The sequence below is a fragment of the Bos taurus genome, chromosome 3 (genome assembly GCF_002263795.3).
Source record: "Bos taurus isolate L1 Dominette 01449 registration number 42190680 breed Hereford chromosome 3, ARS-UCD2.0, whole genome shotgun sequence".
Lineage (NCBI taxonomy): Eukaryota > Metazoa > Chordata > Mammalia > Artiodactyla > Bovidae > Bos > Bos taurus.
This window is the reverse complement of record NC_037330.1, coordinates 6,125,421-6,269,599: the sequence shown is the minus strand read 5'-3', so window position 1 is coordinate 6,269,599 and position 144,179 is coordinate 6,125,421. Positions and strand designations below refer to the sequence as shown.

At 39.1% G+C, this 144,179-nt stretch overlaps 1 protein-coding gene and 1 non-coding gene across 2 annotated transcripts; both read right to left on the bottom strand.

Moving 5' to 3' along the window:
• Window positions 1–57,470: 57,470 nt before the first annotated feature.
• On the bottom strand, window positions 57,471–110,521 carry RGS5 (regulator of G protein signaling 5). The gene is given in 5 exon segments (NM_001034707.2): window positions 57,471–59,128; window positions 62,792–62,958; window positions 74,046–74,107; window positions 81,395–81,505; window positions 110,397–110,521. Coding segments are annotated over 5 exon segments (546 nt in total). The 5' UTR covers window positions 110,441–110,521; the 3' UTR covers window positions 57,471–58,966.
• On the bottom strand, window positions 66,166–66,238 carry TRNAY-AUA (transfer RNA tyrosine (anticodon AUA)). Its single transcript has one exon. It is a non-coding gene; the product is annotated as a tRNA-Tyr (tRNA).
• Window positions 110,522–144,179: the final 33,658 nt, after the last annotated feature.

The window sequence follows — 144,179 nt, the reverse complement described above, 5'->3', positions numbered from 1 at the left end:
TGATCTTTGATATTACTACTACAGCTTTCTAAAGGTTCAGATGATGGTTAACATTTTTAGTAATAAAATATTTTAGGCATACACATTTTTAGACATAAGCTATTGCCTACTCAGTAGACTACAGAGTAGTGTAAACATAACTTTTATATGCACTTAAGGTGAAGCAGATCTTAAGGTGAAAGTGAAAGTTGCTCACTCGTGTCTGACTCTTTGTGACCCTATGGCCTATACAGTCTGTGTAATTCTCTAGGCCAGAATACTAGAGTGGGTAGCCCTTCCCTTCTCCAGGAGATCTTCCTATCCCAGGAATTGAACCCAGGTCTCCTGCCTTGCAGGTGGATTCTTTACCAGTTGAGCCACAAGTGAAGCCCAATAATACTGGAGTGGGTAGCCTATCCCTTCTCCAGCGCTGGGAAACCAAAAAACCGTGTGACTCCCTTTGTCAAATATTTTCCTTATTGCAGTAGTCTGGACCCAAATCTGCACTGTCTCTGTGGCCGGCCTGTATTTTTTCTCACCTGATGCTGGTGGAATTGCTGGGGGTCCTCTGGTCTAAACCAGGCAGTTTTACTTGTCCTCAGGTTGCATATTATGTCTAGGTCTTCTCTGCATACCTTCCTCCTTCTTGAGAAGTAGGCACTCCACCTGATGGTCTTCTCATGGAGATGGCAGAAGTGTAAAGTGACAAGATCCACTTTACAAATACATTTCAAGCCTTTTCCAACATCTTATACACTAACATCACATTGGTCAAAAAGTCACATGACCAAAGCCATGTCAGGAAGCCAGGCAGGGAAGTATACTTTGCCTGTAGTGGAAGGAAGAAGGGAACAAATATTTGCTGTAGAGCAATCCAAATCATCACATTATACCTTTCGCTCATATTTATCTTCCACACATAAAATATGCTCACTCCATCCTAAAATCTGAAAAGTCTTGTGTAATTCTAGCCCCAAGCTTGAAGGTCAGAATCTCTTGATCTACTTCATGTTAAGATAAGGTTCATCTGATTCCATAGGTCTATAAATTCCTGGACAACCTGCTCTCCACACATATCAGTATACAATGAGATATGGATATAATAACTGTAATAAATACTCCGATTTGGAAAGAGAGAGAATAAAAGGTCTACAGTAGTGGCTGGCCAGGAGAAATTCTGAGATTGTACTAAGCAAACAGCCCATGTCCCTCTCCACTGAGGGTAGGCAAGTTCCTTTATTAGATACTAGGTCACTGTTTTCCACAGCTCTTGGGTCCAGCCTCTGAGGCTTTTTTTTTTTTTCTTTTCCAACAGCTCTTTGGTTATTTCTAAAAGAAGGTATAAGTTAATCTGCCCTGTCACTGAGTAACTTTCTCTGCCTGTTTTCCATCTATAGAAAATTCGGAACATGGAGATCTGTTTACTTATTAAACAGCATCAACCTGTTTTCATTCTAGGTCAGCAGCACTTTTAGCAATACAACTGTATTAAAATTATATGGGTTTTCTAAGTTGATTCCCAACAACTCCATGATGCCCAAAGCACACCTACAGCTACTTTTAGATATGGCCCATTACTAGGCAGAATTACTGCCACTTCAGGTGCGTTAAACTGGTGTGGCATCATGTCATTAAGCCTTGTATCACCTACTTGTTTCAATGATGGAAACCTAATTTCCAGAGTTTTAGGGGGAATAATAAAAACCCACAAGTAAATACCTTCTACAGTGCCTGCCACACAGTAAATGTTCTGTAAATGTTACTTAGCAGTCCATTCTTATTTAATTTGATTTTTAAGTCCATCTCTTATGAATTTGGTATAATATTAGTAGACATGCCCTTAGTAAAATATTGCCTATTAGTCTATCATCCAAAAAGAATTGATAAAAATGAAAAATTTGTATCTGCAGAACTGAGAACTAGACCACTATTATGGAAGTACACCAAGATGCCACCTTTACAGGAGGAAAGTCCCAAACTACCTCACTCATACTTTGCAACACTGCTGAAAGTCAGCAAGACACTTCTGAAGGAAGTTCATAAATTTGCATTTTTGTACCCTCTTGGGCTTTACATTTTTAAAACAGTGTCATAGTCTGATTTTTAACTCTAAAGGATTAAATCATAAACAAAACAAAAATTGCCAATTTGTGCAACTGAAAAGAGGTGCTGATAAACTCCAGAAGGAAGACACAAGAGTCTCTCATCAGATGACTTCATTAATGTGGGCATAAATGTTGGTCACTTTCAGTGTGCATGATGGTACTTGCCTTACAGTGTTTTTGCAGAGATTGAATAAGTTATAAACTAACACGTGCCTAACATAGGACACCTGGGAACACCTTACAACTTACCTTCTAGTCATGATACCTTGAAAAGTGAAAGAACTAACTATGTTTCTCAGTTCCCTTTGCAGTAAGTCTAAATGTGATTTGAGCTCCACCAGTGAGATGTATTTGTAAAGTCTTTGATACAGAACGGAGTTACAAAGAGAAAAAGGATACAGGGCAGTCATGTTGCTGGCAAGGATCATGGTAACGGTGGTATAATTATGCATCTAGGACCGCTGGTGTGACTTTCCTGATTCGGCAGTTTTCTGTTCATGGCAGAGATAGGCCGTGAATCTAGAGGCCATGTCAACCAATGTCATGCTTCTCTAATTCCCTAAAAGTGGGAGACGTAGCAACTGTTCCTTGGCAGGCCAGTTCTCTGGTGTGGGATTCATAGCTGTTTTTGGAAGCTCAGCTCGAGTTTGTGTCTTCAGCTCTGCCAATGTTCCTGTGAAATATTTGTGACCATTTGCAAGTCCAGTTTTGCTTAAACCAGTCATCAGTTCAGTTCAGTTTAGTCGCTCAGATGTATCCGACTCTTTGTAACCCCATGGACTGCAGCACGCCAGGCCTCCATGTCCATCACCAATTCCTGGAGTTTACCCAAACTAATGTCCATTGAGTCAGTGATGCCATCCAACCATCTCATCCTCTGTCATCCTCTTCTCCTCCTGCCCTCAATCTTTCCCAGCATCAGGGTCTTTTCCAATGAATCAGCTCTTCACATCAAGTGGCCAAAGTACTGGAGTTTCAGCTTCAGCATCAGTCCTTCCAATGAACACCCAGGACTGATCTCCTTTAGGATGGATCGGTTTGATCTCCTTGCAGTCCAAGGGACTCTCAAGAGTCTTCTCCAACAGCACAGTTCAAAAGCAGCAATTCTTTGGCACTCATCATTCTTTATAATCCAACTCTCACATCCATACATGACTACTGGAAAAACCATAGCTTTGACTAGATGGACCTTTGCTGGCAAAGTAATGTCTCTACTTTTGAATATGCTGTCTAGGCTGGTCATAACTTTCCTTCCAAGGAGCAAGCATCTTTTAATTTCATGGCTGCAGTCACCATCTGCAATGATCTTGGAGCCCCCCAAAATAAAGTCTGTCACTGTTTCCACTGTTTCCCCATCTATTTGCCATGAAGTGATGGGACCGGATGCCATGATCTTAGTTTTCTGAATGTTGAGTTTGAAGCCAACTTTTTCACTCTCCTGTTTTACTTTCTTCAAGAGGCTCTTTAGTTCCTGTTTGATTTCTGCCATAAAGGTGGTGTCATCTGCATATCTGCAGTTATTGACATTTCTCCCAGCAATCCTGATTCCAGCTTGTGCTTCATCCAGCCCAGTGTTTCTCTTGATGTACTCTGCATATAAGTTAAATAAGCAGGGTAACAATAAACAGCCTTGACATGCTCCTTTTCCTATTTGGAACCAGTCTGTGGTCCCATGTCCAGTTCTAACTGTTGCTTCTTGACCTGTATACAGATTTCTCAAGAGGCAGGTCAGGTGGTCTGGTACTCCCATCTCTTTCATAATTTTCCACAGTTTATTGTGATCCACACAGTCAAAGGCTTTGGCATAGTCAATAAAGCAGAAATAGATGTTTTTTTCTGGAACTTTCATGCTTTTGTGATGATCCAGTGGATGTTGGCAATTTGATCTCTGGTTTCTCTGCCTTTTCTAAATCCAGCTTAAACATCTGTAAGTTCATTGTTCATGTATTGCTGAAGCCTGGCTTGGAGAATTTTGAGCATTACTTTGTTAGCGTGTGAGATGAGTGAAGAAGAACTAAAGAGACTTTTGATGAAAGTGAAAGAGGAGAGTGAAAAAATTGGCTTAAAGCTCAACATTCAGAAAACTAAGATCATGGCATCTGGTCTCATCACGTCATGGCAAATAGATGGGGAAACAGTGGAAAAAGTGGCTGACTTTATTTTTCTGGGCTCCAAGATCACTGCAGATGATGATTGCAGCCATGTAACTAAAAGATGCTTACTCCTTGGAGGGAAAGTTATGACCAATCTAGACAGCATATTAAAAAACAGAGACATTACTTTGCCAACAAAGGTCCATCTAGTCAAGGCTATGGTTTTTCCAGTAGTCATGTATGGATGTGAGAGTTGGACTATAAAGAAAGCTGAGCACAGAAGAATTATGCTTTTGAACTGTGGTGTTGGAGAAGGCTCTTGAGAGTCCCTTGAACTGCAAGGAGATCCAACCAGTCTATCCTAAAGGAGATCAGTCCTGGGTGTTCATTGGAAGGACTGATGTTGAAGCTGAAACTCCAATACTTTGTCCACCTGAAGAGCTGATTCATTGGAAAAGACCCTTATGCTGGGAAAGATTGAAGGCAGGAGGAGAAGGGGATGACAGAGGATGAGATTGGATGGCATCACCGACTCAGTGGACATGGGTTTGGGTGTACTCTGGGAGTTGGTGGTGGACAGGGAGGCCTGGCGTGCTGCGGTTCGTGGGGTCGCAAAGAGTTGGACACAACTGAGCGACTGAATTGAACAGAACTGAACTGACTGAGATGAGTGCAACTGTGTGGTAGTATGAGCATTCTTTGCCATTGCCTTTCTTTTTTTTCTTTTAACCATTTATCATTTATTTATTATTATGTTTTACTTTACAATATTGTATTGGTTTTGTCATTGCCTTTCTTTGTGATTGGAATGAAAACTGACCTTTTCCAGCCCTGTGGCCACTGCTGAGTTTTCCAAATTTGCTGGCATATTGAGTGCAGCACTATCACAGCATTATATCTTAGGATTTAGTGGCTTTGAAAACCCTGATAAATATACTGCACATTATAATGCTAGTTATATCTGAAGATATGTTTCTTGGAAAGCATCTTTTTAGGGAAAAAAAAATCCATGATTTTCCATTATACCAAACACCTCAAATCATGAGATATTGAATACTCAAATCCAGATGACCTATAAATCATGGAATATCTGACAAATGATTTCATTTTTCTGAAATTTAAGCTATTTATCTATGGAATGTTGCTAATAATGTCAATATAAAGTATTTTCCATTATTCAAAGTCTATAATTAACTATTTACTAACTGTCAAGTGTTTTAGACACTTCATTTGAACAAGATAGGCCAATACCTTTTCTTATAGTTGCTTAAGCTCTAATGTTAAAAAAGGATACAGTTAAAAAAATAGCAATTAAAATGAAAATAAGTGTTTAGAGAATAAAAATAAGTCAGAGAAGTAGTTACTGTATGACAGGGAAGGGGCATGTGGATCTTGTTTTATAGACTGTGATCAAGGAAGGCTTCTTTGAGCTAAGACCTGAAGGATGCGAGGAAGGAAGAATGAAGCTTTCTGAGAGTGCTTTGGCAGAAAGAAAGCAAGCTTTGCCCATTTAAGGATCAGCTAGAGGGCCAGTCTGACAGGAATATGATGAGTGATGGGAAGAATGATTAGCAATGAGACTAGATTGATTGGTAACTCTAGGCCAGATCACAGTTCCCAGGCCATTGAAAGGTTTAAATTTTACTGGGATGGAAAATCAGATATAATATGTACATCCCCTTGCCTGGCACATTGGAATTCCTTGTTTGTTTTCCCTCCACAAAATATCTTAGTTAAATCTCTATGGTGTAAGGATACATCAGGTCTTCCAGGTTTGAAGACAGGACTTTTTGTCTTTCTTTGTATTCTTCTCCTTGCTCTCAGAAACTATAAAAAAGTTGCTCATTTTCATTGACTACCAAATCTTTTTTCTTAAAATAGACCATTCTTTAATAACTGAATGAATATGAGAAAGAAAAGCAGATGAAATCAACTTACATGAAATTAAAAGAAGTTGATGTCATGCTCTAGGCTTGCAATAAGCGACACTTCACAAAAGAACAACCTTGATAAATGTTTGTAGCATGAGAGAAAAGTGATTTATCAGCCTTCTGGTTAAGTAAACAGACTTCTGGAACTGCATCTCGGACACAGAGCAGACCCAGCTGTCTCCTTGCCTACCCTCCCTCATGGACCTCTCCATGAAACCCTTCTTTACCTCTCGCTGCTCCTTCTTTCTGGATTGAATGTCCCCCGTTTTATCTGGCAAAGCCTTTACATTTTGTTTTTTAAATAATTATGATCTACCTTCAGTGCCTCCTTCTCTGTGAAGCCTCTTCTGATTCCCAGGGAAGAGTTCATTAGTCCCTCTATCTGTTCTCATAACATTTCCTACATATCTTTCTTTAAACACTTAATTGTCTTTCCTGTCTCTCATGAGCCTATGTGCTCCTCATGACAAATTTATGTCTCATTCTTATGTATTTTCCAATCATTAGTCCAGTGTTTGACAAATATATGTGGAAGGAAGGAAAGAAGGACAGAAAGTTATATTTTTGTTGCATGATTTTCCAATGTTTTTGAAAGAGTTACAATATATAAAACTTTTAATAAAAGATAAAATGTAAAGAAAGCCATAAACATAAGTGGATATTTTGATGATAATGAAATATTGGAGATAGAACATTCTTAGTAAGAATCACATTTTTATAAGAAGTAATATTTATTTTAGAAGATCTTATTCTTAGCTCACTCTGCTTAACCTTATGCTAAATTCCCTAAGATGGAAGTGAATAGCATATCTGCATGTTTTTCTTAATAATAAACAGGAATATTTTACTTATCTTTATTCAAATAAAACATTGATTTGAAGAATCTGATTTGCCTATTGAGAAACTGAGTCCTGGTTATCTAATCAACTGATATACTGGCAAAGGTAATAGAAACAATATCCACTGAAGTACAGCTTTCTTTTCTCAAGTTGTTTTGTCTGTTCTGAGCTTTATCTCAACTAAACAAAACCAAAGATCTGAAGAGAGCCAGAACAGTGCTAATAATAGCGCAAGTCACATTTATATTGACTTCTTTCTGGAATATTAGTAGATCAGATATACTAACCTAACATTTTTTGAAAAGAGGAAGCAGATTCATAAAGATTACTGTGTCTAAATTATATAGAATAATTCTGTTCTAGAATAGTACAGATAGGCATTTGTAGAGCATTACTATGCGCCTAAATTTTTCATTAACTTTTCATTGTTAGTTTTATAGTAAATACATTCCTCATTTTAAACATACTGCTTTTAGCAACACATTTTCTCCATTTCTAGCTATTAGGCAGGGTTTAAATTGGCTCTGGTGATAGTCTTAAAGAAAAAAGACTGCATAAGATTGAAAGAAAAAGTAGGTGTGGTAAGATAAATGGAAATGACTCAAAAAAGATGGGAAGTTCTAAAAATGAGTACTAATAACGTGGTCATTTAGTAATATCAGACACATGGCAGAGTTTTCTGGGAAAGAATGACTAAATCCTAAGAAGTTTCATACAACTAAATTTCAAAAGGTTCCTTATAGTGGCATTTGTCATGGCAAATTCAACATAATTTAAGTAAGTTAAATCCTGTGTAATATCTAGAAATCAGTAAGGTGTCATTACCAAGCTGATAGTTCTATTTTATCCAGCCCCTTCTGGCTTGCTGACACACATAGCCGAGTGTGAATGTCGGTCAACCGTTTTCTACAGCCTCATCCTTTACAAACTGTAAAATGGAAGAATACAATTTTTCCCTTCTGGATACTTATGATTCCTACTTACTGTAATTAATGGGCTATGAGAATTTTGTAAAGAACTAACTTGTTATTTGAACCAGGAATCATAAAAGTAGAAATTGGCAGAGAGTTGTCATTCAGTGAGCAGCAGGGAGTGTAATGTCTCATTTTGGCTTGGTAGCAATCCCACTGCAGAGAAAAATGTTATCCTGAAGCTAAGAAAGAGCTCACTGATGATAAATCCTTAAGTGGTAAAATGAGCTGGAATGACTAAGCAGTTCCCATGTAATTACAAAAGTACTAAGCACTTTGGCAAGTATGATATTTCATGATTCCTGTGTTAATGAGGTTAATATTATTTTCTCCAAATTATAGAAATTCAAACTGAGGTTCAGAAAGACTATAACTTGATGGAGGTCACAGGCAAGAGGGCAACCCTGGGTATAGTCAGATGTATGGTATACACTTGAGGAGAGATGATTTTATATGCACCAAAGGAAAAGTTGGTATGGTCTGACAATCCAAAATTTTTCCATGAAAAATGACTCGGGAGAGAGAGGAAGCAAATGAAAGGTAGCAGTGTAGAAGTTTATATAAGGCATATGAGAGGGTTCTCTGGAGAAGCTGCTAAGTCACTTCAGTCGTGTCCGACTCTGTATCACCCCATAGACAGCAGCCCATCAGGTTCCCCCATCCCTGGAATTCTCCAGGCAAGAACACTGGAGTGTGTTGCCATTTCCTTCTCCAATGCATGAAAGTCAAAAAATAAAGTGAAGTCACTCAGTTGTGTCCGACTCCTAGCGACCCCATGGACTGCAGCCTACCAGGCTTCTCCATCCATGGGATTTTCCAGGCAAGAGTACTGGAGTGGGGTGCCATCGTCTTCTCCGTCTCTGGAGAAGAATGACTGAAAACTATGAAGTTCCATGGTGAACTCAACATGATTCTGGAGATGAACCTTAGTTATATAGATTCTGAATAGACTGGTCAATGACCTGAGTGAGTTCAAGTCAAAAAAGGGCTAACTTGCATTAACAGAATTAACATAAGACCTGGAGAATTCCATTGACTGCATAGTCCATGGGATGCAAAGAATGAGACATGACTGAGCGACTTTCACTTATCCTTACTTATCCTTATCGCTTATGTTTATAAATCGAATGCCTACCAACTTATTGCAAGGTTTATTAGAATAAGGCTTTCATTCTTGCCTGATTGAAACATTTCCTCTCAAAGACAAGGAAAAATAAAAATGCCAGAAAACTCAAAGAGCAGCTAAAATTTTCTGTTGCTCTCACCTCCACTTTTCTGTATGTTCTATTAGGCTTACATTTTATAGTCAGTTTTGTCTCACAGTTTATTCTTTCAACAGTTAATTACATAAAATATTATTAACACTATTGTTGTATTCTCCTGTACACGCCAGCCAGAAGGGAACACAATCACTTGTTATTGAATTCTACAAAATCAAAGTGAAACAAAAAGATAAACAAGCCTAAAGGACAAAAATGTGTATTTGAGAACTTACTGAAGGAAAAAGCAGAGACATTACCTTGCCAACAAAAGTCCGTTTAGTGAAAGCTATGGTTTTTCCAGTAGTCACGTATGGATGTGAGAGTTGGACTATAAAGAACACTGAGCACTGAAGAATTGATACTATCGAGCTGTGATGTTGGAGAAGACTCTTGAAAGTCCCTTGGACTACAAGGAGATAAAACCAGTCAATCTTAAAGGAAATCAGTCCTGAATATTCATCAGAAGGATTGATGCTGAAGCTGAAACTCCAATACTTTGGCCAATTGATGTGAAGAACTGACTCATTGGAAAAGACCCTGATGCTGGGAAAGATTGAAAGCAGGAGAAAGGGATGACAGAGGATGAGATGGCTAGATGGCATCACTGACTCGATGGACATGAGTTTGAGCACGCTCTGGGAGTTGGTGATGGACAGGGAATCCTGGCCTGCTGCAGTCTGTGGGGTCACAAAGAGTTGGGCATGACTGAGTGACTGAACTGAAATGAGGAGGCAGATGGGGTTTTCAATTCAAGATTATATAAAATTGAAAGTCTATATATCACTATACTTAAAGCACTTTGGCCACTCCACTAAACATCCCAATAATCTCCTTTCTTCTCTACTCTCCTTTCTTCTGATTACCCTAGTAATCAAACTTTGTTCTTTGTCTTTGTTGATGTTAATTTTTATTAATTTTTAAAAATTACACAGATGGTATATTCATATAGCCATCCCTAAAAACCACAACACAGAATATTAGCATAAAAATATCCACACCCCAAGTCACTGTTTCTTTTTTTAAAATTTGTATGCGTTTTTCATCTTTGCCAGTGACTTACGATTTCATATACCTTCATATTACTAATTAATATTATGTCATTTCAGTTTCAAGAACTCCCTTTTGACTTTAACTTTTAACTTCCCTTTAACTTTTCTTGTAGGGCTAGACTAGTGGTGATGAAGACAAAAGTCTTCAGCTTTTATTTGTCTGAAGAACTCTTTATTTCTTCAATTCTAAAGTATAACTTTGCCAGGATGAGCATTCTTGGTTGGCTTTTGTTTTCTTTCTTTCAATACTTTGAATATATCTTCCCACACTCTTCTTGCTTACAAGGTTTCTGCTTTAAAAGTCTGCCAGTTTCCTTATGGCAGGGGGAGTGGGTCCCTTGTAAGTAACAAGTTGCTTTTTTCTCAATGCTTTTAAGATTCTTCCTTTGTCTTTAAATTTTGACAGTTTAATTATAATATGTCTCTGTGTGGGTCTCTCTAAATTCATCTCACTTGGTACTTTTTGGATTCTTGGATCTGCATGTTTTTTCTTTCCCCAGGTTAGGGAAGTTTTCAGCCGTTACTTCTCTGAATAAGCTTTCTGGCCCTTTATCTCTCTTCTCTCCTTCTGATATCTCTATAAAGTACACATTGATCCATTTGATGGTGTCCCATAATTTCTTGAAGGTATATTCATTCTTTTTTTATTCCCTCTTCTGTTTGCTTCTCTGACTTGATGAATCCCCTAGCCCTGTTGTGGAATTCAGTGATCCAGTCTTCTAATTTTTCTAATCTGCTGAATTTTTCAGTTCAGTTATTGTACTCTTCAGCTCTGTGACTTCTGTTTGGTACTTTTTAAATAGTCTTTATTTCTTTGTTTATGCATTATTCTCCTGATCTCAGTGAGCAACTTTATGTCTATTATTTCAAACTCTGCATTAGGTAAATCACTGATCTCTGTGTTATTAACATCAGTTTCTGGAGATTTATCTTGCTCTTTTGTTTGGAACACATCCCTCTGTTCTTCATTTTCCTTGACTCTCTGTGTTGGTTTCTGAGCATTAGGTAAAAAGCCGCCTCTCCCAGATTTGATAGACTGGTCTCATCTAGAAGATGATCCTTGTTAATCAGACTGGCTCAAGCTCTGCTGCCTCTCAGAACTTAGAGATTGTCCAGGCCATCCATTGTCTTTCTTCTTAGTTGGCCCCCAGCGGTTGAAGGTATGTCAGGATGTGTCAATATCACAAGAGAAGGATCATAGCCATGGCCTAGATGTAGGTCAATTAGAAGCCAGATCTTCGGACAGCATCTGGGAAAATATGCAGTTAAGACCCTTCTGTGGGAAAATTAGGAAATGAATGTTTCTGACTTCTTCTTCTGGTGAGATCAGGAATATAGCCACAGAGATGGCTCTTGCAGAGAAAAACGGAGTTAAAAGATGAGTCTAAGGTTTTGGTGTAAGTAAAAGGGTAAGTAGTAATATCACTCATTAAAATGGGAACACTTAAGGAGGGGTACATTTGAGAAAAAAATGTCTGACATATGATTTTGGCTTTATTAATTTTTAGACATCAGTTTTTATATGTAAAAGCAGCATCTTCTATCAGTTGAAGAAAGTTGATGGTTGAATAATTAGGGGGACAACCAAGCCACATGGCAAAAGACAAAGTCTATATTGTACCTTATACCTGGATAAAATCCAAATGAATCAGAGTTTAATAGAAAAAAAGTGAAATCATAAAAACATGAGAAGAAATGATTGGATAATTAGATCATATTTTAAGTTAGAGAAAGTCTTTCTAAATGTGACAGATTTTATCTTTAAATTTCCAACACTGTCAACATTTCTGCTTTAGCAGATGCATTCAGCTTGGCTTCTAAACCTCCATTCCATACTTGACTTGTGCAGCTTAGGGATCCTTCACTGATTTGGGAAAAATTGAATTCAAAATTTTAGGCTCATTTGGCTGAAGTCCATGGCATCATAAAGAGTTGAGCATGACTGAGTGACTGAACTGACTGAAGCTTAGAACATTAAAGCCTAAAATTAGAGAGTACGTATTCTTTTCAAGCATCTTGGAAAATTGCAAAAATGTACTATATGTTAGGATATAAAATGAATACTAATACATTTCATTGAATTATTTTTATGAACACTGCCACTGTGGAGTATAACATCTGTTCCCACGTGACCCAGGAGCCCAAACTGTGACCCCAGACAGCCTGGGAGTTCAGGTTATGGCATTTCTGATACATGTAACTTTGTTTACAGCCCCGTTCAGCAGCTGGATAGTCACAAGCCAAAAAATAAACCTGGACATCTTACACCACAAACAAAAAGTTGACTCTGAGTGGATTAAAAACTTAAATGTAAGACTTAATAAAACTCCTAGAAGAAGACAGAGGAAAGGCACCTTGGCAATGGTCTTGACAATGATTTTTTGGATATGACACCAAATGCACAAGTAACAAAAGCAAGGATAAAGAAATTGTACTACATCAAACTAAAAAGTTTCTGCACAGTAAACAGTCAGCAAAAGAAAAATGCAACTTTTTCCCCTAATAAAACATTAATATACATTTTAAAAGATGCTCAAACTCAATAACACTTAAGGAAATAGAAATTAAAACCACAAATAGCAATTCCTACCCTAAAGATAGGAGGAGGGAATGGCAAACCACCCCAGTATACTTGCTGTGAGAATCTCATGAACTGTATAAAAAGACAAAAGGATATGACACTGAAAGATGAGTCCCCTAGGTCAGAATCTGTCCAGTTTGCTACTGGGGAAGAGTGGAGGACAACCACCAATAGCAGCAGAAAGAATGAAGCTTCTGGGCCAAAGCAGAAAACGATGTTCAGTTGTGGATGTGGCTGGTGATAAAAGTAAAATCCGATGCTGTAAAGAACAGTATTGCATAGGAACTTGGAATGTAGGTCCCTGAATCAAGGTAAACTGCACATGGACAAGCAGGAGATGGTAAGAATAAACATCAACATCTTAGAAATCAGTGAACTAAAATGGATAGGAATAGGCGAATTTAATTGAGATGATCATTATATCTACTACTTTGGGCAAAAATCCCTTAGAAGAAATGGGAAAGAAAGAAAGAAATAGAAAGAAAGAAATAGGAGAAAGCCCTCACAATCAACAAAAGAGTCTGAAATGCAATACTTGGGTGCAACCTCAAAAATGACAGAATGATCTCAATTCATTTCCAAGGCAAGCCATTCAACATCACAGTAATTCAAGTCTATGCCTCTACCACTGATGCTGGAGAAGCTGATCAGTTCTATGAAGACCTGGAAGACCTCCTAGAACTAACACAAAACAGGATGTTCTACTCATCACTGGGGACTGCAATGCAAAAGTAGGAAGTCAAGAGATACCCGGAGTAACAGACAAGTTTTACCTTGGAGAACAAAATGAAGCAGGGGAAAGGCTGACTGAATTGTGATGAGAGAATGCACTGGTCATAGTAAACACCCTTTTTCAACAACACAAGAGACAACTTTACACATGGACATCACCAACTGGTCAATATGAAAATCAAGTTGATTACATTGTAGATGAAGCTGGAGAAGCAGTATATACAGTCACCAAAAACAACACCTGGAGCTGACTGTGACACAGATCATCAGCTCCTCACAGCAAAATTCGGTCTTAAATTAAAGAGACAGGGGAAAACCACTAGGCCAGCCACTGTTTGACTTAAATCAAATCCCCTATGAATATTCAGTGGAAGTGATGAATAGATTCAAGGCATTAGATCTAAAAAACAGTGTGCCTGAAGAACTATGGATAGAGGTCTGTAATATTGTACAGGAAGCCGCATACAAAACCATCCCAAAGAAAAAGAAAAGCAAGAAGGCAAAGTTGTTATCTGAGGAGGCTTTACAAATAGCTGAAGAGAGAAGAGAAGTGAAAAGCAAGGAAGGAAAAGGTACATCCAACTAAATGCAGAATTCCAAAAAATATCAAGGAGAGACAAGGGCTTCTTCAATGAACAGTGCATAAAAATAGAGGAAAACAAAAGAAGGGGAAAGACTAGAAATCTCTTCATGAAATTTGAAAATATCAAGGGAACATCTTTTCCAAAGAGGACAACAATAAAGGACAGAAATGGTAGAGATCTAGTAGATGCTGAGGAAATGAAGAAGAGATGGAAGGAATACACAGAAGAACTGTACAAAAAAGATCTTAGTGAACTGGATAACTATGATGGTGTGGTCCGTCACCCGGAGCCAGACATTCAGGAGTGTGAAGTCAAGTGGATCTTAGGAAACACTGCTGTTAGTAAAGCTAGTGGTTGCAATGGAATTCCAGCAGAGCTATTCAAAACACTAAAGGATGATGCTATCAAAATATTCCATTCAATACATCAGCAAATCTGGAAGACCACTGGACTGGAAAAGGTCAATCCTCATCTCAATTCCCAAGAAGGGTAGTACTAAAGAATGTGCTAACCATCAGACAATTGCATTCATCTCCCATGCTAGTAAGGTCATGATTCAAATCTTGCATTCTAAATGTCAGCATTATGTGAACCAAGAACTTCCAGACATCCAATTTGGGTTTAGAAAAGGCAGACACACCAGAGATCAAGTTGCTAACATTTGCTGGATCATAGAGAAAGCAAGGGAAACTCAGAAGAACATCTACCTCTGTTTCACCGACTATACTAAAGCTTTTGAGAGTGTTCAGTTCAGTTGGTTAGTCATGTCTGACTCTTTGGGACCCAAGGACTGCAGCAGGCCAGGATTCCCTGTCCATCACCAACTCCCATAACTTCCTCAAACTCATGTCCATTGATGACAACTAATCATCTCATCCTGTGTTGACCCCTTCTTTTCCTGCTTTCAATCTTTCGCAGTCTCAGGGTCTTTTCCAATGAGTCAGTTCTTCATATCAAGTGGTCAAAGTTTTGGAGTTTCAGCTTCAGCATCAGTCCTTCCAAAGGATATCCAAGATTGATTTCCTTTAGGATTGACTTGTTTGATCTCCTTTCAGTGCAAAAGACTCTCAAGAGTCTTCTCCAACACCACAGTTCAAAAGCATCAATTCTCTGGTGCTTAGGTTTCTATATAGTCCAACTCTCACATCTATATATGACTAATGGAAAAACAAGTTAAATAAGCAGGGTGACAATATACAGCCTTGATATGATCCTTGCCCAATTTGGAACCAGTCTGTTGTTCCATGTCCGGTTCTAACTGTTACTTCTTGACCTGCATATAGATTTCTCAGGAGGCATGTCAGGTGGTCTGGTATTCCCATCTCTTTAAGAATTTTCCACAGTTTGTTGTGATTAACACAGTCAAAAGCTTTGGCATAGTCAATAAAGCAGAAGTAGATGTTTCTCTGCAACTCTCTTGCTTTTTTGATTATCCAATGGATGTTGGCAATTTGATCTCTGGTTCCTCTGCCTTTTCTAAACCCAGCTTGAACATCTGGAAATTCACAGTTCATGTACTGTTGAAGCTTGACTTGGAGAATTTTGTGCGTTATTTTGCTAGCATGTGAGATAAGTGCAATTGTGTGGTAGTCTGAACATTCTTTGGCATTGCCTTTCTTTGGGATTGGAATGAAAACTGACTTTTTCCAGTCCTGTGGCCATTGCTGAGTTTTACATATGTGCTGCCATATTGAGTGCAGCACTTTTGCAGCATCTTCTTTTAGGATTTGAAATAGCTCAACTGGAATTCCATCACCTCCACTAGCTTTATTCATAGTGATGCTTCCTAAGCCAACTTAACTTTACATTCCAGAATGTCTGGCTCTAGGTGAGTGATCACACCACCATAATTATCTGGGTTATGAAGATCTTTTTTGTATAGTTCTTCTGTGTATTCTTGCGATCTCTTCTTAATATCTTCTGCTTCTCTTAGGTCCATACCATTTCTGTCCTTTATTGTGCCCATCTTTGCATGAAATGTTCCCTTGGTATCTCTAATTTTCTTGAAGAGATCTCTAGTATTTCCCGTTCTTTTGCTTTCCTCTATTTTTTTGTGTTGATCACTTAGGAAGGCTTTCATATTGCTCCTTGTTATTCTTTGGAACTCTGCATTCAGATAGCTATATCTTTCTTTTTCTCCTTTGCCTTTCACTTCTATTCTTTTCTCAACTATTTGTAAGGTCTCCTCAGACAACCATTTTGCTTTTTTGCATTTCTTTTCTTGGGGTTGGTCTTGATCACTGCCTCCTGTACAATGGTTCTTTAGGCACTCTATCAGATCTTATCCCTTGAATCTGTTTGTCATTTGCACTGTACAATCATAAGGGACTTAATTTAAGTCATACCTGAATGGTCTAATCGTTTTCCATATTTTCTTCAATTTAAGTCTGAATTTTGCAATAAGGAGTTCATAAACTGAGCCACAGTTATTTCTTGGTCATGTTTTGCTGACTTTATACAGCTTCTCCATTTTTTGACTGAAAAGAATATAATCAATCTGATTTCTTTTTTTTTTTCCTTCACAATACCTTTCTTTTTTAAAAAAAAATTTATTTATTTATTTTAATTGGAGGCTAACTACTTTACAATATTGTGATGGTTTTTGCCATATATTGACATGAATCAGCCATGGGTGCACATGTGTTCCTTATCCTGAACCCATCTCCCTCCCCATCCCATCCCTCAGGGTCATCCCAGTGCTCCGGCCCTGAGCACCCTGTCTCATGCATTGAACCTGGACTGGCAATCTATTTCACATATGATAATATACATCTTTCAATGCTATTCTCTCAAATCATCCCACCCTCGACTTCTTTCACAGAGTCCAAAAGTCTGTTCCTTACACCTGTGTCTCTTTTGCTGTCTTCAATATAGGGTCATTGTTACCATCTTTCTAAATTTCGTATTTATGCATAATATACTGTATTGGTGTTTTTCTTTTTGACTTACTTTGCTCCATATAATAGGCTCCAGTTTCATCCACCTCATTAGAACAGATTAGAATGCATTATTTTTACCTGCTGAGTAACATTCCATTGTGAATATGTTCTATGGCTCTCTTATCTGTTCATTTGCTGATGGACATCTAGGTTGCTTCCATGTCCTGGCTATTGTAAACAGTGCTGTGATGAACATAGGGGTACATGTGTCTCTTTCAATTCTGGTTTCCTGGGTCAGTATGCCCAGCAGTGGGATTTCTGGTCATATGGCAGTTCTATTTCCAGTTTTTTTAAGGAATCTCCACACTGTTCTCCATAGTGGCTATTCTAGTTTGCATTCCCACCAACAGTGTAAGAGGGTTCCCTTTTCTCTGCACCCTCTCCAGTATTTATTGTTTGTAGATTTTTGGATAGCAGCCATTCTGACCAGCGTGAGATGGTACCTCATTGTGGTTTTGATTTGCATTTCTCTGATAATAAGTGATGTTGAGCATCTTTTCATGTGTTTCTTGGCCATCTGTATGTCTTCTTTGGAGAAATGTCTGTTTAGTTCTTTGGCCCAGTTTTTGATCGGGTTGCTTATTTCTCTGGAATTGAGCTGCATGAGATGCTTTTATATTTTTGAGATAAATTCTTTCTCAGTTGCTTCATTTGCTATTATTTTCTCTCATTCTGAAGGCTGTCTTTTCACCTTGCTTAGTTTCCTTCATTGTGCAAAAGCTTTCAAGTTTAATTAGGTCCCATTTGTTTACTTTTGCTTTTATTTCCATTACTCTGGGAGGTGGGTCATAGAGGATCCTGCTGTGATTTATGTCAGAGAATGTTTTGCCTATGTTTTCCTCTAGGAGTTTTATAGTTTCTGATCTTACATTTAGATCTTTAATCCATTTGAGTTTATTTTTGTGTATGGTGTTAGAATGTGTTTGAGTTTCATTCTTTTCCAAGTGGTTGACCAGTTTTCCCAGCACCACTTGTTAAAGAGATTGTCTTTTCTCCATTGTATATTCTTGTTTCCGTTGTCAAAGATAAGGTGCCTGTAGATGCATGGATTTATCTCTGGGCTTTCTATTTTGTTCCATTGATCCATATTTCTGTCTTTGTGTCAGTACCATACTTTCTTGATGACTGTAGCTTTGTAGTATAGTCTGACATCAGGCAGGTTGATTCCTCCAGTTCCATTCTTCTTTCTCAAGAGTGCTTTGGCTATTCGAGTTTTTTTGTATTTCCATACGAACTATGAAATTATTTGTTCTAGTTCTCTGAAAAATACCATTGGTAGCTTAATAGGGATTGCATTGAATCTATAGATTGCTTTGGATAGTATACTCATTTTCACTATATTGATTCTTCCGACCCACAAACATGGTATATTTCTCCAACTATTAGTGTCCTCTTTGATTTCTTTCACCAGTGTTTTATAGTTTTCTATATATAGGTCTTTTGTTTCTTTAGGAAGATTTATTCCTAAGTATTTTCTTCTTTTCATTGCAATGGTGAGTGGAATTGTTTCCTTAATTTTTCTATTTTCTCATTGTTACTATATAGGAATGCAAGGGATTTTTGTGTGTTAATTTTATATCCTGTAACTTTACTCTATTCATTGATTAGCTCTAGTAATTTTCTGGTGGAGTCTTTAGGGTTTCCTATGTAGAGGATCATGTCATCTGCAAACAGTGAGAATTTTACTTCTTCTTTTCCAATCTGGATTCCTTTTATTTCTTTTTATTCTCTTATTGCTGTGGCTAAAACTCCCAAAACTATGTTGAATAGTAGTGGTGAGAGTGGGCACCCTTGTCTTGTTCCTGACTTTAGGGAAAATGCTCTCATTTTTTTTCACCATTGAGGATAATGTTTGTTGTGGGTTTATCATATGTGGCTTTTATTATGTTGAGGTATGTTCCTTCTATTCCTGCTTTCTGGAGGGTTTTTATCATAAATCGATGTTGAATTTTGTCAAAGGCTTTCTCTACATCTGTTGAGATAATCATATGGATTATATCTTTCAATTTGTTAATGTGGTGTATTGCACTGATTGATTTATAAATATTGAAGAATCCTTGCATCCTTGGGATAAAACCTGCTTGGCCATGATGTATGGTCTTTCTTATATGTTTTTGGATTCTGTTTGCTAGAATTTTGTTAAGGATTTTTGCATCTATGTTCATCAGTGATATTGGCCTGTAGTTTCCTTTTTTTGTGGCATCATTGTCTGGTTTTGGTATTAGGGTGATTGTGGCCTCATAGAATGAGTTTGGAAGCTTACCTTCCTCTGCAATTTTCTGGAAGAGTTTGAGTAGGATACGTGTTAGCTCTTCTCTAAATTCTTCACGGGTAGATTTCACCTGTGAAGCCATCTGGTCCTGGGCTTTTGTTTATTGGAAGATTTCTGATTACAGTTTCACTTTCCATGCTTGTGATGGGTCTGTTAAAATTTTCTATTTCTTCCTGGTTCAGTTTTGGAAAGTTGCACTTTTCTAAGAATTTGTCCATTTCTTCCACGTTGTCCATTTTATTGGCATATAATTGCTGATAGTAGTCTCTTATGATCCTTTGTGTTTCTGTGTTGTCAGTTGTGATCTCTCCATTTTCATTTCTAATTTTATTGATTTGATTTTTCTTCCTTTGTTTCTTGATGAATCTGACTAATGGTTTGTCAATTTTATTTATCCTCTCAAAGAATCAGCTTTTGGCTTTGTTGATTTTTACTATGGTCTCTTTTGTTTCTTTTGCATTTATTTCTGCCCTAATTTTTAAGATTTCTTTCCTTCTACTAAGCCTGGGGTTCTTCATTTCTTTCTTTTCTAGTTGCTTTAGGTGTAGAGTTAAGTTATTTATTTGACTTTTTTCTTGTTTCTTGAGATATGCCTGTATTGCTATGAACTTTTCCCTTAGCACTGTTTTTACAGTGTCCCACAGGTTTTGGGTTGTTGTGTTTTCATTTTCTTTCATTTCTATGCATATTTTGATTTCTTTTTTGATTTCTTCTGTGATTTGTTGATTATTCAGAAGTGTGTTGTTCAGCATCCATATGTTTGTATTTTTCATAGTTTTTTTTTTTTTCCTATAGTAGACATCCTATCTTACCACATTGTGATCAAAAAAGGTACTTGAGATGATTTCAATTTTTTTGAATTTACCAAGAGAAGATTTATGGCCCAGGATGTGATCTATCCTGGAGAAAGTTCCGTGTGCACTTGAGAAAAAAGGTGAAATTCATTGTTTGGGGGTAAAATGTCCTATAGATATCAATTAGATCTAACTGGTCCATTGTATCATTTAAAGGTTCTGTTTCCTTGCTAATTTTCTGTTTAGTTGATCTATCCATAGGTGTGAGTGGGGTATTAAAGCCTCCCATTATTATTGTGTTACTGTTAATTTACCTTTTCATACTTGTTAGCATTTGCCTTACAAATTGCAGTGCTCCTATGTTGGGTGCATATAGATTTATAATTGTTATATCTTTTTCTTGCATTGATCCTTTGATCATTATGTACTGTCCTTCTTTGTCTCTTTTCACAGCCTTTGTTTCAAAATCTATTTTATCTGATATGAATATTGCTACTCCTGCTTTCTTTTGGTCTCTATTTGCATGGAATATCTTTTTCCAGCCCTTCACTTTCCATCTGTATGTGTCCCTTGTTTTGAGGTGGGTCTCTTGTAGACAGCGTATATAGGGGTCTTGTTTTTGTATCCATTCAGCCCATCTTTGTCTTTTGGTTGGGGCATTCAACCCATTTACATTTAAGGTAATTATTGATAAGTATGATCCTGTTGCCATCTACTTCATTTGTTTGGTTTTGAGTCTAAAGAAGATCCTTTAGCATTTGTTGAAGAGCTGATTTATTGGTGCTGAATTCTCTCAGCTTTTGCTTATCTGTAAAGCTTTTGATTTCTCCTTCATATATGAATGAGATCCTTGCTGGGTACAGTAATCTGGGTTATAGATTTTTCTCTTTTATCACTTTAAGTATGCCCTGTCATTCCCTTCTGGCTTGAAGAGTTTTTATTGAAAGATCAGCTGTTATCCTTAAGGGAATCTCCTTGTGCGTTATTTGTTGCTTTCCCCTTGCTGCTTTTAATATTTGTTCTTTGTGTTTGATCTTCATTAATTTGATTAATATGTGTCTTGGGGTGTTTCGTCTTGGGTTTATCCTTTTTGGGACTCTCTGGGTTTCTTGGACTTGGGTGGCTATTTCCTTCTGTATTTTAGGGAAGTTTTAATCTATTATCTCCTCAAGTATTTTCTCATGGCCTTTCTTTTTGTCTTCTTCTTCTGAACTCCTATGATTCAAATGTTGGGGCGTTTGACATTGTCCCAGAGGTCTCTGAGGTTGTCCTCATTTATTTTAATTCATTTTTCTTTTTTCCTCTCTGCTTCATTTATTTCCACCATTTTATCTTCCACCTCACTTATCCCATATTCTGCCTCAGTTATTCTACTGTTGGTTCCCTCCAGAGTGCTTTTGATCTCAGCATAATTATTGCATTATTCATTATTGATTGACTCTTTTTAAATTTCTTCTAGGTCGTTGTTAAACTTTTCTTGCATCTTCTCAATCCTTGTCTCCAGACTATTTATCTGTAACTCCATTTTGTTTTCAAGATTTTGGATCATTTTTACTATCATTATTCTCAGTTCTTTTTCAGGTAGACTCCCTATCTCCTCCTCTTTTGTTTGATTTGGTGGGCTTTTGTCATGTTCCTTTACCTGCTGAGTATTTCTCTGCCTTTTCATCTTGTTGAGATTGATGTGTTTGGGGTGGCCTTTCTGTATGCTGTAAGTTTGTGGTTCCTCTTTATTGTGGAGGTTCCTCCCTGTGGGTGGGGTTGAACAAGTGGCTTGTCAAGGTTTCCTGCTTAGGGAAGCTTGCCTCTGTGTTCTGTGGGTGGAGCTGGATCTCTTCTCTCTGGAGTGCAATGAAGTGTCCAGTAGTGAGTTTTGAGGTGTCTGTGGGTTTGGTGTGACTTTTGGCCGCCTGTATTTTAATGCTCAGGGTTATGTTCCTACGTTTTTGGAGAATTAGCTTGCTATGTCTTGCTCTGAAACTTGTTGGCTCTTGGGTGGAGCTTGGTTTCAGTGAGGTATGGTGGTTTTTGGATGAGCTCTTGTCGATTAATTTTCCCTGGAGTCAGGAGTTTTCTGGTGTTCTCAAGTTTTGGATTTAAGCCTCCTGCCTCTGGCTTTCAGTGTTATTTTACAGTAGCCTCAAGACTCCTCAATCCGTAAAATACTGATGATAAAACATCTAGGTTAATAGTGTAAAGATTCTCCACAGTGAGGGACACCCAGAGAGGTTCTCAGAATTACATGGAGAAGAGAAGAGGGAGCAGGGAGATATAGGTGACTAGGAGGAGAAAGGGGGAATCAAAAGAGGAGAGAGCAATCTAGCCAGTAATCAATTTCCTATTTGCTCTCTATACTCTGAGCACTCAGAGAGGTTCACAGAATTACACAGAGAAGAGAAGAGGGAGAAAGAAGATAGAGGTGACCAGGAGGAGAGGAAGGGTAGTCAAAAAGAGAGAGACAGATCTAGCCAGTAATCAGTTCCCTAAGTGTTCTCTACAGCCTGGAACACCCAAAGAGATTCACAGAGTTGAGTAGAGAAGAGAAGGGGGAGGGAGGAGATAGAGGTGACATGGCGGAGAAAAAGGAGAGTAAAAGGTGAGAGAGCAATCAAGCCAATAATCACACTGCTAAGTAAAAATAGGTACTGAAGGTTGGATTCTTAAAGGTACAAAATTGATAACAAATACCAAACAGCAAAGATTAAAAATCTTAAGTAGAGGTTAGACTCTCAAAAAGACAATATTCAAAAAAAAATTGCAAAAATTATTTTAAAAATATATGAAATTTGCTTTAAAAATAGGGTCTTTTTTTTGCAAGGTGATAGTAGATTTTAAAAATGAAAATTAAAGGAGTAAAAAAGAACTTAAAAATTAAAAAAAATTAAAACTAAAACAATGATAATAGTAAAATATATCTAGGAATTTCTCTGTAGCTGTTGAGGGCAGTATGGGGTCAGTTCAGTTTCAGACATTTCTTTATTCCAGCTTATACTTCTTCTCCAGGTCTATAGCCCCTTCCAATGTAGTCAATACTAACTACAGGGTTTTAATCTGTTGCACCTGTCACTTCCAAGGCGGTTCCCTCTTCTTTGTTTATTTTGGCTTCCTCTATTTGCAAGTCTCTTCAGTGTCTAATTTCTGCCCTGACACAAGGAGGTGAAGGTGGTCATTTATTTAGGCTTGCTTGTTCAATTGTACTGTGGGGAGAGACGGACACTGCAAACAAATATCACTGGCGTGTGTCAGGTGTGCTCACAGTGTCTGGGCCACACTGGGCTTGCCCCCACTCATGGTGTGTGTGCTTTCCTGGTCTACACTGCTCAGGCTCAAGGTTGCTCTGCTGGGAACTGTCTAAAGCCGGCCCTGGTCTAAGCCACTCAGGTTCAGGTTCTTGGGTATTCCACAAAGGCACAGATTTGGTTGGGCCTGCGTTTTATGCCCTTCCCAGGTCCAAGCAGCTCAGGCAACCAGGTGCTTGGTGAGCGCACACTCCCCAGGTATGTGGTGCATCTTATCACCTCCCCCACCCCAGCTGCTAGGTTTCCTGGGTGCGCAGTGGGAGTGCCGTCTCAGGTCTGCTGTGTGTCTCCTCTGGGGTACTGATCTCTAGCTGCAGCCTGCCTGGTGGATGTCAACCGTCCAGGATCCCAGGAAGACTTGGTTAGCAACTGGGAGCCTGCTTGCAGTTTGGTGGAGGATGCCATCTCTGGGGCAGAGTTTGCCCCTTGACTTCCAGCTCTGGCTGTTGCCCACCTGCCTCCCTGCCTCCAGCGGCAGATGGGCTGGTCCACAGCTGGCTAGCTCTCCTCTGGTATTCACTCAGTCCATTGTTTTATGAGAGGGCCAGCAGTGCCTTAAGTTAGAGCTTTTTGTGGGAAAGTTCTCTCTCTCTCTCCTCTTTTTTTCCCCCCTCTCTGGCTATCTCACAGTCTGGGTTGCTGTCTCACGTTAGTTCCCTCAGATTGTCCTCAGGGCATTCAGTCCCAGTCTTTACCCTAAGCAATGCAGCCCGCACCTCCCTGTTCAGCCCCCACTTGCTGGTGGCAGATGCGAGTGTCTGGGCTACTTCTCTGGGAGTTGTGGTTAGGTGCATAATCTGTGGGGTTTATTAATTTATTTTTTCCTCCCGGTTACATTGCCCTCTGAGATTCCAAAACTCCCCACAGACTGGCCAGTGAGAGGTTTCCTGGTGTTTGGAAACTTCTCCTCTTTTACGACTCCCTCCCTGGGACAGGTCTCCCTCCCTAACTCTTTTGTCTCTCTTTTGATCTTTTATATTTTGTCCTACCTCCTTTTGAAGACAATGGGCTGCCTTTCTAGATGCCTGGTGTCCTCCGCCAGCGTTCAGAAGTTGTTTTGTGGTATTTGCTCAGCATTCAAATGATCTTTCAATGAATTTGTTGGGGGAGAAAGTGGTCTCCCCATCCTATTTCTCTGCCATGTTCTCAATCTGATTTCTGTATTGACCATTTGGTGATGTTCATGTGTAGTGTTCTTTTGGATCGTTGGAAGAGGATGTTGCCATGACCAGTGTGTTCTCTAGGCAAAACTCTGTTAGCCTTTGCCCTGCTTCTTCTTGTACTCCAAGGCTAAATTTGCCTATTACTCTAGGTATCTCTTGGCTTCTTACTTTTGCATTCCAGTCCCCTCTGATGAAAAATAAATCTTTTCGGGGTGTTAGTTCTATAAGGTCTTGTAGGTCTTCATAGAACTCTTCAACTTCAGCTTCTTCAGCAATACTGGTTAGGAAATAGACTTGGATTACTGTGATATTGAATGGTTTGCCTTGGAAAAGAACAGAGATCATTCTATTGTTTTTGAGATTGGACCCAAGTACTGCATTTCAGACTCTTTTCTTGACTATGAGGGGTACTCCATTTCTTCTAAGTGATTCTTGCCCACAGTAATAGATATGGTCATCTGAATTAAATTCACCCATTCCAGTCCATTTTAGTTCCCTGATTCCTAAAATGTCAATGTTCACTCTTTTCATCTCTGTTTGACCACTTTCAATTTACTTTCATTCATGGACCTAACATTTCAGGTTGCTATGCAATATTGTTCTTTACAGCATTGGACTTTGCTTCTGTCACCAGTCACATCCACAACCGGGTGTTGTTTTTGCTTTGGTTCTGTCTCCTCATTCTTCCTGGAGTTATTTCTCCACTCTTCTCCAGTAGTATATTGGACACCTACTGGCCTGGGCCATTGTTTTTGACTTTTCATACTATTGATGGGACTCTCAAGACAAGAATATTGAAGTGGTTTGCCATTCCCTTCCCCAGTGGACCACGTTTTGTCTGAACTCTCCACCATGACTCATCCATATTGGGTAGCCCTATATGGTGTGGTTCAGTTTTATTGAGTTAGACAAAACTGTAGTCCATCTGATCAGTTTGCTTAGTTTTCTGTGACTGTGGTTTTCATTCTGTCTGATGGATAAGGTTAAGAGGCTTATGGAAGCTTCCTGATGGGAGAGACTGTGGGGGAAACTGGGTCTTGTTCTGATGGGCGGAGCCATGCTCATTAAATCTTTAATCCAATTTTCTTTTGATGGATGGAGCTATGCTTCCTCCCTGTTTTTTGACCTGAGCCCAAACTATGGTGGAGTTAATGAAGATATTGGCCACCTCCTTCAAAAGGTCCCATGCATGCACTGTCTCACTCAGTCCCCCTGACCCTGCAGCAGGATACCACCAACCATGCCTCTGCTGGAGACTCCTGGATGCTCACAGGCAAGTCTGGGTCAGTCTCTTGTGGGGTCAATGCTCTTTTCTCCCGGGCCCTGGTGCGCACAAAGTTTTGTTTGTGCCCTCCAAGAATCTGTTTCCCCAGTCCTGTGTAAGTTCTGTGATCATATCCCACTGGCCTCCAAAGTCAAATTCCTTGGGGATTCTCAGTCCCTTTTCTAGATTCCCAGGTTGGGAAATCCTTTGTGGGTCCTAGAACTTCTTAACAATGTGAGAATTTATTTGGTATAATTAAATTCTTGCAATGTCATAAACATCAGATGGCAGAGTAGAAGGATGTGCAATCATCTTCTCCCATGAGAACTTCAAAATTACAACTCACTGCTGAAAAACCGTCAACAAGAGAATGTTGGATCCCTCCAAGAAAAGATACCCGATGTTCAAGGACAAACGAGAAGCCCCAACAAGATGGTAGGAGGGGAAAAACTGTATTTGAAATCAAACCCCATACCTGCCAGAGATGCCCAGGGGGCTCAAACAAAAACTTGTGCACATCAGGACTCAGAGGCCCCACAGAGGCTGAGTCAGACCTGCCTTTGAGTGTCTGAGTGTCTTCTGCGGAGGTATGGGTCAGCAGTGGCCTGCCTCAGGGACAGGGGCTACGGGTACAGCAGACCTGGGTCACATAGTGTGTGGCATAAGCCCTCTTGGAGGAAACCTCACCACAGAGTCACCGAGCAGATGACCAACAAACGGTAGAACAATTATACTGAGTAAATTGACTGTGTGGATCATAACAAACTGGGAAGCTCTGAAAGAGATGGGGATACCAGACTGTCTTACCTATCTCCCGAGAAACCTGTATGTGAATCAAAAAGCAACAGTTAGAGCCCTATGTGGAACAACTGATTGGTGCAGGATTGAGAAAGGAGTACAACAGGGCTGTCTGCTGTCACCGTTTGCTTAAATTATACACTGAGCATATCATGAGAAATGCCAGGCTTGATGACTTACAAGCTGAAATCAAGATAGGTGGGGAAAATATCAACAACCTCAGATACACGGATAATACCACTAGAATGGCAGAAAGCAAAGAGGAGCTAAAGAGTCTGTTGATGAGGGTGAAGGAAGAGAGTGAAAGAGCCAGGTTAAAGCCAAATATTAATAAAACTAAGATCATGGCATATCCAGCCCCATTACTTTATGGCAAACAGAAAGGGAAAAGTGGAAGCAGTGACAGATTTCCTTTTCTTAGGCTCTAAAATCACTGTGAATGGTGACTGCAGCCATGAAATCAGAAGATGATTGCTTCTTGGCAGGAAAGCAGTGACAAACCTGGACTGCCAGAGACATCACTCTGCCAAAAAAGGTCCATATAGTCAAGGCTATGGTCCTGCCAGTGACCACCTACAGTTGTGAGAGCTGGACTGTAAGAAGGCAGAGCACCAAAAAATCGATGCCTTTGAACTGTGGTGCTGGAGAAGACTTTTGACTGTCCCTTGGATGGCAAGGAGATGAAACCAATCAATCTTAAGGGAAATCAACCCTGAATACTCATTGGAAGGACTGATGCTGAAGCTGAAACTCCAGTATTTTGGTACCCTGATGGGAACAGCCAGCTCATTGGAAAAGTCCCTGATTCTGGGAATGATTGAGGGCAGAAGGAGAAGAAGGCATCAGAGGATGATGGCTGAATGGCATCACTGATGCAATGGACATGAACTTGGGCAAACTCCAGGAGATGGTGAGGGACAGGGAGGCCTGGTGTGCTGCAGTCCATGGAGTTGCAGAGTCAAACATGATTGGGAGACTGAATAACAACAACAAAAACCCTAAAGATTAGCAAGACTTAACTCACCCAATATCAAGGATTAGCAATAATTATCAAGGGGAAAAGAAACACATACATTGCTTTTTTTGGATTATAATCTGGGACAACCACTTTGGGAAACAATTTTGCATCATTTATGAAATTTTAACATTTCCATAACCAAACCGCTGGTTATAAACTTTCAGTTTCAGCGTTAGGCAAGTTACTGTGCATGTGAATCAAGATGTGTAAACAAATATTACTATAGCATTATTCATAGATGCAAAATAAGTAAATGCACAGAATGATAATAAGAGAAACAACTCAAATGTCTATCCAGATTCAAATGGATAAACAAATTATAGTACTTTCCTTGTAATATAATATTATATAGCTGCTGCTGCTGCTAAGTCGCTTCAGTTGTGTCTGACTCTGTGCGACCCCATAGACGGCAGCCCACCAGGCTCCCCTATCCCTGGGATTCTCCAGGCAAGAACACTGGAGTGGGTCGCCATTTCCTTCTCCAATGCATGAAAGTGAAAAGTGAAAGTGAAGCCACTCAGTCGTGTCTGACCCTCAGCGACCCCGTGGACTGCAGCCTTCCAGGTTCCTCCATCCATGGGATTTTCCAGGCAAGAGTACTGGAGTGGGGTGCCATTGCCTTCTCTGTATTATACAGCAGTCAAAATCAATAAAACAAAGCTATATGTACCAGCACATTCTCAAAAGTATCATTTAAGCAATGGAAAAACAAAACATATTATTCCATTTATATACATTTCAATAACATAAAACTAAACAGTGTTTTATTCATATATCCATAAGTGATAAGCTTGTGAGAAAAGCAAAAGAGTAATTAACAAAATTTTGTGTTATGATCATTTTCCTTCTAACTTATTTCTGTTCCAATTATTATATACTTTCAGATCAATTTCTAATTAGAAATTTTTTTCTGTAATTTTAAACTTAGTATATAATAGAGGTTCCCAGGTGGCACCAATTGCAAAAAAAATTGCCTGACAATGAAAGAGATGTAAGAGATGTGGGTTTTATCCTTGGGTCAGGAAGATCCCCTGGAGGAGGAAATGGCAACCCACTCCAGTATTCTTGCCTAGAGAATCCCACGGACAGAGGAGCCTGGAGGGCTACAGTCCTTAGGGTTGTAAAGAGCTGCCCAACTGAAGCGACTTAGCACACACATATACAATAGAAGTTATAAACTGTATAAAGTTTATTTGTTACCCCTCTTTTCCCAAAAATAAGGTTTAAAATAAGATGTAAAATAATCAAAAAATCAAATTATAGGGAGGATAACTGAGCCTGGAAGAATGAAAACTTGGATGAAAACATAAAATTAACCCTTGGGCAGATGTCATATGGCAGAGAAGGCAATGGCAACCCACTCCAGTACTCTTGCCTGGAAAATCCCATGGACGGAGGAGCCTGGTGGGCTGCAGTCCATGGGGTCTCGAAGAGTCCGACACCACTGAGCGACTTCACTTTCACTTTTCACTTTCATGCACTGGAGAAGGAAATGGCAACGCACACCAGTGTTCTTGCCTGGAGGATCCCAGGGACGGGGGAGCCTGGTGGGCTGCCGTCTATGGGGTTGCACAGGGTCGGACACAACTGAAGCGACTTAGCAGCAGCAGCACCAGATGCCATATAGAGGAATGAGTGCTCTGATTTTCCAAACATAGTGCCTTAGAAGAGAATTAGAATGAAAATCACAGAGTCATAGTAGGTAGATAGTGGCTATTTTTTAAAGTGTGTTTGTATATGTTGAACATGTATGTATTTTTAACAACAATAGATTTCAATATTTACAAATTATAAATACAATTTAAAATATAGAGATATAGTCTGATATTGTTTTCCATTTTTTAATTGAGCTATTCATTCTCTTGCTGTTGTTTTTCAGTGTTCTTTATATATTCTGGATACAGTCCTCTATCAGATATATGATTTGCAAATATTTTCTCCCAGTCTGTGACTTGTCATTTCATTCTCTTATGTGGTTTTAAACATTTGTGTGATCTGCCTTGGTGTCTCTTTATTACTTTTTAATACTGGCAATTTCCTAACCCTTCCTTACTTGTAGTTTCAGTTTTCTCAAATTCTTTTGGTATAGTTTCATTTGCGTGCATAGTCGCTCAGTCATGTCCAACTCTTTGCAACTTCTCCAGGCTCCTCTATCCATAGAATTTTCCATGCAAGAATACTGGACTTCCTTCTCCTGGGGATCTTTCTAAACCAGGGAGCAAATCCATGTCTCCTGTATCTCCTGCATTGGCAGGCAGACTCTTTACCACTTGAGCCATCTAGGAAGCCCTAGTTTTTATGAAAAACAACCTATTAGCTTTTTTGATTCTAGAAAGAATTTTTGTTTCCTGTTATTTCCTGTTCCAAAATTCATTTTACTTACTTCTGTCTACATTCATTAAGTTTACTATGCTTTTCTACTTTTTTTTTTTTCTTTTTTTGAGATACATGCTTAGACCATGATTATTTGTCTTTTGGACATTCTTTCTGCCATACTAGTATAAGCACCTTAAGTTGTCAATTATTCCATGAGCACAGAATTGGCTATATTCCACAAACTTTTTATATCATAATTTTGTAACTATTCACTTAAAATTTCATTCTAATTTGCACTTGACTCTTTTTTTTTTTTAACTTTTGAAAAGAAGACAACATATTTCAGGCTATCAAAAATGTGATATTCATATTTGTCCTTTGTGTTTGATCTTTGTTAATTTGATTAATATGTGTCTTGGGGTGTTTCGCCTTGGGTTTATCCTGTTTGGGACTCTCTGGGTTTCTTGGACTTGGATGATTATTTCCTTCCCCATTTTAGGGAATTTTTCAAATATTATCTCCTCAAGTATTTTCTCATGGTCTTTCTTTTTCTCTTCTTCTTCTGGAACCCCTGTGATTTGAATGTTGTAGCATTTAATATTGTCCTGGAGGTCTCCGAGATTGTCCTCATTTTTTTAATTCATTTTTCTTTTATCCTCTCTGATTCATTTATTTCTACCATTCTATCTTCTAATTCACTAATCCTATCTTCTGCCTGTTATTCTACTATTTGTTGCCTCCAAAGTGTTTTTAATTTCATTTATTGCATTATTCATTATATATTGACTCTTTTTTATTTCTTCTAGGTCCTTGTTAAACCTTTCTTGCATCTTCTCAATCCTTGTCTTCAGGTTGTTTATCTGTGATTCCATTTTGATTTCAAGATTTTGGATCAATTTCACTATCATTATTCAGAATTCTTTATCAGGTAGATTCCCTATTTCTTCCTCTTTTGTTTGGTTTGGTGGGCATCTATGCTGTTCCTTTACCTGCTGGGTATTCCTCTGTCTCTTCATCTTGTTTAAATTGCTGAGTTTGGGGTGTCCTTCCTGTATTCTGGCAGTTTGTGGAGTTCTCTTTATTGTGGCATTTCCTCACTGTGTGTGGGTTTGTACAGGTGGCTTGTCAATATTTCCTGGTTAGGGAAGCTTGTGTCGGTGTTCTGGTGGGTGCAGCAGAAAAAGAAATAAAAGGAATCCAAATTGGAAAAGAAGAAGTAAAACTCTCACTATTTGCAGATGACATGATCCTCTACATAGAAAACCCTAAAGACTCCACCAGAAAATTACTAGAACTAATCAATGATTATAGTAAAGTTGCAGGATATAAAATCAACACACAGAAATCCCTTGCATTCCTATACACTAATAATGAGAAAACAGAAAGAGAAATTAAGGAAACAATTCCATTCACCATTGCAACGGAAAGAATAGAATACTTAGGAATATATCTACCTAAAGAAACTAAAGACCTATATATAGAAAACTATAAAACCCTGGTGAAAGAAATCAAAGAGGACACTAATAGATGGAGAAATATACCATGTTCATGGATTGGAAGAATCAATATAGTGAAAATGAGTATACTACCCAAAGCAATCTATAGATTCAACGCAATCCCTATCAAGCTACCAACGGTATTCTTCACAGAGCTAGAACAAATAATTTCACAATTTGTATGGAAATACAAAAAACCTCAAATAGCCAAAGCTATCTTGAGAAAGAAGACTGGAACTGGAGGAATCATCCTACCTGACTTCAGGCTCTATTACAAAGCCACAGTTATCAAGACAGTATGGTACTGGCACAAAGACAGAAATATAGATCAGTGGAACAAAATAGAAAGCCCAGAGATAAATCCACGCACATATGGACACCTTATCTTTGACAAAGGAGGCAAGAATATACAATGGAAAAAGACAATCTCTTTAACAAGTGGTGCTGGGAAATCTGGTCAACCACTTGTAAAAGAATGAAACTAGAACACTTTCTAACACCATACACAAAAATAAACTCAAAATGGATTAAAGATCTCAACATAAGACCAGAAACTATAAAACCCCTCGAGGAGAACATAGGCAAAACACTCTCTGACATACATCACAGCAGGATCCTCTATGACCCACCTCCCAGAATATTGGAAATAAAAGCAAAAATAAACAAATGGGACCTAATTAAACTTAAAAGCTTCTGCACAACAAAGGAAACTATTAGCAAGGTGAAAAGGCAATCTTCAGAATGGGAGAAAATAATAGCAAATGAAGCAACTGACAAACAACTAATCTCAAAAATATACAAGCAACTCCTACAGCTCAACTCCAGAAAAATAAATGACCCAATCAAAAAATGGGCCAAAGAACTAAATAGACATTTCTCCAAAGAAGACATACAGATGGCTAACAAACACATGAAAAGATGCTCAACGCCACTCATTATCAGAGAAATGCAAATCAAAACCACTATGAGGTACCATTTCACACCAGTCAGAATGGCTGCGATCCAAAAGTCTACAAGCAATAAATGCTGGAGAGGGTGTGGAGAAAAGGGAACTCTCTTACACTGTTGGTGGGAATGCAAACTAGTACAGCCACTATGGAGAACAGTGTGGAGATTCTTTAAAAAACTGGAAATAGAACTGCCTTATGATCCAGCAATCCCACTGCTGGGCATACACACTGAGGAAACCAGAAAGGAAAGAGACACGGGTACCCCAGTGTTCATCGCAGCACTGTTTATAATAGCCAGGACATGGAAGCAACCTAGATGTCCATCAGCAGATGAATGGATAAGCAAGCTGTGGTACATATACACAATGGAGTATTACTCAGCCATTAAAAAGAATACATTTGAATCAGTTCTAATGAGGTGGATGAAACTGGAGCCTATTATACAGAGTGAAGTAAGCCAGAAAGAAAAACACCAATACAGTATACTAATGCATATATATGGAATTTAGAAAGATGGTAACAATAACCCGGTGTACGAGACAGCAAAAGAGACACTGATGTATAGATCAGTCTTATGGACCCTGTGGGAGAGGGAGAGGGTGGGAAGATTTTGGAGAATGGCATTGAAACATGTATAATATCATGTATGAAACGAGTCGCCAGTCCAGGTTCGATGCATGATACTGGATGCTTGGGGCTGGTGCACTGGGACGACCCAGAGGGAGGGTATGGGGAGGGAGGAGGGAGGAGGGTTCAGGATGGGGAACACATGTATACCTGTGGCGGATTCATTTCGATATTTGGCAAAACTAATACAATATTGTGAAGTTTAAAAATTAAAAAAAAAATGCCAGCAAAAAAAAAAAATGTGATATTCACAAGGATACAAGTGAATATTAAAAATAAAAAATAAAGTAATATCATTTGTCCATTTTCAGTTTTGCTTGACTGTATATGCTTTGGTATGAGGTGTTTTTTCCCTAATACCTTAGTAAATGGTGTACTTAGTCCATTTTGTTCCAAGAGTTATTGTACATTGTCGTTTCTTAATTTCTAAGCAGGTAAGACTATGTTGGTAGGGTTTTTGTAATTCATTTCCAATTTCATGTGTTTTATGATAAAAATGTAATATGTACACATATTTCTTTCTCTTAAGTGTATATCATATATAAATGTGTATTGAAAAAAAAGATACTTTATGTATAGGAGAACAAAGGTAAAGTTGATTGTTGCTTTTTTATAAGAAGCTAAGTAACCAAAAGACAATGAAAAAAAAATTCAACCTAGAATTCTCTTTCAAAAGAAAATGTCTATCAAAAATTAAGGTATTTCTCTAATAATGAGCAATGTTGAGCATCTTTTCATGTGTTTGTTAGCCATCTGTTTGTGTTCTTTGGATAAATGTCTGTTTAGGTCTTTTTCCCACTTTTTAATTGGGTTGTTTGCTTTTCTGATATTGAGTTGTATGAGATACTTGTATATTTTGGAAATTAATTCTTTGTCAGTTGTTTCCTTTGCTATTGTTTTATCCCATTCTGAGGTTTGTCTTTTCACCTTGCTTGTAGTTTCCTTTGCTGTGCAAAAGATGTAAGTTTAATTAGGTCTCATTTGTTTAGTTTACATTTATATGCATTACTTTAGGAGGTGGGCCATATAAGATCTGCTTTGATTTATGTCATTGAGTGTTCTGCCTGTTTTCTCAAAGAGTTTTATAGTTTTTGGTCTAACATTTAGGTATTTAATTCATTTGAGATACCACTCACACCAGTCAGGATGGCCATCATCAAAATGTCTACAAACAGTAAATGCTGGAAAGGGTGTGGAGAAAAGGGAACCCTCTTGCATTGCTAGTGGGAGGGTAAATTGATATAGCATTATGGAGATTCCTTAAAAGACAGTATGGAGATTCCTTAAAAAACTAGGAATAAAACCACCATATGACCCAGAGATTTCACTCATAGGTATATATCCTGAGGAAACCAAAGTTTAAAAAGACACACATAACCCAGTGTTCATTGCACCACTGTTTACAATAGCTAGAACACGGAAGCAACCTAAATGTCCATTGACAGATGAATGGATAAATAAATTGTGGTACATATGTACAATGGAATACTACTCAGCCATAAAAAGGAATGAATTTGAGTCATTTCCAATGAGGTAAATGAACCTAGAGCCTATTATACCAAGTGAAGTAAGTCAGAAAGAGAAATATAAATATCATATACTGATGCATATATATGGACTCTCAAAAGATGGTACTGATGAATTAATTTTCAGGGCAGCAGGGGAGAAACAGACATAGAGAAGAGACCTATGGACACTGGCATAGGGGAGGGGGGAGAGGGTGAGATGTATGGATTGGGTAACATGGAAATTTACAATACCATCTGTAAGATAGATCGCCAATGGGAACTTGCTGTATAACTCAGGGAACTCAAACAGGGGCTCTGTAACAATCTAGAAGGCTGGGATGGGGAAGGAGGCTTGGGAGAGAGGGGACGTGGATGTCCCTATAGCTGATTCTTGTTGATGTATGACAGAAAAGCACAAAATCTGTTAAACAATTATTTTTCAATTAAAAAAATAAATAAATTGGTTTCAAAAAAGGTTAAAAAAAGAGAACACATGTATACCTGTGGCGGATTCATTTTGATATTTGGCAAAACTAATACAATTATGTAAAGTTTAAAAAAAAAAAAAGCTGACAGACTTAAAATCTTCAAATACTTACTACAAGAAATGCAAATAGATTTCCTCAGACAACTCTTCTAAACAAAGGAATAAAGACCACCAAAAATAAGAAATAAGTGGGCAAATATAAAAGTGAAAGGAGATACTAGGTCCATCCATGTCTCTACAAGTGACACAATTTTATTCCTTTTATGGCTGAGTAATATCCCATGGTATATATGTACCACATCTTATTTATTCATTCATCTATCAATGGACATTTAAATTTCTTCCATGTCCTGGTTATTGTAAATAGTGCTGCAATGAACATTACAGAGACATGGATGAGCCTAGAGTCTCATACAGAGTGAAGTAAATCAGAAAGAGAAAAACAAATATCATATGTTAATGCACATATATGGAATCTAGAAAAGTGTTACAGATGGACCTATCTGCAGGGCAGGAATAGAGACTCAGATGTAGAGAATTAACATATGAACAATGCAGGGAGCAAAGAGGGTGGGATGAATTAGGAGATTGGGATTAACATATATACATTATCACATGTAAAATAGATAGCTAGTAGGAAGCTGTTGTATAGCACAGAGAGCTCAGCTTGGTGCTCTGTGATGACCTGGACAAGTGGTATGAGAGTTGGGAGGGAGGTCCAAGAAGGAAGGGATATATGTAATCACTGCAGATGGTGACAGCAGCCATGGAATTAAAAGACACTTACTCCTTAGAAGAAAAGTTATGACCAACCTAGATAGCATATTGAAAAGCAGAGACGTTACTTTTCCAACAAAAGTCCTTCTAGTTAAGGCTATGGTTTTCCCAGTGGTCATGTATGGATGCGAGAGTTGGACTGTAAAGAAAGCTGAGCGCTGAAGAATTGATGCTTTTGAACTATGGTATTGGAAAAGACTCTTGAGAGTTCCTTGGACTGCAAGGAGATCCAACCAGTCCATTCTGAAGGAGATCAGCCCTGGGATTTCTTTGGAAGGAATGATGCTGAAGCTGAAACTCCAGTACTTTGGCCACCTCATGTGAAGAGTTGACTCATTGGAAAAGACTCTGATGCTGGGAGGGATTGGGGGAAGGAGGAGAAGGGGATGACAGAGGATGAGATGGCTGGATGGCATCACAGACTTGATGGACGTGAGTTTGAGTGAACTCTGGGAGATGGTGATGGACAGGGAGGCCTGGCGTGCTGCGATTCATGGGGTCGCAGAGTTGAACATGACTGAGCGACTGATCTGATCTGATCTGATACCTAATTCACCTTCTTGTACAGCAGAAACTAGCATATTATAAAGCAACTCTATCCCAACTAAAATATATACATAAATAAATAAAGTTAATCTTTATTGAATTAAAAAAAAAAAGGGAAAGTAAGAGAAAGAAAACAAAATGGAAACTTTAATCATAAGAAACCTGGAGTGGATATGATACAAAGTATACTATAAGACACCCACTCCTGAGTTCTTGCCTGGAGAATCCCAGGGACGGGGGAGCCTGGTGGGCTGCCATCTCTGGGGTCGCACAGAGTCAGACACGACTGAAGTGACTTAGCAGCAGCAGCAGCAGCATACTCTAAGGCAAAGAATAATACTGGATATAAATAGAAACATTTTACAGTGATAAAAATGTCAATTTTTCAAGAAGACATAGCATTCCTAAATATATGTATACCTAATAATAAAGGTTTAAATCATGAAGCCAGCAATAACAGACTCAAAGTTAATAAATATAGTCTAATACTCATCACTCAATAATTAGAATAAGTATACAAAACAGTAAAGGTATAGAAAGTTTGGACAATATTATCAATAAAATGTCTTCTCAGAAAAATATATTGTCAGTGAAATAAAAGGGCAAGACTATATCCCAGGAGAAAATATTTGAAATAATTATAACTGACAAATAAGTTACATACAAAATATAAAAAGAACTCCTATATTTCAATAATAAAGAGCAAACAGCTCAATAAAAGCAAGCAAATGTTTTGGTACGTGGTACCATGTCTGTCACCAAGGAAGATAAGCAAAAGGCTAATAATTATATGAAAAAAGTACCCATCACTATTAGTCATCAGCTAAATAGCTAAAATCACAATTCACCCATTAGAACGGCTAAAATTAAAAAATAGTGATACTAATTATTGATGAGAATCTGGAGCAATGGGATCTCTCATAGGTTGCTGATGCACGTCTTGCAACATTTTAGTGAAAGTAAGTGTCATCTTGGGGTTAGATTTTTGCAAGTGGTGGTTTGGTGGCTTAGTCACTAACTTGTGTCCAACTCTTGTGATTCCATGGACTCTAGCCCATCAGGCTCCTCCACCCTCAGCATTTCCCAGGCAAGAATACTGGAGTGGTTTTCCATTTCCTTTTCCAGTCAATCTTCCTGACCCAGGGATTGAACTCAGGTCTCCTGCACTGCAGGCAGATTCTTTACTGACTGAGCTACCAGTGAAGGCCTTAACTGTGCAAAAGAATCTGGGAAAATAAAATGAGCTCAGAATTTTTAACTCCTAACTTAATATTCACATGCAAGATCTAAAAATTATATAACTTCTCAGACTGGCTTTTACCTCCTATAATCACAGATCCTAAAATTCTGAAAATCAAACCATATCTAACACTGTAGATGGTTGAATTACAATGCAAACTGAATCTTCAACTTCACAAGTCTTAGCTGTTAAAGCTAAGGCATTTATTGGGAAGGAATGGAATTCTGAAAATTGAGATGGGGATATAAGGGCAGATCCAGATGAAGCCACAGCTCAGTTCAGTTCAGGTGCTCAGCTGTGTCTGAGCCTTTGCAACTGCATGGACCGCAGCACACCAGGCCTCCCTGTCCATCACCAAATTCTGGAGTTTACTCAAACTCATGTCCATTGAGTTGGTGATGCCATCCTCTGTTATCCCCTTCTTCTCCTGCCTACAATCTTTCCAAACATCAGGGTCTTTTCAAATGAGTCAGCTGCTTGCATCAGTTGGCCAAAGTACTAGAGTTTCAGCTTCAACATCAGTCCTTCCAATGAACAGTCAGGACTAATCTCCTTTAGGATGGACTTGTTGGATCTCCTTGCAGGCCAAGGGACTCACAAGAGTCTTCTCCAACACCACAGTTCAAAAGCATCAATTCTTTGGCACTCAGCTTTCTTTATAGTCCAACTCTCACATCCATACATGACTACTGAAAAAACCATAGCTCTGACTAGACAGACCTTTGTTGGCAAAGTAATGTCTCTGCTTTTTAATATGCTGTCTAGATAGGTCATAACTTTCCTTCCAAGGAGTAAGCGTCTTTTAATTTCATGGCTGCAGTCACCATCTCCAGAGACTTTGGAACCCCAAAATATAAAGTCTGCCACTGTTTCCACTGTTTCCCCATCTATTTGCCATGAAGTGATGGGACTGGGTGCCATGATCTTGGTTTTCTGAACATTGAGCTTTAAGCCAACTTTTTCACTCTCCTCTTTCACTTTCATCAAGAGGCTCTTTAATTCTTCTTCACTTTCTGAAATAATGGTGGTGTCAGCAGCATATCTGAAGTTATTGATATTTCTTCCAGCAATCTTGATTCTAGCTTCTGCTTCATCCAGCCCAGCGTCTCTCATGATGTACTCTGCATTTAAGTTAAATAAGCAGGGTGACAATACACAGCCTTGACGTACTCTTTTTCCTATTTGGAACCAGTCTATTGTCCCATGTCCAGTTCTAACTGTTGCTTCCTGACCTGCACACAAGTCTCTCAAAAAGCAGGTCAGGTGGTCTGGTATTCCCATCTCCTGAAGAATTTTCCACAGTTTATTGTGATCCACACAGTCAAAGGCTTTGGCATAGTCAATAAAGCAGAAGTAAATGCTTTTCTGAAACTCTCTTGCTTTTTTAATGATCCAGTGGATGTTGGCAATTTGATCGTTGGTTCTTCTGCCTTTTGTAAAACCAGCTTGAATATCTGGAAGTTCATGGTTTACGTACGGTTGAAGCCTGGCTTGGAGAATTTTTAGCATTACTTTACTAGTGTGTGCAATGAGTGCAATTGTGCAGTAGTTTGAGCATTCTTTGGCATTGCCTTTCTTTGGGATTGGAATGCAAACTGACCTTTTCCAGTCCTGTGTCCACTGCTGAATTTTCCAAATTTTCTGGCATATTGAGTGCAGCACTTTCACAGCATCATCTTTTAGGATTTGAAATAGCTCAGCTGGAATTCCATCATCTCCACTAGTTTTTTTTCTAGTTATGCTTCCGAAGCCCCACTTGACTTCATATTCCAGGATGTCTGGCTCTAAGTGAGTGATAACACCATTGTGATTATCTGGGTCATGAAGATATTTTTGTACAGTTCTTCTGTGTATTCTTACGGTCTCTTCTTAATATCTTCTGTTTCTGTTAGGTCCATCCCATTTCTGTCCTTTATTGAGCCCATGTTTGCATGAAATGTTCCCTTGGTATCTCTAATTTTCTTGAAGAGATTGCTCATCTTTCCCATTCTATTGTTTTCCTCTATTTCTTTTTTTTTTAAGATTTATTTTATTTTATTGTTTAACTTTACAATATTGTATTGGTTTTGCCACATATCAAAATGAATCTGCCACAGGTATACATGTGTTCCCCATCCCGAACCCTCCTCCCTCCCCATACCATCCCTCTGGGTCGTCCCAGTGCACCAGCCCCAAGCATCCAGTATTGTGCATCAAACCTGGACTGGCGACTCGTTTCATATATGATATTATACATGATTCAATGCCATTCTCCCAAATCATCCCACCCTCTCTGAGGAAGGCTTTCTTATCTATCCTTGCTATTCTTTGGAATTCTGCATTCAAATGGGTATACCTTTCCTTTTCTCCTTTGCTTTTCACCTCTCTTTTTTTCTCAGCTATTTGTAAGGCCTCCTCAGACAGCCATTTTGCTTTTTTGCATTTCTTTTTCCTGGGGATGGTCTTGATCCCTGTCTCCTGTACAATGTCATGAACCTCTGTCCATAGTTCATCAGGCACTCTGTCTATCAGATCTAGTCCCTTAAATCACTTCCATTGTATAGTTGTTAGGAATTTGATTTAGGTCATACCTGAATGGCCTAGTGGTTTTCCCTACTTTCTTCAATTTAAGTGTGAATTTGGCAATAAGGAGTTCATGATCTGAGCCACAGTCAGCTCCCAGTCTTGTTTTTGCTGACTGTAAAGAGTTTCTCCATCTTTGGCTGCAAAGGATATAATCAATCTGATTTTGGTGTTGGCCATCTGGTGATGTCCATGGGTAGAGACTTCTTCGAGGCATGTAATTTCAAGTACTGTGTATCTTCCATTTTCTCTTCCTACCACACCCAATTTTTGTTAATATCCCACCCCCCTGTAGAATGTCACTGAGTTCTACTCCCCTCCAGTTTTCTTTATCAACCACAGACTATCACCTATGCGTCCCTGGGTAGTTTACATATTCTCTTTAAAAACACTTTTTTTTTTTTTTTAATTTGAGGGTAATTGCTTTACAGTGTTGTGTTGGTTTCTGCTGTAGAGCAATGTGAATCAGCTATACGTATACATATATCCCCTTCCTCTTGAACGTCCCTTGTACCCCAGTATCCCACCCCTCTAGGTCATCACAGAGCAGCAAGCCGAGCTCCCTAGTTTCATAAACACAAAGAAGTCATAGGCTATGCGTATTAGGCAACCAGAGGTTACAGAGATTTTCCAAGACAGTTGCCATTTCAAGTATCCTATTCTATTTCCCAAAGTACACTTGTCAGACTACGTGTTCTGGTTTAGGGGTTAGAAAGTACATTTAGTCCAGCTAAGATGTAATTCAGCCCAGACAGACCAGGTTTGTATAACCTTGGTAATGTTAACAAATCAGCAGCTGTAGAACCTTTCATTCCTAAGCTTCAGAGGACAAACTGCTGATCCGGAGGCATCATGGATCAAATCACATACTGCCTAAGAAAACTTCTCTGAAAATGGTGGCCTAGTGGGATAAAAACAAAAATCCTGGTCTGATCCTTATGGACATTTCAGCTTATGAAGCCTTTGACAGCACTCCCAGCAGTGACTGTGGCTCCCTGCTTCTCTGCACGTTAACATTGTTCTGAATGAGATTATAGCACTTACTGCAGATGTTTTAGCTCAGTTCAGTTGCTCAGTTGTGTCCAACTCTTTGCAGCCCCATGGACCATAACACACCAGGCTTCCCTGTCCATCACCAACTCCCAGAGCTGCAGTTGTTTAATATACACTTATTTACTGAATTCTATGTGCCAGGTCCTATGCTAGTTAGGAATACAGATATGGGTTAAACCTAGCCCCTGTTCTCCTAAGGGCCTGGGATCTAGACGGGGGGTATATGCATTAATAGAGTTCCCAAAGGTAACAAGTGACATGGTAGAGATCATGAATGTAGAATCCTAGAAGAAGGAGTCCGCAGGTTGGTATGGTAGAGCACAGTGGGTGAATTTGATCATGTATCCATACCACATGGTCACTACCTTTTATCTTCTACGTGAATGAGCTCATCAAAGAGGTCTACACTGCACACAACCACATCCATCCTCTTCATTCCTAATGCCTTCTCCCCAGCTTTACCCAACTGAGCCATTTTTAAAAGACTCAGCTTGAGGGCCACTTACGAGTGGTGTTATTCTGACCACACCTTCTACAAAATAAGACTAATTCTCTTTGCTTAATATTTTCTTTCTAAAACATTGATATTGATAATAAAATAATTTTTGATAGGCATTTTGCCCAGCTCTTTCTGTCCATTATCATAATAGCCTCAAGAAATAAACAAGAGATATCTGTTAGCATTCCAGTTTTGAAAATGAGACAAGAGACTTAGTAACTTGCCCAAGAGTGTAGTGTTTCTTATATTCATATAAACTATGAACTCTATGACTTATTTAATTGTGTAGCCCAAGGAACGTAGAATAGGACTGTGCCTATGATAAATTATAATCGTAACAGATTTTTGTGGAAAGAAATTAATGATTGGATGCTAGACAAAAGTGAAGCTCAATTCACCTTCATGGTAACTTTGTGAGGTGGGTGTGGGGAAATTGACAGGATGGTGCCAGTCAGGTTCTCTCACCCCATGCTCTCATGTCCTCTTGCCCCATGGTCTGTAAACAGTGATTTTGCACAATGATGTAACGACTGAGATCATCTGTAGCCCTGGGCATGTGCATCACAAGGTACTCGCTTGGCCGTGGACTGCTGTGTGCAGTTCACCCGTGTGAGCTTCACCATGAAAGCCCTGGCTGCTGCTGCTTTGGGGCTACATTGGAGTGACATCATGTTTATGTTATATGAAGTTATGTTATGGCTCCATCATGATTATGTTGTGACTGCTCCTATGGTTGCTGAGTCAGCCAGGAGAGATACTGTGTTATGGCTGCCATGCCAGCCAGGAGAGAATAAATGTGTCTGCAGTTCCTATTGTTCCTTGAGTCTCCTTCCAGTCTCTTAGCTCATGCCTTGCTTACCCTGGGTTCAGGGAAGAGTGCAGACAGCAAGAACAGGGAGACAATTGGTCCTGTGAGCAGGATCAGCAGTGCAGTAGGGAAAGCACATGCCATTATCCCCACTTTACAGTTGAGGGAGATTAAGTAATCTGCCCAAGTCCCACAAGCAGAAAAGGCCAGACGTCCATCTCAGGACTCCTAGCCCAAGACCTGTATCCCACCATTCCTTCATCCTGTTAAAGCAGCAGATGCCTTTTCATTATGTCTTCACATGTCAAAAAGCAGAATAAAGTTATGCCAACACTAAAAAATCAAGCTGAGTTCCAGGGTTTCATTATCTGTGATCTCCTACCCCCAGAATATTGAATGCTATATTAATTAATCACAAATATTCATCAGTCACTCACTGCTCTCAGTTTGGGGCTATTAAGAAATAGTCCTGGCTGAAAAAGATTTCCCTGGTGTAGAGCAAATGGCATCTGACCAAAACTCCTTTTGGTCCCTATATGTGTGAGTCTGCTTCTTTTTCGTTATATTCACTAGTTGTATTTTTTAGATTCTACATATAAATGATATCATACAGCATTTGTCTTTGTTTGACTTATTTCTCTTAATGCAAGGTCCATCAAGTCTGTTCGTGTTGCTGAAAATGGCAAAGTTTCATTGATTTTTATGGCTGAATAGTATTCCATTGTCTATAACACATCTTTATTCCTGTACCTGTTGATAAACACTAAAAATACTGTAAACTAGTGAGTATAACAAAAAAGAAGCAGAGTCACAGATATAGAGAGCAAACTAGTTGTCACCAGGGGGGAGAGGGGTAGGGGGAGGGGGAGAGAGGTAGGGGGAGGAGTAATATAAGAACAGAGGATTTAGAAGGTACAAGCTATTTGGTGTAAAATAAGCTACAAGGATATATTGTACACCATAGGGAATGTAACAAGTATTTTATAATAACTATAATTGGAGTATTTCCTTTAAAAATTGTGAATCACTGTATTGTACACCTGTAATATATTATACATCAACTCCATTTCAGTGTAAAAAAACTCGTTTTGGGTTTTTCAGTTCTTGATAGGTCATCACTAAAGGATTCTTTAGAAAATAAGTTTTTACCACTTTTAATAGACTTTTAATAAGTAATAATTGATTACTGCTTCCTTAAGTTAGAGAGATCAAACTCTTCAAGCAGGGGTGGAAGAACATTTTTTACTAGCGAAAAAGCTCAAGCAAATTTTGATGTTCAAGGTCTGTGACTTCATCATTCGTGATGATGGGGAAACAGTGGAAACAGTGACAGACTTTATTTGGGGGGGCTCCAAAATCACTGGAGATGGTGACTGCAGCCATGAAATTAAAAGACACTTACTCCATGGAAGAAAAGTTATGACCAACCTAGACAGCATATTAAAAAGCATAGAAATTATTTTGCCAACAAAAGTCCATCTAGTTAAGGCTATGGTTTTTCCAGTAGTCATGTACGGATGCGAGAGTTGGACTATAAAGAAAGTTGAGCGCCGAAGAATTGATGCTTTTGAACTGTGGTGTTGGAGAAGACTTGAGAGTCTCTTGGCCTGCAAGGAGATCCAACCAGTCCATCCTAAAGGAGATCAGTCCTGACTGTTCATTGGAAGGACTGATGTTGAAGCTGAAACTCCAATAATTTGGCCACCTGATGCGAAGAGCTGACTCATTTGAAAAGACCCTTATGCTGATAAAGATTGAAGGGGGGAGGAGAAGGGGACAACAGAGGGTGAGGTTGTTGGATGGCATCACCAACTCAATGGACATGAGTTTGAGTAAACTCTGGGAGTTGGTGATGGACAGGGAGGCCTGGCATGCTGTAGTTCATGGGGTCGCAAAGAGTTGGACATGACTGAGCAACTAAACTGAAGAAGGCAAAGAGAAAATCTAGGCATTCTTCAGGATAAATCAACCTGATTTGAAGTTAAAAGGAGGGAGACTAAAACTAAAGAAGAAAGGAAAAGGGAAACACCAAGCTTGGTATTGACAGCTATCATCTATCCCAGTGTGGTCCCTTTCTAGCTGTGTGACCACAAACTTATCACTGACTCGCCTTGAGTATTACTAGTTCCTCAGAGAAAAAATTAGAGTAAAAGTTCTGATATCATAAAATCATATATATAATCACCAAGAATATAAGCAAATTAAATTTGAAGTAAGATGAAAGTTGTATTCTATTGTATTTTTCAAACATTTTATTTAAATATAGTTTATTTACAAAGGTGTGTTAGTTTTAGGTGTATAGCAAAATGATTTATTATATTCTTTTCCCTTATGGGATATTACAAAATACTGAGTATAGTTCCTTGTGCTATACAATAATTCCTGTTGGTGATCTACCTTATACATAGTAGCGTGCAACCTTCTAATTTCTCCTTGCCCACCCCTTTCCCCTTTGGTAACCATAAGTTTGGTTTCTATGTCTATGGGTCTATTTATGCTTTGTAAATAAGTTCAGTTGTATCATTTTTTTTTAACAATTCCACATATAAGTGATATCATATGATATTTGTCTTTCTCTGTCTGGCTTACTTCACATAGTATGATAATCTCTAGGTCCATCCATGTAGCTGCAAATGGCATTCTTTCATTTGTTTCATGGCTGAGTAATATTCCATTATGTGTGTGTATATATATATATCACACACAATGAAATATGTATATTAACATATATATCATATGCTCTGTATACATTCATCTGTTGATGGACATTTAGTTTGGAAAGCTGCGTGATAGAAATTAAAAAGTAGAAAGGAGTCAAAGAAGAGGGAAAAAAGAGCAAGGTCAAAAAAGACAAGAAGAAATTAATCCCAAGAATGATGTAATCTGATCTCAAATGATATAATCTGACCTCAAAACAGAATTGCTCATGCCAGAGATACCTACAAAGACTCTAAGGAAGGAGAAATTGGAAGTAGGAAGCTATGTAATCTCATATGTAGAAATGATTTGAGAAGTTAAAGAATACATCCAGATGTGAGCAGTGACTACACACTAAAGCAATATAACCCATCACTCAATATCAGGTTTACGCAAATGGTCATAAAAGTATAATATCAGATATCAGTCTAGAGGTCCAGGTTTAGGGAAATTTGACAGATGGCCCAGCTGGCTGAAATCTAAGAACACCTTTTTAAAAAAAGGGACCAGGCAGAGGCATTATAAATAAACCTGACCACAGACTACAGAAAAATATTCACTCCTGTATCCTTCTCTTTTTCTTATCCACTTACACAAACTATGACTTTATTAATGTTAACCTCCAAAGAGGAAGATTGAAAACGAAAAATTGTATTTTTTACATGCATACACATTCACCCATGAATCTTCAATAAAGATCACAAAGACATTATTCAAGATTTTCATTCTATTACCAAACCCCAAAATATGCTTTAATGCTGAGTTTGTTAACTCCACCCTATGGAGTCTGGCATAAAAAATGAGCTCCAAAATAGAACCAGAAGTTTCCTACTCTAGGCTCAGCTATGCTGATGCTAACTGTGTGACCTTGCTAAGCCCTTTAGATTTTATGAGCCTCAGATATCTCATATGTAATGTGACCATTTAAATTTTACCTACTTTAACCACTTCATAGACTTATGATGACAATCCAGTGAAATAAGGTTGAGAAAATCTGTACAACAGCATTTATTATTAGGTCGTTGAGTAGAATATTGAGTAGAATATAGTACTGAAGAGGCTAAAGTATCTCATGTATTTGGTGGGCCTGATTAAATTATATTCTAGACTCTCAAGACACACAGATGCTAAGGAATAAGATATGGCCCCAGCCTTTATTCAGGTCACAGGAATTGGCTGGAAGAAGGGAGTAATGCGGCTGAGATAAGGACATATTCTTGATTTTTCTTCTGGCTATCCTACAGAACTGCTTACTTTCTCTGCTCATGCCTCTGATGATTGGCATTAGCGAGACATATCAAGGAGCCAACTAACCTGAATGAGACCAGGAGAAAAGAGCCTTAGTTTACAGATTTCAAAATCTTTTCATGCATAATATTTTATTTACTCCTCACCACCTCTTTGTGTTATAGAAAATCTAGGTAGTCCTGCTTTTGCACACAAGAGCCTCAGGGAGTTACTTCTGCTGCCCAAGATGGTATAAAGGAAGAACCTAGCCTACAGCTCAAATTTCCTGATTCTAAACCATATATATTGAGCCAACAAGAAAGAAATGATGGTTATAACTAGAAAAGCCATTTTTTTTCATTTCTAAAACCTAATACTATCTACACAAAATTTTCTGAAGTTTGCACTCATAGTTCAAAAAGGCATTGATTTAGTTTTTACCAAAATACGCCATCTGTATCTTTAAAAACCTCTTGAAGTCTATTGCCTATCTTGAGGAGCTAAGATCAGAGTAAACACTTTCATTTGAATTTCAGATGCCTTTATCTTCACCATGCAGACACTCAAGAGGTAGCCAATAAATAAAACAGAAGGTCCCTCACACAAGCTAAAAATATATACTCTTTTGCTTCTTCTACCTATTTTTGTTCATTCTCAAAGGACTCAGTTGAGAATATTTGTCAAGATAAGACACATGCAACCCTCAAATGCCAAAAGGGTGAAATTAGCCTGCTCTTCCAGTTTCTCTCTTAAAGTGAAATAGAAATGTTATTAGAATGAAAAGTCGCAATAGCTATCCACCATTAAAAATTCAATAATTACCCATTTCTTTTCTCTGTTTTTATTTTTTTAACTGTTAGCAAATTGTCTGGGATTGTGCAGGAATAAAGAACCTAAGAGATGTCTGACCTGCTTACATGGAAAATGAGCAAAGCCAGAGAGCCAAGGAAATTCAATGCATAGCTGCCTTGAAAGAGATGAGTAGGTGGCCACCTATCTGGAAGGGTCTAAGGCAACAGGTCCCAGAGACTTCCTGTCTGTCTTGGTGCCAGCCTCCCTTCCTCTCAGACTTGGTGTTTATCACATTGGACACCAAATGTGATGGGTTGTGGGAGGAATACTGTTTCTGGAGGGCATAATTAAAAGCCAAATCATTTCCTTTCATGGATTGTCCAAGGAATTTGGGGAGAAAGGGGCATCAGAAGTTTTCATGTCCATACTTTTTCAGAAGTTGAAATACGAGACCTTTGCTTTTCCAACACTTGTCAAAGAAGAGAACCTCCTAACTGTTCCACATAATTATCCTATCCAGTCTTTAGGGACATGTCTTTGATGGGTGTAAAGGAAGTTTCCCAGGGAAGATGGTATCTCTACTCTAATTCTTTAAAAACATGTAGGAGTTAACTAGGTGATACAGAGAGAATCTGAGGAACGTACTGTCCCATAAGCCTACAGCATATGGAAGCATGATGAACTGGAGTTCTGCAAGATGTCACCCAAGAGTGACTAGTCTAGAGAATTTTGTGTATTAGGCTAAGGATTCAGGATACTCTTCTCTAAGGCAGTGGCAAGCCAAATTTTAGAGTTACAACACATTTTTAAGAGTAAAAGCAATGTGTAAGGCATCCATATGAGAGAGGATGTAATACCATTACCTATTAATTTAAAATATTTGAAATGACAAGCTAGGAAACTCAGGTGTGTTTCTAACTGAACTTGTATTTGCTTTTAAAACTTGAGTATTTGAAACAGCTCAGCAGATAAAGAATCTGACTATAATACAAGACACATAGGAAACATGGGTTCAATCCTTGGGTCAGGAAGATTCCCCTAGAAGAGGAAATAATAATCTACTCCAATATTCTTGCCTGAAAAATCTCATAGACAGAGGAGTCTGGTGGACTCCCTTAAGGGTAGTGTCATCTGCATTTCTGAGATTACTGGTATTTCTCTCCCAGCAATCTTGACTCCAGCTTGTGCTTCATTCAGCCTGGCATTTCACATGATGTGCTCTGCATATAAGTTAAATAAGCAGGTGACAACATATAGCCTTGATGCACTCCTTTCTCATTTTGGAACCAGTCTGTTGTTCCATGTCCAGTTCTAACTGTTGCTTCTTGACCTGCATGCAGGTTTCTCAGGAGGCAGGTCAGGTGGTCTGGTAGTCCCATCTCTTGAATAATTTTCCACAGTTTGTTGTGGTCCACACAGTCAAAGTCTTTAGCGTAGTCAGTGAAGCAGATGTAGATGTTTTTCTGGAACTCTCTTGCATTTTCTATGATCCAGCAGATGTTGGCAATTTGATCTCTGGTTCTTCTCTCTTTTCTAAATCAAAATGAAACATCTGGAAGTTTTCAGTTCACATACTGTTGAAGCCTAACGTGGAGAATTTTGAGCATTACTTTGTTAGTATGTGAAATGACTGCAATTGTGTGGTAGCTTGAACATTCTTTGGCATTGCTTTTCTTTGGGATTGGAATGAAAACTGACCTTTTCCAGTGCTGAGTTTTCCACATTTGCTGGCATATTGAGTACAGCAGTTTAATAGCATCATCTTTAGGATTTGAAATACCTCAGCTGTAATTCTACCACTTCCACTAGTTTTGTTCAGAGTGATGTCTCCTAAGGCCCAGTTAACATCACACTATAGGATGTCTGTCTCTAGGTGAGTGATCACCCCATCGTGATTATCTGGGTCATGAAGATCTTTTTTGCATAGTTTTTCTGTGTATTCTTGCGATCTCTTCTTAATATCTTCTGCTTCTCTTAGGTCCATACCATTTCTGTCCTTTATTGTGCCCATCTTTGCATGAAATGTTCCCTTTGTATCTCTCATTTTCTTGAAGAGTTCTTTAGTCTTTCCCATTCTGTTGTTTTCCTCTATTTCTTTGCATTGATTACTTAGGAAGACTTTCTTATCTCTCCTTGCTATTCTTTGGAACTCTGCATTCAGATGTTAAAGGAGTAGTTGTTAAGCATGAAGGATATCTGTTTGGGAAAATTATTATAGGGATAATGGAAAGGAGTATAGTGGCTCATATGATAAAGAATCCGCCTGCAATGCATGAGACCCAGGTTCAGTCCCTGGATTGGGAAGATCCCCTAGAGAAGGGAATGGCTACAACTCCAGTATTCTTGTCTGGAGAATCCCATGGACAAAGGAGCCCGACAGTCTATAGGCCCATAGGGTCACAAGAGTCAGATATGACAGAGCAATTAACATTTTCACTCTTTATAATTTTGAGAAGTTTTTCTGGACTAACCCTACCCTACCATTTCTCTAGTATCTTGCAGTTCTTTGATAGTAACTTTAAGAACACCTATTATTATAGACATGTGAATAAGGCATAACATGAATATTGTTCCAAAGGAAAAACACCGCAGGATGCGAACCAGATCCTCTGTAAGTAGTATGTCGTTATCCAGACACATAACTTTGGACTAATCATTTCAGCTTAATGGGCCTCAGTTTCCTCATCTTTAACACAAAGATGGAGAAGAATAATTTCTGAGGACAGCAGAGTGGCTTTTAGTGTGTGTGACCTATGTTACTGGACTGGTTATCCCAGGCAGTTCATCGATCTGACTGACCAGGCAAGAGGATGCCCCCTCTGCTCCCAGAGCTTCAAGTGCTTTTGCTCCCAGCCCCCTAGCTGCTGGTATCTCTGCTGAAGGGAAGCTTTGTGGAGAGAGGAGGACTGGACATTTATAAATTAATTTATTTTAATTGGAGGATAATTGCCTTACAATATTATGATGGTGTTTGCCATGCATCACCATGAGTCAGCCATAGGTATAAGGTGTCCCCTCCATCCTGAACACCCCTCCCATCTCCCAGTCCACCCTATTCCTCCAGGTTGTCACAGAGCACCAGCTGTGTGTGCACTGCATCATACATGGAACTCACACTGGCTCTCTATTTTACATATGGTAATGTACATGTTTCAATGTTACTCTCTCAAATCATCCCACCCTCTTCTCCCACTGAGTCCAAAATCTGTTCTTTACATCTGTGTCTCCTTTGCTGCCCTGCACATAGGACTGTTGGCACTATCCTTCTAGATTCCATATATATACATTAATATATGGTATTTGTCTTCTTCTGTCTGACTTACTTTATTCTGGATAATAGGCTCTAGGTTCATCCACCTCCTTAGAACTGACTCAAATGTGTTCCTTTTTATGGGGACTGGACTTTCATCCTAAGCATAAGAGAAGATTTGTAATGTCTGTTCCAGTTCTGACATTTTCTGAACCTGAATTTTTCTTGTCACCCTGAAACCATGCCTCATAGACATGACAGAAGCTGGTGGATAACAGGCATTCTTGAGCTGGTCTTGCAGAGCAACTGATACTTGCTAAAATTCCTCTGTGTGAGGTGGATGAATCTAGAGCCTGTTATACAGAGTGAAGTTAAGAAAGAAAAAGACAAATATTGTGTATTAATGTTTATATACCAGCTTCCCAAATGGCTCAGCAGGTAAAGAATTTGCCTGCCAGTTCAGGAGATACAAAAGAGGCGAATTTGCTCCCTACGTCAGGAAATCCCTAGAGTAGGAAATGGCAACCCGCTCCAGTTTTCTTACCTGGAAAATTCCAAGGACAGAGGAGCCTGGTGGTCTATAGTCCATGGGGTCAGAAAGAGTCCAAGACTCATATATAGAAATCTAGAAAAATAATACTGATGAATCTGCTTGCAGGGAAGGAATGAAAATGCAGAATGAACGTGTGGACCCAGTGGGGGAAGGAGAGGGAGTGATAAATGGAGAAAGTAGCACTGACGTATGTACACTATCGAGTGTAAAACAGGTGACTGGTGGGAAGTTGCTATAACACAGGGAGCCCAGCCTAGTGTTCTGTGATGACCTAGAGGGATGGGATTGGGAGAGGGGAGGGAGACCCATGAGGGAGGGGATGTATGTATAATGATGACTGATTCACGGTGTTGTATTGCAGAAACCAACACAATATTGTAAACCAATTTTCCTCCAATTAAAAAAAAATCCTTCTGCTTGTAAACTGCCTTTAAGCTCACCTTAGGTTATTTTTTCCTTCTTTTGCTTCCCCTGCACCCTGTTTTTTTTTTTTTTTAAGTTTATTTTTAGCCACACCAAGAAGCATGTGGGATCTTAGTTCCGCAACCAAGGATGGAACCCATGCCCCCTGCAGTGGAAGGGCCAAGACTTAACCATTGGACTACCAGGGAATGGAAGTCCCACCATCCCACCCCAGTCACCACAGCCTTTAAATTGTATGCTTTCACAGCTTCATATAGCCTCAGGAATTTGGAGTCAGCTCTTGTCCAGTGCAACTCAGTTAGGGGTAGTTGGGGGCCACTGACCCTAAAACTGGGCCTGTGCAGTTGTCTGATGAATGTCATTGTGACATCAGAGGGCTGGAAAACTCCAGCCTCAGATCATGAGAAGCACCTCCATCTTGAATATGCAGAAGTACATAAATAAGATATGCTGTGCAGAACACTGATTACTTCATCTTTTCCCTAGGTCCAGCCACCTTTCCCCATGCCTAAGATCACCCTGCTTATCCCATAAATATCCCAACTCTCTCCCTTTCAAGGAGATAGATCTGCAACTTCTTTTCTCATTTCATCGCTTAGTTGCCTTGAGAATAAACTCCTTGGCCACAAACTTTGGAATCCAATGTTTGGCTTGCAGAGTGTTTGATAAAGAGAACTAGTTCGGTAACAATCCCTGTTCTTGTGGTCAGTAGAATTGTGAATGAAGCTCAAGTAGATACTATGGCTTTCACTGCTAAATTAAAAAGTAATAAAAATATATTCAGTTAAAAGAAATAAGTGAATATCAACCTCTGTTCGTCTTTATTCATTGAATCCCCTAGGCTCTAATTCCTCTTTAAGTGTCTGTGATGTTTTCAATGGTACAATCTGAGGTAGGAATCTATTTCTCATAGGTCACAGACAGGTCCTTCCTGTGGCAGACAAGGCACCACTTCTTCAAAATATAATGAAGTCTTCCAAAGTCACCTGCAGGAGGTGACTGCCTGTCTCACCCCTGCCTATCTGTCTCACACCTAGGATTCTCTCAAGGTGAGAGTACTTTGAAAATGTGACCTCATTAAATAAGAGACCTGGCAGCCTGGCCATGTGGGGCTGGCTGCCAAGAACTGAGCAAAGACTGCCTCCTCAGAAGCTTGATGTTTTAATACAATTTCAATCCATGTTTTTAATTGTTTCAATACATTTAAACACTTGAAAAAGTAGAAATTGACTGAAAAGTGGAAAAGCATGGAATTTGAACTAGGAATTTGCCAAATAAAAACTAATTTAAGTGTAGAATGCACTGAGGCACTGGGGAGCCATCTGAAGAGTTAAAGGTGTTTGGAAAGTGGTTTGTGAGCAAAATAATTTTCAAGATACTCCTGATTCAGAAAATGTAAACTTAGCAAAAGATTTTGGAGACCACATAGCTTGGGGAATATGGCTTACATCACTAATAGGTGATAGAATGGACTACCACTAGGGCAGGGGTGAATTTATCCAATTTTATTCAAATTAGAATCAGCGATCTTAATGTTCTGAGGGGTCACATGTGGGTCCTTTGGTCTAGTGAACTGACAGGTATCTGAGAGGCAATCTGACCTCTAAACTTTATTCTGCCACTGATTCACATACTGACCTGAGACATCACTTAATCTTTGTGGGGGAGACTAAAGTATTAGTGATCTTTGCTCTAATAATGCTTCTCAGAAAATCATCCAAGATAATGACAATAAAAAAAGGAGAATAGATGGTACTGAAATGATTCAGAGTGATAATATTTACATTCAAGCATCTACATTAAATATACCTGCTATATTGGAATTGTTAATGAGAACTTACCAAGCAGGCATTCTCTAACCTCTCAACTCCTCTCTCCCACTCTCCCTTCACATGAATTCTCATCAGTTTCTTTCTGTAAACTCATTTTATTTATGCCCCTTTTCTGCATACAAATTTCCCCTTTCACCCAGTCCAGTCCCGCTAGTTGTATAATCTGAACCCATTACCTAAACTATCTGAGCACCAAATCTAAGGTCATAGAACTGAGCTGTTTGCAGTGGCTCATGGATTTTAGATCTTTCACAAGTTCAGGAAGAGAAAGGAATAAATATACTCACTATTTCAGGATCCAAATGATATAATGAGCTGAGTCAGTGCTAACAGAGAATACTTACATCAGTAAGTTGTTGCCATCTGAATCCAAGGGAATGTAGTGAACGGTTAATGAATATCAGACACTTTGCTATCTCTCTTTCTGAGTTTTGCATGTCAAGCTGTATTACAGTTGATGTTTATTAGGAGAGGGATATTCCCACCTGTTGTTGTAAGGAGCATAGTGAATAAAGCAGCCCATCTTAAGGGATGGGCTTTATTCACATCCAGAATGCTTTATTCACATCCAGAATGTTCAGGAGTCAAGAAGGAATCAGAGACTGTTATATAGATACATATTTAATATAATAAATGTGATTGTGGTTACAGATACATATTTGGTGCTTTATCAAGTAGTATGAATTCCAGAGTACACAACACGTTGGATACAAAATTTGAAGATAAACACAATTGTTCCTAAATGAAAAACATGGGATACATGCTGATGAATGGATTTCCAAACTTTCATTTCCACTCTTTTCTCCAGGCTGGTCTCCTGAAGATGAGTTGCAAGTTGTAGCAGTCTTAAAAAAAAACTCAGTCCCCCAAATTCTAATAACATGTAATATGAAAAGAACTTTTGGCAAAAATTATCCAGATTACTCCTCTCCATTGGAAAAATTTGCAACATTTCCCATTGTTTTGTTTATGCCTTAGTTTATACATGTTTCTAGATAGGGAGTTAAATGCTTTAATTGTATTCGTTATTAGATAAATGTGGTTAGACTCAATTATTTTAAATGTATCCTCATGCCAGAGGAGAAGAGAAATGGAGACATAGGTGTGAAAGAGAAAGGAAAATTTTCTCAGGTGAGAAAACAAGAGACTTATCAAACTAGATATAAATGTTGAGTGAATTTTTAGCTTCTCTACTAGAAGATAAAATTATTGTTAAACTGTGAGGTGAGGATAATATTCCAAAGTTTGGTTATCTGTCTTTTTCCCTTTACTGTCTGCTGTGAGTTTCCATTCAAAGCTAATAGTGTCTTAGTTGGAAGACTTGATCTTTTCAGTTACAGGATGTTGGGGGAAGCCTTTCTTTTAATATCTATTGCTCTGATCTGCCACATGACCTGTTTGGGTGAAAATACATTTAACACAGGGAGTGGTTGCTAAATTGTTAAGGAGCCTTGTCCAAAGCAACTATTAAACACACACTTGTCTAATAGAATGGAGAGACTGGAAAACCCATAAACCGAGATTTAATAAGACCTCATGTCCAGAACCTACAGAGAGTTGTCTGGCCCTTGGGTTTGGACATTCAGATATTAGAAACTGAGTTCTCCATGCTCTGTTCTCTGGCACATGCAAACCCACTGGGGAAAGGATGGCCTCCGTGTTTTTTCTTTTATCTAATCCAAACTCCCTAGGGTTTTAAAATGGAGTTTCACATCTAGCTTCATTGTTACTCAAGAAATGCCTTCCTGCAAATCTTGGTGGTGACACCAAAAAGTTATTTGATTTTCAATCAAGTGGAGTTGCTCTTAAATGTTTCCTAGTGAATGGACTCACCTTGTAAGTAAGTCTAGGCACTTACTTCTTCACCACTTCTCACTCCTCCTTTTCCCCCTTTCTTTTCTCATGACCCTATTTGTACCAAACTTGCTAAATTACTGGGAAATAAAGAAAATGACTACTAGAAGGAATGATTTCAAGGGTAAAAATCATTTCCCTGAAATATAAATAGCCTTTGAAATGATTCTCAAATTATCAAATTTGTGATGGGACAGATAGATTGAAAAATCCCTGACAAAGAATGTTTATTAGTTTACCAATTGATTTGTTATACTTTGTGAAATAATTATAACTCCACTGTGTTGAAAGGGGGTGTATACAGAGAACAACAACCAAGCAAAATTGATGGCTCTATAGAAGGCAAAAATAAAAACAATTTATTTAACAAATTCTTCTCTTTACGCACTAAAACCTGAAATATGCTTAAAGCGTAATTTGTACAGTAGAGAATGAGCACATGGGTGGTTTTGGGAGTGGGGCACAAAATGTGTTTATAAATTTGCTTCTACTGATTTGAAAGCAAAATTACTGAAACACATCAGTTCTACATTTCAGAAGGTGTCTGTGTGTGTGTTGGTGGTTGCTCATATGAACAAGCACTGAGTTAGCAGAAAAACATGGAACACAGTCTCCTAACTTATTCCAGAATAGATAGTCTTCCTCTTTGTTCTGGTCAAATTTGGATACTAATCTGATGCCAAGCTCAAACTATATCAAACACAAGCAGAGAGACAGGGCGTGGGGGTTACCTGGCCTCCCTAACCTTGGGTTTCTCTCAAAGATGAGAAGCATGTACTCCTGTTCCCATCGACCACCTCTCTACATCCCAGATCTACACAGGACTGTGTTACATTTTCTCAGCACCAAGGGCTCCTCCACTGAGCTTCATACTTTACCGGGCAATTTACTCTAGGGAGATTGCGGAGGAGGGGGAGGAGGGAAAGGAAGTGATAAACAGACATTACACATTCTTTTCCTGGAAAGATCACCCAGTTTTCCCAACTTCCCAAAATTTAAAAGAATGCTATTTTGTTTGTTTTACCATGGAAATTTTTGGTAGTTCAGTTTTTTCTCTTCTAAGTTTAAAAACACTCTCAAAATACGTCAAAGAACTTTCTCGGGTGACGTTTATATGCTTGCTCTTTCATTTGGGGCTGCGATATTTATATTCCTTTTAATTTTTTACTTAGAAGAGTGTCTGATGTGTGTGTTTATCCTGCTTTAAATTTAAAATCATGTTTACATTTATATTACATGTCACCAGTTGACTGCAAGGCATTCGTGCTTCTTGTAGCCTTCACAGCTCTGCCCTCCTGGTGCTTTTCCTGCTTTTTCTGCCTCCTGTGTTTTCAGCTTATGAAAAGGCAAGGCCCTTTTTATCCTCCACTGACAAGTCTACCCACTTACATAGGATGTGCAGTCAATTTGTGAATACGGTAAGCTTGAGTCTTTGTAACATCAACCATCTTGGTGAACTTTCTAGTCTCTAGTCAGTTCTCTGGGTGTTTGTAAACATTTGGTTACTTCAAATAATATGAATAAAAGATTTGAAATTTTAATGACATCAAAGTTCGATGCACGATACTGGATGCTTGGGGCTGGTGCACTGGGATGACCCAGAGGGATGGTATGGGGAGGGAGGAGGGAGGAGGGTTCAGGATGGGGAACACATGTATACCTGCGGCAGATTCATTTCGATATTTGGCAAAACTAACACAATACTGTCAAGTTTAAAAGTAAAATAAAATTAAAAAAAATGTTTAAACATTTCAGAAAAAACCTAGATTCTTTGGTTCTTACATTTTCTAGCTGCTTGAGCAAGTATAGGATTGGTGGTTTTATACCCCTTTGGGGCAGCATAGACAGATGCTGAGAAAGGTCGTGCTGGGAATTCTTGTGAATTGCTTGTCACTCCCACACAAATAGACATGGTGAGAACTTATCTTTCATGCTCTCAATGTTGACTGGGCCTGTCAACCTCTTGACAACGGAGTTTCTTTGAAGTGAGCAATATTGACACATATGAATGAACTCATACCAGACTAGCAACTGTTGGCACTAGACCCAGTCACTCCAACCCATTTTCAGAGTTTGAAATGGCAAGTATTCAGAAAGGGCACATTAGTCTTTGAAATAACAAAAATAAGAAAAACCCAACAAATGTAGTCAGTGTTTACTCCAAGAATACAGTCATATAGTTGCTTTACTTTCAATACTCTTAGTGAATAACTGAATTAATAGGTTACAGATGTGTGAAACTAGGAGTTTTGTAAATGAAAGAAACAAAAGGAGGAAATACAAGACTAAACAATGTAATCTTCTACTTAAACATTTAAGATGTTTATTAATCCCTTAAAAATCACTTTTTTAATTAACTCACTATCCTCACTTAGTTACCCTCATACACAGTTGGTCTCTTTATTACTAGATTATGTATTGCTTATCAAATCTACTAAAGATAATAAAAAATGCTAGTAAGACTTATAATAATGAAATACAGCATTAAAAGTTTAAACCTACTAAAAATTGGCTATATGTAAGGCATGTACTGGTGATGGACAGGGAGGCCTGGCTGCAATTCATGGGGTTGCAAAGAGTCGGACACGACTGAGTGACTGAACTGAACTGAAGGCATGTTAGGGGTATAAATGTGTGTTTTGACTATAATACAATTCACTACTATGGTGAGCAAAATAAGGAGGGGAATGAGCAGTTGCTAGAAGATCAGATCATTTTGCAAAATGCAGGGTACTGTAAAACTCTATCTCACTTAGAAAGTCTCTGCATTTAGTCAAATTAAGTTTTCTGAAGATAATTAGCTATTTTGAAGATAATCATCATGTACTTAACAAACCGATGGCACCATCGGACAACTACCCCTTTTAGGTTTGACAAGATTTCTCCCTTTTAGTATACAGCCCTCTTGATATTGAGGAGGAAGACCACTGCAATGAGCAGCATGTTTGTGTTTTACATGATTGGAGTAAGCAATTTTGGAATTTTGCACTCACACAAATTTTAACTAATTTGAAAATGGAAACCTTGGGCCTACTTTTAGAGGCATAGATACGTTTATAAGCAGTCCATTGGCAATCTCAGGTCACTGATTTAGTACAGAATTTGGTAACTTTATGTGTGGGAAGGTCTGAGGGAATTATAAGAAGCCCCATGGATTGTGTTCAGATTGATTTTATATAAACACAATATATTCTTGGCTGTATCTCTTGTTTATAATCTCTAGTTAACACAAAGATGGTCTCAAAGGAAGACCAATGTTTTGAATGATGTATTTGCTTAAAAAAATCAAATAGTGGTTGCCTCATAAAATGCCTACCACATTTTACTAACCAAATTCAGAAAATAATGAGTGGCCTTCCTGGATCAGAATTAAGACAACAAATGAGATCAGTTAATCTCACTTGAAATTGGTTTTTCCACGTCCATATTCTTTTTCATCCCAATTTAGATGGCAATCCATTACCAAGTGGAACCACATTCAATGATATCATATTTCTGCTTTATGTTTCCCTAAGTAGAGTTTTTCTGTTGTTCTGACTGAGTTTCACAACAGCCTACAAGAGTAGAGCTTAATTGAGAACAGGGGCAGGAAGGGGAAACTGGAAAAGGAAGACATTGGGGCAATAGATAATTATCCAAAACAATGTGGGCAAAAGAGTAAGCAACCCTCCCTGGGGCTTTCCATCTAAGACTCTTTGAGCAAGCTGCTATAGGAAGATATGTGGGTTGCTGGAAAGTGCAGGGTGATTATGGGTGAAATAACTCTCAGGATGATTCTCACAGCCTGACTGCATTGCTACTTGATGAACTCCTGATAAAATTCAGAGCGCACAAAGCGAGGCAGCGAATCCTTCTCCATCAGAGCATGGATTCTTTTCTGGGCCACGTCAAAGCTACTTGGGGAAGGCTCCACCAAATTCTTCACTGTGATTTCCTTCGTGAAGTGATCAATATTCACCTGTGAGCCAGAAAACAGGGATCACTGAGTCAGCCCAGGTTGTGGGATTTGAGGAGGGGTAGGGAGAAAAGTGTTTCTCACATAACACATGAGGGGAAGAGAGGCATAGGAAATTAGAATAGCTTATCACTTCTATTTTATATACAGTAGGGTAAGGCAGCTGGTGCTTCAACAAATGCATGACTCAGATTACGATCTAACCAGTATTAGGCACCCAGTGTTAGAAATAAACAACTCATTCAGGCAGACCTCATATAAGCTTCTCAATAACCCTAAAAAATGAGTCTTTCCTTTTCTAGGCGAAAGACAGATAGATAGGGACTTCAAGATCACAGAGCTAATAAATGTATTTGAAGGCAGAGACTCAGAATTTGAATCTAGGTATCCTGCTGCCTAATCCCATAGTCTTCCTACCACAGCATTTGGTTTGACCCCTAATGGGGAGAATGAAGAGAGAGAAATCAGGGATCCAAGACTTTATGGGTGTCTCTAGAAGAATAAGGAAACTTGGTTTTTTCCTGAAACAAACAAAGACATGTGGTTTTAGCACAACATTCATAACAATAGCAACTGATATTTATTGAGTGCTGAGAACTTTACTTTCACCAGCACTGCACTGTGAACTCCTTGAGTCTTACAACTCTGAGAGGCAATACTGACATCCACATCTTACAACTGAGGAGCAGAAGAGTTAAAGCGATTTGCCCAAGATCATAAGGGGTAGTTAGAAGATTCAAAAGCCCAGCAATGTTGCTTTTGCCCAGGAGACTGGAGTGTTGGGAGGCATCATGGCTTATTTGGCCTGAATGCAGGGCCATTCTACACTGTGTCACTCCCAGGGACATCATTCATGCTAGGGTCCATGTGAATGGTCCCCTGGGCTTGTGCAATGTACAGCCTGCCTGGGCTTGCCTGAGTATGATTTGAGAGAAATCATTGTTTATCATGTTGTTATTCCAATGACTCTTTTACCTGAGTGTACAGAAGAAAGAAACAAAACCCAAATCAACCAATGGTTCTGAACTGAAACATTAGGAAGTGTTTGGGTCTCTCCTGGGCTGCTAAAGTTTCTTGATACTGAGAAAAGCTATCTGGGCTCAAAGAATTATGGAGTGTCTTTAGGTCAGAGTCAGGGACAAAGGTGTGACTGGAGACAGCCAGGCCAGAACAGACATGAGTGTCTGTGATCGAAGGTCCAGGACGAAGTGAGTTGAGGTGCTTTCCACAGGTGAGAGCAACCTGTGTGTTTTATGCAGGAATGGTGGAAGACTTCACAGACTGCGCTGGAAACGGCCTCAAAGGTGAGGTAGTCAGATGTCTGTCTTCAAAAGTGAAGACTCCAAGATCCAAAGAGGTCAATTTATATGCCTACAAACAGCTAATGAGGAATAGTCTGTTATTCTTCCTGCCACACTAAAGCAATGCTTCTTCCTTCTCTTTAATATATACTGAACTAGATGAGCAGCCAGACTGCTCATCAGCCAAAATAGTTGAAAATTTTAAAGCTAAAAATTATAAAATCTCTAACAATTATAAAGCTATCTATTAATCCTATTTTTTAAAGAATTGATATGTTTTTTAAAGAAGTGATACATATTTTAACCTCTCTAACACATAAATGGGAGAAGACAATGGCACCCCACTCCAGTACTCTTGCCTGGAAAATCCCATGGACGGAGGAGCCTGGTAGGCGGCAGTCCATGGGGTCGCACAGAGTTGGACACGACTGAAGTGACTTAGCAGCAGCAGGTATATATACACATACCACACACATACATGAAATTATTACAATTAAAGAGAATTGAGAATTAAAAAGCTTTAGTTAGAAACTTGCCCAAAGTCATACATCAAGAAAGGTCTGGAGTTGGTATATCTGCATCCATTCATCTCACAAACATTCACAGAGTATTTATTATGTAACAGGAGTGGGATTTACATCCCTCTGATGCTCAACTCAGAGAATGGAGGCCAAAATTATTTTCATTAGAGCCCAACGTCCTTATAATGAAGGCCATCATTTGTGTGTTCTAGTAACTCAGCAAGGGTTTTATTTATTTTGAAAGTCCATTCTTAATTTCTCATATTTTCATGATACCTATGAGTGTTCTAGTAAGGAACTTTGAGAACAATGTTTTCCTAGAGCTCAGAGCAGCTAGCAATAGCCTGGATGCATCTCCATCATTTGCATATACTCAAATCCTAGACTTCCGTGAAGAGGAATGAAGGTGGTAAGAAGATAGGTTGGAAATGGGAAATCAGTCAAAGTCAGGAAATTGTGTCAAATTTAATACTAACAGTACATTAATGTCCTTGGTAACATCACAAATAGAGGTTCCATGCTGACAGAACAGGCCAGCAGAAAGGCCATCAGAAGTAGGGGAAAGCCAATACATATGCATGGGGTGTGAGACTGAGGGGTAGAAGAGGGGATCTAGGGAGGATTCCAAAATTCCCTCAGTAAGACTAAACCCAGGTGCATGCTAGGATTCTCACTTTCTCAACTTGACCAGTAGTACTCTATACTCTGCTCCTCACCTCCACCTCCTATATCATGGAGGTGGCTCATCTGTTGGCATTAGGTATATAATCTAATTTGATTATTAGATTATAATAATCCATTCAGATAAAGTTGCCCTTTAAAAAGGATCAGTGATGAGTAATGCATTACCAAAGGAATACGTCTCAAATGATAGAACCTCAAGAGTCTAGAACACCTGTGAGAGAAAAAAGATATTAGGGTTTCCCTCTCTCAAATCATCTTAAGTTAATTACTGCCTGCCTAAAGGGTTTGCTCAGATTACCTCTGTACCTGACCCCAAATTTTGATGAAATGTTTGATGTCCAGATTGGATTACAGTGTGCAATGTGAAATCAGTGACCTGACCAAAACACGATGAATGGGTCTTGCTGAGGCCATCCTGAATTCCACAAAAAATCTTTTCAATTCAGTTTTACAAATAGGAAAGGGCAGATAAACTGCCCTAAAACCTCTTTGAAATCAATACACATCTTTAAGAGTTAATTAATATTGTATTGTCCTCCAACATCTGTAGCACTGTTACCATGTGATCATTTGGTTTTCATGAGTAGAAACCTTGTCCAGATCAGAGAGTAAATGAAAAAGCCCTAGGGGAGACCAGGGGGTGGTGGAGAAGGGGATGGAAAAGAGAGAATTTTCACCAAAAAAGAAAAGGAAGGAGAAAAGGAGAAAGGGGAAAAGGTGAAGTAATAGAAACATTTATCAGACATTAATTTGTTCAAATGCTGAGATATGTATTTTCACATCCACTGTTTGATTTCATCCTCACAACAATCCTGCAAAATAGTCTTCATTATCCTCATTCTCCCAAAGAAAGAAACTAAGTTCAGAGAGACTGAGTACTTCACCCAAGATCATACAACCTGTATTATCCTCATTTGTGATTACATGCTACTAAGAGAGACCCATACTGCTTAGAAAGTGGTCTAAACAGAGTTCAAGTTCACATCTGCTTGATTGTATTGCTCTCCCTTTGCATTCAGTAGGTGTTTAAGAAAGGTGGCCCACTTTCAAATAGGAATTACCTTTAGTTGCCCAATGTATTGTAGATGGAAATCCTTCCTGGGAAGTGGTTGAGCTGACCCCCATTGACCACTCTCACCCACCTTCCAGTCAGGACCAACCTCTTTAGGAGCCTCCACTTGGATGAATTCTTCATAAATTTTCTTTGCTGTCTCAGCCATCTTGACAGGGGACTTGATCTTCTTGTAATCTTCACAGGCCATCCAGAACTCAAGATTCTCCTCACTGAATTCAGACTTCAGGAAACTTTTGAAGCTGGCCAGTCCATCTAGCAAGGAAAAAGGTTATTTGAGGAAATGTATTCTATCTGATCTGTATCTATATCTGTATCTATCTGTATATCTGTATATATCTATATGTATATCTGTATCTATCATCTGTCTATCACTATATCCAATGTTGTAGCCTAGGTTTATTTGTAACACATTTCTGTTATTTGCGTAAGAACCTTACTAAAGTTAACTCATTTGTTAACCATTACAAACCTAAGAGGCAGAGGCTGCTATATCCTATTTTACAAATGAGGTCAGACAGATCAAGTAACTTTCTATTAGTTAACCAGCTGGTAAGTGGCAGAGCTGGGATTCAAATACAGACAGTCTGTATTTGGGTGATGAAAGTTTAACTGTACATAGCATTGAGGAACATTGTGAGTACTAATGCCATTCTGGATACTTACCAGTTACCAAAAAGAAAAAAATACACTGAAAACTTGATTTGGTAGTGTAAGGAATATTAATGTTTACTCTCATGTATCAACTACTCAGTTTTTTTCTTTCTAAAATTGATTTTTGGAACAAATACTATGTTCCAGGAATTATGGTAAGTAAAATAGACATGCTACTTGCCCCAGTGAAAGATTCTGGGGAGGTAGAAAAGAAAATGATGAAACACATACAAAAAATGTGTGCACAACAAAAGAAAGCAATATGAAAGATAGTAAGAGTAGTAAAAGGGTCCTAACCTGATTTTACATTTAGAGAAGGCCTATATGAGAAAGTGAGACAGGAGACCTGAAGGAGGAGTGGTAGGGCCCTGATGAAGGGGGCCCACATGTAGAGCAGTTACTACACCCATCAGTGAAACATCAGTCTTTAACACATATTAAATTAAGTGTAAGTATGACTGTTGTGGTTCTGTTTTCAGAGTACCGTTGCTCATGTAGAATATATTTCAGCTTGTAAACCCAGGTCTCTCTGCATTGAGGGCAGATTCTTTACTGTCTGAGCCACCAAGGAAGCCTATATATATATATATATATATATATATATATATATATATATTATACAATATGTATATTAGAGATTCTTGGGTCTGATCCTTTTGTTTTCTTTTTCTTTATTCTAACCTTGTTCTGCCGGAGAAGGCAATGGCACCCCACTCCAGTACTTTTGCCTGGAAAATCCTATGGATGGAGGAGCCTGGTAGGCTGTAGTCCATGGGGTCGCTAAGAGTTGGACACAACTGAGCAACTTCCTTTTCACTTTTCACTTTCATGCATTGGAGAAGGAAATGGCAACCCACTCCAGTGTTCTTGCCTGGAGAATCCCAGGGGCGGGGGAGCCTGGTGGGCTTCCATCTATGGGATCGCACAGAGTCGGACACGACTGAAGCGACTTAGCAGCAGCAACCTTGTTCTGCAGCTCTAAGCTCCAAAGTGGTAGATAAGTTGAAGGCAAGGTCAGGAATTAGGAAGGCAATGAAAATGAACAAAGGAAAAATCATTTTATATCTTCAATATTTTCCTCCTTTTAAAGGTGACATATAGATAGATAGTTAGATATATATGTAGCTAGATAGAGAGATATAGATAAATAGGTAATTGATAAATAGATACTTTTTTTAACCCCAATTCTAACAAATCTGTATGTACTGAGAGAGAATCCACACACATTTATTATGTAAGGTAAGTGGACTTCTAAAGGAAGGAGAGAAAATTTTAGCTCCCCACAGACTATATCAGAGTTACAGGCACGCCTGGCCTGGCGTTTGCCTCCCAGGCTGAAGGCTGGACTGACTGGAACCTCAAGGTCTACATTTCCTCTAACTTGTCCCTCATCAGAAAACACTTCTACAATTCATTAGTTTTACTTGGAGAACATAGTCATGTACTGAATTCACTTCCTTTGACCTAATTTCTATTTCCATTCTTCTTGAATATTTCTCCCTACTTCTTTTTATAGATTCTAACTTTCATTCATTAGTCATTGCCCAATACATCAATTTCAAACAATATGCAAAAAATATCATGATTAAGCCAGAAATATAGCATTGTCAGTTTTCAATTTTCCTTCTATACATTTTGTCTTTATATCCCTCACAGTTCCCAGCAATTGCACTCAGTTTTAAAGAAACAGAATTGCTGAATTATAATTAACTTGGATTAGAGTCACTGACAATTCTGGATCCAAACAAGAAACTTTGCATTTTAATCCCTTCTCCCTGTAGTTAATATAAAAACATTTTTTTTTAAATTGAGCAACACCTAAAAATACACTGGGGAGTGATGGTAGGTATGATAAACAATTTTCTCTAATAACTGACCTAGAAGAATTGCTTTAAAACCACTTAATAATGTTCACCAGAATAAGATCAGATATATTTTCCCTCACTCCTGCCCATATTTCCAGCACTATGTGATTTCATAAGCCTTTCAGGTATGACTTAAATCAAATCCCTTATAACTATACAGTGGAAGTGACAAATAGATTCAAGGGACCAGATCTGATACACAGAGTGCCTGAAGAACTATGGACAGAGGTTCGTGACATTGTACAGGAGGCAATGATCAAGACCATCTCCAAGAAAAAGAAATGCAAAAAGGCAAAATGGTTGTCCAAGGAGGCCTTACAAATAGCTGAGAAAAGACAAGAAAGGAAAGGCAAAGGAGAAAAGGAAAGATATACCCATTTGAATGCAGAGTTCCAAAGAATAGCAAGGAGAGATAAGAAAGCTTTTCTCAGTGATCAGTGCAAAGAAATAGAAGAAAACAACAGAATGGGAAAGAGTAGAGATATCCTCAAGAAAATTAGAAATACCAAGGGAATATTTCATGCAAAGATGGGCTCAATAAAGTACAGAAATGGTATGGACCTAACAGAAGCAGAAGATATTGAGAAAAGGTGGCAAGAATACACAGAAAACCTATACAAAAAAGATCTTCATGACCCAGATAACCACGATGGTGTGATCACTCACCTAGAGCCAGACATCCTGGAATGTGAAGTCAAGTGGGCCTTAGGAAGCATCACTGTGAACAAAGCTAGTGGAAGTGCTGGATTCCAGTTGAGCTATTTCAAATCCTAAAAGATGATGCTGTGAAAGTGCTGCACTCAAAGTGAAAGTGAAAGTGATGTCGCTCAGTCGTGTCCAACTCTTTGCGACCCCATGGACTGTAGCTCACCAGTCTCCTCCATCCATTGGATTTTCCAGGCAAGAATACTGGAGTGGGTTGCCATTTCCTTCTCCAGGGTATCTTTCTGACCCAGGGATCGAACCTGGGTCTCCTGCATTATAGGCAGATGCTTTACCATCTGAGCCACCAGGGAAGTCCATATGCACTCAATAATTTGCTGCACTCAATATGCCAGCAAATTTGGAAAACTCAGCAGTGGCCACAGGACTGGAAACAGTCAGTTTTCATTCTAATCCCAAAGAAAGGCAGTGCCAAAGAATATTCAAACTACCACACAATTGCACTCATCTCACACACTAGGAAAGTAATGCTCAAAATTCTCCAAACCAGGCTTCAACAGTACATGAACCATGAACTTCCAGATGTTCAGATTTAGAAAAGGCAGAGGAACCAGTGATCCAATTGCCAACATCCATTGGATCATCAAAAATGCAAGAGACTTTCAGAAATATATCTACTTCTGTTTCATTGACTACATTAAAGCCTTTCACTGTGTGGATAATAACAAACTGTGGAAAATTCTGAAAGCGATGGGAATACCAGACCACCTGACCTGCCTCCTGAGAAATCTGTGTGCAGGTCAAGAAGCAACAGTTAGAACTGGACATGGAAAAACAGACTGGTTCCAAATCGGGAAAGGAGTATGTTTATTGCTTATTTAACTTATATGCAGAGTACATCATGAGAAACGTTGGGCTGGATGAAGCACAAGCTGGAATCAAGATTGCCGGGAGAAATATCAATAACCTCAGATATGCAGATGACACCAACCTTATGGCAGAAAGTGAAGAAGAACTAAAGAGCCTCTTGATGAAAGTGAAAGAGGAGAGTGAAAAAGTTGGCTTAAAACTCAACATCAGAAAACTAGATCATGGCTTCTGGTCCCATCACTTCATGGCAAATAGATGGGGAAGAAATGGAAATAGTGACAGACTTTATTTTGGCGGCTCCAAAATCACTGCAGATGGTGACTGCAGCCATGAAATTAAAAGACGTTTGCTCCTTGGAAGAAAAGTTATGACCAACCTAGACAGCATGTTAAAAAGCAGTGACATTACTTTTCCAGCAAAGGTCCGTCTAGTCAAAGCTATGGTTCTTCCAGTGGTCATGTATGGATGTGAAAGTTGGACCTTAAAGAAAGCTGAGCACTGAAGAATTGATGCTCTTGAACTGTGGTGTTGGAGAAGACTCTTGAGAGTCCCTTGGACTGCAAGGATATCCAACCAGTTCATACTAAAGGAAATCAGTCCTGAATATTCACTGGAAGAATTGATGCTGAAGCTGAAACTCCAATACTTTGCCCACCTGATACAAAGAACTAACTCATTGGAAAAGACCCTGATTCTGGGAAAGATTGAAGGCAGGATGAGGAGGGGACAACAGAGGATGAGATAGTTGGATGTCATCACCAACTCGATGGACATGAGTTTGAGTAAGCTCCAGGAGTTGGTGATGAGCAGGGAAGCCTGTTGTGCTGCAGTCTATGGGGTCACAAAGAGTCGGACACAACTGAGTGACTGAACTGAATGAACTGAACTGATGTGTTATCATTTAGTGACACAGGAATCAATAGTACATGCTGAAAGAAGAAATAAAGACTGAGTTTTCTCTCTGTCATCCTTAAAGTTTTTATTGTTCCTTGAACAAAAGGTGTCAGTTAGTCTCTGCCTAAATGAGAAAACTCCCAGGCACTTTCCAGCTGCTGGGAAATGACAATATGAATGAAGTCTTATGAGCTCCCACACTATCAGGTCTAAGACTGCAGAGGAAGCAATAACTTCACAGAATAAGTGTAGGGCAAATTAACTCTCATTAGCCTCATGTCCCCATAACATAGTGATTCAGGCGTTCTGAATCACCCTTTCCACATCTTTGAAAAAGGTAGGGCTAAAATTCTAGTCCTCCAAAACATTGTTATTTATGACCTGAGGATACATTCCAGGATGCCACAACAGTAACATTTACCACATTACCAAGACATCCTAGACAGGGAATGAGCTCAGAAAATAACATTTCCTGGATTCACGTAAGAGAAGTGATCACTTTTTTTTGTTTGTTTTCCCATGGGATTATTTGCTACTATGACTCTTTCTCCCAGAATGCTGTTGATTATCTGAGTTCAAGATTCGAGTTTCACTTATCTTTGCCCCTCTTTCAAAAGTATCCCACCTCTTAGTGTAAATCTGTGGATCTAATATTTAATAAAGGTTCAAACTGAATAAAATAAGACTCACTGAGATAAAAATTTCCTCCTATGTCTCAAAACTGAAGAGCACAAACATTAAGGAAAAATAAATTTACTGATTATGCTATTGCTGCAGTATTTTATTTCATGGGCAAGTTACCTAAACTCTTTCTGTCTTGGTTGCTTTTTCTGAAAAATACAAATTGTTTGCATATCTAAGTGCTAAAATTATTGAAATCATTAGATAACCTAGTATATGCAAAATGTATAGAACAGTGACTGAATAATGAATGTAAGCTATTGCTTTCTTACAACTATTGCTTTAAAGAAAGTTGTGACTACTAGTGAGTAAGATGATGATAAAGAACAGCCAGACAAAAGAAGGGAGAAAATTGGAAATCAAAGAAGAGAAGTAGAGGAGAATGCAAAGACAGAAACAAAAAGAGGAGCCAAATCCAGGCTATTCCATTCCCCATGCAAGAGTCCAAATCTCAAAGATGTTTCAAGAAAATGTTCTGACCTTTTGGAATTCCTGGGGCAAAGAGATTCACATAAAAGTTATGTGGCTACTGGGCTATGTTTCATTCTTTCTCTGCTCTTAAAAATAGTCACATGGAAGAGTTTAATGTCACTGTCTCATTTAAACTCCCACATGCAATCTGTTTTTGTATTTAAAAAGCAGTGCATCAGTTATGTGCCCCATGGACCTTCAAAAAGAAAACAGATGGTTCTGTATATAAAACTGAAGACGAAAACATAAGAAATTGGTGTTTTCTCAGAACAGAGTCAAATACACTTGGCAATTAAAAAAGATTTTGAATAGGTTATTAGGTAAGGCCTATTAGGTTTTAATAGGCTTAATATAATCAGTAAAAAATAAATAATTATTCTGTACACAACACAGTATTGTAAATCAATTATATATCAGTAAAGAATATTTTCTTAAATAAAAAAATAATCTTGTGGAACAGATTGAGTAGCAGCTTAACGGTCTTACTTTTTTTAAAGGTTTGGTACCAATTGATTTCATTTTCACTCAAAAAAATTTTAGTAAAACATGGATTTAAGGAAGGCTTGAGGGACTGTATCAATGATGAGAATCAATATCCTATATCAGCACAAGAGAATGTCAAATGTTCCTCATAAGTCAACAAACATGACACTCTCTGAGGTTAAATGATTTAATTTATCAAACATGCAAAAAGAATCATGTTTCTAGTGCATGTTTTTCAAATGTATCTTTCTTTATTACCTACTCTGAATCAATCATAGCTAATGTCAGAACCATAATAGTTCTGGTTATAGACCATTGGTTTTTGCAGATGCAAAGAATATCTCATAAGAACTGAATTGCCAAAGTTTGGCTTAGTTATTCACAATGCATGAAAGTTAGTGTCTGGGGAAATATGTCAAAAACTGTCTCTTTTAGTCTAATGGTGTTGGGGTAGAATTACTTGGGCACGCCTATCATTTCACTGGTCCTTCTTTAGAAATAGACAGAGAGAAGCAGAGACAAAGGGGCAAGAGAGATAGTGTCATAGAAGCAGAGATCGATGGGAAAAGGGAAAGACAGAAAGGAAGAGGGAGACAGAAACGTGTAACAGAGAAACGGAGGCGGGGAGGGAGAGGCTGTCCTGCGTGCCAAGGGCACCACCTCCTGTAGGGTCTGGCTCTTTTTCATTTCTCTGAGACCTCTGTATCCACACCAGAAACACTTTTTATTATTTGTGCTGGTTTGAATGAATAAATACCCTTTCAAGGAAAGACTTTCGACTGGAACAGTTATCAAATGTTTTCCCAATTATTACTTGGGGAAATTGTCCAAATCTTAAAAGTATTAGTTACTTAAGAAGATAATGATGTGGAACTTAAGATTATACACACACACATATATACTCAAGACACATACATAGTATATATAATTTTAAAATATTATATCAAATTAAATAAAATGTGAATATTACATATACATTTGCACACACATATATATGCATATACATATTTCCCCTTTAGAGGCAAAAAACATTACTGCAAGAATGTCGGATCTCAAGCTCACACCGTGGAAATCAACTATTTGCAAGCTGAAAAACTTCAGTCCCAAAATGCTAGGTGTTAACACTAAGTGCCTCTGGCTTAACTTATTCTATTAGTTCTCTATCTCCTAAAAGCCTGAAATATATAAACATGTGGCCCTAAGGATTAGTGTGGCTGAAAGGATTGTGAATGGGCATATAAATTTATATCTTTCTCCTTAATAGCTTTAAAAACATGACAACAGTTCTTCTAATTTTGTTTATTGATAGTAGCAATAAATATCTGTACCCAGGGTATGCATAATTCATTTGTCAGGTATTGGCCCAAAGCCACAGGTAACACAATAAGTCAACTGATAAACATAAATATTTTTTTCCTAGTTGACTTCATGAAATTTCTGTGTGCCAGAAGGATAATGAAGTCAACATTAACCCAGTTATTCAATAAATGTTTGTTGAACACTTTATATGCACAAAGGAGAAAAGGAAAGATATAAGCATCTGAATGCAGATTCCAAAGAATAGCAAGAAGATGAGAAAGCCTTCCCCAGCAATCAATGCAAAGAAATAGAGGAAAACAACAGATTGGGAAAGACTAGAGACCTCTTCAATAAAATTAGAGATACCAAGGGAACATTTCATGCAAAGATGGGCTCGATAAAGGACAGAAATTGTATGGACCTAACAGAAGCAGACGATATTAAGAAGAGGTGGCAAGAATACATAGAACTGTACAAAAAATAGCTTAATGACCCAGATAATCATGATGGTGTGATCACTCACCCAGAGCCAGACATCATGGAATGTGAAGTCAAGTGGGCCTTAGAAAGCATCACTACAAACAAATCTAGTGGAGGTGATAGAACTTCAGTTGAGCTATTTCAAATCCTGAAAGATGATGCTGTGAAAGTGCTGCACTCAATATGCCAGCAAATTTGGAAAATGCAGCAATGGCCATAGGACTGGAAAAGGTCAGTTTTCATTCCAATCCCAAAGAAAGGCAATGCCAAAGAATGCTCAAACTACCGCACAATTGCACTCATCTCACACGCTAGTAAAGTAATGCTCAAAATTCTCCAAGCCAGGCTTCAGCAATATGTGAACCGTGAACATCCAGATGTTCAAGCTGGTTTTAGAAAAGGCAGAGGAACCAGAGATCAAATTGCCAACATCCGCTGGATCATAGAAAAAACAAGAGAGTTCCAGAAAAACATTTATTTCTGCTTTATTGACTATGCCAAAGCCTTTGACCATGTGGATCACAATAAACTGTGGAAAATTCTAAAAGAGATGGGAATATCAGACCACCTGACCTGCCTCTTGAGAAATCTGTATGCAGGTCAGGAGGCAACAGTTAGAATAACATGGAACAACAGACTGGTTCCAAATAGGAAAAGGAGTATATCAAGACTGTATATTGTCACTCTGCTTATTTAACTTCTATGCAGAGTACATCATGAGAAACGCTGGGCTGGAAGAAGCACAAGCTGGAATCAAGATTGCCAGGAGAAATATCAATAACCTCAGATATGCAGATGACACCAACCTTATGGCAGAAAGTGAAGAGGAACTAACAAGCCTCTTGATGAAAGTGAAAGAGGAGAGTGAAAAAGTTGGCTTAAAGCTCAACATTTAGAAAACCAAGATCATGACATCCGGTCCCATCACTTCATGGGAAATAGATGGGGAAACAGTGGAAACAGTGTCAGACTTTATTTTGGGGGGCTCCAAAATCACTGCAGTTGGTGACTGCAGCCATGAAATTAAAAGATGCTTACTCCTTGGAAGAAAAGTTATGACCAACCTAGATAGCATATTCAAAAGCAGAGACATTACTTTGCCAACAAAGGTCCGTCTAGTCAAGGCTATGGTTTTTCCTGTGGTCATGTATGGATGTGAGAGTTGGACTGTGAAGAAAGCTGAGCACCGAAGAATTGATGCTTTTGAACTGTGGTGTTGGAGAAGACTCTTGAGAGTCCCTTGGACTGCAAGGAGATCCAACCAGTCCATTCTGAAGGAGATCAGCCCTGGGATTTCTTTGGAAGGAATGATGGTAAAGCTGAAACTCCAGTACTTTGTCCACCTCATTCAAAGAGTTGACTCATTGGAAAAGACCCTGATGCTGGGAGTGATTGGGGGCAGGAGGAGAAGGGGACGACAGAGGATGAGATGGCTGGATGGCATCACTGACTCGATGGACGTGAGTCTGAGTGAACTCTGGGAGTTGGTGATGGACAGGGAGGCCTGGCGTGCTGCGATTCATGAGGTCTCAAAGAGTCGGACACGACTGAGCGACTGATCTGAACTGAACTGAATCACTGTAGTACAGCAGTAACACAACATTATAAATGAACTATACTTCAAAAATGTAAATTTTTTTAAAAGTCAGAAGTTGATAATATTGAGAAAGTTTCAAATTAATGACTTTGGTGCTCTGCCTCCAGATATTAGATATTGATTCTATCACAGGTAAGCAAAAGATGACCTCGCCAAAAACAAGACAAAAAATGTTGTTTGTATACATTTCCTCATACATTCTTTGCCACCTATTCTATGTCTATGAATCTTGATAGTCCTGTGGGAAATATTTTTTAAATCCTTATTTTCGCAAAGCATTGAACAAAGTTTCATATTCAATTTTTATAGTGAGAATGGAAAAATGTGAGTTAGATAATTTACATAAATACTAGTTTTAGGGAGAATGATTCAAGATTTTTGTATTACCGTGCACTTCCTGTTGTGAAATTATCCAGATGAAAAAGACTAACTCCTGGATGTCAATGAGTTTATAATCTGTTATAGGAGGAAGATGCTGTGATCAGAGCACGATGCAGTGAATAACAAGTAGTGGAAAAATGTGCAAACTAACTGTGCTGCAAACTCAGAGGGAGCATAAATCATTCTGGATGGTCAAGGAAAACTAGGCATTTAGTACTTAGATTCGCTCTAGTGGGAGAGGAGAATTTCAACTGATAGAGATACGAATACAAAATCTTCTCATCAAAGGGATGACACATAGAAATGGAGGGGAGAACAGAGCAGTTTGACTGCAGACCAGCAATAATAGTTACTATGGAGAATTCTAAGAACTAGAAATTTAAACTCGATACTTCCGACCTTGGGAGTCAGTAAGGATTTTGCATTGAGAAAAGGCAAATAGTGCTCAGGTGTGTTGGTATTAGCTTGGAGAGGAGATCTTGCTTTCGCTTTTGTCATGTCTTGAATGAAGATACAAAAGGCATGCTGCCAGAAGAGGAAAATAAGGTTCGGAGAGGTTAACAACCTGTGGCTGGTTCCAAAAGCAATTAATAGCAATTTGAAATACCACCCAACCCATGCCTCAGAGTTTAGTGATATGTACACTGATACACCCAATCCATATCAAGCCATTCTGAGCCCAAGCTGGAAGATGAAGTGTCTCTATTTACTGATGAAAATTTTAAGACGAACAGAGGTCAAACTACTGGCTCTGCTCATTCAAGTAAGCAGGACAGATGGGAATACAACTTGTACTCAGGAGCCCTCCAGACAACTCATTTTCACATTCTCCCAAGGTGAGCTAGATAATCATACTCCCTTGGCATCCTTCCAAAGTTGAAGAAATATCAAAATTTGAGAAGAAGGCACTGGCAACCTAAAGCTGCCCATTTTTTTGGCCTCTTTCCCCTGACCTTTATAAAAATAATTCAAATTTACGGTTGTTCTTTTTTCCCCAAACTTACAATTGTTCTGCAGGAGCTTGTCCAGGGAATCACGCCACTGCAGGGCCTCGTCCAGCGAGGGTCTAAATTAAGCATTAGGAAAGAAAAAAGGAGACAGAAAAAGCTGCATTAGAAGAAAGTTAACCACATACACCAACAATGACTTGGACCCGCTTTTCTTTGAAATGTTATAGTTAATGACATTCTCAGAAAAAGAGAGTTACAGTTGTTTTATTCTGATCAAGTGAGTTTGATGAGCTGGGTTTGATTTCCTACATCTATGTTGCATATTTTCATCTTTGTTGAACAATGTGGTTAGGGCTGTCCCTTTTCAGAATCAGAGTGTATTTGTCATGAAGCTGTGTCTTGATATTCTTGGGTATCCCATGACAGGGTCTCCAATTGTGGTCTTTTCTTTCCAAATGTAACTGAATAAAATCCAATTTTCCTACTATGGGTCTTGAACTCATGTTCCCTGCTTCATCAGGGCTACACTTTAAACACCAATTTAATCCACAGAGAGCATTTTTTTTCTGATCTTTGCAGGATTTATTCATTTTAAACATGCCTTTTCTCCCTAGCTTACAAGGAAATCTGCTTATTAAAGCTACAGAACTCCCAGTGGGAGATTATATGCTGACAACCAAGATTTTAGAATCCAATAAAAAATAGATAAAACTGAATCTCAAATAATACAAACAAATCATCGGTACAAACTAAAGCATGCATTTAAGAAGAAGTTTGTACTGCACATTTATAACCAGGGGCCCATGAGGCTCAGCCCTAGCCTGAGGTCACTCAAAGAGCATTTCTTTCACATTGACAGCCAATTGCCATCTCACTGGGGCTGATGGAAGATGCAAGGTGTGAAGCTGCCTCCTGGTGGAAATATTACCATAGCAGGTCTACACTGAAAAAAATCTGGAATCAAAAAAAAAATGTGGGGGGTACTTCTCTGGTGGTCCAGTGGTTAAGACCCCGTGCTTCCAGTGCAGGGAATGCGGTTCGATCCCTAGCCCGGGGATGTGGTTCGATCCCTACTAAGGTCTCATATGCTGCATATCATGGCCAAAAAGTTTTTTTTTTTTAATGCAGGTGCATTTTCCTGCCCAAACAGAACAGGATAATTTTTTTTTTTTTTTAAGATTTACTCTTTCTGAAAAGTGGTGAGACTGTGAATCAGTTCAGTTCAGTTGCTCAGTCGTGTCCAACTCTTTGTGACCCCATGAACCACAGCACACCAGGCTTCCCTGTCCATCATAACTCCCAGAGTCCACCCAAACTCATGTCCATTGAATCGGTGATGCCATCCAGCCATCTCATCCTCTGTCGTCCCCTTCTCCTCCTGCCCTCAATCCCTCCCAGCATCAGAGTCTTTTCCAATGAGTCAACTCTTCGCATCAGGTGGCCAAAGTACTGGAGTTTCAGCTTCAGTATCAGTCCTTCCAGTGAATGTTGAGGATTGATTTCCTTTAGGATTGACTGGTTGGATCTCCTTGCAGTCCAAGGGACTCTCAAGAGTCTTCTCCAACACCACAGTTCAAAAGCATCAATTCTTCGGTGCTCAGCTTTCTTCACAGTCCAACTCTCACATCCATACATGACCACAGGAAAAACCATAGCCTTGACTAGACGGACCTTTGTTGGCAAAGTAATGTCTCTGCTTTTCAATATGCTATCTAGGTTGGTCGTAACTTTCCTTCCAAGGAGTAAGCGTCATTTAATTTCATGGGTTCAGTCACCATTTGCAGTGATTTCGGAGCCCCAAAAAATAAAGTCTGACACTGTTTCCACTGTTTCCCCATCTATTTCCCCAAAAGTGATGGGACCAGATGCCATGATCTTTGTTTTCTGAATGTTGAGCTTTAAGCCAACTTTTTCACTCTCCTCTTTCACTTTCATCAAGAGGCTTGTTAGTTCCTCTTCACTTTTTGCCATAAGGCTGGTGTAATCTGCATATCTGAGGTTATTGATATTTCTCCTGGCAATCTTGATTCCAGCTTGTGCTTCTTCCAGCCCAGCGTTTCTCAAGATGTCCTCTGCATATAAGTTAAATAAGCAAGGTGACAATATACAGCCTTGAAGTACTCCTTTTCCTATTTGGAACCAGTCTGTTGTTTCATGTCCAGTTCTAACTGTTGCTTCCTGACCTGCATATAGGTTTCTCAAGAGGTCGGTTAAAATAAGCCAAAAATGGGAGTAACAGATCTGATTAAGTAATCTTTAGTGGTTTAATTTTCCTGACTAGAAACACAGATGTAATGAATCAAAAACTCAACAAGAATTCCTTGGAAATTTATATTTAACAAGAAACTACCTTCTCACCTCCCTTTTTCTTCTGATTAGTATAAAGGAACACAGGGAGGAGAGAGGAGAAATGACATGAGGAAGGAATTACAAGCATGCCCCTATATTTTTCTGCCTCATTTTATTTCTAACCAGAAAAGGAGCTATTTTCTACAAGTCAATAACTCCTCTGGGCTCTTATATATTACCTCATACTGAGAATTTTTCCTTTGCATATACTAGTTTGTACCTACATCTTTTTCACAAATGGCCTTATCCATCTTAATTTTTTCACTACAGTGGGTTTAGTATTATGCATATGACACCCACCAAGTGTTTATTGATTGCTGACAGAAACAAGAAGACATTAAATAATTGAACAAAAGAAACAGAGCAAAGGAAAGACTGAACTGGCTTCTGATTTTATAAATACCTTTGTAAAATGAAGTCGCCTTCCTGTCCTCCGTCTCCTCAGGCTAGTGTGGAGGGGCACAGGGAGAAGAAATGGCAAGAGCAGGCGCACCAAACTCAGGCACGTTACCACATCCAATTTGTCTCAAATGGTCTTGCTAGAATGAGGCTAATGGTCACTATCAACAGCACATCACAGCCAAGATTAAATTCCTGAAAACGATGTGTGCAGAACTTGCTTGGGGGTAATATTAGTCCAAATTGATTCAAGGACACAGTCAAGCAGAACACATCCCCCACAGCATGAAGCCCAGTACTCTGATTATCAGCCTAGGAGGTGCCACAGGTTCATCCTGTCCTGATTCTCAGAATTTGCCATTAAGTCTGACTTCTTTGAAACGAGATAGGTGCAGATCTAAATGACCAGTAAGTATCCTGGTTTACAAGGTCATTGCTGACCACAGAGAGTGGGCATGGAGTTTCTGTCTGTGGATTTGGAGGAGAGGAGGAAACCAGTCCAAATGAAAGGCAAGATAAACATTTATAGAGATGCTTAACTGTTTTATAATAGCCAGTGTAAATACCACTTGGTCCAGGAAGTGATGATCTCAACTGGAAGAGCTCTCTTCCTCTACTGAACTCTTATCACGTTTACTTTTTGAATCTTCTACAAGGCAATGATACTCACTGCCTAGATGAGCATACTCACTGCCTAGATGCCATAGCCTGTCAGTCACAGAGAGATTTTTCCATTCTACTTGCTGATGGTGCATTCCCTGCAGTATTAATCTACCCTGCAATATGCATGTCAGATTAATGCATAAATTAATAATGGTTCAGTTTGCCCAAGTTTAGTCTAATTGATGAAAGCTACAAATTACCCAAAAACTTAGAGTACAAATATTTTAGCCCCATGAACTGTGACTATAGTTATAAGCAACTCTGGCACTTCCTTAACTAGAACCATGGGAGAATATTTTATTCTCTCTAAGCACTGGTGGTTTTCTTTTTTATTTTCTTCATAAAAAAAAAAAAAAAAAAAAAACTACATAGTCTCTGGCACATATTTAAAGTTGCTTTATGGTGTTCTCGCTCTTGACAAGAAAAATGAAATCCAGGTTATTTATTGGCATTTAAGTGCCTGTTCAGCTCTCCCTTCTTTCCTGCAATATGTCTGCTCATGTCCAGCCTCAAGTTCATAGACATTTATTGAGGTTTCACCCCAAGACCAACAGTGACCTGAGCACCGTGGATGGGGATACATATAAACACACCTGCCACTTTTTGATGTCTATTCTCTTGTCAGACATTGTGCATCCATGTTTAATCCTCACAACAAAGCTCACTCTGCAGTTTACCAGGCTGGAGTATGTGTAGGACACCACTTTCTAATTGTTCTGTCCTATGCAATCAGTCCATTCTGAAGAAGATCAGCCCTGGGATTTCTTTGGAAGGAATGATGCTAGAGCTGAAACTCCAGTACTTTGGCTACCTCATGCGAAGGTGAGGTGACTCATTGACTCATTGGAAAAGACTCTGATGCTGGGAGGGATCGGGAGCAGGAGGAGAAGGGGACAACAGAGGATGAGATGGCTGGATGGCATCACTGACTCAATGGACGTGAGTCTGAGTGAACTCCGGGAGTTGGTGATGGACAGGGAGGCCTGGTGTGCTGTGATTCATGGGGTTGCAAAGAGTCGGACACGAATGAGCCACTGAACTGAACTGAACTGATGCACAGGCTAGGGACTTTTACATGTACAGGTCATTCTAGAGTTATAAAGTGGTAAAACAATAACAAAAACGTAGGTAAAAATTAGTGACCTTGACAGAGAGAAAAGGAACATCTAGAATATAAAATAAACTATAAAAATATCTACATCATCTCCTGAGCATTTTGCAATTGATTATTTCATGAGCCATGATAACAGTTATTGTAAGCTATATATTCATGGTTTCATGACATGTTTATTGTTCATTATGAGGACCTGTAGTGGAGTCTTAGGGAATGCTCACATATAGAGGGAGGGCAAAAGTGGGAGCCCTTAGAGAGAGAGAGGGCAGGGGGAGAATTTAAAGTTAGAAGTTAAGGAGGAGAGATTTAAGACGGCCAACTGGTGAGCAGAGTCAAATTCGGCCCACAAGTCAGGAGTTAGCCCTTAATGATAACAGTTTCAGTGAAGTAGTAAGGTTTCGACCTGATAAAGGGAGTTAAAGAAGAAATGGAAAGCAGTGATTTTCCATTCCTAGAGTTATCCAATGAAAGCAAAAGGAAGGGATAAGAATAGAAGAGGTGACATGCTTGTGGCTGGGGGTGGCAGGGTGCACGTTTTTCAGACTGGAGCATGGTACTTGTTTGTTTTATTGGAAAACAGTCCAGAGGGGGAAAAAAGCAGTCAAGAGCACTAAAATGGTAACAGAAGCTGGCCTTGGGCAGGAGGGATATAGGCAACTTTTTTTCTATTTTTTCCAATGGTTCAATTTTTTTTTTCTAATGAGAGGAATGAAATTGTATTTAAAATAGAGAAAATGCTTTTTTAAAAGGGATTGCTTTTTTTAAAAGATGAGAGGAGTTAAAAATACCTTCCATCCGGAGAAAGTCTATTTTCTCCTCTGAGGTTTATTTTCTTCTCCTTGAGAACGTGGGTAAAAGGAAAAAAATACAGAGAATCTTGAAAGTGAGGGGAACAGAGATCAGTTGAGCTCATGCAGAACACAGTCTTCTCCTGCTAGTAAAAAGGCATGGAAATGTGCCAAATATAAGGTGGTGAAAGGGGTTTAGGAATTTGGCAGAAGATGGGAAAGCTTTGTAGTGGTCACTGTTAAAAATGCAGTAAGAGACACACAAATATTCTCTAAGGATAAGAAGGATTTTTCCAAAACAATTCAAACTTCTGGAAGAAAAAGGGGGCTGGAAGACAAGAGAAGAAAATAATCCAGTAAATGTGAGCCTCAGGTTTTCTTCCAAAACTGCTTCTCCCTGAATCCCTGTTCAGCCAAATATTTCAAGTATCTATGTGGGATATTAAAGCGGAGAATCAAAGCAGGAAATGTAGCACTATATTTATTTTTTAAAAGTTAATTCCAACAGATCAATAACCTCCACACTGTTTATTTTGAAACAGACTTTTTGATCTTCTGCTATAATGAAATATGGTTCTTATTCTCTCCCGGTGCTTGGTTCCTGCTCTCTACATTAAATTAACTTCCCTTTTTCTAAATGCAAAAAACTCAATTATGCCTCACTTCCGGTTTGGGATCACTTTGAAGTAATAAAAGGAGGAGAGTGGAAATATCCACTTAGACTGATGAAAAAAAAATTTTTTTGAAAGGAATAACCCATCTCTCTAGCTCCCAACCAATCCAGCTACATTAGTGGAAAGGTCATTTGGAGAAAAGATTGTCCAATTTATACAAATGTTAAATTTTAAAAGAAATGGAGGTTCAAAGGCATTCCTCTATTTTTACCACACTTCTGTGATCTCTGCAAAGCTTTTAGGTAGTAGAGTGAATGGTCTTGAATACATTTAGCTCTTCTTCTCACTTTCCTTTCTTGATTTTAGGGGTGTCATTGTTTTAAAGAGAAGATGGAGTGCATTTGTCTAGTCAGTCATCGGCTGTGTATTTAGTGGGCCAACAGTAAACACCGAGAATTCTGTGAGTAGTGATGTTGCTGCTGCTGCTGCTAAGTCACTTCAGTCGTGTCCAACTCTGTGCGACCCCATAGACAGCAGCCCACCAGGCTCCCCCGTCCCTGGGATTCTCCAGGCAAGAACACTGGAGTGGGTTGCCATTTCCTTCTCCAATGCATGAAAGGGAAAAGTGAAAGTGAAGTCGCTCAGTTGTGCCCGACTCTTAGCGACCCCATGGACTGCAGCCTACCAGGCTCCTCCATCCATGGGATTTTCCAGGCAAGAGTGCTGGAGTGGGTTGCCATTGCCTTCTCCGGAGTAGTGATGTTAAGTTACAGTAATATCAATGAAATTGTGGATTAGGTCCACTGCTGTAACATCTTGAATCTTTGGAATTATAGTTTCCCTCCATGCCTAAATATGTGGGGGTGGTGGCGGAGGACTGCAGAAGTCCTATAGAAATATTAATTTATGGACTAGGGAAGAGCTGTTTGATGTGCTTTAAATAGAAGCATCTGGTCAAGTATTCATTCCTGCACCAAGCAACAGTCTTCGTTTCCTCTGTGGGACCTTGAAGGGACAATGTGTTGGAGAAGAAACTATTAGACTTAATTGTTTCTCTTGATGCCAGCCTCTTCTTGAGTGAACTGTTCCCACTTATATCTCCCTGCTGAGGAAGCAGTCTTGCATTTTTCCTGAGCAGGTGAGCATCCGGTCATCATAATTAATTGGATCAAGAATGCTTACCTCACCCAAGGACAGCAAGTGAACAGGTATTTTAAAACATACTTACGATGTCCCAAGATGAGGTCTTATCGTTTTTGTTTAAGCATCCTGCCAGTAAGCAATATTATGCTCCATATACAGGAGAGTGTAAAAAAAAAAAAAAATCCTGCTTATCAATACAAACCAACTCTCTGAGGACTCTTATAATTCTTGATGAGTCACTGAAGGGAGTAGTTCTACAGAGGGATGGTTCTCTCCACTTGAAGAATAGCCATCCTCCAGAAGTAGAGAGTGGAATCCATAATCATGACTCACTTCTGGGTCTTGGCTGGCTTCTCCGGCTTCTCATTGTATGGAATGACAAGGTCAATGGCAGATTCCGGCTTTTGGAGGAGAATTCCCAACTTGATCTTAATCTCCTTGGCCCTGAAAAATGAGACATATGAGGGGAAAAGAACGCTGCATCAGCATAGAGATCTAAAAAAGATTTCTTTGCATATCAGAGAAACAAAAATGAAGAAAAAACCATTTCACTGTGGTGGTGGAAAGAATACTAAAATAGAAATTGGGTTACATAAATTCTAATAACATTTATCAAGCTCTTAATACATCCCTGGATAATACGTGTTATCTCATTTTAATCTCAATTGTTTCATATGTATTTTTTCACATATGTAGCAGACAGTATAGTATTCCCACTTTACAGATGAAGAAACTAATGACAGAGAATTCAAATAACTTAAGATAACCCAGCCAGTATGTGATAGAAATGGACCTCACCCCAAGCTGTCTGATTTTAAATTCACAAGTGCAACTCACTGTATTGCCTACCAGGGCTCTGGTCCGGGCTCTGGTCCTACCTCTGCCACTAATTAGACACGTAACATTTGGAAAAAGGTAATCATTTTTTTTTTTTTTTATTGCCAGACCTCAGTTCCCTCATCTGTAAAATAACAGTTAACCTAGATGTTTCCTTTAGCCATTTCCAGCTATAAAGTAAAATTATTCTGCTTTATGATTAATTCTCTATAAAATGTTCTTTTATATGCATTTGATTTTCTGCACCCCCTTGCCCATTGTTCCACAGTGGCTCTTGTAGCAGCATCGTCTATGCAGAAAGCCTTCAGTAGATGAGTATTAATTATCAATGGACTGACTGTAACAGCATTATACTACTCCTTTCTGTCTTCAACATTTTAGTGAATACATGTGGTCCGAAGTCTGGGTACTTCTCCATCCTAGGATACAACTCTTTTTATGCCCAGTTTCAAAACTAACTTCCTAAATTACTCATTATTTTCTCACAAGTCTGAATTTATAAAGCACCAAGCAGATCTTAAAAATGAATCCATATGACAAGCCATTGTATATTGAGAGAGACCCAAAAAGCTGTCCTCTCACTGCCACCTTAGCACTTCACTCATGCTTTTAAGATATGGTTTATCATATTGCAGGACTTCCTGGTGGCTCATCGGTGAAGAATCTACCTGCGGGTATAGGAAATGCAGACTTGATCTCTGTCTGGGAAGATCCCCTGGAGAAGGAAATGGCAAGCCACTTCAGTATTCTTGTCTGGGAAAATCCTACGGACAAGAGGAGCATGGCAGGCTACAGTACACGAGATTGCAAAGAGATAGGCGTGACTTAGCGACTGAACAATTATCATATTGCATTATGGTTACTGACTTATGTGTCTGTTTCCCAAGCTGGATATAAGACCTCTTTGCAGGAGGGAATTGAGTCTTAAATACCTTTTAACTCCAGTGTATAGCACGAAGCTTGGCAGCATAGTCAACTTTCAAAAATATTTGCCAAAGTGAACTAAACATATCTTGATTTTTGTTCCTTACAAATCTGCTAACATTTATCTCCCAGTCAATGCTGATCATAATCAAAGTCTCAGAGAGCTGTAATGGGATTGTGAAGTCATGTTGTGGTCTGATAGAATTGTGTTACTATAAACACACTTTCTTCATCCATTCACGTGAAAATGGTACTGAGGCAATTAAAAAATATAAAATACATGAGATTAGCAATTATGGCCACTAGGGAGAAAAAGGAAATATACTGTATAACTTTATAAAATCATAGATAATCAATCATATCATAGGTTCCTTTAGTACAGTAAATGTGATTTTGGAATTATTGGTCACTCTCACAGTGTCTCTTCCTTTTCAGTTCTTCCTGCTTCTCTTCTTTCCCTGGGACCCACTGTCTGGCATAAACCAACTCAGGTACCACACTATAGCAGCCTGAACTCAGCTGTGTACAACATTATGGCTGAACTGAGAATGTTCTGCTAAGCGAGCTTATATAAAACATGAGAAGAAGAATAAGCATCAGTTTGATTCCAGACTTTCTAAGTTGCTTAAATTATCTAATGTTTAGTTTTTTGCCTAGAAACTGGGACTAATAAAATAGTACATACTCATAGAATTTTGTGATGATTTAATACACTAATGCATGTGAATCCCTTAGAGCAGCATTTGACATGTAATACTGCTGCTTCAAAGTTAGTTCTAACTACACAATCATTCTTTTCCAGCCAAATTCAAGCCATGTTCCCTAGCTTTGAGTACCAAAGTAAAATATTCAAAAACTTCCCACATGTTACTAAGAATTAATACATCCACTTCCTCCCATATTCTACCTCTAGAGAAAAGAACTGCCAATTTTATATTTATCTGAAGGAAGAAAACAGTATTTGGCTGTGAAAATGCTGGCCGTGTGTGTGGCTGCCCTCTGCTGGCCAGTGTGTAGAACTACAACCAGAAACACTAGGCTCACCTTTTCATCAAGACAGGATAACCTACTTAGACCTTGAAGAGTTCCATCCAGGATACCTCTCCTCCTGGTCCCATAAGCCCCTCACTTCCTGACCATAGGAGAAGGCATGAAGCAATTGTTTCACTTGACCCAATAGTTCACTCACCAATATTTAGATAAAGATTATCTGTGCTGTGCTTATTTGTGTCCGACTCTCTGCGACCTCATGGACTACAGCCCAACCAGGCTTCTCTGTCCACGGGAATTCTCCAGGCAAGAATGCTGGAGTGGGTTGCCATGCCCTCCTCCAGGGGATCTTCCCAATCGAACCAAGGTCTCCTGCATTGCAGGCAGCTTCGTTGCCATCTGAACCACCAGGGAATGGTTCTCATGTTTTGCTTTTCCCACCTCTCAACTTCTATATCTTTTTCTCTTTTGCTCCACTTGCATTTGTAAAAAGGCAGAGAGATATTTGTGTTTGATTGCCTAGTGAAAGAGTAAGCTGGACACAAAGAGGTTATTAGAATGAAGGTGTTGAACATTTTCAGATTTCGTTTATTCATTCCTAATTTGCTCCTTGATCGTGTTTACTGTGGCATCAGTATGTAGAAAACAAACACTCAGAGAGATTTGCCTTTACCTGCAAGGTGCTGACAGCCTATTGACGTCTCAAGCTTGTGAACAAGAACAGTGGCTGTTCAAGAAGAAGGCAGCAGAGCATGGTGGAGGAGCCCAGCACTCACGAGGAGGAGCCAGGAGGGCTTCTCAGAAAAGGCAAGGGTGGAATAGCAGTCAGCAAGGTGGGCGAGAAAAGGCTGGGACTTCCGGGGTAGGAAGAGAATGTTCATATCATTTGAAAGCATTAGTCGCTCAGTCGTGTTCGACTCTTTGTGACCCCATGAACTGTAGCCCTCCAGGCTGCTCTGTCCATGGAATTCTCCAGGCAAGAATACTGGAGTGGGTTGCCATTCCCTTCTCCAGGGGATCTTCCTGACCCAGGGACTGAGCCTGACTCTCCCACGTTGCAGGCCGATTCTGGACTGAGCCACTAGGGAAGTCCATTTGAAGGTATGCAAAAGTGCTTCTCCATTGCTTGATTGTAAAGTAATTGGAGAGAGCAGAAAGCAATATTGATGAAGTCTGTTCACTCTGTCTCCCCTTCCTGATAGAAGGATGGATGAGAGAGGAACCTCTGTATACTATGCAGCCTTCAGCAAATTCTGTATGAAAGACCGAAAAGAGGTAAAATTATTGAAAGTTGGCTTCAAAGAGGTGGCATCCTATCTTATAAACCTGTTTCAAATTTTTCTTTGCTAACTCTTTCAGATGCATTTACTCATTTAAAAATACTGTCTATAAACAGTGGTTAAATTCTCCCAGACATCCTACAAAAGCCTTTTAAAACCAGAGTGAATCAGAACCCTTGTACAATTTTATCTATATCATTATTTAAACTTGTCTTTTTGAAAGATAGTCTGGAAATCAACTGCAATTTATAATATTGCCTATAGAAAATCATATTTCACTTCCTCAAAGTAGAGAAACACACGAGAACATAAAATTCCTCTTTTCCTCATACTTGCCCTGGGGATGTAAGGGAGAAAGGAGATGCAGTGCTTCAGAAAATACTTCTTTCTATGTTTAGTGTAGGTTCCAATGTATGATGTTAAAATGTCAGGGCACTTGAGAAGTCTGTTTGATTGAATTAGGGTTTTGAGAGAATACAGAGAGTGAATAATATTACTGTTTTTCTTATAAAACAATAAAAGTTTAAAAGCTGAACAGTTCAACTGATGCTGAGGTATAAACCACTTGAAATACCTTACTCTTTTTGGAAGAATAAACAGCGTTACTACATTTGTTTTTCTCAAGATTCCTGGATTACTTTCACCCCTTCCTCCCCACCATAATGACACACACAGATATGGGAATGAAACAACAACAATGGGAAAATCAAGCAGAACAAAAGCTCAAACCTTTCTATTTATTTTCCCCTTTAAAACACAAGGCTTCCCTGTGGCTCAGCTGAATCTGCCTGCAATGTGGGAGACCTGGGTTGGATCCCTGGGTTGGGAAGATCCCCTAGAGAAGGGAGAGGCTACCCACTCCAGTATTCTGGCCTGGAGAATTCATAGACTGGATAGTTCATGGGTTTGCAAAGATTCAGACACGACTGAGCAACTTTCACTTGACTTTAAAGGCAAGCTTGAATGTATCTGACATTCATTTAATGTCAAAACAACTCCATCCAGAGGAGGAAACTTTCTAATGTGACTTCACCTCAGTCCTTGGCTCTATTTGACCGCCCACCAGGCAGTTTTCCTAGCTTTATTACATTAAGGCTTGTTAACAGGAATCGAATCATATCGCCTCTTGTCTCACCCCCAACCTTGCTATCTTTGGTTTTACAAAGAAAAACTTGTTTTGAAATAAAATCATTGGAAATGCCTGGGTGAAAATTTTAATTAAGGGTTCAGAGGAAGATAATCTTTTCCCTAGATTACTCACATTACTGATTTCAAACTGAAAAGAGTTTGAATAATTGTATGGTTGTGAAATTTTAAATCCGTCCCTTGTGTGGGTATGTTTTCAGAAGGCCCTGGGCCGCTTCAGTCCTTCCGACTAATTGGTGAATTGAGGGAAAGCTGTTACCTTAAAAGGTGAGTAAGTGTGGAAAACAGTACAAGCAATCACTAAAACAAAAATGTAGCAGAATAAAAATGCATATTTTAATTATGTTCAAATAAACTTTGTCAATAACCAACTATATATAAAGTCCTGTGCTGGGTGTTTCAAGGGTTACAAAGACGTCCCTTGTCTAAGAGATACGTGGGACAGGTGAGTGTAAGACACATACGTGTAAATTATTTGCTACATACTTTGCTAATCATGGATAAAAGTGGAGGGGATATATTAAAAAAAAAAAAAAGTAGGCCCTAGCCTCAAGGAGCTCCAATGTGATAACGTGAAAACCATATAATGGCAGGCACGTGCTCCAACAGCTGCTCCTACTGTATTCTCTAGAGCCCTCTGTATTGTTCATTTGTGGTCTTTGTCAATTTACATTATATCTCTGCATATTTATTTGAGTACCATCTGTCCCTCTCCCACTAGAATGTCAGGTCCCAAGAGGGTTAATATCTGTTTTGTTCACAACTTCAGGTTCAGTACTTAGCCCAGGGCCAGGCACTTAACAGGCCTGTAATAAGGATTTACTATGTAAAGCGATGAATCAGTAAATGAATGAATAAATTGCTAGGTTATAGTAAAACTGCATTTTGGAGTGGGTGGGTGAAATCCTGGGATGAAGCACAGAAGAAGTCATCAAGGACTAAGCTGTTTCTGCTTTGGTTAACTGGGGAGAGGTTAGAGTCATTAAATGACTAGAAGGACTCTCACTGAATTCAATTTCTGTCTGAGAAGTTGGAAACAGACAAGTGAGGGCTCAAACTGAGTCTGCTCTTCAGTCCCTCACACCAGGTAGAAAAGGCAGGCAGAGTAATTACAGTCATTAACAGTCTGACTAGAATCCATTATGAGGCCACAGTTTATCAGGTTTTACTTAAACAGAAGTAGCCGCGAGGCACAGACTAGTTCTGAGGTTGGATGTATGTTTTAAACAGCCAGGAAAGAAGACAGGATGGAAGAAAATCAGGAAGTATAGGACAGGATTTTACAATACATTTCCAAAAGAAGTGTTCTAACCTGTCCCCTATCAAGGACAATCCAATTTTAAGCCAATCCAACTTAGATCTGTGTTGCAGACTTATTATCTGTGTTGCCGGACACAGGAAGGTGAGCTCATCAGTGAAGCACGTCTGTTCCCTGCTGCTGCCTCCTGAAGAAACACTACAAACCTTGTTTCTACAGGGGCAAAAAGGACATGACCTTTCTTGGCTCCAAAAAGAAATGTAATAAATACCCATGAAAGATAAATAAAAGTTCCTAAAGCACTAATTTGCAATAAGACCACAGCTGGAGAGTACTGGCAACCGGATCTGAAAGCAGAGGAATAAAGGAGCTCTCTGAGTTCTTGCTGCCGAGATCCGAGTCATGTAGACAGAACCCCAGCAGAGGCTGATGGAGAGAAGGGGGCCCAGGGTGTGTGTTCACTGTGCTGAACCCACCCAGAGAGATTCATTTGGTTCAAGACTGGACAAGCCCTTGTTTCAATGAACAAGCTGTTCATTGAAAACTTGTTATCAGTAGAGTTTGTCTCTCATGAGAGACAAGGGTGATCTTGAAAAACCTCAGAAGAACATAAGGAAATATCACTGGAAAATCAGGTCAATTCTCAAACTCCACAGGATCCCCCTTAAAACCAAGATTGATTCTCACGTGCAGGGAAAGGCCCTCCAGGGTCATTTTGGTGGAAAGAGAATGTATAATTTTGGCATCTACCATTTTCCTGAAATAACCTTCTTCTATCTGAACTAAAGAAAATCCACTCGTTGCTCATCAGAAAGTGGAAGAGTAATTTACTAATGCACTGAGATACCATGTTAAAATATGCATTTATTTTTTTACCTGACATATATTATTAATATGATACATTGTGGAAAATGACTCTGGGTTACTTAATATGAAATACTCCTTAGTGGTCCAAATGATAGAATGATGAAGAAAATGCTAAAGCATACACAGTATTATTATTACTTATGCATTAGGATATAACTCCAAAGTGACAGCTCCGTTTCCAGACACAATTGAATCATCCTTGGTAGCGCTTTAAGTTCTCACTTATAGTAAATCAGTTAAATAGCCAGCACTGTCACACTATAAGATGGCTAAAAAAAATTGAATTGACAACGTCAGTTGTGCTCAATGGATGCATAATACATTTGTCTATTGTAACCTCTCAACATTTAATGTTTTCTGATCTCTTCATTGGGCTTCCCAAGTGGCTCAAGCGGTAAAGAATCCGCCTGCTAATGCAGGGGACCCAAGACATTGGTTCGATCCCTGGGTGGGGAAGATCCCCTGGAGAAGGAAATAGCAATCCACTCCAGTAACTGTTGCCTGGAAAATCCCAGGGACAGAGGAGCCTGGCGGGCTACAGTCCATGGGGTCACAAAGAGTCGGACATGACTGAGCACACACACACGCACACACGCACATACTTTCAGTAAGTTCTCGTAATAACAGCTACTTTCATTCTAATGCTCAAGTTCTTAACTGCCCCAGATTAACTCAGCATCAGGGCCCTAGACAGGCAACTGCAGTAACAGACTATGGACCTCGTCTACAAGCTGACTGACTTTATTTCATAGATTCACATTGAGATAGAAAAGACTGGCCTTAGTAGCTTCTCCTTTTGCTCACTTATTTATTCAACAAATTAAAAGTATGTTTATTAAATGCTTGCCATGTGCCATAGACTATTACAGGTTTTGAAATTCTTGTGAAACATAAAGACAAGATCTTCTCACAGAGTTTACGTTTCGGTGGGGTGAGACAAACACAAAATCAGGAATCCAAACAGTGAAATGAAAACTTTCAGCTGCTTGTAATTGCTACCGTGTGACACTGTGTAAGCATTAGCTTCAACTATTTGCCCTAATTGCAGTGGTCAGCAGGCTTTTGAAAAAGCCCACGGGGTGGCTGCTGTAGGTGCCTTAGTTGTCCTTACAGAGGGCAGACTCCATCAGATGCCTTGTCAATTACCAGAGCACGTTAGAAGTGAGTTTTTACTCATAGATTTGTTCATTAGAGAATGGGCTCTCTACAGTCACAATGATAGTCAAGTCATTTGTACTGGTGATACTATTGTGGAAACTCACATCCACCCCATAGAAAGGCTGCTGCTGCTGCTGCTGCTAAGTCGCTTCAGTCGTGTCCGACTCTGTACGACCCCATAGACGGCAGCTCACCAGGCTCCCCCGTCCCTGGGATTCTCCAGGCAAGAGCACTGGAGTGGGTTGCCATTTCCTTCTCCATGCATGAAACTGAAAGTGAAGTTGCTCAGTCGTGGCCGACTCTTAGCAACCCCATGGACTGCAGCCTACCAGGCTCCTCCATCCATGGGATTTTCCAGGCAAGAGTACTGGAGTTGGGGTGCCATTGCCTTCTCCCATAGAAAGGTTATAAGGATGTAAATAGCTCTTCCCTCTTATAGATGGCAGCTGTGACTTCATTCCTAAGTAGTCCTATATCCCCTTGATTCAGAGGTTTCTTGTTGACTGATACCAGCTACAAAGGTATTAGAATCCCACCTCAGGGGCCTCCCTGGTAGCTCAGGGATAAAGAATACACCAGCCAATGCAGGAGACAGAGGTTCTATCCCTGGTCTGGGAGATCCCATATGCTGAGGAGCAACTAAGCCCATGTGCTACAAATACTGAGCCTGTGCTCTAGAGACGTGGAGCCCCTGTGCCACAAGTACTGAAGCCTGCGCACCCCAGAGCCCATGCTCCACAGTAAGAGAAACCACTGCGATGAGAAGCCTACGTGCCAAACTAAAGAAAAGCCTGCAGCAATGAAGGCCCAGCACAGCCAAAAAAAAAAAAGGATCCCAGCTCAGAATTTTATTGTCAGGGTGAAATTTTCCTGCAAGTTATAGTCAGAGCACAAAGAATAAGCCTTTATTAAAAGTACAGAACAAGTTGTGTACATATTTTGCACCAATGTTAACAATTATATGCCTAAGTAAGTATGGAACGTTGGGTTTCATTATACATATGATGATCTTGCTTTTATAAGCTGGTAGTGAAGCTGTGCAGAAAGAACTAAGCATCATCCACCACTAACCAGTAATAGCTAGCTACAGTTATCTACAAGAAGAACCTAAGAGTGACAGGAATAAGTTGATTTAGACTAGTTTTCAACAGCCACTTAGAATCTATGGCACCTTAGGCAAGTTATATAATGTCTCTTGGCCTCAGTTACATCATCTGCAAAATGAGGAAAACATTACTACGTATGTGCTGTGAAAAGTTTCCATGTGGTATGTATGAGATGATGCATGCAAAAGTTAGCTCAGTGCCTAGCACATACATGGCATGCAATGCATGGCAACCATCATCATTATCTCTACTTATTTAACACCCATCTTGTTTCGCCTAGTATTACAGTTTATAGCAGTTACTTTTAACTTCTGGGATATTAGTATTTGATTTCATTAAGCTCCTTTTCTCTTCATGGGATGAGTGAATTATATGCCCTAAACACTACTTTCCTGGTGAAATCACAAAGATACTAAAGCCTGAGAACTGGGAAAAGTCAGAAGCAATTTCTGGTGACTCTATACTGGGGAAGATAGAAGGAAAGCTCCACGTTGAAAGCCAGGAAGATATTTGGGCTGCAAAGCAATGATGAAAACAGAAAGTGAGGCCCTCACTCACTTAGAGGCAGTTGGGGAAAGTCTTCCTTTGTTTGTTCCCTGTCGGTCAAATGCAGGCTGGGCATGGGAAGATCCATAGAGCCTGATGATGCGTTCTCTTCCTCGGTCACTTGAGGGAGAAACACATTCTGTCTCTCCACACCCCTGATATTTCCACGTGTCACTGGACTTTCATTCTAATCACATGATCCCTGAATCTAGGTGCAAGGACTCTAGCTGTGGGCAAGAGTTCCCTCCTCATGGTACGCAGGCAGAGAACAAGTGGTCTGCAGCAACTCTTAAAGATAATCGTGATAACATATAAAATGTTAATGAATTGAGGTGTCAGTTCATGCTTTTCTATACTAATAGTTTTTCTTCTGACCTTCAAGAATGTAGGTGCTTCTTGAAAGGATTTGTGCTTTCTTACTTCTGAAGGAATTGTGCTGTAAGGCCCAAAGCAGATATTGATTGAAGATAATATCTCATTTCTAGCTTTTGTTTTCCAAGACCCTAAACTCTCTGGGGAGATACACAGGCTTGATCCTCAAGAGAAATGTTGCTTTTGATGAGTGATAAAGAAAGAGGCAGAGAAACAGAGGGGAAAAGACAGAATCTTTGAGACAAGTTTACAGGACTCTGGTTTAGGGTTCTTTAGCTGATCAACACCCCCACTCTCCCCTGCCACACACACACATTTGTGGGACTCCAGGGAAATGCCAGTATCACAGACAGGGACAGCTATATGGTGCTCATAATGAGACGACCTTTTTAGTCCTGGAGCTCCCGGCTTCACTCAAGCTAATACCCAGACACAAACAAGATTCTTGGAATGACTTCAGGGCATTATGATGCTTCAAAAAAGAACATTGAAACATGTAAAATATCATGTAAGAAACGAGTTGCCAGCCCAGGTTCGATGCACGATACTGGATGCTTGGGGCTAGTGCACTGGGACGACCCAGAGGGATGGTATGGGGAGGGAGGAGGGAGGAGGGTTCAGGATGGGGAACACATGTATACCTGTGGCAGATTCATTTTGATATTTGGCAAAACTAATACAATTATGTAAAGTTTAAAAATAAAATAAAATTAAAAAAAAAGATATAAATAACGATGTTGTTGTTGTTGTTCAGCCACTAAATTGTGTCTGACTCTTTTCAACCCTATGGACTGTAGCATGCCAGACAGACTCCTCTGTCCTCCACTGTCTCCTGGAGTTTGCTCAAATTCATGTCCATTGAGTCATAAATAATGATATCTGCCTTTTGAAAATTGTTCAAAAGTCATCCTTCTATAAGTGTGAAAAAAAAAACCCTTAAAAAAAACAGGAAGCATTCAAGAGAACTTACTAACCATATGGTTGATGAAACCATGGAAACTGAGCTAAATGTGGCCAACTTTCCATTGCTGAAGAAAATTCACCAAGAAAAGACAAAACCAGCTGTTGTGGATAAGCTCTAAGTCATATGACATCTGGATCAGTCCAGATGATTTCATAAGATACTTTCCAGATCTCGAGTTCCTTATTGCAGTCACAAGCAACATGTTGGATTGTGTTCAATCTTTCCCCTGCCCTTGGCAGAGAAAATACCCAACTCCTAACTGTGGCAAAACTCCCATCTCAAGTTATATAACTGAAAGAATTTGCCAAGCAAGTAGGCTACAGGTCAAAGAGGCTGTTATGAGAGAGAAAGTGAAGTGAAACTCTTCCCAGGAGAATCTGGCTAATGCCAAAATTCAGCAATTTTTTTCCTAAAAGGCATTAGCCAGTATAGCACAGTGGTTAAGGGAATGAAGGCTGAAGTCAAACTGACCAGATTTATCTTACTATGTGTATGACTTTTGGCAGATTTCTAAACCTTACCTTGCTTCAGTTTTCTCATCTATAAACTAGAGATACTAATGATACCTACCTCAAAAGTTTTTCATGGTGAAGAAATTAGTTATTTTATATGAGATGCTTATAGTATTGCCTAGCACAGACAATGGAATCCATAAATGACAGGGACTATTATTATTATTTACTAACTCCTGTGCTAATGAAGGAACATGTCTAGCTTATTTACACACAAAAAAGACAACTGTCAACATATAACAGTAGGAAGGAAACTTAGGAAAGAGTGAACAGTAACATTTACCATTGACTAAACCCTGTTTTCAACTCTGTCACTAATTTGCTGGGTGAGCTTAAGAAATTTGGGTTCTCTTGTCTTCAGTCAAAAATAAGGAGAGAGGAAGGAAACAAGTTTAGTGAGAAAACCTGTAATATCTTCTTTAGCTATTATAAACTAAGACTTCAAGATTATCATACTCAACATCTTGAGAATATAAATGAGAAAGCCAGGACTTGAGATGTGAAATGACTTGTGAATGGTACCATGGATTCCTTTTCTCTTCCATCCTCCTTCCCAACATCTCATCAGTTCAGTTCAGTTCAGTCACTCATTCGTGTCCGACTCTTTGACACCCCACAGACTGCAGCGCACCAGGCCTCCCTGTCCATCACCAGCTCCCAGAGTTTACTCAGACTCATGTCCACCAAGTCACTGATGCCATCCAACCATCTGATCCTCTGTCATCCCCTTCTCCTCCTGCCTTCAATCTTTCCCAGCATCAAAGTCTTTTCAAATGAGTCAGTTCTTTGCGTGGCCAAAGTATTGGAGTTTCAGCTTCAGCATAAGTCCTTCCAATGAATATTATCCCAACATCCCATGTTTATCTATAATTAGAATGTTCTCCTTCTCATAATTTACAAAATCTGTGATTCACATTTGACTGTCTTCTTCATTTCCAATAGCTAATCTGTCACAAATGTTGTTCAATCTTCCTAGAAAATTCTTTTACGTGTGCTTTTTCTTCTCCATATCTAAATTTAGCACCTTTCTCCAGGCCTGAACTAGGATTCCCACCTCACCATTTCCATCTTTCTACTTGAATGTATCCTACACTCACTACCAGAGTACAATTTTCTCCTTGTTTGTAATGGCTTTCTAGTATTTACGATGATTCTCAAACTTGAATATGCACCCCAGTCACCAGCATGTCTGGTTAAAACACAGATTTCTCAGACTCATCCCAGAATTTCTCATTCAAGAGGTCTGAAGTGGGGCCAAATATATAAATTCTCTGCTCCCAGGACCACACTTTGGAGTATCTCTGATCAACTGTATCAATTTCAAACATCACTTTCTAAGCTTCTTTCCCTTAGTTCCCCAAAACTACTTGTGTACCTAATCCCAATGGCCAACTCTTTAACCCCCAAGCACACAATCTCTGCCTTCTTCCACTCATGTGATGATTAAAACTCTTCTAATGCTCGAAGACCAAAACGATCTCATTTTTTAAATCCTGAAACCTCCGTAACTACTCCAGTCTGTAATGATTTATCTCTTCTCTAACATCAGATCACAAAACAGAGGCATATTTGATGGAGCTTACAGAGCTTTTAATTTGCTCTTCCCTTGTTTTAAAAGTAAAAAACTAAGGTTTGTATAAGATCTTATCCTTAGATCTCCAGTAAGTTATGGAGCAAAGGATAGAATGCTTTTCTTCGGCTGAACTTATGGACAGAACATTTTCACCCAATTACTCTAGTTTCTCATCAATGCATATCTAAGAGTTCCACGTATATGTACTCCCAGTGAGATAATAAGCTCATTGATGGTGGGGGCCATTTTTTACTTCCTTGGTTTCCCAAAGCATCTTGAAAATAATTAAGTACTTTAAAGTTGCTTTAACTCCTAGGATGGTGTAAAGGATAAAAGTACAAGTATATACTAGTTTGTTTATATTATCTTACTTACTAGCTAAGTGACTTTGGGCAAGTTACTTAAATTCTAAGCTTCCAATTTTCTACATAAAATTGATAATATAGTTGATTTATATATTGATAATATAGTGATAATATAGTTCCTACCTCATTTATGTGTATATACATATGTCTATATATGTTGATCATTTGCTCAGTCATGTCCTATTCCTTGCAACCCCATAGACTCCAGCATGCCAGGCTTGTATTTTACACTATCTCCTGAAGTTTGTTCAAAGTCCTCTCGGTTGAGTCGGTGATGCCATCCAACCACGTCATCCTCTGTCCCCCCCTTCTCCTCTAGCCCTCAATCATATATATCATTCCCAAGCATCATATATATATATATATATATATATATAGAGAGAGAGAGAGAGAGACACACACACACACACACACACACAGACATATATATATATGTGTGTGTGTGTGTGTATAATGGAGCTAAATATGTCAAGGCATTAACATGTTTAGGAAAGAAATTTGTGTGCTAAGTTGCTTCAGTCATGTCTGACTCTTTGTGACTCTATGGACATGTAGGCCGCCAGCCCTCTGTCCGTGGAATGCCCAGGCAAGAGCAGGTTGCCATGCCCTCCTCCAGGGGATCTTCCCGACGTCTCCTGCATCAGCAGGAGGGTTCTTTACCATTAGGGCCAACTGGGGAGCACCTAGGAGAGCTCTTACCACATATTAAATATTCCTTAAATATTTCTTATTACTATTACTGTTCTACCATGTTTGTTCTACTATCCTATCACAGAAACTTGCACCTGGCTTTTGGAAAACAAATGCTTATTAAATAAATAGACTAGAATAGAATTCAACAAAGATCCTTTTGACTGACATACAAGATATGCTCCTTTCAGAAGGTTTCCACCTTGAAATAATGCAACTCATTCTGAAAGCACAGAGAATATACATTTCTGGGCAACGATCCCACAGAGGACAAAGAAAGCAAATTGGAAGGCCTTTGCTGCTGCCTCCCACAGCTCAGAGTTATATTAGAATATCACCAGCCTTGTGCTGCTATTTTAAAATGAAAAAAATAATAGTATTGTTTTTCCCAAGAACTGGTTACACCCTACCCAAGGATTCCCATGGAAATTGAGAAAATTCCCATGGTTTTATGGCCTGTCTCTGACATAGTCATCGCTCAGAGTAGGTTATTAAGGGTAATGAGATAGTGGAGAGACAAGACAGACAGAGTAGAGGGCTTTTTTTCCCCCTCTTTGACCTTCAATTTTCTGTCTTATTCGAAATATTGTTGGCAGGATTTCTGGACTTTTTGTAATTCATTTTGGAAGCCAGATAATAAACAGTGGGAAAATGGTCTTCAAGTTGAGGAAGACAGAAATTTGTGGTTTATTTTGAGTTCCAAAGGTGGAGGGGTCAGAAGCCATTCCCACGAGAGCCTCTCTGAACACTGGTGTGACCGTGGCTTTTGAACATCTCCATCTCATTCTGCTTTAAATTATAAAGAAGGACTTTCTAGAATGAAATTTTCTAGCTGTCCATGGACTCTAGTGGTTTTATATCTTACAAAAGCAGGAAATAAAGGTGGCAAAAAGGGGTACTGGAAAAGAAGGGAAAGAAAGAGGAGTAAGTAAAATTTACTTAAAACTTAATGAACATAAACATATAAATAACATCACTTAGTAAAACTATGATTCTCAGAATTAATGTGTCCTCTGGTAATGAATTTATACAATAGACACAAATTCATTAGCTCAGATTATAAGAACACTTGGTCATTTGTCTTTGCCAAATTATTATGTGTGCAGCATAGCAATGACATAACCATGAGGAGTAAGAGGACTGTTACTTGTCTGAAGTATAGAAGTACATTTCAGACCATTTCTTCTCTCCTTCCCTCAATATATTGTAATAATACCCTATTATCTCAAGATTTCTATTTTTAAGAGTTATCTATTTATTGCTTCACAAATTCATTTATCCATTCACTTATCGTATTCTAATAGAGTAACCACTGTGTGTCAGGCACCATACCAGACAGTAAGGAGAACGCTTTACAAAATTAATAAGAGATTGTTCCAGACCTTAAGCAGTTCCCATTTTACAAAGAAGATGTGTGTACGGTTGCCCCTGGTATGCATGGAAGACTGGTTCCAGGGCCATCCCCACTTCCCATGGATATCAAAATCTGCAAATGCTCAAGTTTCATATAAAATGGTGTGGTACTCACATATAACCTATACATAATCTCCTATATACTTTAAATCATCTCTAGATTACTTATATTACCCAATACAAAATACATGTCATGTAAATAGTTGTGAATACAATAGAAATGCTATGAAAACAGTTTGCCAGCATGCAGTAGATCCAAGTTTTGCTTTTTAGAGCTTCCTGGATTTTTTTCAAATACTTAAAAAAAAAATTATTGGAGTACAGTTGATTTACAATGTTGGGTTAGTTTCAGCTGTACAGCAAAGTGAATCAGTGATATGTATACACATATCCACTCTTTTTAATATTCTTTTCCCATATAGGCCATTAGAAAGTATTGAGTAGAATTCCCTGTGCTATACAGTAGGTCCTTATTAGTTATCTCTTTTATATATATAACTGTGTCTATGTCAATCTCAGTCTCCCAATTTATCCCTCGCCATAGTAACCATGACTTTGTTTCTTACATCTGCAACTCTATTTCTGTTTTGTAGATAGGTTCATCTGTACTTTTTTTTTTTGATTCCACATATAAGTGATATCGAATGATATTTATCCTTCTTTGTCTGACTTACTTATTACTTTCTCTGTCTGACTTACTTTCTCTGTCTGATTCCCTGATTGGTTGAATCTGTAGAAGCTCCAGGGACTATGGGCCAACTATATACATGGATTTATTTGGGTGCAGCTATGACATGGTGCGGAGAAGGTAAGGGCAAGCCACTCCAGTACTCTTGCCTGGAAAATCCCATGGACGGAGGAGCCTGGTGGGCTGCAGTCCACGTGGTCGCTACTAGTCGGACACGACTGAGCAACTTCACTTTCACTTTTCACTTTCATGCATTGGAGAAGGAAATGGCAACCCACTCCAGTGTTCTTGCCTGGAGAATCCCAGGGACAGGGGAGCCTGGTGGGCTGCTGTCTCTGGGGTCGCACAGAGTCAGACATGACTGAAGCGACTTAGCAGTAGCAGCATGACATGGTGGAATGGTCCCAGGTTTGAAACTGGCACACCAGAACTCAGTGTATCAGTGTATGGAGTGTATCATCTGACCTTGGGCCAAACATTTAATTCATCTGTGTTTCTTTGTTGGCAAAATAGTGGTGTTGATAATATCTACCTTGCAGGGTTCGAATAAGAATTAATTTAGGTCACGTCAAGTACCCAACCAAATTTGAATCTGAGGAAAGCTGCTTAGGAAGTGATATAAAATACAAGGGAGATGAAAAAGCTCTGAGAGTTCAGTGGATGGAGAATCAGTTTCTCTTTGAGGGAGAAAAGAGAAGGCTTCTCAGAGGGTTGAGGTTTGAGGACATATGATTTAGCTGGACTCCTGTGTGACCAGGGAGGAGAGGTTATTTGTTTGGATCCCCAAAGCAGGTGCTCTTCCCCTGTCCTTCTCCCAGGTCCCCCAGAGATCCTTCCCAAAGTTTAATATGGAAGTCTCCATCTTCCTCATATATTTTCTAAATGTTCCAAAGAAACTTTTGAGGTCCATGCATATATCACAGGGGCATAATCTTGGAAACTTCTTTCCAGCATCCTTAGAGCATTCCCTCATTTTTCTCCCAATGAGCAATGAATTCTGATCTGAGGTATTCATGCATCGTGACTTGGTGAATAGGGATTCCTCCAACTGTGTGTTTATTGAGTTAGGAGTTACTAAGTTAGAAGTCTATATGTCAACATTTAGTTATCTATATTTCCTCCCTGGACAAGTTATTCTTCTCTAATCTTGCTCCTTCTCTCCTAGACCCCAAAGCTCAAACTAGACATAGGGTCCTGTTGGCTTCATTATTATGGTGTAACTCTCTAGGAGTTATTATCTAGGGTCTTTTTTTTTTTCTCTAGAGTCTTGCATATAGCATTTACAGTTAGATTTTTTTTAATCAAATTAATTTGGTAACTATAAAACTATCAGGAAAGTCAGGATAAGGTGTTCTGACTTGACATCATCTGAGATTTCCCAAAGGAGAAGACCAGGTAAGACCAGATAAAGAGGAATAACCTCATTACCTACCCTAGGCAAACATATTCTGTCCGTAGTCCATTTGCTCCATCAACCCCAGGCTCAGAGGTGTTACCTGTGATCCTCCTTCTCTCCTGCTCCCTCTTACCTGCTGTCTCATTTGCTGTCAATTTTTTTTTTTTTTTGCAATGTGTCTTTCCATTTGTGTCCCTTTTCCATACTTCTTGTTTAACTCTGTATGGAGATGAAGGTAGTTTGTGGATGCAGACTCTTCTGATTTGGCTGCAAGGGTCTCTCAACATAAAAATAACTAAGAGAAATCATACACTTAGAGAAAGCACATGCTCCCCAGGTAACTAAATGTTTTACTGAATCCATATAATATATAACCCTATTTAGTGTTTATAACAATCCTGAGGGAAGTATAAATATTGTTTCCATCTTGCACTGACAAAAGGGAGTCACAGAGAGATTAAATGATCTGCCCCCAAATCACCCAGTAAATGAGTCAAGCTCACTTCAACTCCTGAGCTCTTAATTACTATGCAATATCACCTCTCTTATGAGTTCAGATGTTGTCATTGGCAGCTATAGGCATAGTTTTGTTAAATCATTTTTTTTCTTAAAGACTACAGTTTGTTTCCTAATCAACACCCTTTTGAAAGATGATGGCTTGTGTAAGAATAGATATTTTTAAAGTGTAGAAACAAAATTCATAAATTAAAGTTCATCAGACCAAATGAAATGAAGATGATAGGTAAATCCAGAGACCTTGAAGTATCTGCAACTGTAACTAGCTATGTGGTCTTGGACAAGTCACCAAAAAGTCTGGTAACATCACATCGCATCTCAAGGGGCAGAATCTATGAATCTGGATCACTCAGACTTTATTATGTGTATACACATAATCAAAATTGTGCTAGATTCTCAATTCTACAACTGTCACAATTGTTGGTTGTCTTTGTTCATCTTGTCTTTTTCATTCTCTTAAGCTGGTATCCATCTGACAAAATATATTCCTTAAGTAGCTAATGAAAGCTACATATTCCTTTCCTTCAGCTGCAGTCCAGCCATCTGCACTCACATGTCAGCATAATTGCAAACAACAAGACCCTGTCTGAACCAGGAAGGGAGGCAAAGGTTAAGCTATTCTTAGAGGATCTGGAAGATAAAAACTAGAAGGCAATTGGAAAAAAAGTAATTTAAGGCTTTTCAAATGGTCAAATTTGAATTTTAAGACAATCCCAAGTTACAGAAAGTGTTTTTCTTCACTGTTGCCAGCTAAAGGAAAAAGTGTAAAATTCAACCTGTGAAGAGAAGAAAAAATCCCCATTGATCTACAATGAATCCATATGAAAGAAAAAATTGCTTCCTCCTAGACAATACAGACACTTTCAAGCTGTCTACATGGATCTCTGATTTCAACCAAGTTATCTTTTCTCCAAGTCATAAAAAAATCAGGTGTGTGGGGTGTGCACATGTGCACAAGCATGCGTGTGTGTGTCCAAGTGATATACTATTTGGTCTTGGGGGATTCAGAAACAAAGTCCAAGACTCTGGAAACTTGTAATCAGAAAGCACCAGACCTTAGACAGTGGGCTCTTCTGGGAAAGTCTGCAAGTCTTGGGACGCATTGTTGACCTTGTCCCAAAGTGCACAGTTCATTCAGTCCCATGCTCCTGTCGACCCAGATATCTCTTGAAAACTATTACTTAAAATAAGTTGCCAAATATAACAAACTACTTTGTTAATGAAACATCTTGATTCCTTCTAAACTTCCTGAATTCTCACAGACAAGTGCCTCATCAAGAAATATATGGTCTTCACAAAATTTGTCAAACTGTAGTAGCTTGACGAAACAACTCCACTCAGTTCACTAGCAATGCTGAGCACTTACGCAGTTTATCACTTTACGTTTTTCAAGTATTATATTTTGTCTCTTCTCTTCTTCTGAGTCTAATATGATAGTTCTAACATCTTTCTAGAATGTAGAGTTTAAGAATCTGAACACTATTTTATCTAAAGGGTTAGGTATTGTTTTGAGAAGTGTCTGGAGGAGCAGTTGGAAAAGAGAAAGGAAAGCATGCAGAATATAGAATAATGGTCTTAGCCTTATTTGCTGTTTATAAAGCCTGCTGATTATCAGGTATCTATGACCAAAGCATTAGCTGAATCTTTTCAATATTGCAATATTTCCTTTTTGAAAGAGAAGAAATGTCCGGCCAAGGTATTTTATCTCAGCATGCCAACTGAATAGTATGCTTTGCAAGGAAATACTTCATCTGGACTTTCCAAGAGAACGATGGTCAGGGTGATTAAGCCCAAAGTCACATGTGCCTTAGCTGTGTTGGTGATGCATGCATGCTATGATTCAGCTGGCCTCATCTATATATTTTCCAAGAAAGGCCCACTTTCTAATGCCTGGCCTACAGGTAAGGTATATGTCCTCATTCTAGTCAGAAATTGCAGTCCCTGTGCATTCATGTGCCTGACCTGGATTCATGCCATCAGAAGCAGTATTCATGCCACTTTGAGAACTGCCTGTACTCCATGATCTACTCAACTGGTAGATGAGAACTGGCTCGTTATATAAAAGCCAAGAAACCCCGATTCACCCTTCTTATTGCAGCCTTCCTAGTGGCTCAGATGGTAAAGAATCTGCATACAATGCAGAAGACCCAGGTTCGATTCCCTGGTCAGGAAGTTCCCCTGGAGAAGAGAATGGCTACCCACACCAGTATTCTTGCCTGGAAAATCCCATGGACAGAGGAACCTGTTGGACTACAGTCCACGAGTTTGCGAAGAGTTGGACACAACTGAGCAACTAACACTTGATTAACACTTGAACTTCACTTCATGGCAGCCTCAGGATGGAAACTCACTGTTAAGTCAAAGGATGAGTCTCTTTCTGGGCAGCTTTCAGAAGAGCCTGAGTGGGCCACCAATTCCACTCCCTGGAGAAACACGTGACACAGTGTGAAGGCGTCAGGAGCACCGTGCACCAAAGGTGAGGTGTGTTTGTGTCTTTATTTCACTTTTCCTCCCCGATCTTGAGGAACTTGTACTCCAGAGATAAGAGAGAACTAAATTAACTGTAAGCAAAATACCCTTGAACTACAAGGATTTGAACTGCACAGGTCTACTTAGACATGGATCTTTTTCAGTAGTAAATACTACAGTACCACACCATCAGCACAGAGTGCTGAGTCAGCAAAGAGGCAGAACCATGGATCCAGAGGAGCCAGTGGATTTTTCATTCCAAGGAGGTTGGTACCCATAACCCTCGAGTGGTTCAGGGGTCAACTGCACAAGAATTTTAGATTGTTAGAATCCATGATCTCTGACCCTAATTCACCCTTGAATTGTGTAAGAAACCAAAACCATTTGTTTCTTTCATGGAATTCACCAAAATAAAGACCAAGTCACTTTTCACTACTTATATGTTTTTCATAAACTAGGAGTTTATTCTGAATTTGGTACAAATAGTTTTTAAGAAACACAGGGTACTGAACTTAGCCATTGAGATCCAAGTGACTAGAATAAAAATGTTACTTTTAATTGGTGCTTTCAAGCTATAATACATTGAGAAGTTAGTTCCCAGGCCTTTCTGTAGGACCTGAGAAGTGTAGAAAATTAGAATAAAAATACAATCTTTCTTCAGAATATACAGTGTCCAAATCAAGAACAATGAAGTAGTGGAGCTGGAAGGAGTGCAGAGGACTATATAATTGGATTTCTCAGTCTTTTACAAATACAATAATGAGGAGGAGGAAGGGAGGGACTGATTCATGACTTGCCCTCTGCTATTTAGTAGAACCTAAGGTTACAGCTCAGAATCCCTGGATTCCCCACCCAGTATCATTTCCACATGTCACATAGCCTTTTATATTTAATTGAAAGTAAAAAGAGAAATAAAAGCAGGAAACCAGTTGATCAGGAGAGATTGAAGAGGCTTTGAATCAATCTCAGTGTGTGACCCTGGGGTCTCTGTGGTATTGGTGCCTGGGTGGTGACTTGGGGTTGTTCATTCAGTCTTGAGGGGAGGGTGACTTGTGTCTGAACCTCAGGATTCAACCTCAGTTCAACAGTACCTCAGGGAAGATGGGCTAATTTCCTCACTGTTCAGGAGTAGAATGGAGAAAGGATTTGTGCCCCAGCAGGCTTGCAGCCCTGGGTGTGGTGTGCTACACACAGTAGGAGCTTAATAAACATGATTTGATGTAGAAGAGTCAAAAGGGAGCCCAGGGAGAAGCTTCCTGCAATGACTAATGGAATGTGAGAGGTGGGTATAAGGGCACCTGAGACAAACCCTCAGGTCGGCTTGCTTAAGAACCGTGGGTGCCTCACTGCACGCCACTCTATCAAACCACTCCAAACTAAGACAGCTAATGTGTCCCTGGCTTCCAGGTGGTGCTAGTGGTCAAGAACCCACCTGCCAATGCAGGAGACATAAGAAACGTGAATTTAATCCCTGGGTCCGGAAGATCCCTGGAGGAGGAAATGGCAACCCACACCCATCAGGTGGAAGACATTTGTCTTGCAGTTTCTAGAGGTCCTTAAAGGACATTTGCAAGAAGTGCCTTTCTGCAGTTAGAGCCCAATTAACTGTAGAAAGAACACTAGCCTGAGACTTCCCTGGCAGTCCTGTGGTTAAGACTCCATTCTTTCAGTGAATGAAATTGATTACTAGTGTTTATCAGTCTAATAATAAAATTTAATAGCAGCCCTCCAAAATGTGTGACCCTCATTTAGACTCTGAGGGGTCAAACAATCCAACTACCAAAAGATCACTGAGGATATTGGGATACTTACTGAATATGTAAGGATATTAAAGAATTGTTAATTCGTCAGTATAATCATGGTTTTTAATGCTTTGTTAAGAGCTCTGCAAAGGGATACCTGCTGAAAGAATTATAGGCGAAATGGTAAAAATAGTATACTATTACGCAAACTCATTGTTATTGTTTTTAAAAATGAGATTATGATTTTTTTTCTGACTACACATAAAGAAGGAAGGGCTTCCCTGGTGGCTCAGACCATAAAGAATCTGCCTGCAATGCAGAAAACCAGGGTTTGATCCCTGGGTAAGGAAGATCCCCTGGACGAGGGCATGACAACCTATTCCAATATTCTTGCCAAGAGAACTCCATAGACAGAGGAGCCCGGCAGCTAAAGTCCATAGGATCTGAGATGAACACGACTGAGAGACTAATACACATACATATACACACACACAGAGAGCAAGAAGGATGGAAGGAAATTTGATAGTTAATAGTCATCCACCTACAAAAACCTAGTTACCTTGTATTATTTCATTTATTATATATGGCATCTCTCCTTAACAAGATAAATATCCTCATTTATGGATAAGGATATGAAGCTCAGAGAGGCTTAGATTTTCAAGTTTATACAACTAAGGAAGTAATAGAGGTGGAGTTACCACATCCATTTTTTGTACTCCACTACATTGCTGATGTTAAGGCAGGGAATATAGACTGTGAATTTACATCCTTTCTTATGCTGGATTTTCTTTAATATCCCTGAAATGTGTAAACTTAGGAGCTATTTTCTCAGTCAAAAACAATTAGGCTTTCATGGTCTTTATCCTCTGGGTGACTCAGCCTTTAAAACGGAGTGCAGGTTTAATGTTATCTAATGAACTTAAAGGAAGAAAGATATAGGAACCTGTTATCTTCTGGCCTCCAGCCACATTCTGGTTCCTGTTACTAATGATTGATCCTGACTGAACTAAGTAAAGTTTAGTTCCTTTCCTTTCCGGCCAGCAGGACAGACAAAAGCTATTAACACTGGCCCCAGAAATATAAACTCATTCCCTAGATATCATCTATCCCATAACAGTCTTTGCTAAAGAAGGAGAAACAAATTAGATTGTCTTTCAGGGATCCTTCTAAATTTAAGATTCTGGAGTCTAAAAGTGTTGTGTATTGGTGTTTCAACATAGCCCAGGCCAAATGAAAGAAATACTAAGAAGAGGCAACAGTTGGAATACAGATTATAACTCCTTAAAGAAGCTGGGACAGGAACAGCATGAGAAACAACAGTGATACAATTTCATGAGGTTTACCAGAGCTAAAAGCTATCATTAGAAGCAAAAAAAAAAAAAAAGATTCACCTGTTTAACAAGGGTTTTCCTGATGAAATTATAGAAAAGCTTTCCCCCCACCACGTCCAATCTCATCCAGTGCCCCTTAGCAGGAATCCCTCTTTATTTTACAAGATACTCTCTTTACCCTATTTCAGCCTAAAAGTCACTGCTACTGTCCTTCTCAATCCTTTTGGAAACAGAGAAAGCACCAAGACGGCCTGCAAGCAGGTTTTTCTCTACTTGCTGTACATTTATATGTGGATTCTTTTGACAAAATATTTATTAAGTGCCTACTACTTTCCAAATACAGATTATCTTTTTAGTAATTGAAGTCTTTAGGCAAAGGAAGGGAAAATCTTTTTCATGAACAGATCTTTTCAATCTTCAGATTCGGAGTGGATGGGCACTAGGTGAGTCCCAAGGAGACAGTATGAAGGACAAGCTGCGCAGGAGGTTAACTGTGATTGGAAATTCAAAATTGTCTCCTTACTTGCCTGGGAGAGACAGTACGGATTGCACAAAGATGTTACAACATCAGTAAGACTCTCTGGACCTTCTCACCCCCTGCCTTTGCACATGCAGACCTGTTCCTTAGCCTGGAATGTCTTTCTTCTCTCTTCTTCCTCTCTGGACCTAACCAACTCCTTGGTCCTTTCAGGCTTAGCTCTCAAACCTTAGGCATCAGTCCCCTGAGACTTCTTACAGTTTTGCATGACTACCCAAAGCTCTGTTAGCTCCCTGCCCACTTTCTCCACTTTTATGCTTCTTGGCACTCAATTCATTTATTCCTCCATAGTTGGTCTTAGCAGAGAGTTACTTTATTCTTATTCATTTCCCTTGTTATTATTTTGTCACTAAGTTGTGTCTGACTCTTCTGTGATCCCATGGACTGTAGCCTGCCAGGCTGTTCCATACATGGGATTTCCCAGGCAAGAATACTGGAGTGGATTGCCATTTCCTTCTCCAAAGGATCTTTCTGAATCAGGATCAAACCCACATCTGCAGTGGCAGACAGATTCTTTACCCCTGAGCCACTAGAGAAGCCCAGATTTATCTCCCTACCTGAATTGCAATTTCCCAGAGAGATATTTTATCCTTATGCCTATGGCAAGTATGGAGGTTTGAAAAGCAATCCAGAGAAACAGTCAAAATCACTAAGAATTGAAACAAAGTTTTTCTTAGGGACACCTCCTCCTTATTTTATTATACACTTTATTCACTTCCTTAAGATTACAGAGTTTCTCTGAAATATTTGCCAGTAAGTCACACAACTCTCTATCAGCAACAGCAAGCTTCAAATTCACACTTGTTTCCAAAGAGCATGATCTCAAACTCTACTGTCTCTTTAGGCTTCCTTGATGATCCTGTGTCCATTCTGACTCATTTATCATTTATTCAAGTTCATTGCTATGGCGTTTCAATTCTTTATGTACTTTTATCTTTTCTCTATAATTTGCCCAAGGATTTGCTAATGCCTTTGGAAAAAGCTGTATTTACTTAATTCTGTGAACCCAGGAGTCTTGATCCATTCTATTTGTTGCTTCTGTGTGGCTTGAAAACCTTAAAAGTTACTTGATTAGGCACCTTTCTCCTCTAAATTGTCAATACTTAGATCCACATAAATTAAAGAAGATGGGGGAAAACTGGATGTTTAGTAAAATGATAATAAACAACTAGATGAAGCATCACTTCCCCCATTTACTTTCTATAGTGCTGAAATTCCCAGCATTGTCATATACTTGAGATGACCAGAAGCACCCGTGTGAGCCATGGATTAAACACACTCGTCATTAGCAACCCACAAAAATCAGATGTATGTCAAATACGTCAAACTCTTCTATAGAGGAGAGTTTGTGACACTTTATTAACAGTTCGGGAAAATTCTTGGTCAGTAGTTGCTGTCTTCATTACTCTTTTACTCCCCTTTATTTAGTAGAGATTGTAGATTTGGTATCAGGGGTAATCAACACCACCAGACAAAAATAATAATAACCACATTGGTTGCTTTATATAATGGTAATAACTTCTGGGAATCATAATAATACTTTTTATTTCAGAAGACTTTCATGGTTTTCCGAAGAGCAATATTTAAAAATTAAACTTGTTCAGAGACATTCAAGAAACTTAAAATGAATGAATTTTTAAAAGAAGCCTAAAAGTCATAGTTGAATATCACTGGTAAAAATAAGTCTTTCAATTGATTCAGCTCTTTCCTTTTCCATTGACTTTCTAATATTCCCACACATACAGCATTAGGTTTCAGTATAACAGAAGGTAAAAGTTGTGGGGTGGTGGTCATTCATTTCTCAAATGTTTATTGTAGGTCTTTTTAAATATATAAAAATATCTGAGGCCAACTTTGAGTTTTAATGACTAAGAGTCTTAAAACTCTAAATAAATAGTAGAAGAATAGTTTCTACAAATACATCAAAGTTGACTCTGGCTTAATGCTTTCTTAAACATTGAGAAAGAACTGTTTTCTAAAGCTTCCCTTACATGAAGTAAATGTTGCTTTTTTTGTAAGTCAGAGTCTCACTGAGTAGATTACTTCTGCCACAGCCATGATTTCAACACAGGGTTGAATTCTTGATGATTTTCACTAATTGACTTCTAAGCTTTCAGAAAGAAATAAATTAAGAAAACCTTCCCTTTAATTGCAACTCTCATTAGTCACTGAAACCAGGTGTATCTCACTTTATTTAAGTTATAGAACACCTAATCCAAAGTTCATTTACTAAGAAAGAAAATAGAAATTCCAGGAAAGTGAAATAAATTGCTCATGGACACAAATTAGTTAATGACAAAACTAAGTCTGTTCCTTACTCCCTAACCTTTCCGCTATGAGTAGAGCCAAGGAAAGCAGATTTGGAAGGATTTATTCAAGTATCATTTTCCCCTTAGAATAAACAATCTTTCCATAAATATTTCCTAACAGCTCCAAATCATGGCTGTGGCAGAAGTGATCTACTCAGCGAGACTCTGACTTACAAGAAAGTAACATTTACTTCATGTAAGGGAAGCTTTAGAAAATAGTTCTTTCTCAATGTTTAGGAAAGCATTAAGCCAGAGTCCACTTTGATGTATTTGTAGAAATATCTCCACAATTCCACTTCTCCAAATCACTCATTACAGGTAGCACTTAATTGGAAATATGACTGCAATGGTAACAGATCATGAAAAAATATATATAATATGACACCATAATTGCAGGATTCTACCATATACCTTAAAAGTTTCAGGTAATCTATGCAAAAAAAGCTTGCTCCTTGGTTGCTCTTTAATATTCAATGTGAACATTAGTTATATCCTGAAGCATGAGAATTTACTGTGACTTAAAAAAATTGTAAAGTGAATCAATAACAATGTAGGTAGTAAATTAATGAATCAGATATGAAACAGTTATAGGAATCAATTTAAAAAATGTTCAATCCATGTGTCTCAGTAAACATTATGCATATGTATAAGAACAAATAGGGAAATATTAGTAACACTGCCAAACTTTCAATACAATTTATTGAGTATTCACTAAATGCCAAGCAGTAGATCGTACGATCACACAGTGACCAGCAGATCAATGATTTAATCATTCTGAGTAGAGAGTCCATCAATTAATAAGGTAAGATTTATCCATTACAGGAAAGTACATGATTTCAAACAATAAATGGGCTAAAGATATATATTAAAATTGTGGTAAAAGTCAGATATGCAATCTCAGAGTTGAAAAAATGGAAAAAGAAAGAATTATGCATCATGTCATGTTCCAGGAAGAGTCTTTCACCCCGGTGTTGTGTTTTGGGCTTTCTGTAGAGTCTGAGGTAGTCTGAGATCAGTAAATGGTATCCAGCAATGAAACCTGTCTTCCTCCCCAGGTTTGGTCCAAAGGCCAATATCACCCACCTACTTACCATCTCACTACTAATTACTGAAGTCCTACTTCTCTTTTTTAATATATATATATATACATATATATATACACATACATACATCTTAAAAAAAAAAAATCTGTGCTTTTGACAGTACAAAGTGAGAGTAGGCTTTATTCCCAGTCACTTATCAGTATTGTTGGAGACAAATTACTTTGTTAGGATGTTACCTCTTTAAAATCATTTTGAGATTATTTCTAAGGTTGAAGTCGTCAAAAAGAAAACCTGAGCTCATTAGAGACAGAGTATAGATCTACTGAACAGCACAACCTTCTTAGGCAAACATTGCCACTGCCTTTAGGAATGAAGTTAGGCTGTACAAGGATCATCTTTATTTCCTTTAAATAATGTAGGATCAAACAAAATGTAATCAAATTCATTCTTAAGAAAGGAGAACCCTACTTCTTTGCATCAGGTAGGACTGTTGGGTTAAATTCTCTAACAAGTCAGATGCTTCTTCTCCTTAAGTTTACTTAGTCTAGATACTTAGGATTCCCTCTAGAATATTGTCCAGTCTAAGGATAATCACAGAGCCTCAAAGGCATTCCTCTATGGCTAAAAAAAAAAAAAAAAAAGGCACAATGTTAGCTGATAAATAATCTCTACATCCCAAGGACTGTCTTCTGTCCAGCAACCCAGCTTCTTCTGATGGTATCCAGCCAGAAGACAAAGAGCAGTGAGAAGTCCTCTCTGCTTCATTGCAAAGCTGAGTGTTCCTCTCTGAGTTCATGTACATTAATAAAGGTTAACATTTATGCAGTTCTGATATGTGCCAGACAGTGTTCTGAGAGTTTCACACACAGTAATTCATTCAGCCCTCGTAACCAGCTAGTAAGATAGACACACAGACCCATTTTACCAGTAGGGACCCTGAGATACAGAGAGTTCAAATAAGTTGCCCAAGACCACACAAATAGTAAGTAATGGAACCAGGATTCAAACTCAAGCAGTTTGATGTTGGAATCCATGCTCTTAACCATACACTTTTGAGTCTGCACAAGCACCTATAAAATAGGAGGAAATCCTTGGAGGAAGTGATGTTCTGGATACAAACGATGTATGCTATGTCTCATATTGTATCAGTCTCCTAGCTCAGATCTTTCAAAACTTTGTCATTTAACAGAGGAGACAATTCCCAGTCTACAATCAACCACCTGTTTTGCCACAAACCACAGTGACCCCTGAGTGAAGATTCTCCTTATCTCCATCTCTTAAACCAAAATAACTCATTCTCACCTTTCCAGGCATGAGTGGGGCAAGGCTGCAAGTCCTTTGCACATTTTGGCAAGTGGCTTAGCTCCTCAGCTTTGAACACAAGTCCTTATCAGCAGAGCAAGTCTTTGAAAACTTCAAAACCGTCTGAGACTGCCTTTTTCTCCGGGGAATATATAGAGGCTCTCTTCCAGCCCTCTGTCACTCTGTGGACCAATCCAGAGCCTTAGAAGAAATTGCAAGCTGGAGAGCAACAGCGCTTGTGTGGGAGGTGGAGGCTGGAATCTTTCCTCTGCGGCAGGCACTGCCACATTAGGTTTTCAACTGCTCTTATCAGAACACTGCTGCCAGAGCAGGGGTAGGCCCTAAACTGTGCACAGGTTGTTCATGCTTTAACCCATAAATTTGAACCCATCACAGCAAAGATGTGGTTTTTGTTATGAAGCAGAGTGCTTTGGGCTACTTCGGATGTGTCAGTCACAAGATTGTTAGGACTACAAGGGCCCTCGCAGATCATGTAGCCCAGCTTTGTTCCACAGTACAGGAAACAGTTTTAGAGAACTCTGGGGGACATATATGTGAATCCCTACGACGTGCCAGGCACTGAGCTGGATGCTGGAAATTCAAGTGAAAAGGTACTCTATGCTCTCAAGATCCCAAACGTCATATAAATATGGTATAAGTGAGTGATGGAGGCAGGCCCAGAATGCTGTGAGCTTTTAAGCACCAGAAAAGAAGATTTTTTTGGAGGAAATAACACCTGAGCTGAGTGATGAAAAAGATAAAATACCTTACATGATTCTATCTACTATATTTTATCCTCTGTTCTAATTCTGTAAATGATCTTCTGATTGTCCTTTTACTTTGATGACTAGGTTAGGTTATTCTCTGGAGTAACACCCCCACGGACCCACTCATCCTTGGTTGGGTTTATCATGCTTTCCCCTTCAACATTTTCCTGTTTCCTATCATTCAAGGATTATTTTCACCAAAATTTACCTTCTTTGTGTTTCATCCTGTTAGGATTCAAGGGGCTAATACATTAATAAGTGCATGCCTGCTAAGTTGCTTCAGTTGTGTCCCACTCTTTGCTACCCTGTGGATTGTTGCCTGCCAGGCTCCTCTGTTCCTGGGATTTTCCAGGCAAGAATACTGGAGTGGGTTATCATGCCCTCCTCCAGGGGATCTTCTGGACCCAGGGATTGAACCTGTGTCTCTTATGTCTCCTGCATTTGCAGGCAATTTTTTTTTTTTTTGCTACTAACACCACCTGGGAAGCCCTGAATTTATCATTAGTATGTAATGATATTTATTATATCATATTATATCAATAGTGTAATGATATTTATCATTAGCATGTAAATGCAGATGGCTAAGGGGTTAGCAAGAGTCTAAGGTAAAAATAAGCAGCATCATATAATCTGTAAGAAAAGCTCTAAACTTGGAATTAAAGGTGATTCTCATAACATTCCACATTATCTGAAATTGTTTTAAACTGTTTTAACTATTGATCAGAACCTGTAAAGTCAATATAGTATATTATAACCTGGTGCTTTAAAGCAAATAAATAGAATATAATACACAAATATTCAACTGCATTGTGTGAAGAAAAGACACTGTTTTCTGAAATTTTTGCTTTAATTAACCATATGTGTGAGTAGGATCATTAGTTAAACTGTATCTCTGACTATAAATAATGATCATAAAGGTTTGAAAGCTATTACTCTATACCGTACATTATTTTAGATTTTTTAAATGTGGACCATTTTTTAAAAAGCCTTTATTGAATTTATTACAATATTGCTTCTTCTTTTTTTTTCTTTAATGATTTGGTTTTTAGGCCAGGATCCAACCCATACCTCCTGCATTGGAAGGAAAAGTCTTAACCACTGGGCCACCAGGGAAGTCCCTACCATACATTTTTAAAAATAGGGAACCCTATTGTAGTCAATTCTGACTTTGCACAACATCAGGCACATAGACATTTACAAAGATTGCTTCAACTAAATACAGCTGTCCAAGTTCTGCCATTACTGGCCACGCAAACATCAACAAATCAATTAATCTGAGTGATTCAGTGTTCATAGAAATATAAACACTATTATTGATGACTGAGTCTCATAATAGGAATATGTGTAAAGCTAGCAGAAGAAACTCCTTAGAGCCAAAGCCTAAATTACTGTTTGATACACAAATGGCCTAGAGGAGAAAATAATATGAAAAAAATTAATGTAGAACATTGGAGAGTGATGCTTTGGCTAGGGCTGAAGTTCAAAGCAGGTTTCTGACTATCCCAGAAGAGTGATGAGTGGAGTTATTCAAAACTAAAAATTATATCTATCATTGTAAATCATGAACTAGAACACAAAATGAAAGAAAGCGAACTCAAATAGAAATAAATCCAGCACATATTTGTTTTAAAAACTTCATGAGGAGGGCATGTAAAAGAGTTTGCTCATTGTATTAGGGTTCTGAGGAGATATCCACAGAGATGTGTTATAAGGAATTGACTCACTTGATTCTGGACATTGAGAAGTTCCAAGATCTGCAGTCAGAAAGCTGAAGACCCAGGAGAGCCCAGGTATGTGCTAGTCCAGAGGCCTGAGAAGCAGAAGCAATGGTATAAGTTCCAATCTGAGTCCAAGTCCTAGTCTGAAGGTAGGAGATGATCCATGTTTCAATGAAGACAGGAAGAAAGGATGAAATGTCCCTTTCTCCACTTTATGTTCTATACAGGCTATCAATGGATTGGATGAGGCTCACTCATATTGGGGAAGGCAATCAGATTTACTCCATCTTCTGATTCAAATGTTCGTCTCATTCAGAAACACCCTCACAGATACACTCAGGATATTTGACCAACTATTTGGGATCCTGGTGGTCCAGTCACCTTGACATATAAATAGAGTCATCAGTTCAGTTCAGTTCAGTTGCTCAGTCGTGTCCGACTCTTTGTGACCCCATGTATCGCAGCACGCTAGGCCTCCCGGTCCATCACCAACTCCTGGAGTTCACTCAGACTCACGTCCATCGAGTCAGTAATGCCATCTCATCCTCTTTCATCCCCTTCTTCTCCTGCCCCCAATTCCTCCCAGCATCAGAATCTTGTCCAATGAGTCAACTCTTCACATGAGGTGGCCAAAATACTGGAGTTTCACCTTCAGCATCATGCCCTTCAAAGAAATCCCAGGGCTGATCTCCTTCAGAATGGACTGGTTGGATCTCCTTGCAGGCCAAGGGACTCTCAAGAGTCTTCTCCAACACCACAGTTCAAAAGCATCAATTCTTCGGTGCTCAGCTTTCTTCACAGTCCAACTCTCACATCCATACATGACCACTGGAAAAACCATAGCCTTGACTAGACGGACCTTTGTTGGCAAAGTACTGTCTCTGCTTTTCAATATGCTATCTAGGTTGGTCATAACTTTTCTTCCAAGGAGTAAGTGTCTTTTAATTTCATGGCTGCAGTCACCATCTGCAGTGATTTTGGAGCCCCCAAAAATAAAGTCTGATGCAGCTTCCACTGTTTCCCCATCTATTTCCCCAAAAGTGATGGGACCAGATGCCATGATCTTTGTTTTCTGAATGTTGAGCTTTAAGCCCACTTTTTAACTCTCCTCTTTCACTTTCATCAAGAGGCTTTTTAGTTCCTCTTCACTTTCTGCCATAAGGGTGGTGTCATCTGCATATCTGAGGTTATTGATATTCCTCCTGGCAATCTTGATTCCAGCTTGTGCTTCTTCCAGCCCAGCGTTTCTCATGATGTACTCTGCATAGAAGTTAAATAAGCAGGGTGACAATATACAGCCTTGACATACCCCTTTTCCTATTTGGAACCAGTCTGTTGTTCCATGTCCAGTTCTAACTGTTGGTTCCTGACCTGCATATAGGTTTCTCAAGAGGCAGGTCAGGTGGTCTGGTATTCCCATCTCTTTCAGAATTTTCCACAGTTTATTGTGATCCACACAGTCAAAGGCTTTGGCATAGTCAATAAAGCAGAAATAGATGTTTTTCTGGAACTCTCTTGCTTTTCCCATGAGCCAGTGGATGTTGGTAATTTGATCTCTGGTTCCTCTGCCTTTTCTAAAACCAGCTTGAACATCAGGAAGCTCATGGTTCACGTATTGCTGAAGCCTGGCTTGGAGAATTTTGAGCATTATTTTACTAGTGTGTGAGATGAGTGCAATTGTGGGGTAGTTTGAGCTTTTTTTGGCATTGCCTTTCTTTGGGATTAGAATGAAAACTGACCTTTTCCAGTCCTGTGGCCACTGCTGAGTTTTCCAAATTTGCTGGCATATTGAGTGCAGCATTTTCACAGCATCATCTTTCAGGATTTGAAACAGCTCAACTGGAATTCCATCACCTCCACTAGCCTTGTTCGTAGTGATGCTTTCTAAGGCCCACTTGACTTCACATTCCAGGATGTCTGGCTCTAGGTGAGTGATCACACCATCGTGATTATCGTGGTCATGAAGATCTTTTTTGTACAGTTCTTCTGTGTATTCTTGGAGAAGGAAATGGCAACTCACTCCAGTGTTCTTGCTTGGAGAATCCTGTGTATTCTTGCCACCTGTTCTTAATATCTTCTGCTTCTGTTAGGTCCATACCATTTCTGTCCTTTATTGAGCCCATCTTTGCATGAAATATTCCCTTGGTATCTCTAATTTTCTTGAAGAGATCTCTAGTTTTTCTCATTCTGTTGTTTTACTCTATTTCTTTGCATTGATCACTGAGGAAGGCTTTCTTAAATCTTATTATTTTTGGAACTCTGCATTCAGATGCTTATATCTTTCCTTTTCTCCTTTGCTTTTCGCTTCTCTTCTTTTCACAGCTATTTGCAAGGCCTCCCCAGACAGCCATTTTGCTTTTTTGCATTTCTTTTCCATGGGGATGGTCTTGATCCCTGTCTCCTGTACAATGTCACGAACCTCCATCCATAGTTCATCAGGCACTCTATCTATCTGATCTAGCCCCTTAAATCTATTTCTCACTTCCACTGTATAATCATAAGGGATTTGATTTAGGTCATACCTGAATGGTCTAGTGGTTTTCCCTACTTTCTTCAATTTAAGTCTGAATTTGGCAATAAGTAATTCATGATCTGAGCCACAGTCAGCTCCTGGTCTTGTTTTTGTTGACTGTATAGAGCTTCTCCATCTTTGGCTTCAAAGAATATAATCAATCTGATTTCAGTGTTGACCATATGATGATGTCCATGTGTAGAGTCTTCTCTTGTGTTGTTGGAAGAGGGTGTTTGCTATATCCAGTGCATTTTCTTGGCAAAACTCTATTAGTTTTTGCCCTGCTTCATTACGTATTCCAAGGCCAAATTTGCCTGTTACTCCAGGTGTTTCTTGACTTCCTACTTTCACATTCCAGTCCCCTATAATGAAAAGGACATCTTTTTTGGGTGTTAATTCTAAAAGGTCTTGTAGGTCTTCATAGAACCGTTCAACTTCAGCTTCTTCAGCATTACCGGTTGGGGCATAGACTTGAATTACTGTGATACTGAATGGTTTGCCTTGAAAATGAACAGAGATCATTCTGTCGTTTTTGAGATTGTATCCAAGTACTGCATTTTGGACTCTTTTGTTGACCATGATGGCCACTCCATTTCTTCTAAGGGATTTCTGCCCGCAGTAATAGATATAATGGTCATCTGAGTTAAATTCACCCATTCCAGTCCATTTTAGTTTGCTGATTCCTAGAATGTCGATGTTCACTCTTGCCATCTCCCGTTTGACCACTTCCAATTTGCCTTGATTCATGGACCTGACATTCCAGGTTCCTATGCAATATTGCTCTTTACAGCATCGGACCTTGCTTCCATTGCCAGTCACATCCACAACTGGGTGGTGTTTCTGCTTTGGCTCCACCCCCCTTCATTCTTTATGGAGTTATTTCTCCACTGATCTCCAGGACCATATTGGACACCTACTGACCTGGGGCGTTGCTCTTTCAGTATCCTATCATTTTGCCTTTTCATACTGTTCATGGGGTTCTCAAGGCAAGAATACTGAAGTGGTATGCCATTCCCTTCTCTAGTGGACCACATTCTGTCAGCCCTCTTCACCATGCCCGCCCATCTTGGGTTGCCCCAAGGGCATTGCTTAGTTTCATTGAGTTAGACAAGGCTGTGGTCCTAGTGTGATTAGATTGACTAGTTTTCTGTGAGTATGGTTTCAGTGTGTCTGCCCTCTGATGCCCTCTTGCAATGCCTACCATCTTACTTGGGTTTCTCTTACCTTGGACATGGGGTATCTCTTCATGGCTGCTCCAGCAAAGCACAGCCGCTGCTCCTTACCTTGGACGAGGAAGGGTAATCATTAGTCCTTGCCAAATCAAGGGGGAGATATAGTAAAAACCATCCCACTAATCCAGATTAATGTTAGACAAAGTAGATTGTAAGAAACAGAACAGATGAATGGATAAGAAAGCAGTGGTACATATACACCATGGAGTATTACTCAGCCATTAAAAAGGATACATTTGAATCAGTTCTAATGAGATGGATGAAACTGGAGCCTGTTATACAGAGTGAAGTAAGCCAGAAAGAAAAACACCAATACAGTATACTAACGCATATATATGGAATTTAGAAAGATGGTAACAATAACCCTGTATACGAGACAGCAAAAGAGACACTGATGTATAGAACAGTCTTTTGGACTCTGTGGGAGAGGAAGAGGGTGGGATGATTTGGGAGAATGGCATTGAAATGTATAATATCATATATGAAATGAGTTGCCAGTCCAGGTTCGATGCACGATACTGGATGCTTGGGGCTGGTGCACTGGGACGACCCATAGGGATGGTACGGGGAGGGAGGAGGGAGGAGGGTTCAGGATGGGGAACACGTGTATACCTGTGGTGGATTCATGTTGATATATGGCAAAACCAATACAATAATGTAAAGTTTAAAAATTAAATTAAAAAAAAAAAGAAACAGGGCACTGATGGAGGCAAAGACAGTCAAGTTTGAATAATCATGCCTTTCGATATTAAATTTGACACAAGTGGACGAAAGTTACTGAGCTTTATTTGCACGCAGGTGTTAACTTGCTCAGTGATGAATTCATATGCTGAAACGACAACATTCAACATATTCAGCTCTCTCTCTCCTCTCTCCCTCTATATCTGTCTCTGTCTGTCTCTTTCTCCCTCTCTTCTCTAAAACCACTCCTTGCCACAAACCATATACAAAAATAAAACAGATAAAAAAATCCACATGTAACTGCTAGAAGTATAAGACTTCGAGAGAAAAACAAAATAGAGTCATAGATGTAGGAAAAAAAAAAAAAAGACAGCTATTGGGGATGAGGGGAAAAGGGAGGGGAGGGATAAATTGGAAGACTAGGATTCATACACACACATAGTAAAATATATAACTGTGCTATAGAGTAGGTCCTTATTGGCTATCCATTCTAAATACAGCAGTATGTACCTGTCCATCCCAAACTCCCTAACTATTCCTCCCCCCACCCTCCTCCATTACCATAAATTTGCTCTCTTTGTGACTCTGTTTCTGTTTTGTAAATAAGCTCATTTGTATCTTTTTTTTTTGTTTAGATTCCACATACAAAGGATATCATACAATATTCCTTTTTCTCTGAGTTACTTCATTCAGTGTGACAAGATCTAGGTCCATCCATGTTTCAGCAAATGGCTCAGTATTACATAACAATCTAAATGGGAAAAGAATTTGAAAAAGAGTAGGTACATGTATGCTTGCATGCTAAGTCATTTCAGTCCTGTCCAACTCTTTGTACCCCAAAGGACTGTAGCCCACTAGGCTCCTCTGTGCATGGAATTCTTCAGGCAAGAATGCTGGAGTGGGTTGTCATGCCCTCTAATACTCAATCTTCCTGACCCAGGGAACAAACACATTCTCTTATGTCTCAAGCATTGGCAGACAGATTCTTTACCTGTGTTACTTCAGTTCATTTTAGTTACTCAGTTGTGTCTGACTCTGCGAAATCATGGACCACAGCATGCCAGGCTTCCCAGTCCATCACCAACTCCTGGAGCTTCCTCAAACTCATGTCCATTGAGTCGGTGATGCCATCCAACCATCTCATCCTCTGTTGTCCCTTTCTCCTCCTGCTTTCTATCTTTCCCAGCATCAGGGTCTTCTCAATGAGTCAGTTCTTCGCATCACATGGCCAACGTATTGGAGTTTCAGCTTCAGCATCAGTCCTTCCAATGACTATTCAGGACTGATTTCTTTTAGGATTGACTGGTTGGATCCCATTGCAGTCCAGGGGACTCTCAAGAGTCTTCTGCAACACCATAGTTCAAAAGCATCAGTTCTTTGGCACTCAGCTTTCTTTATAGTCCAACTCTCACATCCATACATGACTACTGGAAAAATGATAGCTTTGACTAGATGGCCCTTTGTTGGCAAAGTAATGTCTCTGTTTTTTAACATGCTGTCTAGGTTGGTCATAGCTTTTCTTTCAAGGAGCAAGCGTCTTTTAATTTCATGTCTGCAGTCACCATCTGCAGTGATTTTGGAGCCCCCAAAAATAAAGTCTGACACTGTTTCTGTTGTTTCCCCATCTATTTGCCATGAAGTGGTGGGGCCAGATGCCATTTTCTTAGTTTTCTGAATGTTGAGCTTTTAGCCCACTTTTTCACTCTCCTCTTTCACTTGCATCAAGAGGCCCTTTAGTTCTTCACATTCTGCCATAAGGGTGGTGTCATCTGCATATCTGAGGTTATTGATATGTCTCGCAGCAATCTTAATTCCAGCTTGTGTTTCTTCCAGCCCAGCGTTTCTCATGATGTACTCTGCATAAAAGTTAAATAAGCAGGGTGACGATATACAGCCTTGATGTACTCCTCTCCCAATTTGGAACCAGTCTGTTGTTCCATGTCCAGTTCTAACTGTTGCTTCCTGACCTGCATACAAAATTCTCAAGAGGCAGGTCAGGTGGTCTGGTATTCTCATCTCTTGAAGAATTTCCCACAGTTTATTGTGATCCACACAGTCAAAGGCTTTGGGATAGTCAATAAAGAAGAAATAGATGTTTTTCTGGAACTCTCTTGCTTTTTCAATGATCCAATGGATGTTGGCAATTTGCTCTCTGGTTCCTCTGCCTTTTCTAAATCCAGCTTGAACATCTGGAAGTTCACTGTTCATGTACTGTTGAAGCCTGTCTTGGAGAGTTTTAAGCATTACTTTGCTAGCGTGTGAGATGAGTGCAATTGCGCAGTAGTTTGAGTATTCTTTGGCATTGCCTTTCTTTGGGATTGGGATGAAAACTGACCTTTTCCTGTCCTGTGGCCACTGCTGAGTTTTCCAAATTTGCTGGCATATTGAGTGCAGCACTTTCACAGCATCATTAAGATTTGAAATAGCTCTGCTGGAATTCCATCACCTCCACTAGCCTTGTTCAATATGATGCTTCCTAAGGCCCACTTGACCCCACATTCCTGGATGTCTGGCTCTAGGTTGGTGAAGAACTATGGACGGAGGTTTGTGACATTGTACAGGAGGCAGGGATCAAGACCATCCCCAAGGAAAAGAAAAGCAAAAAAGCAAAATGATTGTCTGAGGACCCCTTGCAAATAACTGTGAATAAAAGAGAAGTGAAAAGCAAAGGAGAAAAGGAAAGGTATACCCATTTGAATGCAGAACTTCAAAGAATAGCAAGGAGAGATAAGAAAGCCTTCCTCAGTGACCAATGCAAAGAAATAGAGGAAAGGAACAGTAAAGGTAGCAAAACACCCAAAAGGAAATAATAAAGATAAAAGTTGAAGAAGAGGTGGTGAAAGAAAAATATAATTAACAAAAAATTGATTAGAAGTCACAATGTTACAGAGGAAATCCACTTATAAACTAATAAGATTAAATATTTAGGAACAAACTTAAGAAACATATAAAACTAACACAAGGAAAATTTTAAATATTTCTAGCAGACACGAAAGTTAAGTCTATCAAATGAAAAGATATTCTTCTTTTTGATCAGCATGACTCAACATTATAAAGGTGTCAGTTCTCCCTAAATTAACTTCTAAATTTAACACAATCCTCATAACAATTCCAGAAGGTTTTTTTTTTTTTTTAATGGAGTTAGCCAACTAGATACTAAAGTTCAACTTGGAAAAAATAAATATGTATAAATATCAGGACATTAACATACTATGTAGAGCCTCTATAATTAAAACAGTGTAGCATGGGTATATGAATAGACAAATATACAGGAAAAACAAAATAGCTCAGAAATAGATCCAAGTATGCTTGAAAATTAAGTATGAAACAAAGATATATCAAAACACTGGGACCAAAAGAGACATAATAAATGGTGCCAGACAGTTGGTTTGCCATTTGGAAAAAGATGAAATTAGATCCATACCTCATATTCAAGAGTATAGGTCAAATGGATTAAAGATCTAAAGGTACAAAATGAAGCCCTGAACACTAGAGGAAAACATGGGTGGATTGCTCTTTAACCTCAGTATAGGGAATGGCTTTACTAGTCAGTCAGTCAGTTCAGTCGCTCAGTCGTGTCCTACTCCTTGCGACCCCATGAATTGCAGCACGCCAGGCCTCCCTGTCCATCACCAACTCCCAGAGTTCACTCAGACTCACGTCCATTGAGTCAGTGATGCCATCCAGCCATCTTGTCCTCTGTCGTCCCCTTCTCCTCCTGCCCCCAATCCCTCCCAGCATCACAGTCTTTTCCAATGAGTCACCTCTTCGCATGAGGTGGCCAAAGTATTGGAGTTTCAGCTTTAGCATCATTCCTTCCAAAGAAATCCCAGGGCTGATCTCCTTCAGAATGGACTGGTTGGATCTCCTTCTAACCAGTGTTCAAAATTCAAAGACAATAAAGAAACAAAATTGGTAATTTTTATACACTAAATAATAATAATGCTGCTGCTGCTGCTAAGTCACTTCAGTTGTGTCCGACTCTGTGCAACCCCATAGACGGCAGCCCACCAGGCACTCCTGTCCCTGGGATTCTCCAGGCAAGAACCTAGAGTGGGTTGCCATTTCCTTCTCCAATGCATGAAAGTGAAAAGCAAAAGTGAAGTGGCTCAGTCGTGTCCGACTCTTCGCGACCCCATGGACTGCAGCCTACCAGGCTCCTCCGTCCATGGGATTTTCCAGGCAAGAGTACTGGAGTGGGGTGCCATGGCCTTCTCCGAAATAAAAATAATAAGTCAAGATAAAAATCTCAAAACTAAAATCAAAAGAAAGTACAAACTGGGAGAAAATTTGTAGCACAATTCCCAAAGGGCTGATATGCCTAACCCCTATCATAAACTTTAAAATTGAGGACCAAAGAACCAAAACAAAATAGAAAAAAGAGGAAAAGACATATTGGCCTTTATTTTTCAAAAGTATTAAAGTCATGAAAAGAAAGAAAACTGACTACCATCACATACTAAAAGAGACAGGCCATGTGGGGTCCTGGCTTAGATCCTAGATAAGAAAAACAGCATTAGTTAGGACAACTGGAAAAACTCAAATAAGCTAATAGTATTTTTTCAATGTTTAAGTCCTGGTTTTGAACATTTTACTTGGGTTATGTAAGTTTTAACATTAAGAAAAGTTGGGTGGAATGTATATAGGAATACCACAATTTTGCAACTTTTTCATAAGACTGAGAGTATTTCAAAATTTAAAAAGTAGATTATTACGTATATATTCTAATCTTAATCCATTGCTTTACAAATATATTTTCCTCTTTTGTAGCTTATCATTTTGTCTGTAGTATATTTTGATTTTGTTGTTTACCTAATTTTTTCTCTACTTACAAGATTTTTAGTCATGTAAAAAGGCTTTCACTACAAAAAGTTCATAAAGATAATCTCCTATATTTTTGCTTATTTTTATTTTTGTTGTTTACAAATTTACTCCCTTATTAGCCTTATCAGAGAACTAATTTTAGTTAGTGGTGACCGTCTCTTTTGCTTTGTATTCTATTACTTTGTTTTTGTATTTTATTGCTTTGTATTTTCTATATTTTAAAGTTTGTTTTCTTGTGTGTATTTTTAAAACTGGTTTATAATTTAAATACTTGGATAATTCATATTTAGTTTTTCTTTTGTTTGAAGCCATAAATTATTTTCTAAATACTTGCATTATTTTCATTATATGTGTTAGTATGTTATTTGTCTAAATATATTTTCATTATAGTATCCTTTTAATCCACGATTACGGAGAAATGTGAGTTTTAGTTTTAGTATTTTACTTTCTAGAAGCATAATTTTGAAAGAAAAACTTTCTATTTTGGGCTTTAATTTAACTCCATTATCAGTTCAGTTCAGTCGCTCAGTCGTGTCCGACTCTTTGCGACCCCATGAATCGCAGCACGCCAGGCCTCCCTGTCCATCACCAACTCCCGGAGTTCACTCAGACTCACGTCCATCGAGTCAGTGATGCCATCCAGCCATCTCATCCTCTGTTGTCCCCTTCTCCTCCTGCCCCCATCCCTCCTAGCATCAGAGTGCTTTCCAATGAGTCAACTCTTCACATGAGGTGGCCAAAGTACTGGAGTTTCAGCTTTAGCATCATTCCTTCCAAAGAAATCCTAGGGCTGATCTCCTTCAGAATGGACTGGTTGGATCTCCTTGCAGTCCAAGGGACTCTCAAGAGTCTTCTTTAATGCCACAGTTCAAAAGCATCAATTCTTCAGCGCTCAGCCTTCTTCACAGTCCAACTCTCACATCCATACATTATAGTCAAGATAAATTCCTTATCTGTTTGGAAAAATGTTTATTTTCTTTTTGTTGGGTATAGGCAAGGTTCAGTACCTCTCAATTTATTGTAATTATTCATTGTATTAAGTCTTTGCTCTGTTTACTTATTATGTCTATCAGTTCCTCGGGGGAGATATTTTAATACTTCCCAGTATAACAAGGATTTTTCAGTTTCGTCTAGTAACTGAGACAGTATTTGCTTTGTATATTATGAAACTATATTTTCAGAAGCCCGAAAAGTCATGATCGCTATACCTTTTGAGTGGTTTAAAAAAAATCTGTATGTAATATCTGTCACTGTTTCTTTTTTTTTTTTTCTTCCAATTTATTTTATTTTTAAACTTTACATAATTGTATTAGTTTTGCCAAATATCAAAATGAATCTGCCACAGGTATACATGTGTTCCCCATCCTGAACCCTCCTCCCTCCTCCCTCCCCATACCATCCCTCTGGGCCGTCCCAGTGCACCAGCCCCAAGCATCCAGCATCATGCATCGAACCTGGACTGGCAACTCGTTTCCTACATGATATTTTACATGTTTCATTGCCATTCTCCCAAATCTTCCCACCCTCTCCCTCTCCCACAGAGTCCATAAGACTGTTCTATACATCAGTGTCTCTTTTGCTGTCTCGTACACCGGGTTATTGTTACCATCTTTCTAAATTCCATATATATGCGTTAGTATACTGTATTTATGTTTTTCCTTCTGGCTTACTTCACTCTGTATAATAGGCTCCAGTTTCATCCACCTCATTAGAACTGATTCAAATGTATTCTTTTTAATGGCTGAGTAATACTCCATTGTGTATATGTACCACAGCTTTCTCATCCATTCATCTGCTGATGGACATCTAGGTTGCTTCCATGTCTTGGCTATTATAAACAGTGCCGTGATGAACATTGGGGTACACGTGTCTCTTTCCCTTCTGGTTTCCTCAGTGTGTATGCCCAGCAGTGGGGTTGCTGTTTCTTTTAATAAATTTTGCTCCAAAATCTATGTTATATAGTATTAACATTTCTATGTCACCTTTGCTTTGGTAAGTATTTGCCTATGCTCATAATTTTTGAGTATTTCTTTTAAATTAAAAAAAAAAGCATATCTCTGAGTTTCAAATTCAATAGTCTATGTTCCTTAATAATTGGCAGGTATAGTTTTTTTCCTGTTGTGCTCAACAGTATATTTGAATGCATTTTTGCAATCCTATTTTATATTAACATTTCCTTCCCTTTTTAATCTTCTCTTTGAGACACAATTTCTTTTGTTTTTCATTTCTATTATACTTTACCTATTTAACATTTGTAGATTCTATTATTTTAATGGTCACTAACAGATGTTTAATATATATATTAAATAAATTTTAACAGTCTAAACATTACTTAGTATTTCTCTCTTCCCCCTCAAAGAAAATTCTTAGCTTCTATACACTATCTCCTTCTCTCATGTTATTATTTTATTGCTGAAAGAAGACAAAAAACCCACAAAACAGTAAGCTATTGTTTCCCTTAAAAGTATTTCATCGTCCCTATATATGAAAGTTTATTCTCAGGTCATGCTGATTTTTTTGGTCTATTGCTTTTCATCTCCTTTTTTTTTTTTCTTTATAATTCATTTTTCTCCTTTTTGTAGTTGTTCCAGCAAGGATCTGTGAGAGTATATGTTGAGATCCTCGTATTTCTAGGGAAAAAATGTTAGGCTGCTTGCAGAATTTTAGTTCACAATCTTTTGTACTGAGCACTTTGAAGATATTTACTTAAGTGTTTTCCAGATTCTATTTGGTGCTGATGCAAATTATCCTGTCAATGTGCTTACTCTGTTGTGAGCAGTCTCTGAGAGCCTTTAGGATTTTCTTCCATTTCAGTACAAAGGGTGTACTGTAGCTTTATTTATTTTTTTAAACTTTTTTTATTATTTATTTTTTACTTTACAATATTGTATTGGTTTTGCCATACATCAACATGCATCCACCACGGGTGTACACGTGTTCCCCATCCTGAACCCCCCTCCCACCTCCCTGCCCGTACCATCCCTCTTTCTGCTTGATAGCAAGGACTTTTTAAACTGACGTTCCATCTCAGTTCTAGAAATTCTCAGCCATTCTCTACATATTACTTCTTTTCTCAGTAGTCTCTATTCTTTCTTGAAGCTTCCTACAAACAGTGTTGAGCATCACATTCTATCATCCCTTTCTTTACTTCACTTTTATATTCTCCATCACTTTAAATTTCTGAGTAACTTTCTGAACTACTTTCTCAAATTTATCTTCCTAGTTCACTAAATCTGAATTTAGCTGTGATAATTCTACTACTTAACCTTAAAATGAGATGTTTTCTTTCTTAAAGTTGTAACAGTCATAAATTTAATTTCTATGATTTCTATTTGATCCATTTCAGTAACTATCTTAGTTCTAGTTTTATAGATACAATGTCCTATTCATTGCCTTGCAATATAACATAATGATTAAGAGCATACCTCCATGGAGGAGGAAATGGCAACCCACTCCAGTATTCTTGCCTGGAAAATTCCATGGACAGAGGAGCCTGGTGAGCTACAGTCCACAGGGTCGCACAGAGTTGGACACGACCGAATGCACACAGTAAGAGCATGTACTGCAGAGACAGAAGTGAAGTCAAAGTGAAAGTCGCTCAGTCGTGTCCGACTCTGTGCGACCCCATGGACTATACAGTCCATGGAATTCTCCAGGCCAGAATACTGCAGTGGGTAGCCTTTTCCCCAAGAGTTTCCTGGGGTTCAGATACTGCATTATGGTCAGGGTTTTATGTTGTCTGCCATGTTATGCTAGATGGACTGGTTTTATTTTTCCTTTATTTTTTACATGTGTCTATTTTTTAAAAATTGGAGTATAATTGCTTTACCATGCTGTGTTACTTTCTGATATACAAGGAAGTGAACCAGCTATATGTATACACAGATACCCCCTCTCTCAGAAACCCCGTCTTACCCACCTAGGTCAGCAGAGGGCACCAAGCTGAGCTCCTGTGCTATATGCCACAGTCCCTTATCTATTTCACACAGGATAGTGTGTTTATATCAAACCTAATCACCCAGTTTAAACCAGGTCTTGTCTTAATTTGGTAAGCCTGGAGGATGGAGTGGGGAGATGAACACTTTCTATCTGTATCACATTTATGAAAGATCTACACTAAAACGGCAGTGTTCCTGAACTCAGCCAGCAGCAAACAGAAGTGAGAGCTGTGTCTGCTTGTTTCAGGTTTTAGTTTAGTTGGTTGACTGAGAAAATAAATTGAAGCTCACCATTTCTGAGAAGTTGTGGGTGCAGAATGTTAAGAAATTTTCTAGTGAATAGGAGTTGAAGGGGTTTCCCAGGTGGCTCAAACAGTGAAGAATCTGCCTGCAATGCAGGAGACCTGGATTCGATCCCTGGGTCGGAAAGATCCCCTGGAGAAGATAATTGCTACCCACTCCAGTATTCTTCCCTGGAGAATTCCTTGAGCAGAGGAGTCTAGCAGGCTACAGTCAATGGGGTCTCAAAGAATCAGACACAAATGAGTGACTCACACACACACACAGAGGAGTTGAAGATGTTGAAGCAATTAGTAGACTATTCTTTCAAGATGTTGAGGGTGATTGGAAGGGAGACAAATGATATGGCAACCTGAGCAACAATCAGTAAGAATTACTTTTCAAAGTATAAATGAGATATGAGCATGTCTACAAGGCGGCTAGTGGACAAGTTGAGGTTTGGAAAGAAAGTAGATCCATCTGAGATTAAATAGAAGGAAAATGAAAGAATGGTACTTCTGAGGGTATTGATGGCAAAGGGAACAGAAGATAGTGAGCCTTCTTTGTTAACCCCAATCCATCCACTGAGGAAGAAGCAAAGGCATACAAGCTGTGAAAAGATTCTCACTCACACTTTCCATTAGGTTCATGGAAGAATTAGAAGCAGAAATGCAGTATTTTGTTAAATTATTAAATATTTTTGTAAATTGAATTGTCTTTTAAGGATGGCCTCACTGTATCTAAACACAAGATAATTCACATGGAAACCCTACGAAGCTCTTATTATGTATGTTGAATCAGAGGTAGAATGGAGTTGGGTGCAGACTCCAAACTTTTTTGCCTCTAGAAGGCACTAAAAACAAGGAGTCCTACTTTGCTTCTAAAGGGAACAAACAGCATAGTTCTGTGAAAGCTGATCTTCTGATATTAAACTTATGTAGTATTTTTCTTCAAGGTCAGTAGTGGCTGTTAAAATGGTTGTCCCTTTCCCTGGAGAACAGCATCTTCCCCTGACATATAATTTCTGTTGGAAGAACATTCTGTAAGTCCATGTTCTCACTACAGATATTATCCAACTTAGCAATGAAGGACATTAAAAAAAAAAAAAAGCCTTTCCTGACCTTTCTGAGACAAAACAGACCTAATTCTCTTTCCACGAAATAAGCAGCATCTTCTAGATGGAGCACTAATCTTTCAATCCTTAATCTCTATCTTCTACACAAGTGTGTGTGTTTTGTATTTTGCCTTTGGTAACCACATCTGAATGAGGGATTTGGATAGATGACTTCTAAGTTCCCTTCCATTTCTAACATGCTCAGTTCAGTTCAGTTCAGTTCAATTGCTCAGCTGTGTCTGACTCTTTGCGACCCCATGAATTGCAGCACACCGGGCCTCCCTGTCCATCACCAACTGCTGGAGTTCACTCAAAGTCACATCCATCAAGTCAGTGATGCCATCCAGACATCTCATCCTCTGTTGTCCCCTTCTCCTCCTGCCCCCAATCCCTCCCAGCATCAGAGTCTTTTCCAATGAGTCAACTCTTCACATGAGGTGGCCAAAGTATTGGAGTTTCAGCTTTAGCATCATTCCTTCCAAAGAACACCCAGGACTGATCTCCTTCAGAATGGACTGGTTGGATCTCCTTGCAGTCCAAGGGACTCTCAAGAGTCTTCTCCAACACCACAGTTCAAAAGCATCAATTCTTCAGCACTCAGCTTTCTTCACAGTCCAACTCTCACATCCATACATGACCACTGGAAAAACCATAGCCTTGACTAGATGGACCTTTGTTGGCAAAGTAATGTCTCTGCTTTTCAATGTGCTATCTAGGTTGGTCATAACTTTCCTTCCAAGGAGTAAGCGTCTTTTAATTTCATGGCTGCAATCACCATCTGCAGTGATTTTGGAGCCCCCAAAAATAGACTCTGACACTGTTTCCACTGTTTCCCCATCTATTTCCCATGAAGTGATGGGACCAGATGCCATGATCTTCATTTTCTGAATGTTGAGCTTTAAGCCAACGTTTTCACTCTCCTCTTTCACTTTCATCAAGAGGGTTTTTTGTTCCTCTTCACTTTTTGCCATAAGGGTGGTGTCATCTGCATATCTGAGGTTATTGATATTTCTCCCGGCAATCTTGATTCCAGCTTGTGCTTCTTCCAGCCCAGCGTTTCTCATGATGTACTCTGCATAGAAGTTAAATAAGCAGGGTGACAATATACAGCCTTGACGTACCCCTTTTCCTATTTGGAACCAGTCTGTTGTTCCATGTCCAGTTCTAACTGTTGCTTCCTGACTTGCATATAGGTTTCTCAAGAGGCAGGTCAGGTGGTCTGGTACTCCCATCTCTTTCAGAATTTTCCACAGTTTATTGTGATCCACACAGTCAAGGGCTTTGGCATAGTCAATAAAGCAGAAATAGTTGCTAGAGCTCTTTGAAAGTGAAGTGAAGTCACTCAGTCGTGTCTGACTCTTTGTGATCCTGTGGACTGTAGCCCACCAGGCTCCTCCATCCATGGGATTCTCCAGGCAAGAATACTGGAGTGGGTTGCCATTTCCTTCTCCAGAGCTCTTTAAATCTGGGCAATTACAACAATCTGTGTCTCATATCCATACTACAGTCAAGGATACTTGAGGCTCAATAGGGAACACACTTTGTCTTTGGGTTCCCCAAAACACATAGGATAGAGTGCTTCTATCAGTAAATCTGTTACTGAAAATATAAATGAATTAATTAAATAATGATAATACTTCTAAATAGCACAGCTTTGACCAAGGATAGCCTACATAGAATTAGAGAAAGAAAGGCCATTCTGGGTGGACAAAACACCTAACCACATGGCTTCATTGATGGAGCATGAGTTGCGGCTCATCTCAGCCTCCTTTATTGGTCATGTGCTCTTGTGCAGAATACATCCTCTATGACTGCACTGGGAGGCCCTGCTGCTCCCTACATCATCTTACCTCTCATGAAGCCGGAGGCGCAGGTGCCCTCATAACTCTTTTGTAGGCCTGCATGTAACTGAGGGGACAACTGTCCTGGGGACCATCATGCCACTAACATAAGCATCTAACCCACAACCACAAGGAAATATACAACCTTGTCTGAGTTACTGCTAGGGATCAATATCATCATGGCTCCTATCCCTCTGTACCTCAAGAACCTCCAGAAATAAAGCCTTGCCCTGCATCACTATTAACTTCATACTTTTCTGAACCAACCCCTTTTTCCCTTACAGTCACATCACTGGAACTTCCATAGCTCTGAATTTATAAATTGACTTATTTTCCTTAAGCTTCTCTTACCATTAACTGTAATTTAACTTCTCAAAATCGAGGATTTTTATTTTTGCTATTGTAGTTTTGTTTTGTATCTTCATATCCTTCATATCCATGTTTCATTTCCTATTTCTGACTTCAGGATCAGGAGATATCTACATTTTCTCCCTTACCATGTGTTGTTATTTCAAGATTCATATGCTTGTGTGCTCTCACAATATCATCTGTCCTTTAAGACTCACATCTCCTGCATATAATACATTGCAGATGCTGCAAGTTGCCTATATATTACCTGTTCTTTATTTTTTTCTCCAAAGCAGAAAACTGATTTCATATGGAGTATACCCAGATTTTTTAGAAATAATTTAAAAATTCCCTTGAAGCTAGATTAGCCAAGTCACATGGTTTTATCTAATATGGTGAAAACAGAAATCAATGGATAGAATTTGCAGGAACTCACTCAAGAAGGAAGCAGACTCAGCTAGATCTCTACTTTTGTGCCCCTTCTTTCCCTTCTTGCTGACTGTTGTGACAACTTCTGTCTACATGTAGCATTTCGTTGGCATTTCATCCTGATAACCATGAGGCAGCAGGCATGAGGGCAATAGTCAGAAGCTAAAAATGGCTTAAAGAGAAAAAAAAATCCTGTTGGTATCAGCTTAGAGAGCCTATATCCAGACTTCTTGTTATGAAACCAAAAAAAGCTCTTCATTTATTTGACCCACGTCTGAAGTTAAATAAACATCTAACTTCTCTGGCTACTCATTCTCCGAGGACTTTGACAGAGGGATCACAGTCTTTCTCTAACATTCTGTGCCTTAATTCTAACCATCATTCATTGTGGTATCAATATCCAAGTGGTGGTGGTGGTGGTAGTGGGGCAATCAACATTTACACCTAAAGATTTTTTTAAACACATTTCTTATTAGCTGTCTCACTCCACCAAGTACTCACTCAGGATTTTGTCATGAGCCAAAACAGCACTACCCAAAAATCTAAAATCCCAAACTTCTTGTAGAACATTCCTGTCCTATAAGATTAATTGATCAAGCCATCCCATTAAAATAATCTTCTGACTTTGTCAGATCACCAAGCCATTGAACTCGTCACTGTATCACCAACCGTAAAATCCTTCCTCTCTTTACTTCCTTACTTTCCCAGGTTAGACTCTGTGAACCTGAAGTGTGACCACTCTTTGCAAACATTCTCAACACTATTGACTCCTGCTCCCTCCAGTGAATTCACAGGGTGAAACCTACATCAAGTGTTACCATGCACTTCAACATTCTTGAAGAGAATTCACAGATTTTCAAACAACGGAGGTAGGTTCCACGCTAATTTTGTGATCAACTTCAAATGGGTCCTCAGCTGTCCCCAGCAATTCCAGTAGGTCATTCATTTCCCTACTTGCTGAAATAATTAAAGAATTGTCTTATATCTTCTCTTCAGGGTCTTGCATCTTATTTCATTATGGGGGGAGAGGAAGAACTTCAAGACTCCAGAAACTAACACCTTCATATTTCCCTCACCATAAGATGGTATGAAAAAATCCAAATAAGCTTATGGCCAACCCGATTCTTCCTCCTCATTTAAAGCTCCCAGGGACCTTCCTCCTTCAAATAATCCCCCTTTGTCCTCCTCACCATCAGCCTCTCCCTTCCTACTGGTTCTGTCGCCTTTATCATATAACCCAGCTTCAGTCTCTCTCTCAATCTTCACAAACCTTAAGTGAAGTGACAGTCGCTCAAACATGTTCAACTCTGCAATCCCATGGACTGGAGCCCACCAGACTTCTCTGTCCATGGAATTCTCCAGGCAAGTGGAGTGGGTTGCCATTCCCTTCTCCAGGGGATCTTCCTAACTGAGGGATGAAACCTGGGTCTCCCATGATGCAGGCAGATTCTTTACCATCTGAGCCATAGGGGAACCTATCCTTGATCTCAACTCCTGCCCACAGCTGCCTCTAACTCTCTCCTTCCCTTTTGGGTCAAAGTCCTTTAAAACAATTTTCTCCACACCCAATCTTCATACTTTCACCTCCTATTTTCTATTCACATGTACAGTTCTTTTAATGCTTTGTCATTATTTTTTCTTTTGAAAATGGGCTTAAATTTTTTAAAGGCAACATAATATAGTAAACACTCATGATCTAGAATCAACAATTGCTAACACTTTTGTCTTTTTTTCTTTTTTCCAGAGTATTTCATGTTTTTTTTTTTTTGCTTTGTTCTTTACTTTTTATTGATATACAATTGACATATAATATTCTATTGGTTTCAAATGTAGAACATAAGGATCTGATAAATATATTATGTGTGTGTGTGCATATATATATATATATATATATATATATATATAAAATATCCTCTGAAGAAGGAAATGGCTACCAATCCAGTAGTCTTGCCCAGAGAATTCCATGGACAGAGGATACATACACAAACCAGAATATTATTCAGTCATAAAAAAGAAGGGAATCTTGTTATTTTGTGACAGCAAAGATGGACCTTGAGCACATTATGTTAAGTAAATAAGTCAGAAAAAGAAAGACAAAGACCATATGATCTCCATTATGTGTAAAATCTAAAACAAAAATCAAACCAAAATAAAACAAAATCAGGAACTTATAGATACAGAGAAGAAATTAGTGCTTGTCAGAGACAAGGGATGTGGGTAGGCTAATGGGTAAAAGTACAAATTTCCAGTCATAAAATAAGTAAGACCTGGGAATATAATGTAATGTACTATAGCTAATAACACTGTATTGTATATTTGAAAGTTGTTAGGAGAGTGGATTGTAAGGGTTCTTTCTCATCATAGAAACAGAAAGGATAACTGCATAGTGATGGATGTTAATTAGATTTTATTGCATGTTTTGTTGTTTTAAGTGAATAAACCATGACAGGTAAAGTGGAAATCCCCTTTACTCTCTTCCCTAGACATTTTTTATTACCTAAAAGGTCATTATGATGTATTTAGTTTACACCCAAATCATTTTTTACTACGTATAAATATGTGTGTGCTAAGTGACTTCAGTCCTGTCTGAATCTTTATGACTCCATAGATTATGCTCCACCTTTGTTCACAGGATTCTCCAGGCAAAAATACTAGAGTGGGTTGTCATGCCCTCCTCCAGGGATCTTCCTGACCCAGGAATCAAACTCACTTCTCTTAAGTCTCCTGCATTGGCAGGTGGATTCTTTGCCACTAGCGCCACCTGGAAAGCCTACTACATATATATATATATATATCTTTTAATTTTTATTTTATATACTATAAAAATAAATATCTCTATCTATACAAATATACAGAGAAGGCAATGGCACCCCACTCCAGTACTCTTGCCTGGAAAATCCCATGGACGGAGGAGCCTGGAAGGCTGCAGTCCATGGGGTCGCTAAGGGTCGGGCACGACTGAGTGACTTCACTTTCACTTTTCACTTTCATGCATTGGAGGAGGAAATGGCAACCCACTCCAGTGTTCTTGCCTGGAGAATCTCAGGGACGGCGGAGCCTGGTGGGCGGCCCTCTATGGGGTCGCACAGAGTTGGACACGACTGAAGTGACTTAGCAGCAGTAGCATACAAATATATATCCATAAATAATCTAAATCTAGTTTTATGTATTTATTTTAAAATATACATAAAATGGAATGATTCTGAAACTTTTTTTTTTTATCAGATTTAGACTTTTGAGGTTTCTCATGTTGATTCATATTTATTTACATCATTCACTGTAAAGATTCCATCATGTGTGTTCAAAATTCACTTATTTGAGAGGCTGCATTGTATGGTAATTAGGATCAGGGGCTCTGGAACTAGGCTGCCTGGGTTTATTCCATGCACCTGTCAAATCCTAAGTGTGTGACTTTAGGCAAGTTACTTTAACTCTCTGACATCAGTCACTCCATCTCTAAGATGTTGGCAGTACACACAGCTGCATTCTTTAATCAGATGAGGGTTAAATGAGTTACCTATGTGAAGCGCCTAGATCCTCCATGGCTTACGACAAGCACGCAATGCTGGTGTGACTGTAGGAAAGCAGATGGCACTCTTAAATTAGGATAATTGGACAAGGGCTCCCTTATGCAAGGGCTAATTATAGAAGTGTAGGCAGAGAAGGGAAGGGGTAAGGAACAGGACAGTCAGCCACTGGCAGCAGGAGGGCCTGTTAGTACTGCTAGGCCAGAACAAAAATAAATGTATCGTTAAGAAACAGATCGTTACAAATGAATTGAAATCTGGCTCTGCTCCCTTCTCAGTCTTCTTCCTTCCCCTGTTTCAAGGGAACTGCTGATAGACCTTTGGTTTGTATCCAAACATTATTTAAAACTTTTATATAGACATATATGCAGATACCTAAACCTGCTCAAAGAAAGAGGTCCCCAGAACCCAGGGTAGAGTTGTGTGATAGAGGTTTCCTTCTAAGAGGAGCCGGGTCCTTCCATTGGAGGACACAGCTTGGACTGCCTTCAAAGGGAGGGAACCGCAGAACTGTTTACTCTGACGTCTTTCTTGTCTCTTCCATCAGTCTCTTTCCAGGGTTCTCTATTGGCCAAACCCAACCAGAAGCCAAAGGGCAAGGAAGTCTCTTCTTTAAGGGCCAGTATCCCAGGGCAGATTACATTTGGAAAGTGAGTAGAGTAAGCAAACGGCTTACTGGATTTGTCCTTCCTTCCCTTCCTCCTGTTTGTAAGGACAACCTGATACTGGAAGCAGAGCAACCATCATGCAACCTTGAAACAACCAAGGTGAGAACAGAAAAGAAAGTGAAAGTGAAGTCGCTCAGTCGTGTCCAACCCCTTGCGACCCCGTGGACTGTAGCCTACCAGGCTCCTCCATTCATGGGATTTTCCAGGCAAGAGTACTGGAGTGGGGTGCCATTTAGTGAAAAGGAAAAGAGTCTGTGTCGCTGTTGACATCGCATGGTCATTATATCAGCCTGGATAGCCTACACCAAACTTTCTGCTATTTAAGAAAAACAAAACCCTTAATTAATTAATTGTAGAACTGGGATATTTATTTCTTTTCTCCAAAATTTAAATTCACAGTCTGTTCAACAGAGTTTTTTTTTTTTAATTTTTGTGCTTTTTAAAGATAGTATGTTATTGAAGTATAGTTGATTTACAATGTTAAATTCTGCTATACAGCAGAGTGATTCAGTGATACCTATATACACATTCTTTTAAAATCCTTAATTTATTTAAGTTACTGTTTGAGGTTAAATGGAACAACTACCCTTAACCCTGCTTCCTTGGTGGATCAGTGGTAAAGAATCCATCTTCAGTGCAAGAGACACAGGAGACACCAGTTCCATCTCTGGGTCAGGAAGATCCCTTGGAGGAGAGCATAGCAACCCACTCCAGTATTCTTGCCTGGAAAATCCCATTGACAGAGGAGATTGGCTGACTATAGCCCATGGAGTCACAAAGAGTCAGACACAATTTAGCGATTAAAAAATAACACTTACCCTCGCCTTCCTGGTGCGGTGCTGTGCTTAGTTGCTCAGGCATGTCCGACTCTTTGTGACCTCATGGATGGTAGCCCACCAGGCTTCTTTGCCCAGGGGATTCCCCAGGCAAGAATATTGGAGTGGGTTGCCGTGACCTCCTCCAGGGGATTTTCTCAATCCAGGGATAGAACTCAGGTGTCCTTCATTTCAGGTGGATTCTTTACAGTCTGAGCCACCCAGGAAGCCCAAGAATACTGGAGTGGGTAGCCTATCCCTTCTCCAGGGGATCCTCTCAACCCAGGAATCAAACCCAGGTCTCCTGCATTGCAGGCAGATTCTTTACCAGCTGAGCTACAATGGAAGTCCCACCCTTCCGGCATCTCCTTCTTAACCTCAATGTCTTTTAACTCTTAGCTCACAATTTCCTTAACAGCACTGTAATTGGTTCTTGTTATCATTCATTATGACCTCAATATTCATGTGACATTTCCAGACAACATTCAGTATTTTTTGAGAAGGGTGGAAAGAGGTTCTGAAGGGAAGGATCTAAGATATCAAGCACTGTCCACCCTTCTTACTCGTCTACATTCACTCTTGTCCTTAATCTAGGAGAAAAGTTTGTGAGCTGAACACAGGGTACAAAGTCATATCAGCTGCCATATTATCATGGGAAGAGGTCAATTCGTTATACTCTGACATAAGACATAAAATGTTATTTGGCATTTACATGTTTTTACATTAGAAACCAGTGTATTGCATGAATATGCGCCATTATCACACACCACCTTTGATATACAAGGTAATCTTGGATGAACGGGCAATGCCATATGGCATGTTACAGTGATTAATAGGGCATTTTGTAAGACTTTCAGTGACAGTGCTGGAAGAAATGCTGCAGCAGTAAAGGTAAACCCATACCGGAATATTGGTCTGTCTCTGTGAATCAAAATGCCGCCCTCTCTCCCTTCTACTGGTTACAGTAAATGATCATTTCAGAGGATCAGCGCTGGCCTCTAACTTTGACAAATTGAATATTTTCCCTCTGGGTTTGGAGAAGATAGTATGCTTCAACGTGCATATTCAAAAATGCCATCTTTACCACCTATATTCATTTGAACTGTAAACTTACTGTAGACACAGTTTTAAAAAGAAACCTGTGGGATTATGCCATTTGCATTATCTGACTGAAGAAAGCATAAATAATCTTTGAAAAGGTCTTAGGTTCCCTTCTTTCTACCTGGAGGTTCATCTTTTACCTTTTTTTTCCCATTAGCTTATTCATCAGTGGAGCAGTGGATACAAATCTGATTGGCTAGATTCCTAGGCACGGATCAGTGTGGGTACATAAGGGCAAGAGATCCCATATGTGGTCCCTGCCTCCACGTGATAAGCCAACCTAAGCAAGACATGATCTTTTAGTGTGTGCTGGCCTTCATCTTTCATCTCTCTTTTTGATCCCAGGCTTGTTTGCAGGGTCTATTGAGTTAGGACGTCTCTTGGGGCTGAGGTTTCTTCACGTCCTTATTCTCCATTTTGTTCTTTTCTCTTTCTTCTCATCTCTTCTTTCTACTATCCTGTCTCCTCTCTCATACTTTCCTCCTGTTATCTCTCGTATTTCCTTCTCTTGATGGGATTCAGGACATGATAACCCAAAATATGGCTCCTTGGCATACTGAATAAGCTGAAGGTGTTTGAGAAACTGGCAGAAGGAAGACAGTCTCTTTGACTTTCCTTCTCCCTTTCTCCCCTGAAGTAGGTCATAGGACCCTCATATGAAAAGTGCCCTGCCTGTTCATGAGGAAAGGAGTTTCCTATTTCTAAGATGGAGGGACACCAATCAGAACCCAAAGGAATGGGCCTTGCGAATTTCTCCCAGTTTACAACACTTGGCTCATGCTATTTGACCTATCATATTTCCCTGTGCCTTTCCACTCTTCATCAAGTCTAACATACAAAATACTCAAGTTTAGTCGATTCTTCAGATCTTCATTTCCTTAGGAAGGATCCCTTGTCACATAAAACATGTGTTAAATAAATTTGTAGGTTTTCCCCCATTAATCTGTTTTTGTTTAAAATCAGTTCAATTTTCAGACCTAGTCAGAGACTCTAAGGGAGTCAAGGAAAACTTCTTCTTCCTCTACACTAGTCATTCTTGCCTCTGCCTTTCCTCTTTCTAGCTCCATTTGACCTCATGATAAGATGGTGTTTCCCTCAAAAATCAAGTCCACAGGATACCTTACCAGCTTCTTCTCTTCCTGTTCTTTCTCTCTGGTGTATATCTGTGTGGATAGGAGTTTTAAAAATCCAACTCTTTCTTCTTAACTTACTTTCTTTATATGGCCAGCCAAAGAATGGTAAAATCCAATATTTAAAATGTTCTTAACCAGGTCTTTAACAAAGTTTTTATTGATGAATCAGAGCTTGTTAAGTTATGTTGATGTATGGCAAAACCAATACAATATTATAATTAGCCTCCAATTAAAATAAATAAATTTTAATAAATAAATAAATAAATAATAAAGTTATTAACAGAATAGTAATCCTGGTGTCCTTTCTGCTAATGATTTTGAAAAGGCTAGCAAATACAATACTATTTGCCAGAGTATTTTTTTGACAACCCTCAGTCTTTTGGCTCATCATAGTCCTAAATCTCCATTCTGCTGCTGCTGCTAAGTCGCTTCAGTCGTGTCCAACTCTCTGCGACCCCATAGACGGCAGCCCACCAGGCTCCCCCATCCCTGGGATTCTCCAGGCAAGAACCCTGGAGTGGGTTGCCATTTCCTCCTCCAATGCATGAAAGTGAAAAGTGAAAGTGAAGTCGCTCAGTCGTGTCTGACTCTTAGCGACCCCATGAACTGCAGCCTACCAGGCTCCTCCATCCATGGGATTTTCCAGGCAAGAGTACTGGAGTAGGGTGCCATTGCCTTCTCTGAAATCTCCATTCTAATCAAGCACAATTTCGACATGAATAAATACCAATAATTTACACCTTAATAAGGTATAAGTACAGGTTTCCTGTTTCATAGTGTCTATATTTTAAACCCATTCTCTAATTGCTTTCTGAAAGAAATTTTTTTTCTAATAGTTCATGCATTAGTGAACAATCAGGAAAATTTCTGGTGATGATATTATAAGAAAATTAAGTAGGGTCACCCATTTCCTTACTGATGGATTCAGGCAAATTCTTCACTGTCATCACCTGTACTAAAACAGAAGGGAAAATCTCTCTCTAACAAAAACGTCCCCCTGCAGTTCTTCAGCAATACTACCACCTCATACACAACCCACTGGACTCAGAATATACTACAGTTTTGAGGAAACAAATTTGTTTTTACTATAATGTAAGAGCATTTCAAAATCCAAACTGAATACGGGTGAGGTAAATCATGTATGTGGATTTACCTGGTTTAGTTCTATTAGGTCAGTTGGGAGCACTGTACTCTCATCAGATGACCCTGAAATCATGCCAGGTGAGTCACTGTCCAGAGGTCTCTGTGAAGCTAATCAGTTCTTCAAAAGGCCAGACACAATTCAGGTAAGAAAGGACAGATAATTCAAGCCCTAAAGGAAGATTCACTCTCAGAAAGGCAGGAAGTTTACATCCAATTCCGGGCTGTTCCTGAAATAACTGTGTTCTTCATAAAAGCGAGACATCACAGTTGGTTAAGGCATATAGGCTCTACTGCTGGTTCCCGAATGAAAAGTTTAGGATATTTACAGTTCCCATTTCACAAAGTTATTCTAAGGCTTTGTTGTTTTTCAGTGACTCAATCGTGTATGACTCTTTGTGACCCCATGGACTGCAGCACTCCAGGCTTCCCTGTCCAACACTATCTCCCAAAGCTTGCTCAGACTCATGTCCACTGAGTTGGCGATGCCATCTAACCTTTTCATTGCCCTCTTGTCCTCCTGCCCTCATTCTTTGCAGCATCAGGATCTTTTCCAATGATTCTGTTGTTCCCACCATGTGGCCAAAGTGTTGGAGCTTCAGCTTCAGCATCAGTCCTTCTAATGAATATTCAGGGCTGCTTTCCTTTAGGATTGACTGATTTGATCTCCTTGCAATCCATGAGACTCTTAAAAAGTCTTCTCCAGTACCATGGCTCAAAAGCATCAATTCTTTGGTGCTCAGCTTCTTTATGAACCAACTCTCACATCCACACATGACTACTGAAAAAACCATAGCTTCGACTATATGGACCTTTGTAGACCAAGTGATGTCTCTGCTTCTTAATATACTCTCTAGGTTCATCGCAGCTTTTCTTTCAAGGGTCAAGCGTCTTTTAATTTCATGGCTGCAGTCACTATCTGCAGTGATTTTGGAACCCAAGTAAATAAAGTATGTCACTGTTTCCATTTTTTCCCTATCTATTGCTGTGAAGTGATGGGACCAGATGCCATGATCTTGGTTTTTTGAATGTTGAGTTTTAAACCAAAATTTTTACTCTCCTCTTTCACTTTCATCGAAAGGCTCTTTAATTTCTCTTCATTTTCTGCCATGAGGGTTGTGTCATCTGCATATCTGAGGGTATTGATATTTCTCCCAGCAATCTTGGTGCCAGTTTGTGCTTCATCCCGCCCAACATTTCTCATGATGTTCTTTGCCTCATCGTTGTTCAATCTCTCTGTAATGTCTACCTCTTTGCGACCCCATGGACTGCAGCACGCCAGGCTTCCCTACCCTTTACCATCACCCAGAGCTTGCTCAAACTAATGGCCATTGAGTCAGTGATGCCATCCAACCATCTCATCCTCTGACATCCCGTTCTCCTCCTGCCTTCAATCTTTCCCAGCATCAGGGTCTTTTCCAATGAATTGGCTCTTCGCATCAGGTGGCCAAAGTATTGAAGCTTCAGCTGTAGCATCAGTCCTTCTAATGAATATTTAGGATTTATTTCCTTTAGGAATGACTGATTTGATCCCCTTGCTGTCCAAGGGACTCTCAAGAGTCTTCTCAAGCACCACAGTTCAAAGGCATCAGTTCTTCAGCACACAGCCTTTTTTTATTGTCCAGCTCTCACATCCATACATGACTACTGGAAAAACCATAGCTTTGACTATAGGGATCTTTGTTGGCAAAGTAATGTCTCTGCTTTTAATTTTTTTTTCAAAAATTGAATAAGTAGTTATTGTTCCAGAAGGTACATTGCTTTTTATACATATTTTATAAATAATACAGGATTTTTACACATCTTCAATATTTTGCTATTTGTTTAAAGGACATTTCTTCTAGGTTTGTCATTACTTTTCCTCCAAGGAGCAAGCATCTTTTAATTTCATGGCTGCAGTCACCATCCACAGTGATTTTGGAGTCCAAGAAAATAAAGTCTGTCACTTTTCCAATGTTTCTCCCATCTATTTGCCACGAAGTGATGGGATCAGATTTCATGATCTTAGTTTTTTGAATGCTGAGTTTTAAGCCAGCTTTTTCACTCTCCTCTTCACTTTCATTAAGTGGCTCTTTAAGTCCTCTTCACTTTCTGCCATAAGGGTTGTGACATCTGCATGTCTGAGGTTATTGATATTTCTCCCAGCAGCAGAGAATGATTCCAGCTTGTGCTTCATCCAGCCTGGCATTTCTCGTGATGTTCTCTGTAGAAAAGTTAAATAAACACGGTGACAGTACACACTTGATGTACTCCTCTACCAATTTTGAAACAGTTCATTGTTCCATGTCCAGTTCTAACTTTTGCTTCTTGACCTGCATACAGATTTCTCAGGAGGCAGGAAAGGTGATCTGATATCCCCATTTCTTGAGGAATTTTCCACAGCTTGTTGTGATCCACATGGTCAAAGTCTTTGGGGTAGTCAATGAAGCAGAATTAGATGTTTTTCTGGAAAACCCTTCTTTTTTCTATGATCCAATGGATGTTGGCAATTTGATCTCAGGTTCCTCTACCTTTTCTAAATCCAGTTTGTACATCTGGAATTTCTCAACTCGCACACTATTGAAGCCCAGCTTAAAGGATTTTGAGCATTACCTTGCTAGCATGTGAAATGAGGGCAATTGTGCAGTAGTTTGAACATTGTTTGGCATTTCCCTTTTTTGGGACTGGAATGAAAACTGATCTTTCCAGTCCTGTGGCCACTGTTTTCCAAATTTGCTGGCATATTGAAAAGAAGCACTTTCACAGCATCATCTTTTAAGATTTGAAATAGCTCAGCTGAAATTCCATAGTCTCCATTAGCCATGTTCGTAGTAATGTTCCCCAAGGCCCACTTAACTTCACACCCTAAGATGTCTGGCTCTAGGTGAGTGATCACACCATCATGGTTATCAGGGTCATTAAGTTCTTTTGTGTATAGTTCTTCTGTGTAGAATTAATTACAGTAATACAAGTTAAATATAACATCATGCCTGGCACAAAATAATGGCTTATTAAACGTTAGTGATTGTTATTCACAACTTTGTGAAAACAGAAGTAAGTGCATTAGTTGCCAATAAAACCAAAATATTATAGAAACGCCTTGTTTCAATATCTTATAGGCATCTGTACACACTTATACGTACACTGAAAAATTTTGGAAATATACAAAGTATTGAACCCTAACAAGCATTTGGCTCTTTATTTTCCTCTGTCTCATTTAGCAAACAATTTAATAAAATGAGAGAAACATTAAGACAGAAATGCCATGCTGTTTACCTTTTTCTGCTTTGGCAGTTCATCCTGTGTTTTTTTTTTTTTTTCCCCACTTACTTTTTCCACTCCCAAATCTCTTACTCCAGATCCTGCTAATATATATTTGATTCTCTAGATTTTCTGAGAACATTTTAAAGATTTATTTATATGTCTTACATTCTTTGTCGGGTAAAATCAGTCACAATTTCAGTTCAGTTCAGTTGCTCAGTCATGTCCGACTCTTTGCAACCCCATGGACTGCAGCACACCAAGTCTCTCTGTCCATCACCAACTCCTGGAGCTTGCTCAAACTCATGTCCATCGAGTTGGTGATGCCATCCAACCATCTCATCCTCTGTCATCCCCTTCTCTTCCTGCCTTCAATATTTCCCAGCATCAGGGTCTTTTCCAATGAGTCAGTTCTTCTCATCAGGTGGCCAAGATATTGAAGCATTAGCTTCAGCATCAGTCCTTTCAATGAATATTCAGGACTGATTTCCTTTAGGATTGACTGGTTGGCTCTCCTTGCAGTCCAAGGGACTCTCAAGAGTCTTCTCCACAGTTCAAAAGCATCAATTCTTTGGCACTCAGCTGTCTTTATAGTCCAACTCTCACATCCATACATGACCACTGGAAAAACCATAGCTTTGACTAGACAGACCTTTGTTGGCAAAGTAATGTCTCTGCTTTTTATTATGCTGTGTAGGTTGGTTATAGCTTTTAGTCACAATTTATGATCCAATAAATGCCAAGATTGTTATGGGAATGACAGAACAACAGCATTTATGACAGAGCCAACTAACACAAAAGAAGACATCTCCTCTTTTTCTCCTGAAAAGACCAAGAATACAGTGGTCAGGTGATCTTTTCTCTTTCTTTGATTCTATAAAGATTTAATGAGTCTTTATTGCATGCCTACCCATTCTCTTGGTTGCTTAAAATTTTATGTGTTAAAAAATTTTGAAAAAAATTTAGGTGACAAAACAAACTTTACTTAACACTTCATGAAGCAGGCAGTCTGTGTTCTCAAGAGTCCAGAGAACTCTGAGGCAGGGGGAAATTGGCACATTTTTAGAGAAAATGGAAAAGAGAAAGATGAAAAATGAGCAGGGAAACAAGGAAAACTTTGGAAGTAGTAGGTGATTAGGGATTGGTTACCTGGATGGCGTGACTTTCAGGAAGATGGAATCTTTACAAGAATATGGAACATTAAATGTTAGGTTTTGGTTTGCTGATGTAATCTCACAGTTTACTGAGGAAAGGCCACTCACTGTTAGGTTGATTAAATATTTCAACATAAGGCAGAAAATGCTTGCAAAGCAAACAGAAGGCAGAATTTAATGTCTGCTTTCCACCAGTGTTTCCCAGAGTTTGTTCAGTGGAGCCCTAGCATGTCAGTGGGCTTCTTCTCAAACAATTTTAAAAACAGTTACACAATTCTTTACACAGAGATGTCTTAGAGTGTTAGTTGTGTTAGAGTGGGAGTCAAGGACAAGTCCAAAAATTCACATGGGGATAGATGGACTGGTTAGATGAAGTACTAGAATTAGAGACAGTGTTTTCAGATGGAACATGGCCCAGGATTTCATACCAGTTCTTGAAACTACTTTGACCACTGTACACATTATCAACTACATGGACATAGTTTGCTTGGCCTAGAGATGTCTGAGTTCCACATCAAAGACCAACTCCTTGAAGAGTAAAAACAGAACAGACAGAAAATGAAGCTCATAACATCTGCTGTATTATTATTTTTTTAATCTCAAAAATCTATGCAAACAAAAAAAAATGATTAACACTTAACAATAAGAAAATAAAGAACCCAATTTAAAAATGGGCTAAAGATCTGAACGGGCTCCTCACCAAAGAGGATATACATGAGAGATAAATGTAGATAAAGATAATCCACATCATACAAAGCAGTGAGACATCACTGCGCCTTGATTAGGATGGCAAAAATCCAAAACACTGACAATATCAATGCTGGTGAAGTTGCACAGCAACAAGAATTCTGTTTCATTGTTGGTGGAGATGCAAAAAGATAAAACCACTTTGGGAGACAATTTGGCAGTTTCTTTTAAAACTAGACCTACTCTTACCACATGATACAGCAATCATGCTATTAAATATCTACCCAGTTAAGTTGAAAACTTGTCTCCACATAAAAACATGAATATTTATATTTATACAAGTTTATTCATAATTACCTAAACTTAGAGAAACCAAGATATCCTGGGTGAATGGCTAAACACATAAACTGTGGTACACATCCAGGCAGTGAAATATTATTCAGTGCTAAACAGCAATGGACTATCAAATCACAAAAATGATATGAAGAAATCTTAAATGCATAATACTAAATAAAAGAAGCCAATCTGAAAAGACAACATACTGTATGATTCCAACTATAGGACATACGGGAAAAGGCAGAACTATAGAGACAGGGAAAGGATTAGTGGTTGCCAGAGAGTTGGGGAGAGAGGGA